General features: G+C 34.8%; 2 protein-coding genes across 2 annotated transcripts; both read right to left on the bottom strand.

Annotated features, from left to right (window-relative positions):
• Positions 1–17,520: 17,520 nt before the first annotated feature.
• Positions 17,521–21,490, bottom strand: LOC118066655 (uncharacterized). The gene is made up of 4 exons (XM_035082897.1): positions 21,305–21,490; positions 20,193–20,808; positions 19,444–19,503; positions 17,521–17,573 (listed from the first exon to the last, which is right to left on the bottom strand). Exons 1-4 carry the CDS (start codon positions 21,488–21,490, stop codon positions 17,521–17,523), a joined length of 915 nt encoding a protein of 304 aa, XP_034938788.1.
• A 19,930-nt stretch (positions 21,491–41,420) lies between these two features.
• Positions 41,421–121,783, bottom strand: fuss (fussel). The gene is made up of 7 exons (XM_035082763.1): positions 121,772–121,783; positions 121,171–121,472; positions 115,733–116,355; positions 57,785–57,816; positions 42,278–42,282; positions 41,579–41,864; positions 41,421–41,491 (listed from the first exon to the last, which is right to left on the bottom strand). The coding sequence occupies exons 1-7, from the start codon at positions 121,781–121,783 to the stop codon at positions 41,447–41,449; spliced, it is 1,305 nt and encodes a 434-aa protein (XP_034938654.1). The 3' UTR covers positions 41,421–41,446.
• Between the last annotated feature and the right edge of the window lie 22,396 nt (positions 121,784–144,179).

Here is a 144,179-nt window from a genome sequence, read left to right as displayed (position 1 = left end):
TTGAATATTTATGATTATAAAATCATCATAAAAATTCTTGTTTATTTTCGAAAGGGAATTCGAAATATTTTCTGTCATTTACGACATTGAAGCACGAATTATTATCACTCATTGAATTTAATATATTTTATGTTTTACAAAATCAACGATAAGAAAAATTACTTAACAGTTTTTGAACAAGTTTGAAATGATTAAAATTAAAATAATGTTAAAGACACTTGTAGAAAAAGTTAAGTTTGAAAAATTGTACGTCATTTGCATGCTTTTTTTAAATTATCCTTATGCTATGTATTGCCTGAAATGCTTCATCATAAATAGAAATAAATGATTATCCGAATTGTCTAATTTATTATAAATTTAATTCCTGCTTCAAGAATATCCAATATTATAATTATTAATATGCATATGAATATAATAGTTATATTTATAATAACTTAAATAATTTTGTCATTATAAATGACCAGTTCCCATGAATTATGTGTTTTATTACCCTGAGGTTACTAGTATTTTCAGAGTATAAAGTTATTTAGAAAATTTAAGAACTCAAAACAAGTGGGAGCAAGGTAAAAATTTTTTGTTAACATCTTATATCACTATCATAATACAGGTTTACACATTAATGATTACATGAATATATAATTTTCGTTGAGGTAATTTAAAAAAAAAATATGTCTAAAAAATTCGAAGGATCGCTTCACTTGCAATATGTTGTAACACCTAAATTTTCTCAAGGCGAGTCCCCAAGAAAATTTCCGCCTAAATTTAACAATTTATCTGAATTCTAAGGACCAGGATTCGATGGCGGATATGTTACAAAGTGAATTCTCTTTCAAATTCTATTAAACAACAAAAGTAAACTTTATTAATTCCAACTAATAACAATTATAGTTAACAATAAACGGCTGAATAACGTTATAAACCAATAATAAACTAAAAACACAAAAACAAACCACAACAGGGCTATGTGTATATCATACACGGCAACGTACATTAATTTTACTCGTCCTAACCAACGATTTGGTTTTACAAAATGACAGAATAAATAAAGCAAATAAATCTAACTATATTTAAGATATACGCGTGGCTCAACAACGGCGATACGATAGTATTATGATAAGAAAGTTGGTATTTTAGAAGATGATTCCCACCCAAAAAGAATGTCTACCCCGTGGCCTAACCTCTTGGTGGTCGGGCTACAACCCAGACCGGGATACTCGAAGAGCTAACGACTCTTCGAGGGAAGGCTACAACCTTGCCTGAATAATCGACGAGCTACAACTCGTCGACGAAGAGCTCCAACTCTTCTAGGGGGTATAGGTGCGAGCTACGACTCTTCACCTTCTAACTCTAGAACCCTATCTAAGTGAGGACGAGCTACAACTCGTCCGGGATACTCGAAGAGCTAACAACTCTTCGAGGGAAGGCTACAACCTTGCCTGAATAGCTGACGAGCTACAACTCGTCAGCGAGGAGCTTCGACTCCTACACGGTTCAAGATCGTGAGCTCCAACTCTCGATCGCTAGCTAAAACCAAGAGCACCAACTCTTGGCTGGAAGGCTTCAACCCTCCAATTCCTACTTTCGGAAAGCTTCGACTCTCCGGGGCAACTAAAAGGCTACAACCCTTTAGCCAGAGCTACAACTCTGTATTATACGACGTGAGCTACAACTCTCGTCGGTCTCGTCGGTCTAGTACCTCGGAGACAGGTGAAGTGACGATCTCCGCAAAATTCAGCCCTTTTATACTGTTTGGCTCCGCCCTCTTTGCTATCCCCCACCACTATTGTGGTAGGTCGAGTGGGGAAGTCGTCATGGCAACAAAATCATCACAAATACTTTCTCTTTTTAGTATATATATTTTCTTATCTCGGTCTTTGTTTGTTTTATGTTCCTAAAGGCGAACCTACTCGGAGGGTAATGATATCTTAATTTTGATCGATAAACTAGTTCGATAGTTTATCGACTTACTTGCTAACATATTTTTCTATTTTATCCGCGTTCAGGGCCGTAACTTTGTTACATCCCCCTCTTGTTTCCTAAAAAAAAAATTCTTATTTATATATATATAATATACTTCTTTTTTTTTCTAATGCTATTTTAACAATAATAATGAGAGAACCCAAGAGGCATCAGTTCATCTTCATTTGCACTCTGGTATACTCTCATTTTTCTCTTTATTACTATTTCTTTTACAAATGTGATTATAAAAGTACCAAATAAATTATTTTTATGTAATTAACAAAAATTTACAAAATTAATTAAATAAATAAATATACAAATTATATCAAAGAAACAATTATTATCTGTATTTATACATTAAGTTGGCCTAGGCGCCTGCGCATGTAGCGGCCGTTAACTATAGAGATGCGATATATTGCGCCATCTTCTCGCGTCAAAAATGAAATTTTGTGGTTAGGGCGTCTACGCCTTCTAACCGAAACATTTGTTAAATTATTGAGTTGATTCTCAACTCGTTTAGAATTATTGCCTGCTGGAGCAGTAACGGTGATAGTAGCTGGCTGAATATTAAGGTTGGGATCAGGTACGGGAGCATCCATTATGACATCAATCTTTTTGACAGTTTTCTTTGGCTTCTCAGTCTTCGTTTTTCCTTTCGGCGCTGCAGTCTTTTCGTTGTTTGTTGATTTACTTCCTTGCAATACCCTAAAATTGGAGATGTCGGGCATATCTTGCAAGGGCATTTTCTCCACCTCCGGCGTCTTCTTTTTTACCACTCGAGGTTTGTGGGCGATGCGCATCCGTGGTTTTGATGCTAGTGGTGGTGCCTCGATGCACGGGACTTTCTTCGGAGTTGGCTCCTTCTTCTTGAGTGGCTTCGGTGATGGCTTTCTAGCCATTGTCACTTGATCGAGGTCAAGCATCACCGCTGGGTGACCGTGGTTGGTGTCGGTCTCCCCTTGCCAATCTCCTCTCGGCCGATATCTTGCCGCTATGGTGGGAATCCGTGCCCGCCGTCGATCGTCGATGGTCTTCACTCTTGGGAGAGTTGCCGGGTCGGGGTACGCCGAGATGTCATCGCCAATAATTGATGCGATGGCTCGATCCAATTCTTCCTTATCATAACCTGACTCTTGTACTGGCTGTTCCATTCCCTCGATGTTTTCTTTCTTCCTTTCTTCTTTTCCTTCTTCTTCTTCTGCTTCTTCTTTTCTTTCTGCTTCTTCTTCTTCTTCTTCATGTGTCCAGTGCAAGAGCAGGGAAAATTATGAGCTCCACAGCGCTGGTGTGCGGCATTTATAGCCCGTTGTCGCGAATTCCACGAATTTGCTCGATCTGATCCCCCACTACTTTTGATTCGCCAATCAGATTATACCTACTTTACTGCTCTTGTAAAACTGCTTTTTATTGCTATTTTGCGACCTGCTTACATACAAATAACTGTTCTAGTACCTTTTTTATGATAAATTATAACTGACTTTAACATTTATTTATTTATTATAACTTAATTTTGTATTAAATTCCTATAATGACAATTTTATCACGCTACGCTATGTGATTTACCTCCGAGCCAATAGGAACGCTCGATTAAAAATGTATCGCCGAGCCAATCATCTTATCGCTACACGATGTATCGCCGAGCCAATCATATTATCGCTACGCGATGTATCGCCGAGCCAATCATATTATAACTTTATTATAACTTGAGAGAAAATACGTTTTGATCAATTTTTTTTTTTAACGATTTTATTACAACTTAACCTTTTATTGCTATCACTAGTTCTTCTCGACTTCCATCATCCCGACTCAACCGCGAGTATCTTTATGCCTTTACTTTGCATGTCCTATTCTCTATTTTACTGACTGCATCACGTGATCGGTGATTTATCTCCGAGCCAATCAAATTGCTCGGGTTATCTACAGTTGACTCGCGTTTGAGTTTGATGCAACTCGAGAAAGAACCCGTAGCCTTCAATTGTCACGTGGTCGAAAAATTGTTTTACGCTTGTGCGTTACACGACCCTGATGAATCTCTGAGCCAATAGACTTGCTCCGTTTATGCTAACTGAACAAAACTTGTTCTTATGAACTAAAAACATTCAATAATTTATGTAATTGGACAAACATGACTTATTCTAATTCCATTTTTTTTTATATTAACAAATAATTTAATTATTACTTTTACTATTTATTATTATTAATAATGATCAATAAATGTTTCATATATTATTTTCTTGAATTAAATTATATTGTCGTGAAAATAACCCTTATTTTTATGGCGTTTTACGCCATCCTACGATTGTCTAAAGAACCAAATGGTTGGAGGAGAGTAAAATTTTCTTTCAAAGTTTGAAATCTCTAACGGGTGCGTTTCCATTGTTCCACCCAACACCTACTTCATCTACATATTGTTTTAAGTCTTTAATATGAACTCTTTGTACTCGATTATTAATATCCTCAATTTCTATTAATACTGGACTTAGTATTCTACAAATTTTATAGGGGCCGTCATATCTGGGGGCAAGTTTAGCCGCGAAGTTATCAATTGCTGATGATAGATGGTGCTCTCTCTTGGCTACCATATCTCCGATACACGGTATCCATTCTCGTCGATTTCGGTCATAATACTTTTTCTGCTTCTCATATGCTTTGGCCAAATTAGTTTGAACTAGTACTCTAATGTCCTGAAGATGTCGCAACTGTTCAATGTGACTTGAGTCATGGGTTGTGTCATGTTCTCTAGATTCTCTTAATGTATTTGGTGGTAATATTTCCCTTCCATAATTTAAAAATGCCGGAGTAAATTTTGTTGACTCGTGGTTTGCTGTATTGTATGCAAACTTTAATTCAGCTAAAAATTTATCCCAAGATCGATGAGATCTTTCGATATATTGCGCAATCATTGTTTTTAATACCTTATTTGTTCTTTCCACCGGATTGCATTGTGGGGAATATGGGGGAGTGTTCATATGTCTAATACCAAAATCTTTTAGTATCCCCTGAAATTCCCTACTTGTAAATTGTGTCCCATTATCGGTAATAATGGCTTTTGGACATCCAAATTGATAAATAACTTTTTCTCTAAACACTTTACATATCGCAGAAGCTGTTGCTTGTCTTAGCGGATATATTTCGATCCATTTCGTAAATTTATCTTGAAAAACTAATAGTTGAGTATGTCCATTTGATGACCTAACAAATGGACCTTGTAGATCTGCTGCTACAATCTCCCAGGGCTTCGTAGCATTAATTGTACCCATTTTGCCTGGCGTCTGCTTTTGGAGGGGCTTGTACTGCTGGCATTTTTCGCATGAGCGTACATATCGGCTGATGTCACCCTGCATTCTTGGCCAAAAGTACCTTTCAGCGATTCTCGTGATCGTTTTTGCCACCCCCAAATGTCCAGATGTCACGGAGTCGTGGTTTTCTCTTAATACTCGGAGCCTTTGTGATAGTGGAACGCACATTTTCCATGCATTACTACCTTCTTTAAAGTCTAATCGATGGTAAGTATGTTTATATAGGTTACCATCACTGATTTTGTAGTCAGGGTATTTATATGGTGACTTTTGAACTTCTAAGTACATTCTAGTATACCATGGACAATTTATCTCTGATAATTCATAAATCGACTCATAATCATTATCCTCCTCGTCCGAGGTTCTTGCGGGATTACGTGATAGAGTATCTGCTATTATATTTTGTGAACCTTTTCGATATTTTACATCAAAATCATATTGTTGTAAATACAAACTCCATCTTGCGATTCTTCCTGACGGATCATCTATGTTTTTCAGCCATTTGAGTGACTGGTGGTCGGTAATGACGGTAAACTTATAACCTTCTAAATACGATTTCATTTTTTGTATACCCCATACGACTGCTAAACATTCTTTTTCTGTTACTGAATAATTAGCCTCTCTATTATTTAACGTTCGGCTAGCATATGCTATGACATGTTCCTCGTTATTTTGCACCTGAGTTAAAACCGCGCCAATACCATAACGGCTAGCGTCTGTTTGTAGGCAAAACGGTAAGTTAAAATCAGGTGGCGCTAATACCGGGGCACTTGCCAAGCTTTGCTTTAATGACTCGAAAACTTCTTGTTGTTCGTCGCCCCATTCCCATGCTTGATGTTTTTTAAGTAGTTTACTTAGAGGTTTTGTAAGTTCGGCACAATTCGGAATAAATCGTCGGTACCAAGATACTGTACCTAAAAATGCACGTATTTCTTTAACTGTTGTAGGTTCTTGTATATCGAGTATAGCTTGTACCTTCTCTGGATCAGTTCTAATGCCTTCTTTGTCTATGATATGGCCTAAATATTTTAATCTTGTCTTAAGGAATTGACATTTTTCTTTATTAATGATTAATTTAGCCTTTCTAAGTCTTTGAAAAACTTCCCGGAGGTTTTTAACATGTTCACTTAATGTTTTACCTAATACAATGATGTCATCTAAATAGGCGAACGCTCTCCCTTCTAATTCTGGTCCGATAACTTGATCTAGTAATCGCTGAAAAGTGGCGGGTGCTGAGTGCAACCCAAACGGCATAACTTTGAACTGAAATAAACCTTTACCGGGGACGGTAAACGCGGTAACTTCTTTACTTGCCTCCTTGAGTGGTATTAGCCAGTAGCCATTTTTTAAATCAATTGATGATATATAATTAGTGTTACGTAGTTTATCTAACGTGGCATTAACTTGCGGTAGTGGATATGCATCCTTATGTGTTACTTCATTAATCTTACGGAAATCTATGCAGAAACGATATTGTTTATTTTTCTTTTTTACTAATACGACTGGGGAGTTCCATGGGCTTTTTGACGGCTCAATCACATCTTCTTTAAGCATTTTATCGACTTCTTCCTCCATAATTTTAATCATGGCTGGGTTACGTGGTTTGTACCGATATTTAATCGGCTCCACGCCTTCTTTAACCCTTATTTCGTGTTGAGCAAGAGTAGTTGGGCCTTTTATATCTTTAAATTTCTCTACTTCGTTGTTAATTATTTTTAAAGCCCGCTCCACGGTGATATCTTCATCTATATTTGCCAGATTTTCTGTACTTGAACGATCACCCATGTTTATTAACTGATTTAAATCAATCCCTAATTGCTTCATACTTCTTATCCCTATGATAACATCTTGTCTTAATTTTGGTAATACGGAAAAAGCTATTTTTCCATGTCTGCCCAATAATATAACATCTACTGACACTATACCCTTTACGGCTATTGTCCTGCCATCTGGTTGTCGACAAATGGTAGGTTCTCTCTGTATTAGTTTTCCTAGTTTATGATTTTGTATGTAATTCCATACTTTGCCACCCAGGTATGCGCTAGTGGCGCCAGTGTCGAGTAGACATTTGAAGAGTCTGTTTCCTATCTTTATGTCGCAGTATGGCCGTTCGTCTATCTCTTCAATTTCTTGTTCCATGCTTGTACTGGGGTTTGGTTCTGATTGAGGTTGCGTTTCCGGTCTTTCCGTAACTGTTTGTTGTTTTTGTGATGGTAATTGCCTATCATGCGTACTATTTTTATTTTGAGGGGTTGTTTTATTCTTGCGTTGTTGTAAAACCTCACTGGTTCCCTCTTTTCTATTTTTTCCTTGACATCCGCATTTAGACGCGCGTATATTTGACTTACCACATCTAAAACAAAATACTTTTGGCTTGTTACGGCACTGCCAACTCTTATGCCCCCTCTGTCCGCACTTCCAACAACACTCTTTCATATCGTATGGATTATTGACCATATTGATATCTGAGTTTCGTTTATTTTTAGGTCTAAAATTAACTTCTTTTTTATCACCGTCACTTGGCATTTTAAAGCGTTTTTCATCATCTCTTAATCTTTCAAACTCACTAGCCATATTAATTATGTCCGTTACTGTCTTAATATCACATCTACGTACGTATCGTCGATACTCCGGTCGTAAGTTCTCATGTATTCTTTCTATCTGTTCGTCCTCAGTCAGAGTCCCTTGTCTTCGTATCAACGTTTGTAAAGCTGTGATAAAGTCACGTGCTTTTTCACCTGGTTTTTGTACTCTACGTTGTATCTCTAAACTTAATTGGGTCCTATGTCTTACTGGTAAATAAAAGTCTTTAAGATTTCTTGTAAATTCTTCCCAATTATTCCAATTCTTTTGATTATTTCTATACCATAACAACGCTTTATCTTTTAACAAAATCGGGATGCACTGCACAAGATACTTGTCTGCTATACCGTAGCTTACTGACAATTCCTCCACTCTTTCGATAAATGAGACCACGTCATCGCCTCCAGCGAATGTAACGTTCCATTTACGGACTTGCTCTTTTATCTTGAGTTCCCGTTCCTCTTTTGGTTCTGTATCTCGCCGTCTACTTGATCGTGGCGTAGAATGACCCGAGGAAGCTATAGATTGTGCTCTAGATATGTGCTCCCTTAATTGTTGAGTCAATAATTCCCTTAACCCGGGAATATCGTCGATATTATTGATTGCTGTCGGTACGTTAGGTTCCGCTAATCTATCTCTACTATTTTCTCTAACAGTATGCCGACCTTCACTTGTGTCTCGACTCGTCGGTTCAATGTCGAAATTATCTTCTACATTACCTCTACTGCGATCATCGATAATGGCGTCACATAATATCTGTCGTAATTGTGCTACCGGGGCTTTAAATGGAATCTCGATCCCACGAGCTTCTAATTCAGCTCTAACTTGCGGCTTCCCTAACCTCCAGATATTAATTCTTGACGAACCTGCTTCCATATTTAATTCTTTTTAAAGCTCTAAAGCCTATAGCTTATTCGCTTATTCAAAAACTTCAAGTCCCTGTTCGAGCGCCAATTGTAACACCTAAATTTTCTCAAGGCGAGTCCCCAAGAAAATTTCCGCCTAAATTTAACAATTTATCTGAATTCTAAGGACCAGGATTCGATGGCGGATATGTTACAAAGTGAATTCTCTTTCAAATTCTATTAAACAACAAAAGTAAACTTTATTAATTCCAACTAATAACAATTATAGTTAACAATAAACGGCTGAATAACGTTATAAACCAATAATAAACTAAAAACACAAAAACAAACCACAACAGGGCTATGTGTATATCATACACGGCAACGTACATTAATTTTACTCGTCCTAACCAACGATTTGGTTTTACAAAATGACAGAATAAATAAAGCAAATAAATCTAACTATATTTAAGATATACGCGTGGCTCAACAACGGCGATACGATAGTATTATGATAAGAAAGTTGGTATTTTAGAAGATGATTCCCACCCAAAAAGAATGTCTACCCCGTGGCCTAACCTCTTGGTGGTCGGGCTACAACCCAGACCGGGATACTCGAAGAGCTAACGACTCTTCGAGGGAAGGCTACAACCTTGCCTGAATAATCGACGAGCTACAACTCGTCGACGAAGAGCTCCAACTCTTCTAGGGGGTATAGGTGCGAGCTACGACTCTTCACCTTCTAACTCTAGAACCCTATCTAAGTGAGGACGAGCTACAACTCGTCCGGGATACTCGAAGAGCTAACAACTCTTCGAGGGAAGGCTACAACCTTGCCTGAATAGCTGACGAGCTACAACTCGTCAGCGAGGAGCTTCGACTCCTACACGGTTCAAGATCGTGAGCTCCAACTCTCGATCGCTAGCTAAAACCAAGAGCACCAACTCTTGGCTGGAAGGCTTCAACCCTCCAATTCCTACTTTCGGAAAGCTTCGACTCTCCGGGGCAACTAAAAGGCTACAACCCTTTAGCCAGAGCTACAACTCTGTATTATACGACGTGAGCTACAACTCTCGTCGGTCTCGTCGGTCTAGTACCTCGGAGACAGGTGAAGTGACGATCTCCGCAAAATTCAGCCCTTTTATACTGTTTGGCTCCGCCCTCTTTGCTATCCCCCACCACTATTGTGGTAGGTCGAGTGGGGAAGTCGTCATGGCAACAAAATCATCACAAATACTTTCTCTTTTTAGTATATATATTTTCTTATCTCGGTCTTTGTTTGTTTTATGTTCCTAAAGGCGAACCTACTCGGAGGGTAATGATATCTTAATTTTGATCGATAAACTAGTTCGATAGTTTATCGACTTACTTGCTAACATATTTTTCTATTTTATCCGCGTTCAGGGCCGTAACTTTGTTACAATGTTCATTAAAAAGCTGACACAATTCTTATGCGATGATTTCGTTATTCATGGCCGATACTGCTGCTGATGACATGTAACCAGGTTTTAGTTTCTCGAGAATTGTTGTTATTACCCGCTCACATTGAAGATAATTAGTGCCAAAGGTAAAAATTAAATCCTTAGGAAGGTGATAGTATGTTGAATAACTTGTATTTCATTTTCCAGCGTTTCGACCATTAACTCCTTGCAGTTGGCGATTACAGCGATAAAGTTTTTCAGTTGTTGCAGGCGTTTTTGAAGCAAATTTTTTATGCGAACTACGTATTCAAGAGTACTGCGCTGTATAAGGAATTTTCGTGCAGCACGATGTGTAGAGACGTTGCTAGAGTCTTGTATTTTCAGCATTTTACTGCCGTTTTTTGCACCGGCTTGCATCATAGAAATACATATATATTTTTTACGATATTTTATGTTAGTTTGAATGGTGCTATATCTATAAATTTTTTCTTCGTGAGTAGAGGTTTTGCGTCTTCATCATAATATGATGTTTGGAAATCTCTGTACATATCATATAATAAGGTAAATTGATTGTGACTTATGTCAAGATTCATGTTGCTATATGGATAGCATTGTAAATTGAGGAAAAGTTTTACATCCCTTAAATCACAATGATCGAAATGACTTGCATCTTTTGTAGCATCATTTTTGCGTGCAGTTTGAAATCCTAATATAACATGTCGGGGCTTTTCTAATTGAGTTGATGTTTTAACGACCCGTACGTGTTTGGTTGTGTTCGGCAGCATTGGATATTCATATAATTCCCATGATCTGAAACTCGTTGGAATCGGTGGGTCTTTTGCAATGTAACTTAACAATTCTACTTTTTTTATGTCTGCATCAGTGACATAAGGAATGATCCATTCAATTTTTATAAGCGTGATCGTCTCTTCAGGTTCCGCTGTAGCTCGTACAATTGCATTAAGATCGGTATTTAAACGAGTAAGTATTAATTCATGTTTGGCATTAAAAATTATGCGATGATAATCTCCAGCAAATCCCAATAGCATATGTAACGGTATCGAAACATCAAAGTATCCATTATCATTAAATAATCTTTCATAATCAGTTACCCAACCTGCATTATCTAAATAATTTTTTTGACCTGGGTGACGAGATAGATATCCCTTCATGAGACTTGTAAGACCAACATTTTTATTTCGATCAATCTCAACACCATTCAATTCATATCGTATTTCTTCAAATAAATAGCATACGGCCATATTAACAAATCTTGATGTTGCTGCTACTGCATTTCCGTTAGATTTTGTAAATTTCCCCATAATATGAAGGAAACTTTTGCTTGGCAACAGACATAAATCTTGATGTTGAACTAAAATATGTATCTCATCATTATTATTATATGTTGTAGATGCATATGGTTGATGAGCATGCACCTCAATGTGTGCAATAGACTCATCAAATATGACACCTTTGCTTATTGCTAATTTTTCTTCTTCCATGGTAGAAGACATGCAAGACAACACACTTTCACTTTAATTTTGCTGCACCTTTGCGTATTTTTAGTCCCAGATTTTGTAGGAATAATCGATTTTGATAAGTTCATCGTTTGAGTTTTCTTCGATGACTGATGGGATTCAGGCATGATATGTTAGTTTTATAGCTTCCCCCTACTATTGGTTTATAAACAATCCCCATCACGTGACTGATTTCAAATGTAAACGCATTGTTACAGTTTCACCACGTCAATTAACCAATTGACCGTCTTGATCAACAATGCGCAGTTGTAAATTATGTATTGTCTGTACGGTGATTGGAAGATTAATGATGTTTGATGGAACTTCGATGATCTTATATCCTGGTGGAACTGATGGGAAAAATTCGTGAATCGTATGTACCAACTGATTATTCATGTATGCTCCTGTAGTAATATTACATTCAATCCTTAATGCATTAATTTTTAAGATAGATACTGGTAAATCTGATGTGTGGGTATCCATGACTAATACTTATTGGAAAGTGCATATTACTTTTATACTTTTCTACGTAAAAATTTTAAACACAAGTGTCCGCAATTATCTGTACGGTAATCTTGATATTTTTCATGATTGTACAGTATTTTATCAACATTAAGATATTTCATAAGCTCATGTAGTGGCTTCAAATTGCCAAAACTGTCATAATATATAACTTTATTACCACGTTTTTGATATGCCACCCAATGAGTTCCAGGTCCAGTTTTATCATCGAGATTAATAATTGCTGATTCATTTTTCCATGGTGTAGATTTTGGAAGATCATTTCGCATAAAAATACCACGGAAAAAGTGTATTTTCATGATTTTTGCATATTTTTGAAGTTCAATATCAGTCAGTGCACGATGGGGATAATTTAAAAGTTTTTTTTTTTTGCCAGTTTCAAATGCAATCCTAATCCTTTCTTGTGCGGTTTTAGATGTGGACCTTTACCCAAAGCTATTGTTTCCATTTCCTCGTTATGTCGTTTAGCTTTTTTTAATTGACGTTTGGCGTCTCTAGCATCATTAATTGCTTTTGCAATGCCAGCATTTGAAGCAATTTGTTTGTGTGTTAACAATACCAGCACCTCGTTTTTTGATACGTCTTTGCACTATCATTGTTCAAGAACGACTAACTCGACACCTATAAAAGATGTAAATATAGCTAGAATGTTATTCTACATCAAGATGAAGTTCAATCAACAAGACATTAAGTTGCCTGTAATTAACTTTGACCTATCAAAGACACAAATATCAAACGTCACGGACAACTTTTACCAAATAGTGTCCGCGGTGTTATTTGTGGTCCATTAAATTGTGGAAAGACAAATACTCTTTTAGCACTTATTTGTACATCCAAATAGCCTACGATTTGAAAATATTTATTTGCATTCAAAATCATTCAACTAACCTAAATATCAGTTTTTAAAAAAAATAATTGAACCAATTGAAGGTATTAAATTTTATGCTTTTAATGAGCATGAGGAAGTGGTAAAACCGGATGAAGCAAAACCCAACTCAATTATGATTTTCGATGACGTAGCATGCGAAAAACAAGATAATATGCAAATCTATTTTTGTATGGGATGACATAGAGAAATTAACTGCTTTTATCTTTGTCAAACTTATGTACGAATCCCAAAATATTTGGTACGTGACAATACAAACTTTCTTGATCTTTTCAGGCAAGATGACATGAATCTAAAACACATTTACGATGATTATGTAAATACTGACATGACTTATTCTCATTTTCGAGATATATGTTCAATGTGCTGGAATAATGATAAATATGGCTTCTTGGTAATTAATAAAGACAGTGATCTTAATAATGGGCGGTATAGAAGAGGATTTGATTGCTTCATAAGTATAAATTCACCGTGAATATATTAAATTGTACATTATTTATGTGATTGTCAAAGTGTCAACATGAAAACTACGAAGGTGCAACAAGAAAAAAAGATATTCCACAAATAGCGAAAGCTAGTGATGCAATACGCCAAAAGCATAAGTTGATTAAACTTGGAAGAGATATGACTCAACAAACCATGAGCGAAATATTTAAACCTATGGTGACTCCTCTTAAACAAATAGCTGATAAAACACTTATCAAGGAGGAACCTCAAGAAATAAAAATAAAAAAAGAAAAACCTAAAGAAGAGCCTAAAGAAGAAGTTGAAAGCAAACAAGAAAGCCTTATACTTGATTATGAAATAACTGATGATGATTCTTATACAACAGCAACAATTACCTATCAAAGAACTCCTATTAAAGGCATACCTGTGGTAAGGTATTTAAAGATGTTCGATTCTAAGCTCTTGTCCAAAGAATTAGATACAAAGTTTGGCATACGAAAGTTAAACGGTAATCGACTGGTGACGGGTAATTCTGAAGTCAGGTTCGACAATAATCTTATTTATATTAGTGATAAAAAATACAATACTACTTCTGGTCTATTGGAATTATTATTTATGAATTCACCTGATCAATAAAAAATAACGAAAGAAGATGGAAACATGTATGGCAGAATTATCAGTATGACAAACGCCTGTCGGAAGCATTATCTTCCTGACAGAAGTATCAGAGTAAACAAGAATTTAAAAAAATTCTCCGACATAATCAGTAAATATATACCAAGAAGTGGAGAAAGTTCACCACAACATATGATTGAACATAAACAAAATCATCCTACCGATTATATTTATTGGGATGATCCCAATAAACTTGTAGATCGACTTCGTTTACTTATTGCATCTTAAACTGCTGGAAATTTTAGTCATACTAACGAAATTATATTAATTTCAGAGGAATTACGTAAAGCTGGAATCATTTATTATTCTAATGTATCCTACACAGCTACTCATTCTTTAAAGAACTTTTGAAGTGAAAGGTTTAAAAATGAGTGTTGTCGTTTTTGGACGACAGGTAGCAAAAGATATTGTGAAAAGTGATATCCGTGGGCCTCCTGGTAAAGGATTCAAATTAACTGCGGATCAACAGTTTGACATAGATCATAAGAGATTGTGTAATCTCGCTGAACCAGTAGATTTGAATGATGCAAAAAGATTACAATTTTTAAAAAATTTATTGGAATAAAATTACGTCTGTTACGCGAAACTGTAGCAAATTTAAGAAGAATTGTTGAAGAAAATAGAGAAAGAATCAAAATCATTAATGTTCAAGTAGAGAAACATATTGAATCATCACAAGAACATGGTAAACGTCTGAAAGAAGAATTGAATGAAACAATTGAACTGCATGAGTCAGATCGATTACGTTTACTGAACAAAGCAAATCGTAAACGAGCTGAAAGTATTAAACAATTGGAAGAAAATATTCGGAAATATCTCGATCAACAGCATCATGAACAAGGAAAAAAAAATAATAACTGAAGAGCTGCATAGACCGGTTAGAAAAAATTATTAACGACGACATGTTGATATACGGGGTGCCAAAATTTTTGCATGTTGATAGAGAAAAAGAATTTTACAATAAAGAATTTGAAGCACTTATGAAACAATATAATATCAAAATGTATTCCACATTTAGTAATCTTAAGGCATCTATATGTGAACGATTCAATCGCACGTTAAAAAGTCAAATGTGAAAACAATTTACGTTGCGAGGTAATTACCAGTGGATAGACATCTTACCAAAATTGATGACATCATATAACAATAGCAAACATAGAACCATCAAAATGAAACTGATTGATGTTACTTCAGCCAATGAGAAACAATTACGTCATACTATCTTCAATAATAAAATTGAAGTTGAACAAAAAATGAAAAAGACGAAATTTAAGGTTGGTGAAAAAGTGCGCATAAGTAAATATAAACATGTCTTCAAGAAGGGATACACTCCTAATTGGACAACTGAAATCATTAATGTAAGTCAAGTATTGAACACTGATCCAGTAACCTACAAGCTTGTCGACTATCAAGATCAACCGATTGAAGGAGGTTTTTATCAAGAAGAATTGACTAAGGTTCAATACCCTGATATTTATTTGGTAGAAAAAGTTCTGAAAAAACGTGGTAATCAGGCTTTTGTCAAGTGGTTAGGATTCGATAAAACACACAATAGCTGGATTAACATAAAAGATTTATAATGTCTCTAATTGATGAGTTAGAAACAATGACTGCCAAAATGTCTTTAGCTGAAGAGCTAGAAACAATGGCTGACAAAATGTATAGTGATGCTCAAAAATTACCACGTTATACAAAAGATAAAGCTGCTAATATTAAATGGATATCTTTAACTCATAAAGAACAACAACAAATTAAAAGAGAAAAAAAAATAATTAAACGTCTTGATAAAATTAATAAACGAATGTTAAAAGAAATTTAAAAAAATAAGACCAATAAGAATGAAGATCATTCTGTCATATTATTTGTAGAAGATCAGTTCAATACAAACTAATGGAAATAATTAATAATATTTTTTTTTTTTTATTGAATAAATTTTTTTTCTTACAAATTATTTTTTTTAACATAAACCTCATATTTAAAATAATTTATTCACACTATTTAATATAAATTATAACCCCAAGGAAGTGTATCAATGGTTTGTGCTAAAAGAACTTTTATTGTCTTCCCAACTTAATGCTAATATTTGTCTACTAATTGTATGTACTTCACGTTTCTTGCTGACTATATGATATTCCGTTTTACATAATTTTTCATGATTAAGTAAGCATTTTTTGTAATCATCAAATGTTATAGATTTTATTGTTGCAGTTTTGACACCCTTTGCTTTACTATATTTGTCTTTTTTATTTTGAACTTTGAATGTGTACATTTTTGCTTTTAGACCAATGAATTCCGTCATTTTTTCACCTTTATTCTCATCTTTTATAAGGCCTACAATTTTTTCATTAACTAATGGAATATTCAAACGGTTATTTGGTGGATAGTCTGAGGTGTCAAATTTATGTATATTATCTTTGATGCAATCATAAATATCAGCATTGAGAAATTGATAAATCAAACTATCTGTATCTGTGTATAATAATTTTACCTGATTGTCTGTAAATTGTCTTTTAATTAAATTGTAATGGAAGTCATAAATAAACATTTTTGAATGATCTAAAACTACAAATCCTACGTATATCGGCTTATTAAAATATATATTTTTTTGCTCCATTTCTATTATTACCATGTCATTTTCAAAAATTATACTATTGTGGAATTTTGGAGAAGCAATGAGATTTTTTGCACCATACCGACCTTCCCACTGTGTAACTAACTTTACATCTTTATATTTCCGAACGCTTTCCATTGTTTTTCCGTAAACTGCATTATTCATTAATTTATAGAAATTCTTTTTAAAATCATTTTTAGATTTTTTTCGTAAATCTGTATTCAGATCTACATACTTCTTCATCCATGGTGATTGATTAAATTTAAGGATCCTATGGATTTTGGTTACAATAATTCTGTTCTGACTTTGAGTCGGCTGAGTGAGAAGTCGGGACTTTGTGAACTGTATTTTTTAGGATGTTTGGATGCTAGAACAGTCGGGACGTTTGAACAGTGTAAATGAGTTGGCTGACACTATTTAACAGTAATAGTTAACGATTTATTAAACACTAAAATCACAGTAAGAGGAAAATAACAATAAAAGAGTCTTTGAATTGTCTGTACAGTCTTGAGTTCACGGAAATTTCACACAGAGTTCACTGATGAGTAGAGGATCACAGGAAAGTTGTAAATTTTCCTGTACTGGTCTCTGCACCAGGAGTAGCCTGATTTTTTTGAGTAGTCTGAGTTTCATTGTGTTGGCGTCAGCCACACAGACACAAGCGAGTTGTTCGTGTATGGATCTTGTGTGTGTGTCTGTCCATGAGGCCGTGAGGCGTCGAAGCCGACATCATTCGTGCCTTTTGTAAGAAGGTGCTAATGCGGACCAACATGAGCTTCCTGAGGATGTCTTTTAAGAGGTAGATTGCCTGATGAGTTCATAATCATCACTATAGATGATTCACTGGTGATTTAGTCCATGTCTGAGGAGTTGTCTGGGTTTTCACTAGAGAGTTCGACTGCGTGAACTCTCTGCTAGTACACACGGACCGAGTTGACTGTTACAACGAGTTGTCTGTGGGTTGGCATGGTCCGATGATGCCCAAGAGTCGTCCGAGTACGAGCTACGTACGAATACTTGCAGTAACCGGCGAATACAGAAGACTACGGTCCGTGTTTCTCGAAAACTCTGCGTTCTCGAAGCTTCTAGGCTCTTCGAGAAGGGATATATACTTCTAGGAATTAATTAGAGTTGTCTAATTGGCGAAAATGAGTTGGCAGGAGAGACCTCGACAATCTAATTATTCGGTGGGGAGAAAAATGTTAGGCCGTCGATAGAGTACCTTAGACCAAGTCAGAACAAATTCCTAAATCGAGACATTGTTTTAAATTTCTGTAGTGAATCACATATTCAAGTTTAGGTAATAATGTCGTCATAAGTTTGCTGTTATTGCTGTTTGGAGGTTTACGGTGTTCAGGACACAATGGCAAATTTTTATGATGCTCGTGTAAGATTTTTGGATACTGTAAATCGACCTAGAAAATGTAACCAACTGGAGAATCATTGGAGATATTTTTAATTATTTCACAGATATTAAAAATATTGATGTCATCTTTCACCCATTCAAATGATCTAGTTGGTAGGTACTCACTCATTGCTGCTCCATACAAATTATTTACATCAAAATACATGAGATATGATATATTTTCATTGGGGTTATAATCATTACACATATACGGGTTATTTGCTTTTGCATATCTATTTGAGCACTGTGCCACTCCTCCTCTAATACCTTTTTCTATCAAATTATGCATTTCCACATTGTCCAAGAGTTCGAGTTCAATTTTTTCATATTTCAACATAGCATCAAAAGCTAATTCAGGTGCAGTGTAGTAATGTAACGGATCAAGCTCAAAAGTAGAGATACAACTTTGTCTAAAATTTTGAAAGATGTCTGCTAAAAGAAGAACGTCTGTTTTTAAATATAGATCTGAATATTCACCGAGGGTGTTTAGTTGGAATTGATCCCAAACGTGGCGTGGATGTTGGTAATCGTCATCGGAAATGTCCGAATCGTTGAGTTTCGAATAGAATTTTGTTTTGTCAGGTAGTTGTCGTTCGTCAAGTTTTTCCCAACTGAGTTACTAACTGAAATTTATCTGGCTCGGGATAGAAACTTTTGGTAATTAATTTTGCGTTATTATCCAAAAATGATGCAAGTTTCTCAATACTATTGCTCATGAATCGGAAAGAATCAATAAATCGTAATTTATCAAATATTTCTTTTTTTCTTTTTTCGTGGGAAATTTTCTGATCAACTGTTTTTGTAAATGCTATGTATTTTTCTTTATTGACAGGTAATAATTCCATATAACCTTTAAATGATGTAGCTAATGATTTAATAAAAAAATGTGAGTCATATCCTGAGAGGTTATGAAAAATGACTGGAATTATGCATAAATTTTGATAATTTAAATTACGATTAACATGAGCAGCGCCTCGATAATTGCCTGTAAAGTGACAGTGATCATGAACTTTCGTTCCATCATGTAAAAATGATTTATTACAAATGTGACAGATTTTTGCATTACGAAAATCGTTTAACTGTTGGAATGTTAATGGTTTAATTGGTACTACGTTTTCTAGGCAAGTTTTGACAGTTTCAGCTATTTTTTTCAACTCAGTCATGAACCAGTTTATACAATTAACGTCACGTTTAAGATTAAATCGACATTTTAAATTGTCATATGTACAGTGCATATAATAGGCTACACTACATGGAATATGCTTTTGATTACCTTCATTATCAGGTTCAAGAATACTCTTAAGATCGGCATAGATAGCAAATGGCACAGGCTCTTCGAAATGAAAATTTTTATATTTTATTTCAACACCTTTTTCCGGAAGTGAAATTCGCGTATCGTTCATATTGATACAATCTTTTTGATGATTTTTGTAGGATTTTTCTATGTTGGAGTGATTTAAACATCTATCACATAAGAATAGTTTGTGTGCATTTTTAGAAATTTGATTTCCAACTAATCTTGAAAGATTCTTTATCAGACAAAATGAAAAACTGGATTAATATTATTTTCATCACCTACTTCTACTCTACTTTGTACCATTAACAGGTGAATACATAACTCATCTACTTTATAATATTTACGTAAATATAACGGAATAATTTCACAATTATCATCTGAACCATACGTACAGTCATCTAAACCGTACACGTTTATTGCTAAATCGTTGAGTTTATCAATTTTTAGAACATCATGTAAGGTTGTGGGACAGTTGATACCCTAACATTTTAACACACTTTTGTAATCAGGATATGAATTTGTTCTTGTTGAATTTACAAAAACAGGATAAAGAGCTGCAGTAACAGCCCAAAAGAAACAACATTGATCGTTGTTTTTAATATTTAGTACTGCTTTTTTTTGTTGTATAAATTTTAGTGGAGGTATAAATGTAGATTGTCCAGCTAATTGAGGTTGAGAACGATTAATATTGACTTGCAGATATTCAATTTCTACAAGTGACCAACCAGAATCTCGTTCTTGGAAATCCTCGACTTTTGTTAGCAGTTTGTCAACAACATTTTTCAGAAAATGTTTTTTTATGTCTGTTGACGGCAAAATTGCTTCATTTTGAACATTAAAGTACTTAATTTCTACAACTGTTCCATCATTTGTTTGATTACTGAATTTACAAGCAAGGACAAAGTTCACTTTTAAATTTCCCTCACTTGTTACTATATCTGTCAACTTTTCGGTAATCAGCTTTTCAGCGACCGATAAGAAGTCTCGTGAATTTAAATGTTGCATGTTCATGACAACACTAGTGCGAATTCGATTTCTGAAAACATTTTCTAAATCTTTCCACCGAATGAATTGTTCTGTTGATTGAAGGCTTCCTCCAACGATTGAATGATTTATAAACTTTTCATGTAATGTTGCGGGTGCTGCAATTATCGATTGAATTCGTTGTTTTTCACCAACCGATAAACCACTCGATTGCAAATGTCTGTTTAATGTAGTAATATTGTCACTACTAATTCGCACCCACTTATCAATGATTTCACTAGATTCATGATTCGAAGATGGTAGAAGAGTATAAGCCACCTCCATCATTTTAATTAAATCAGAAAAATAGTTTAATGCACTTATTTTTTTCGACTATACTAGACAAACTTTAGAATTACAATGATAAAAAAGCGTGTTTAAAAAGATTTATATAGGATTTTGGATGACCTTGTAATGAGTGCCATAATCCAAAGAAATTTCTTGAAAGTTCGAGAATATCAATTACCAAACTTAACTTCTATTAAATAACGATTTTCTTGAAATGTAGAGAGGGGAAATATTTAAATCAAAAGAACAATAATTTGAAATTTTTTTTTTTTCATTTATTGCATTCATTATTTTTGTAACATGAAAATTTTTTTTAGATTACATTGATTATCGTAAGATTTAGATTTCATCAATTGTATCCATTATATTTTTTTTTCTTGACTTGTAAAATTTTAGATTATATTTCATCATTAACTATGAATTCAAAAGAATTGTTAGCTCCACCATGGTACAGCAATGATAATCTGTTGTCAGCGGCCAACTCAACCAACTTTTCAAATTCTTTATAATTTTCCAAAATTTTCACCGTTCTTGGAGGTGAAAATATCATGTAGCTATTTCTAACTGTTGGCACAACTTTTGTTCCATACACAGTTTCAAGTTCTTTTAAATCAGTATTTTTATACGTTTTAAACGGTTTTAATGTATCCATCTTTTTGGTTGGTAAGTACGTCTCACACTTGGCAATTTTATTTACTCTTGATAGATCCATTTTTACCGTTTGAATTATGTATAACGATGTATTCCTTACAGTTTCAATTGATAAGTGATTTTAAACATGAGTTGCATGGGTATAAATACAATTCATTCCCTCCAAAACAATGATTCCAGAATGTTTCAATTTGTGATGCAATCATAAATTAAAGCATGCATAAAAAAAAACGTTTGCATGATGTTTCATCATCATCCCCCGCTGAAAACTTTAAAAACATGTCAAGGCTGTGAATCAGCCCTGAGATCATTTAAATTCTTGCTCGATTTTCCAAGAAAAAATCGAATGCATAATTTTTCATTATCATTCTCGCTGAAAATTTCCAGAACATGTCAAGGCTGTGAATCATCCCTGAGATCATGTAAATTTTTTGCTTGATTTTCCAAGAAAAAATCTTGAGGGGTTTGCATGATGTTTTATCATCATTCTCGTTGAACATTTCAGACTATCAAAAATTATACATGTAATGAAAAAAAAAAATACAATTTTATAGACAATCGTTGTAGTGATCAAACAATAAAATTAGATGTTATAATTTTAAAGTGGGGATAAACATATGAATAGATGATTTACCAAAAAACTTTTCGTTGGGTTTTACATTTTGGCATGTGTACAAATTTTTGAGCGCATCACGGAAATGATATTAGATGTTCAAGGTTTTAAGCAGCCAAATAATCAGTTTTTAGTGAAAGAATTGGCGACTATTACAATCCAAGATAATAGTGATGGTATGGAAGACATTTCAGTGATAATTTTTAAACCGCCATGTCAGTGGGAATATTTACCTGAAAAATATAAATGCATAAATTCGTGGTTGATACGTAATTATCATGGCATTCCATGGAAATCTGGATCAATACCATACGATGAACTTCCATACATTCTTCGTATACTTGTTAAAAAATCGAGACCGTATTTACGTGAAAGGAGATGAAAAGAAAAAATGGTTAGAAAGTTTAATTGACAACTCAAAAGTTGTAATTAATTTGGATGAACTTGGATGTCCTTCGCTACATGTTCTGGATATGAATCATCTAAGAGATTGTTAGGTGCATAATGGAGAAAATAAAAAATGTACAGAAAAGAATGTAAAAATTCTAAAAGCATGGTATATGGTAAATTTTCATGAAAAAACCCTATTTGAGAAGTCATTCAAATTGTATTGTTTATTGAAAAATATAACAAAAATGTCAAGTGAAGGTATTGCTTGTATTCCAAAGTATTTTTCCTTGAAGATTGTTCCAGAATACATCGACGATATTTGGGATAAATTACCGGAATATTTTCAACTCGATAGGGATATCTTATTGCATCGTAAATGTTACAAACATTACATGTCATTAGATCATACAAGAACATTGAGAATTAATTGTATTGATTGTAAAAAAGAAAAATTTATCCATTCAAATACATAAAATAAAAAATGTGTAATTTTTATTTCTGAAAAAAGGAAAGGAAGATAGCAGAGGCATGAGCGACAAAGAATACACGTTTAATTAAAAATCCAATCGAAAAAATATGTGTCTAAAATTATTTATCCATAGTAGAGATCGTTTACAAACTATTTTAATAATTAAAAAGAAAAAAATGTCATTTATAAATTTTTTTTAGTGAGAATTTTTTCTTAGTGTCAAATTCTTTTCTCTATCTTTTCTCTATTTGATGCTGAGTGATGTGATCAAGGCCCCTCTATATAGATTTAAATCAATATCGTTAAATGATTTTTCTACCATTGGCCTCTTTGACAAATATAAACATTTAGCCATGGTGTATGATGCATAGGACAAAATATTTAGTTCATTTTCGACAGTCAAACTGATCAAACCATATCAAGTAAGTAGTGACTTTTGCTTCATTCAAGTATAAAAAGTGTGTTTATTTTAATTTTTATGCATTAATATGATTATTTATTGAGTGTAATTGTGAATTTCATGAATTGTTGAATGATAATTTATCAAGTGGGGGATTTTTCTTTTTTAAGTTTGAAAAAAATCTATCATAATCGTTATTACTTTTTAGAAAAAGATGTGCATTTTTATTTTCTCGGAGGCCTGGTTAAACCTACCGATCACCCTCCTAGAAATTATTATTCTAATGACACTTGGAGATCATTGGGAAGAGACGGGAGGGATAGAAGACGCTACCCTTACACTTTGTGGCGTAACGGCTACCTGCCTAACGTTCCCTGGTGACGTCATATAGTTCAGGATAGAAGAAGACATCTCCGTCATGGCGACATCTCTAAGCCAGGAAATCATCACTGTCGAAGACAGTGATAGTGAGGTAGAAGTTCTACCTCCTTCTCCAGCGACTGTGTCATCGGAGGATAGTGAGGTAGAATTTCTACCTCCTTCACCTCCAACAATTGATGACGATGATAATTATGATGATGATTCCACTGACTATGATGATGGTTATGATACTGTAAGTCTTGTTTTATGATTACTTTTTCTAGTTTTACTTATATGAAAAAAGTTATTAAAGGAAATAATTTTGATTTTTACAGGTAGATTAATGCTACTTGGGAAACATCATTCAAGGGATCATTATTGTTTTATGAAATAGAAAAAATATATGATAATTTTTTTTTTAAAAAAAAAAAAATTAACTTGAACGAGAAATTGTTTTTACTCTAAAACCTTTTCCCAATCATCTAACATCCTTGAGATACATCACAGCCATTTCTTTTCTACGGTTATTTTTTTTGCTAATATAATTATATTATCGCTGAAGATAATTTATCACCAATCAGGATCGGTAAAAAAAAATCGCTGCCGATAATTCATCAGTGTCGATAACTTATCACGGTCGGTAAGTCGGTAATTCATCGCACTGTCGATAATTTATTACGGTCGGTAAGTCGGTAACTTATCGTCAAAGTTATCGCGGTCGGTAATTAGTGCAGATCAGAACTCACTTTTTTGACTTGGCCGGTATTGCAGAGTGATCCAGAACCGGCCCTGCTTATCTACTAACATCTCATACGGCCCATATCTAAAATGTAACGCCTTGGCAGATATGAGCCGTATTGAGTAATAACCTCCGTCCCGGAACTGAAATCGTAATCAGGTCCATACAAAGAATTAAATTTTATGCCCATTTAATAAAATAACATTAGAACCTAATAAGACTGTAGATCCAGCCTGGGTTATATGACAAGTTTTGTTTAGTGAAAAATATATATGGTAAAATATTTGTATGTCGCCATCTAATGACTTCAAGACTAACGACAGTTTGTTAGTTAACGACGATTGCTCGACGATTAGATTGTTTATAGCAACGAGGGGAAAGTTTGTTTATCTCCAGTTTTTGACTTAGACTTGAGTCGACCGCACGTATTCTTTCGTTTTCATAAATAGCTGGCAGTCTTTAATAAACATTTTCTTTATTAATAAATTTTCTGAAGTTGTTCTTTGGTCTTATTGTACATTGGTGCCAGAAGTGGTTCGTTTCGCGTGCAGTGAATATTTTTGTTAGTAAATTTTGAGAAATATCTAAAAAAATCATGCCAAAGAAAGAGATAGAATTGCTGGTTTGCAATTCATTTCTGGGTTAAAAAAATTGAAGTTACAATTTTCTCTTCGTACAGAGAGAATTGAATTTCTTCAATTAGCAACTCAGAGAGCTTTAGAGCTCGAATCGATTGAAGATTTTACATTTGAAGGTCAGAATAAAAATAATTTTAATGATAAGTATAATAATAATAATTTCAATGAAAATAAGAATTTCATAAATAATTTAAAAAAAGATAATAGAAATAATTCATCTGAAGTAGTTCATCCGAAGAAAAATTTCGTCAAAACTAAAAATTAATTCAATTAATTTTTATATTCTTCTGGTTCTTTTAAACCAAAACTTTCACTTAGAAGAGAAGTTAATAGGAAGAAATGTATCATGACAGTTGATACTGCTGCTGATATTACGGTTGTTAATTTTTCTTTGTATAAAGGGAAGGTAACTGTTTCGAATAATTCTTCTGTTTATTATTGTATTTTTACACTTTCAGGTGATAAATTTGATTTTGATTTTGTTGAGACTGCAGAAATAAGGTTTTTTAATATTAAGGTTAATTTAGAGGTTGTATTTGCTAAAATTGACGAAGAATGTATTTTAGAGTTAGATTTCTTAATCAAGTCTGGTTTATTTACTGAATTCAAAGATCTTCTTGATAAAAAATTTTTAAAAGGTAATAAAGTTGCTTCAATTAATAGAATTAGTTTTTCTTTGAATAAACTTCTAGGATTTGTTTTAGATTTTTTTGAAAGATCTTCAAAATTTTTGGATGTCAATAATAAATTTCGTTTTGAAGAACTTTCATTAAAGAATATAGATATTTGTGCAGAAAATTCTTTTGATTTAGGAAAGTGCAAAATTTAACAACATAAAATAAATGTTGGAAATGCACTTCCTATTAAACAGGCTCCTTGTCGTATTCTTTTACATTATAGGAATAAGGTTGATTCTGTTATGGAGGAAATGAAGCAACAAAATGCAATAGAGCCTTGTAATGGTCCTTGGGCTTTTCCTGTTGTTCTTGTTCAAAAAAAAGGTGATGAAATTAAATTTTGTGTTAACAATCGTGAACTAAACGATGTCACAGTTAAAGATTCAACACCAATGCCACAGCAGGAAGACATATTGTATATGATTCTTGGTGCTCAATGGTTTTCTACCGTTAGTTTAAAACGTGGATATTGGCAAGTTGAAGTTGCTCCGGAAGATAGACCTAAAACTGCTTTTTGTATTTGGAATGAGGTTTGGCAATTTAAGGTTCTTCCTTTTGGCTTGTGTAATGCTCCTGCCACCTTCATTGAATTTATGAACATAGTTTAAAAAGGTCTTCTCTTGTACAGTCTGATCGTATCTGCGATCATTCCTTCAGTCGACAAATGCTCTAACACTACTATACCAGCACTCACGGCTTTTCTTAAGAAATGATGTTTGATATCGAAGAGTTTTGTTCTTCCATGCATCACTGGGTCACTCGCTAGGCACTGAGCACCGTGATTGTTCACACAAGTGACCAGATTTGTGAGTTCTTGCAAACCGAGCTCACTAAGAAGATTCCGCAGATAAATTGCTTCTTTCGTTGCTTCTGCTAGGCTAACGCAACAGTTCGTTGTTTTTGCGATTTCCAGGTTTTCGCTGCTCTACTGAGTGAAAAGGCATATCGACGATCAATCTAACAATTTCTCCAGTCAGCGTCGGCGAATCTACAAATCGCTTCATTTGTTTTCGTAAACGTGAGTTCCACATTGACAGTTCCCGCGAGATATCTTTAACGCGCTCCAATGAAACTTTCGTGGATTATTGTTGAATTGTGCTAACTTTGATACAGCGTTAGAGATATCTGGTCGCGTTACAACAGAAAGATACATCAATGCGCCAACCAATTCGCGATATGGACATCCTTCACACTTATCACTTTTAACATCGAAACGGACATTCACTTCCGACGGAATAGTTACAGAATTGCACTCTCTTATTCCATTTTTGTTCAATAAACCTAAAGTATAACCTGCTTCCGATAAAGTGATTTGTCCATTTTCTTGGTAAATTTCCAAACCAAGACAACACTTCGCTGAATCGAGATCCTTGATTTCAAACTCTTCCAACAAGAGATTCTTCAGTACTAACACACATTCGCTTGTCTGAGAAGCGATAATCATGTCGCTCACATACACTAGCACAAACAACGTATCTCCTATTTCACCATAAAATAAACACGGCTCACAGTCTGTAGATTTTAGTCCTACGTTCAATAGTTTTTGACTTAGCCGTGCATACCATTGACGACCAGCGTGTTTGAGGCCGTATAGCGCCTTTCTCAGTCGACACGCGTTACCACCTTCACGTATACATTCCAGCATTTTACTCACTCGAATGTTTATGTTCGCCTTCGCACCTTGATTACGCATAATTCTCTCCATTATTTCTACCAAATTTTCAGGAACTCGCATGGTAACTTCTTCTACCAATATTCCATTTAAATACGCCGTCACGACATCAAACTAAAATAATTTAAGATCGTTTTAAACTGCGAGTGCTAACAGCAATCCAGACGTACAATGTTTGATAGTAATTGACACCATACTTTTGACTGTATCCCTTGACCTCTAGTCACGCCTTTCTTCGCTCAATTTTTCCTTCGGCTCCGTGTTTGTTTCTGAGTACTCGGCGACACCCAACTACATTTCTTCTGTCATCGCACTTTACAATAAACCAAGTGCCATTTTTCACCAAACTCATCACTTCTGATTCCGTTGCATCTTCCCATTCCTCGCACGCATCACTCTTTGATGCTTCTTGAACACTAATTTTAACGACTCCTGCGAAAGCATCAGCATTGACATCGTCATTACCCGCATTGGCATCTTCATACTCTTCGTTGTTGCTATTTGTGTCACTCACATTTTCTGATCCGCGTGACGTCGATCGGCTTCTAGTTGAAAATAATTTTCTCGGTCGCCCTCCGGTTCCGGTACGCTGTATACGCGGTCTTCCGGGTCCCCTAGGCAATTTTTCGTCCCTCTCTACTGTGATAAGTGGCACAGTAGAGCGCTGTGGTGTCTTCCCCTTCTCGACTTAAGGGGGGCATGGCGGAAATTCAACAACTCTCGGACCTTTGTCGATGTTTTCGGTAGGTAGATCTTTTGATAACAATAACTCTCTCAGTTCACCATTATTTTTCACATAGTCTGACGGTTTTTCGACAAACTTTACGTCACGCGCATTTATGAGTTGTCGAGCGCTTGTAACCCATACGCGGTATCCCCTTCGATCTCGAGGATATCCAACAAATAATCCTTCTATTGATCTTTGTGCTAGTTTGTCCTCGCTTGGGTTTTTGTCCAACACAAACACTTGCGATCCAAATTCCCGCAGATGCTTGACCTTAAGTGCATTTCGAGTCTATTTTTCATATGGAATTCGTCCATTCAAAGCGCTTGAAAAACATTGATTGCGTACATGGCAAGCTGTTGCTATCACTCCTGCCCAAAACGTCACACTCAAACCAGACTGTAACAATAAACATCGCGCCATATCCATCAGCGTTCGGTTCATTCTCTCAGCTACTCCGTTTTGCTAAGGAGTACCGGGAATCGTTAGTCTGCGCTGAATACTTTGGTTAGCTGAATATTCATTCAAATTTATATTTCAGTATTCACGACCATTATCGGATTGGAGAAACTTCACTTTTTTTACCGTTTGTTTCTCGACAAGTTGTTGATAAAGTTTGAACGCTTCTAACACCGCACATTTTTGTCGTAAAAAGTACACCTCTCACCATCTTGTGCTGTCGTCTATAAATGTCACAAAATATTGTGCACGACCAATCGACTCCGTCTGGAAAGGACCAACTACATCGGAATGCACAATGTTCAATGTCTTTGTACATGGTGCTCTACACTTTGAGGAAGGTATCGCAGTCATCTTTCTCTTTATGCCTACTTCACACGACGACAATTTTTCAACATCGCTTATATCAAACGCGGGTATTTTTCCATTTTTGATAAGCTTTACTAAGTCTTTCCCGCTCAAGTGACCCAATCTTTCATGCCACTTCCACAGTTCAGAGCAATCAGATTGTTTGGCCGCCTTCGCATATTCAGTGTTCTCTTGCATGTAATATAGATCACCTTGGCGCACATCAATCATTGAAATATTACCACGTTCATCTTGAATGTACGCGTCATTCTCGCAAAATATCACTTCGTGTCCTTTATTCGTAATCTTCGCTTCCGAGATCAAGTTTGTTCGTAACTCAGGAACGTACAAAGTATCTATGAACTCAATTAATCGAGCACCACTGTCACTCGCCACTGACACACGAACAATACTTTTAAAAATGATCCTGATCAGATAAAATTTCAAAATAACGACAAAATTCTGATTTTAATTATTAAATTCAAAAAGGGAAATGAAGTTTTCGAGTTTAATGATATTTCACATCTGGATTCTACTTTTAAAATTTATTTACTTTATTGAAATTGAAATTCTTTGGAATTGAAAGATGGTGTTTTAGTTGAACGTTGGAAAGCTCCAAATCTTTCTTATATTATTTTCCAGGTTGTTATTTCTCGAGCTAAAGTGAATAAATCAATTCATGAGGTTCATAATTCTCCTTCTAGTGGTAATTTTGGTATAAATAAAACAATTTTTGAAATTCGTGGTGATGAGTCTTTTTGGTATTAAGAAGACAGGAACCACACCTCTTCATCCTTAATCTAATGGTTTAGTTGAAAGGTTGCATAGAACTACTCTTCAATATTTGTCCAAATTTATTAGTAAGAATCAAAAAGATTGGGATAAGTGGATTTCTTTTTTTTTATTGGCCTATCGTTCTTCAAGACATGGAACTACTGAGTATTGACCAACTTTGTTGATGTTAGGTCGTGAATTAAGGTTGCTCATTGATCTTCTTAGAGGAATTAATCCTTCAGATAATTCTTCTGAGGATAATTCTATAACGGATTTTGTTTTTAATCTTCGTGAACCATTGAAGATTGTTCATGATAATGTACGTGATAAGTTGCAAATTAAATCAGAAAAACTTAAGTGTGTATATGATTTGAAATCTAATATTCTTTCTTTTGATGTCGGTCAAAAAGTTTGGTTATTTCTCCGTGAAAGAGTTAAAGGAAAATGTCCAAAACTTCAATGTGAGCGGGAAGGTCCATATATTATCAAAAACTAACTTAATGATGTTGTATTTCGAATTCATAAAATTCCAAATGGTCGTTTGAAAGTTGTTCATGTGAATAGACTCGCTCCTTATGAAGACGATTAGTTATTTTGACTCTTTCTGGATTCCTAATTTCTGTTGAATTCAGGGTTTTTGTAACTTCTAGTCTCAGAATGTTGGCTCTCATTGATCATTTGATAGTTGATTTAAATCCACGTCTGTCCTGGAGCGTTCCCGTGAAGTTACTTTAGGATATACACGGATGGAGTCGTGTATATAACCTAATTATTAATTAAACATTGAATTTATGATTAAAAATGAAATTTTTAAAGAACTTTGATTCTGTGAACTTTTATTTTGTTTAGTTTCATGACCTTCCAGTTCTTGGCATTTCCTACTCTTTGGGTTCTTATGGTTCTTCCTGATAAAAAAGAAGATAGGAAGGGGAATTGAAGATGAAAATTAAGATTTTCAATTTTTAATTTGACTTGCGGATGATTAGTTTTTAAGGAATCTTTTATTGTATAGAATCACGTTATTAGTTTAATTTAGGTCATTTTAGTCTCTTTAGAGGTTTTTTGTTATTAATTATTGGCCGAATCCAATACTTTACTCAACTAATAGGAATGGCCAGATGGAAATTTTTAGAAGATCGGGAGAAGTGTAAAATACTTGTATTTATCCTCCAGTTGTCGACTGAGAGTTGCGTTAACCGCAAGTATTCTTTCGTTTTAATTAATTGCTGTCAATCTTTAATAAACACTTTCTCTATTAATAAATTCTCTGAAGTTGTTATTTTGTCTTATTTTACAATATTATATTTGGATTACAATGACATTTTTTATTTCACTCTGTTCAGTAATTAATTACTGAAGAGCTAACCTCACTCAATTCCATAATTCAAATCTGGTCACCTGGCCGGTAACCAATCAGAACACTCATCATTCGGACCAATAAGGACCCCTCAACGACGCTGACGTCCGGGCTTCACGAATTTTCTCAATAAAACTCGATTGTCGATGAGTTGTTGCTGAACCGCGCTCACCGGCGCTAGATCGTAGCTGTCGTACACGCACTCATTTTTCTTTGTTCTGAACTCATTCTATTCACGTAATCATCGAGATCATAATCAGTGCTCAAAAATTGATTTCGGTAGCTCACTGAACTCATCTTGTGCTCAATACACTCATAGATAATAGTATTCATAATTCTTGAACTCATTGTGAACGGCGTGGACTTACAACCCACGTCGTAGTACATTCAAACATTTATTCACTAGTGTAACTACAGTGCTCATCATTTCCATGAACTCAAGTGAACTCATAAACTCCTTTACTTTAAACTGTAATTACTGTTGCCTATTGTTTAATAAAGTTTATCTGTGTTAAATAATTTTAGTACATCCATGATTGAGTTAACCCAGCATTTTTACTCATCCTATCTCATTATCAAACACACTCATATCAAATAGTACAAAATCGCAGAATAAAATGTTTGGTACAGTCAAGATTTCAATAAACTGTTGCACCAACCTGTTAATTACACCTACTACATAAATTTCAATATTTTTAGTTTCAGTGTGACTATCTAAAATAAGTAATTCTTTCATTACCTATTCAATATTAACATCAAAGTGATCAAACACATCATACAAATCTAAAAAAAGTAAAAAAATAAAAATGAATAGCAGTCTTATGCAGCTTCTTATTTATAAAAGAAAAATAATTTGCTGATCGCAAATATCATAACTTGTAAAACTATTCAACAAAATTCGCCGTTAATGAATATTCCAATACAGGAAAATTTTTAATACTTGTTAATAATTATTCTTGATCAGAAGATGAATTGCTCGATATAGTTCGTTTATTCCTTTTAGGTTGTTCATTTTGTTGTTGTTTTTCTTTAGAATTACGATCTTTGTGGCCTCCATCCCAGTCTTCAGAGTTGTTAATCATTTTGCTAATATCTTTTTGGAATTAATTATCATTGATTGTATAAGATGAAGATTTGGCGAATTCACTCATAAGAACATCTGTAACAATTACATAACTGCTTTATAAGAAGTCTGAAATTTGCAGAAAATTTTCATCGGTAATATTTATCTTACCATGTAGACAAGAGTAGAAGGATGTTGTTTTAAATATTATTTTTTTTTCTTCCTTTAACGACCGTGTAAAATTCTAAAACTTCTTTCTTGAGAAATTTTTTTGCTATTTTTTATATTGATTTCATTGGTTTTGCTAATAAATTTAAATATAGATACATAATAGATATCTACAAAAGACAATTTAAATTACATTAAATGAAATGATTAGTTCGTTGTAATGTGAACTTTAAAATAAAAAATTCAACACATCCACAGGAGGATATTTACACATTTTTGTCGTAATTCAGCGTTCTTTTTCAGATGTTTATCAAATTTTTCAAAATCACTCAAGTTTGCGAATGGCACGTCGTATCCTTCAATTTGATAAATTCTATTTAGATTAGCTAGTGAATGTTGCATAGAATTTTTGGATTGCTCTATTTCGGCTTTGATCTCAAGTATTTCTAACTGGAGGGTTCCAACTTGGTGCAACAACTTATTGAAGCAATCCAGAATAGCCGTTTGCATTCTATCAATAGCTAAAAAAGTAAAAACAAATTATGTTATTTTTCTATACGATGATGTAAAAGTAATTACTTATAATTATGGGTAAATAATTTTACCAGCTTTACTTTCAGCACAATTTTCTCTATTCTTAGGTTTCGTTGGTTGAACATCTTTTGATTGGACTTCATTGGAATCATCTATCAAAATAAAAATACATAAAGGACCTTTTTGAAGAGCAAGAATTGCATGGAAATCAATAATCTTATTATAATAAGAATATGCTTTGTCACATAGATAAAAATTTCAACAAGTTAAGAGAAGAACACAAAAAAGCAAGAACAATTATCTTAGTTGTTCATCCTTCAAAGTGTTTTTGACACTCGAATAATAATTTTCCTACTTTTTTTTCCAGAAGTTTTTAGTCCATTTAAACGACAGTGCTTTTCAATACTTTTTTGTTTTTCTTTATTATTATCAGTATCATCAGTCGTGAAAGCAAAATGTTTGACTTGAAGTTCATCCAACCTTTGGAGGCCAATAGCATATGTATCTATAAATGAAGTGTATTGAACAAAATATCAATAACCCAGTCACTTAATTGCTCTAAATAAATTTTTACTTTTTAATTGATTTTCACGTAAATGATTAAAATTTTTCGAAAGTATTCTTTGTCTATGTATATAATGTGTTTAATTTCATCTATGTACTGTACAGCACATGTAAAAAAAAATTTACTTGAATATCCCCGGATTTCTACTCGATGAAAAGACCATGTTTTTGGCGGTGGCTGAAGATTTCGAACAGCGTTATTAAAAATTTCTTCATTTTTAATAGTTATTATATTCTGAGAAAAATTTGTTGTATTTCTCATTTCACTAAGTATCCTACACATACACATACAATTTGTCAATTTTCCATGTGAAGTAGTGGCATTGTGTGAATGATTTCTGTATTATTGTTTTCATTATCAATAATAAATGTAACCATTTTTGATTTGAATGAATTCAAGGAACGAGTGATTATATCATTTTCAGTTCTTGATACTTTCCACATTTTTGAATTATCGGATGAATATGGATACGTTGAAAGCGGTCGTAACATTCTTAATTTTCTTCTTTCTATTTGAATAGCATGGAGAGGTGGTAGAGAAAATATTTCTCGAATTTGTAAAACTGTATCACGACCTATTAGTACTGTATTTTTCGGATGACTCATGGTTAAAATACAATTTTTGTGTCTTAATTTCTTAATTATTGTTTTACTCATGGTTTTCTTGCTTAATACTTCTATGTCACTTGATGGATCACTCGAATGATCAGAATAAGCTAGATATCGTTCGTGAAGTCGTCGACAAACTTAGCCTAAGGGACTTTTTCCACTTCTTGAAAGTTTTTTAACTATGCCCAAAGAATTTTCAAATGGACATGCGGTGAAATATGAAATTGATTCTTGTAAGTATGCAGCATCATCAGCTAGGTGGATTAACGAATGCATGTTCAATGTAACACATTTTTTCGAGAGTAGGTTCTTTCCTACGTTACTTAATTTTGAATCTGCTCGACTATCAAGCTACAAATCACCAAAATACTTCTTCATAATTTCCAAACAAGCAAGATGCATGAAGTCTAGTACAAACATTTTTATCTCTTTTACCCTTCACTTCACATGTTTCACAGGAAGAATAAGCATTGTGATTTTTTATGCACTCCACCGAAGCACGTGCAGGTCGATCACAAATTAAAGCTTTTACACGAACCTCATGAGGCCTACCATTAATATGGATTCCATCACGCTGCAATTGATTTATTTCAGTCACAAACTGTTCCAAATATCTAGTCATATTATCAGGTTTTTTGTCACCAACATAAAGTGCAACGGGAAATGGATAGAAAAATATAAATCTTGATTTAATTATTCACACGAAGCAATAATGAAAAAAAAATATGTGATCCTTTCAAAAACGATAATTGTACTGCGTTAAGTTAAAAGGAATATTTAACGGATTGAATAGGTATGTGAGAAAAGAGAGATGTCTCTTCGAGCGACACAAGTCATCAATATATATATGTAGATATAAATTCTTGGTTTATGTATACATAAACCTTAGCGCGTAATATGTTAGATATCTAATATCAAACATCTAACATATGTTATACAAGTGACCCAAATTAGACAGTAAAAAATGTAAAATTTTTTTTCAAATAGATAAAAAATATCAGTGCTTTGCAGCGGTCTGGGTGCGACCCGAAAGGACCACGCGACCAACTTCCCAGTGGAAAAAATGAAAAAACACCTCGAATAGAACCAGTTTCCAATTGTTTACAACAGATTTAATTATTATAAACAAACAAGTGAGTTTCTATTTATGTTATACGGTTGGTAGCTTTTTTTTAGTAAAAGAAAAAATTATGCGTTTAAAGGACTCATATATAGAGAATGGATCCCTATTCTTTATGTTTATAACAATTTAAAACTTTCTATTTAAATATTACCATGATCAATAATCATTTGTTAGTAACAATGTTCAATTGTTATGGACACAATTCCATATTATTAACAACTATTATTGACTATTTATGCGTCTTTAGTGGTATTTTTTCAATCCTAACAAGAGTTTAAAATTCTTTCATCACTGATTTTGTTTTTTAAAATTTTTTTTTTTCTATGAAATATGGCTATCATATTTTTATACAAGTACTCTAATCATTTAATATTCTTATTTTTTAAAAGATTTTTGAATTTTGTCTAAAAAATGGTATAATTTATAAATTCTAAAATTCAGGTCGTTTTCCATTTTTGCTAGTTTTTTGGTTCTGCTAAAAAAAATGGCTTGATTGATTCTGCTGAAAACCTAATCAATTCTGAGTTACATAATTACGCGTCGAATGCAATTGGTCCCACATCGATATCATTGTTTGTTCTCGAGATAATCGACCAAGAAGATTCCGAACGAACGCACGCACATACGTACATACACACACAGACGTCCAGTGGAAAATGATCGTACTCGACTCTGGGGACCTTAAAACGTGGAGATATGTCAAAATTCGGGATTCGCACAATCGGACCCATTACTATAAGTTCCCACTGGGAAGTTAATATCATTACTTTTTCAACAATGTTTGTTGACAATGAACATCCGGACCTGAAAATAAAATGCATAATATGGCAACTCTTATAATTGCCGAACAGGCCCAACAGAAAGTGTGATATATATAAAAGCAATAACAAAATTTGTTGAATAACAATTATTGAAAAGTTATAACAACAATTTAAACGTTACCAATAGATGATTTCTTTTACTCTGGTCGAGATCAATTATAATTAATTGGTCCTTATTCGATGTTTCAGTCAGCGCAATTATTCACTTTCACTCGTGAATTAAGTTAAATATCAATTGAAAAATAATCTGACGATCATTTGAACTTCATACAAAAATTTACAAACTTTGAAATATTATTAATACAATACTCCAGACAAAACAAGACTTACGATTTCAAGAAATGTTCCACGACGATCTGATCTCGATCTTTTCTTTCTAACAACTGACTAATACATCAAACCTTACGTATTTATCCAGTCGAATGTGACATAATTAGAAGTCCCTTGCTTCAGGCGCGCACAAGTCTCTTTGTATGGTCTTTCCTTTTTTGGAAAGCTAATGCTTTTCTTATGTCACGTATTCTCTTTTTTCAGAATTCTATTCCTCTTCACCACGTGGGTTTTCCAAAAGCAATAAGATATCTAAAAGTTGATTTCCTCAACTATTCTTCGAAATCCTTTCTATTTTAACGAAATCTTAAGAAAACTTGAAAGAAAAAAAATCAAGTAATAATCGTTAACCTCAATCCTTGAATTTTATTGCTATTCATTTTTAGCTTTTCTTAAAATATATTTTAAATAAATATGTTAAATAATTGAAATACATTCAAACATTACAGTTAATGAATTTCTGGAATAGAAGAGAATAATATTCCTATTTCAAGCACACGATTTTATACACATATGAAATAATGACTATTAACCAAAATCGAAACGAATATCAGAGGCAAAAATATCTATTTACTTCCGTATTAAAGATAAACATGAGAAAATAATGTTACAATTCTTCAAATGATTTAAATATGTCACATTCACATGACGATAACAAAAAAAGGATTTTGACTAATCACGAACTATTCAGTCTTTAATTACGACGTATTTTATTCAGTGATTATTGTGACTATAAATAATTGATCAATAACAATTAAAAATTTTTAAATTGCAATTTTGTTTACTGTCCTTAATGTCATTTCAAAGATTGCAAAGACACATATCTCGTAAATTTTGATACTCTTTCCATTAAAATTAGTTCCATCAAAGAATAATTTTTGGTTTTTGGGTTATAGATTTTCCTGCTGGATTCTTTTGAAGGAAAGGAATAGTTTCTTTAGCATCGATTTTAATGTTAATAAGCGCTTTGCTTGAACTAAAATTACGGAAAAAGAAAATAAATTCGAAAAAACATTTATTGTTATTTATTGATCTTTTGTGAAAAGATGAGTAACGACGGTAATTCCGCGATATGGTAGGTTTATAATTTCTTTTAAAATCAGTATCATCTAATCTAATATGTAAACTTTTTTACAAAAGTAAGTGAAATCCGCCAAAAACAGATATCGTCCGGTACTTGCAGAAAAAAACGGCGCTATGTCGCTTTCGTTTGAAGATATTTTCAAATTGTTCTACATGCGAAAAATGTTTGAAATTGTAAAATTACGCAAAATTTCACTTGCTATAATCGCGGAATCATAAAATGTTTTTATCACTTGGTGAATGAAAAAATCGCATGAGTGTACGAAAGAAATTTAAGATCAAATGTTTGATTAAAATACTAATAAACATTGTATAGCATAAATCTTTTGCAAAATTTTTCTTCAAGTGTTTGAAGTGTCCTACTAAAACTGCCCAAAGGCTAATCAAGAGATTTCCGACTAACCGGGCTTTTCTCTTCTCGTATGTAATACTAGTAGAATTCGTTATTCATTAGAATTGTCCGAATGAATTTCATCTTACGAAAACTCACGCCTCAGTTAATGAAATTAATGCGATGGTATAGCTTACTGTAATACTTACTGCACAGCAGTGTCGGCTTACAATAAAAAATAGATTTGATCAGCAACTTTAGTTAAGGATCGAAGAGTTAACTTATAATGTTGGCTTGACAGAATGTGAGCATAGATAAAGGTAGACAGGGGTGCTTCCTTAAGGAGACTTTGACGCACTAAATACTCTTTTCGTTCATTTCACTCATAAACGAGAGAATTTCATATCAGGTCTTGATTGCCGATGAACCAAAGAGTGATGATTTATGCCGGCTTTTATAGCAGTTAATTGGCTTACGGATTGGAGACGTTATGAGGGAAATTTAAGACAGAAATGAAAAACTACCCAGTTTCTCCATCAATGTTACAATGAGTTTTCTGACATTAGAAACAAGGAAACTGTGAAGTTTTAAAATCGCTTTTATGTGAAACAGAGTGTTGAATCGAGAAGAATTCATATTTCACTGATGTTATAAACAAGTTAAAATTAATAATACGATGTATTTTTTATCATGGTTGAATGCTAGATCAGTCGAGACTGTTGAACAGGTGTAAATGAATCGGCTGACACTACTTAACAGTAGCAACTAATGATTTATTAATCACTAAAGTAACAGTAGTAAGTGAGATAATGATTAGAGAGTCTGTCTGATAACTGTGTGAAATGGGTTCACTGAAAACTGAGTACAGTCTTGAGTTCATTGAGATTTTTGATTTAGAATTTACTGGTATTTCACGCAAAGAGTTTACTGATATATCTGATAATAAGTTCACTGATGAATTGTCTGATGAGTAGAAAATCACTGAAAAGTTGTAAGTTTTCCGAGTCTGGTCTCTGGACCAGGAGTAGTCTGAGTTTGTGTGTGTTGGCGTCAGTCACAGAGATACAAGCGAGTTGTTTATGTATATCTTGTGTGTGTGTGTGTCTGTCCATGAGGCCCTTAGGCGTCGAAGCCGACATCGTTCGCGCCTTTTGCAACGATGATGTTGAGTCAGACCAACTTAAGCTCACTAATGATGTCTGATGAAAGTTAGACTGACTGATAAGTTTACAATCATCATTGTAAATAATTGACTAAGGAATATTCTGATGAGTTGTCTGGGTTTTCACCTGCGAGTTCGACTGTGTAAGCTCTCTGCTAGTACACGCGTGCCGAGTTGTCTGTCTGTTGGCATCGTCCGATAATGCCTAAAAGTCGTCCGAGTACGAGTTACGTGCTAATACTGGCCAGACAGTAACAGAAGGATACTGATGACTGCTGACGAATACAGACCGTTTCACCCAAAAATCTGCGTTCTAAAAGCTTCTAGTTCTTTAAGAAGGGAAATCAATTGATTAAATTAGTCTAATTGGCGTAGATAAGTTTGCAGGAGAAACCTCGATTTATCTAATTATTCGGTGGGGAGAATCTGTTAGGCTATAGATGGAATACTCCTGACCGAGTCAAAACATTCTCCCTCCTTCAGTAATGTGTTTGCTGATGGCCTGCCGATCGTTTATTGGAAGTGGAGTGTCTCTCTCGATGCTCCTGAGTTGAGTGTGTAGGTCTGATGAGTTGTCTTCTGAGTGGAATGAGTTATTTGATCGAATTCTGTTTAAGTTATCTGCTAGGGCACTCGAATCGTTGTCATCTGATTATCTACATTTAGATTGTCCCACATTTAACTTGTGTGTGGGTTGTTTGAGTTGAGTTATCTGTACATTTCCTATCACAGGCTAAGGCATGAAAAGTGAGTTGAAGCAGATTTTTCAAGGTGCCGTCAATTCTTGTGTAACTGGTTCCACCTTGAAAGGTCATAAGAACATCATCATGGGCGATCATTCGAGTATTGCTTTGGAACCTCATTGTTCTTTCCCTAATAATTTATTATATTTTTACTCATGAAAATTGTTTGATTCATTTGAAGTTAAAAGAGTCTTCAAGTCATTCTTATTATTAGTCTGATATTGCTCTCACAGATTGAATTTTTATAAAAATCGTTAGGATAGTTGGTGATCTTTAAAGTCATCCATCCAACAAATGGAAGTAAGATCGCCCTCAATAAAATAAAGCATCTCCTACTTCACCATATTTCAATGGCAAAAAAATTGGAGATAACTTATCGGGATACCTTCCTTGTCAGTTAATTACACAAGAATCACACTGTTAAACGTCTTCGAGTATAGAGACGATAACTAGCATTCAGAGGAAAGTTAGTGGCAACATCAAGGCTACATCAGTAGTCTATGGAACCATCAAAGATGTAATCGCTCTCTTAATGAGCTTGAGTAAGACGTCAAGGCTGTAGGTTGACTGCGGAGTGGTCCAAACATTATATGATTAAATTATTTTTTATACCTTAATCAATTTACTTTTTTTTGTTAGAGTCAGGTCAGTATATATTTTTATATTCAATTTTTGTTTAGATTCGTAATAAACTGATTTCAATTGCTCTATAGCAATTATTGCAAAGAAATATAACTGTTCAACAATACTGATGCATATAAGATTGTCTGAAATGAAAACGTTTACCGTTTTAGGAAAATAATAACCAATGATAGACAATTTATTCTTAAAACTACCAACAAGAGAGACATGGATGTTTTTGAATCTTTATTTATAAATAGCAATTCATGCAGTTCATGTGTACATTAAGCGCATTATCAATCAAACTGATAGCTTAAAATTAATTGAATTTATGGTAGTTTTTGAGCTTTTATATGTTTATTAAAGAAGTTACTACAGTTTCATTAGTTTACGAAATCAGATTAGATTACTACGAATTTTCAATTTTATTTTTTATTCTTATATTCAAACATCATCTGTTATCATAATCCCGCTAAATACTCGTACAGTAAATGTAACGATCAGTTTCTGAAAGATACGTTGTCTGGAAGTCTCGACGTATTGCATGGAAATATGCCTCATATACAATCTTCAAAAGTCATAATATACGACAGCTGTAACCATTTTATTTATGCTTTAACAAGCTTTCAATACCAGATCAGGTTTTAACAGAAATTTTTTTTTGGTGAATCTTATTTGAACATAAGTCGAAGATATTAATGAATATATTTTTACCTAAAAATCACCACGAAATCCGATAGAATGTATTCCTTTATTTACTGAATTTCTCTCTATTCTATATTCATATATTCTGCTTTCTTATTAAATTATAGATCGATAATTTTCTAAAACTACTATTATCAACAGGGACAACGTGAAATATAAGATACAGTGATATCGGTTGAAACAGAAAGTGATTCATCCAATCCGTGGAAATTTCTTCTTTCGTAAAAACGTATTTTAAACATCGAGTTTTTGACCCCCGATAACATTTGTGACTTATTAAACGAGATCATAGAATTAAACTCCAACTTTTATCATTCTTTTACTATCTAATCAGGATACCATTTATAAGTTCACATAGATATTGGTATATTCCTGTCTTCCAGAATTTGCATTCACCGTGAGTGTGATAAAAACATTGTTTTGGGATACTGACATAGATTTTTGAAATCCTAATTGATAAGTGATTTATTCTCATGACAGTATTATAGTAACTATTTCTTTAACAATATAACCGTTTGTACAGTCGATGTTCGCCAATACCTACACTGAGTATTGCTGACTTATCAATTTTTCCGACAGTAATATCTGTAACAAATACTATTAATCTTCTATCTCATTTGTACACAACTTGTAACAGTTACATACATATCATTGCTAATTTGTTTTACGTACCATTTCCTGAGCTGGACTCCAGCAAAGTGATATTTGTGGATTATAAACGGTTTCATCGTTTGATATATGAGGAGGATTTTTAATATCTTCAAAATGAGCTATAGATGACACACTATCTTCAGTTGTTTCAATATCAATATCGTCATCTGTATCTTCTGCTTTATGTGAAACAGTTTCTACAATATCCCTTTGTGGAATGGAATAAATAATTGGAGATGGTTTGATGACAGGTCGAAAGGCTGACGAATGGAGTGGTGACGATGTAACTGGAGGCAGAAAAACATCACTCCCACCTGTAAAAAAAGCCATTGTAGCTTTAGGTTTTTTCGGATACAATTTGCTGATAATATTCAATAAGACTTAGTAACATAATCTTAAATCATTTATCGCTGTAAGAAAATTTCAGAAGAAACGAAAATATTCATGTCTGTATTAAAAGACAGGTACTTTTTTACGATACATATAAATATTGCAAGATTTGCGATTTTGTGCTGTTTATAGCTATAGAGGTTTTGATAAATAATCTATTAGTGATGCACGACTGTTTTATTTATGCTGATGTTCTGTATCCTGACAGACATATCAGATCTCTTTCATCGTTTTTCGCGTAACCCTCTTGTCACAAAAAACCCAATAAATCACTGGCCTAAGTTATTGACTCAAGATTAATCTCTATAACCGATACTCATTATCAATTACGTTGGCTCTAAATGAGAAAATTGAATTCTTAAGCATGAATAATGACGACCATTCGACCTTGAAAATTGTTGAGACAAGTGCCAATCTTACCGTGGACGCTCAATAAAAAAAGAATATTTTATGAAAAATCAGATGTCCATTCGTGTTTACTTGAGTATAAAGGACTATAATGACGCCAATAGATTCTTTTCATGACTCGCAGATAATTCTGCCTGGTCATGTCTGGCCCCATCCGACTCATATTTTTCTGTAGTCTGTTATAGACGCCCTACAAAACTAATTCGATATGAGGCGCTGGCGTACTTGAGTGCCGCACGTACGGGTCAAAAAAAATGGTGAAAGTCTAGGAATTTCAAATATTGCGCTCGTACTCATGCTAAGCAATGATTAATTAAACATTTATAAGACTACCAACTTCAATTCATCTTACAATAACAACTATTTATTACTTCCCAAAATTATCAGTACAATTATTGATAAAATAAAAAACAATAATATCCATAAATATACACATCTTTTATAAATAGTTAACTTTCCGGATTGTCCAAAAAGGTGTTTTGCACACCACTCATGACGAAATAAAATTGCTGTCACCTTGTTTGCGTCTGGAATGATAAATATTGACATCTCTCATGCACGATTCGCACAGACATACGTGACCACATGGGATGCATACTCCGTTTATACTTCTTTCTTGGCAAATACTGCATTTGAACGAACGAACGAGCTCCCCTCGCGTTGCATTTGTAGGATCCCTCTCGTCTAGTCTTGCATTTTCTAATTCATCGTCCGATGAAACAAGTACTACGGTGTCAAGGACTAAAGAAAAATTAAAATATCAATTATACGTAACAACTTAAAGTAACTTAATTATACGTAGTAACTTAACTTAATAATAGATAATAATAATACTGAGATGTTATTTATCATACTTGAAATGTCAGAAGCCGCATCACTGATGTCATTCTCCGTTCAACCCAGTATTAGATCCGTGCGGGAAAGAAATGTAGAGTGATTATTCATAAAGAATTGCGAACATAACATACTAATTAGAACCGTAAACATTGCAGCATATATTCCGGTAATAAATTTAATTATAAGTGGAGCAAATGATTTAGTCCAGTCAAATGAGGGAAATGGGATAATTTTAGTTTGCTGCGGCCAAAGTGATGATTTAAAGATGACTAGATCAGAAATTTCGCGAGAAACACGATAGTGTAGGTCAAAAATGTTTGGCACGCATAGGGGGGAGTAAATAGCGAAAAACCGCCCCAATTGCGAATATCTCGATTTCTATCGTAGATATGAAAAAGTGTTTTAAATAAAAGTTGTTCAGACTGTAATTTTAATCGAAAAAGTATACGATTTAAATAATTCTTTATTAATGAAAATAATGAAAAAATTAATAAAAAAAATATTTTTTTTCTGAGAATGTAGTTTGATATCTGAATTAAAAAAAAAAATGCCAAAAAGTGATATTTGTAGCGCTAATTATTTTTCATTAATTTTCTTAGACGCGACTGGAGCTTTCGTCAATGGTGAAGCCTCAGTCGCGAATAACTTTTTATTTATCATAGAGATGAAAAAAAAGTGTTCAGTACTTTTTTTATTAATATTACAGTCTCGACAACTTTTATTTAAAACATTTTTCCATATCTCCGATACAAATCGAGAAATTCGCGATGGGGGGCAAACATTTTTGACCTACACCATCGTGTTTCTCGCGAAATATCTGATCTAGTCATCTTTAAATCATCACTTTGGCCGCAGCAAACCAAAATTATCCCATTTCCCTCATTTGACTGGACTAAATATGATCCAGTCTATATGCTATTTGAAATGTGAGTTGGTTGAACAGACATTCAATTTTTGACTTTTTTCACAGTGTATTGACTGGACTTATAAAGGTAAAGAGTACAATCAGTTAATGTATAAATGTAGAATAAGAATAGTACACTTCCAATACCAATTATTCGCTTAGAAATATTTAATTACAAAAAGAGCTACAGGTCCGATTACAAGATAATAATTTCAGGGATGAATCGAAAATAATTTTATGAATTATTAATAAAGGAAATAATTGACATGGAGCATAGGGTAAGCCAGCAGGAAAATACACTTGAATAACAAGAAAACTCAAATTATAAATCGTAATTATACAAAGATCATGAGATTCGAATTGACAATCTGCGAGTTCAAATAATGCAGAAAACATTTATTTAAATAACATTTTTAAGCAAAACAGAAATTACAAGTAGAGAATGTAGTAGACGATAAGCGTAGAATATGTCAACAGACGGATCCAGTTAAATTATGCTCTAACTCAACCATCAATTATTCAATATTAAAAATATAAATTACATTGGAATAAAGTGTAGATTGGAAGAAACGAACATTTTTTCAGACGATTCTACCGAAACTACACGGATTTTTAGTTAAAAAGTTATAATTACTAAGCAAAGAGTCAGTCGGCAGTCAAATGTAGTGAAACATGTTCATTAACAAATATTAATTTTTTAACTATAAAAATGTCAAAATTGAAATTTTCTATTTCTACGTAAAAATAAATAAAAAGAAAAAATTTACAATGATTCGAAAAGAATTGCGCGAGTCAGAAACGTGAAGTTGTTCATACTAAATACTTTGTGATAAAAATATTATTGAATGAGTAATTTATTTTTACAGACATTATAATGATAAACAGATAAATTTTATAATAAGTCTCCATGAATTGTAAGAATTACAATTACATTAGTATATAAAGACGGTGTAAAATTCGAATTTTACAAAAAATATAATATTTTCCTCCATTATTTACCAATTTCTGAAATATCTCCAATTACTGATGGATGATTATAAAAACTTTCCAGAAAATTTTTTTTCAGCAATTTGTGTCTCAGCAGTTCAACACCACACTTGCGGCACTTGTAATTGACTAATCTTGCGCCACGTTGCGATTCTTCTTTGATGTAATCAAATACATGACTGTCGTAAACTATGGAGCCCATTTTGAACTAAATTTTCTGACAAGGATTCGACTACTGACTTGGAATACGTCTGTCACCGTATTTTATAGGGCCGTAGCTGCTAACGCAGGTCGCTAGGGGGTGGAAACATATTCGAAGAGTTACCGCCACTATTTGAGCTCCAAATCGAAAAACGGATAAATGGACAAAATCTTTGCAAAAACTCATTCAGAACCGGCAATCCTATGAAATAATCATAAAAGATTTTGAAGCTATAAAATAAAATTGAAATCAAACAAATAATTTTCCGAACAATATTCAAATGGTGAAAAAGTTCTACAGTACTATGACTGATAGCGGTCGAGCGTGTAGCAAGCTGCAAGTTTGGCACACTCAAAGAGTGGGTGGGCATATTTAGTCATTATTCTATATTTGTAATATTTGCAAATTAAAATTTAGCAAAAGTTAAAATAGATTAATTTCTAGAAAAATTTTTGAACTGCTAAAAAGGTTTACAGTACTGGGAGTGACGGGTGTCAAGCACGTATCATGCAGAAAGTTTGGCACACTCATAGGGCGAGTGGACATAATTTATTTTCATTCACAGCTCATAATATCTTCAAATTGAAATTTAGAAAATGTTAATATGAATTAAAAAAAAATAATAATTTTTCTGACAATTTTCAAGCGGTGAAGAAAGTTCACAGTACTGTGACTGATAGTCGTCGAACATGTAGCATGCCAAGAGTTGGCACACTTGAAGGGCGGTCTCATTCGCGACTGCTTAAATAATAATTTTTTTTTTTAATTCATAATAACTTTTGCTAAATTTCAATTTGCAGATAATATAAGTATAGAATAATAATTTAATATATCTACCTCCTAATTGAGTGTGTGCCAAACTCTCGGCGTGCTACACGCTCAACGGCTATCAGTCATAGTACTGTAGAACTTCTTCACCGCTTGAATGTTGTCAAAAACATTTTTTTTTCTCAATTAATATCAACATTTACTTAATTTTTATTTGAAGGTATCATGAGCAGTAAATAATAAATAATTATGTCCACCCACCCTATAAGTTTCCTAAACTCTTAACATGCTACACGCTCGACGCCTGTTACTCTCAATACTGCATTTTTTATTCGAGGCTCAAAAATTTTGTAGAAATTTTTTTCTGTACTGCTTTCCATTTCTGCTCGTCGATATATATCCATGTGTGTTTTTTACCTTTTTTCTTTATTATTTTTTTACTTCAGTCAACCTATGGAAAACCACAATTGCGTCAAGATGCAGTTCCCTCCCAATTTTAGTGGGACAAGTACTCTCATAAATCTAATATATCTCAAGGGGATAACCAATCTTCGACGTCTCATGCCGTACACGTGGCCCCCGGGGTTACATAGATGTTTCTATCCTTTAAGATATGTCGCGTAACAACGAGGGCAGATTATAGTTCGTTGTGCCCCATTCTCGCACTGCACTATATGGTAGTCTAAATGTGGGCACTTCGAACACGCCGAGCGCGAGACGCGTTAGCGACCGCCGTCCAAAGCGGATAAAGTTGGTGCTACGGGAGGCCAAATTCCAAGCACTGTGCCTGGGGCTGCAAAGTCAAAATTTGACATGTAGGCCTAGGTACAACTGGCCAATTGAGGTCGGACTCGTAGTGGTATGTTGTAAGGCCTCGGGCTTGTTACGTGTATCCCTATGCCTGTCCTAAGGTGCAGGGATACGCGTCCCGGAAAATGCCATCGCGAAGAGAACAATGTAGTTGTTAATATTGATATTCCGACGCCGTCTTGTTGGGTAAAGAGCTTTCATACTATCGATGGAGTGCAATCCATGAATCTGACTTAGACGAAATAAATTAAAAACGATGATCCTCGTGTACCTCCGACAGAAGATCATTCTAAGCAAATTATTGTCATTGATAATAATAACGTATCATATAAAGTAAACAACCATCACTTACAAGTGTCACTGACTATAATCTTAATGAAAAAATTTCCACTGTGGAAGATGTTGTTATGTGTGTCACTCTCTGTGATACATCAAAAAATTTGCTCTGGCGCTAATTTGTCTGATGACTTAGCATCTATTAGTGCTGAATGTACGTTTAATGACATTTGTAATACTCCTCGACATAAAAAATGTTTATTAATCACCGAAAAGATTCAGTGTTCTTTTTGTCGCATAGTAAGAAAAAATTTAATGCGGAAGTAAAAAAGGCATTCAATAAAAAAATACAATGCTAGAATTAGACTGGAGTCAAATGACCCTCAGACTAAGAAACGAGTGCATAAATTAAAATCCCATTTGCTAAATTAAAAAAACGGCAACGCAATACGGAAGAAAGAAAATAAAAAATTAAAAGCAGAACTTCATGAGTTCCAATTGAAAATGGATAATATCTATAAGAATGTGGTTAATGAGCTGATAAAAAACAATTCCAATAAAATACCGAAGATACCGAACCCAGCAGATTGTTATACAAGAAATCGTCAATGCCTCTGAAAGAAAAGGTCCTAGTTTCGATCCATTTTTTTTCAAATTATTTCAAAAATAATTCGAAAAATTTTCTGATGAAGAAAAAAATGGCATTTTATTAATCGATAAAATACGCCTTAGAGAAAGTATAGCTGTCGATTCCAGAACATTGGAATTTGTAGGCCTTCTAGATTTTGGCAGTGATGATCCCCGAGATGACATGTCTGAGGCCATGGGCGTAAGAGCTAATCATGGTTTGGTGTTTATGTTCCAGTCATCAAGTGGAACATTTACACAGCCAATCGCTGTCTTTGCGTAACATGGGACAACCTCAGGCATTGTTCTGGCTACACTGATTGTAAAATCAATAATTTTGCTAGAAAAATTTGGTGCAAAAGTTTAGGGGATCGTCACAGATGGTGCATCAACAAATCGAAAATCTTGGTCGAAAATAAATATTAGTAAAACAAAGGGAAATGTACAGACTAATTTTCAACATCAAGATAATAAGAAATCGTCTGTATGAAAGAAAAATTTTTTATGTAAGCAACATTTACAGTATACTTTTTTTCTGTTTCAGACGTTAATTAACCCATTAAAATAATTTTTTTTACAGTTGGATCATGACAAACCACCTATAAAATGGGACTATTTTTGAGCTGTCCTACAAATTAAAAATAAGAAATCGGTTGGTATAAGAATTTGTAAAATGCTTACAATTGATCATCTGGAGCTGAACAGTTCATCAAAAATGACAGTTCGATTAGCAGTAGAAGTAAATGTCAATGATATAATATTTTGTATTATTCTGTTCATATCAGTTATACGTAAAATAATTGATATTTATTGTTTTATTCATTTATTTTCTGGTCTTTAGTGATACAACTTATGCATCACAATTAACTGAAGATTTAACCGAAACAGTACAATTTTGTATATGGATGAATAAATTATTCGATACATTAAATAACAATGCAACGAAGATAATTCCTGATGACGATGAATTCAAAGTAAACATTATCATTTATGTAATATCGGAATTTTCAATACATAACTGCATATTATATTGGCTATAGAAATCTTTAAAGAAATATTTTTTTATTTCGCGGATTAATGTTTTTCAATTGTTCACAGTACATTCGAAAATCTTCAACAATATTGGACAACTGGGAAAGTCAAATAGACGAAAAATTAATCAATAAAGAATCCTTCCTCACCTCCAATACTGTTGAAGGACTTCGAGTAACATTGAAATCAACTACAGATTCAATTGAAGATGTGTTTAAAACTCACGACGTCGGTGTATTTACGAGAAAAATTTATCAAGACCAGAGGTATAATTATGAAATTTAAATATTGAAAACTTGCTTTGTAGGATTGTGATATTAAATATTTCATAATGACCTGATGATTTTATTTACAGAGATTTTTCGGATGTGTAAGACAAGCAGGTGGAAAGAACGATCATCCCGCAGCACCAAGATTCTTACAAATTTATGAAATCTTTTCTTTGCACAGCGTATTAAAAGCTCCTAAATCTGGAAGTTGCTCAGTAAATGACAATAAGTGTCAATAAAGAACTCTAGCAGAGCTTACAAATGTATTTGTCAGTAAAGACGTTCAAAATGTTGTAAAAGAAATAAAAAAGAAGTAAATCATGCAATTGCTATCGAGGATTGACAGACAAATTTAATATGTGACCATGGCTACACTTTGCCGGACATGATAGATTGTATGATTTATTATTGTACAGAGGCTATATCAAAAATAGTTCTGAAGAACAATAAATGTTCCATATGTATCGATGGAATAATAAATTCCAGACCCACATCGTTCGTTCCAGCAGCATTCGTTGCGCTAAATGATCCAAAAAATAATTTTCAACATCCAAACATAGGTTTTTACGAAATAATGAAAAAATAGAAAAAACCTTTAATGAAATAAATTTCGTGTGGTAAGACATAGTGGAAAAAGTATTAACAAAGAACATTTTATAATTTCCATGTAAAAAACATGCTGAGAATATGTTAACATCGATATTATACAATTTCATAAAAATGAAAATGAATAACAAAGCTATTACATTTAGTAGGTCCATTGGAGAAGAAAATAAAGCTAAAAAAGAATTATCAAAATTTTGTACAACCTAAAATGGCCTTATTAGTTATATACACAAATTTGATTATAAAATTTTTGTAGTACCAATGTAATAAAAAACTTGTATTGCTCTAAAATGAACAATTTATCTTTACTACGCCAATGATGAAAATTTAAAAATCAACAATATTTAAAATGAATTATTTTCTTCGGTTTTTCTTTGAAACAAAAAATTTAGTGCGTTTGATATTACAATAAGCGTAACAACTGAAAACTTGGCGTAACTGTTATTCATTAATTGGCTTAAATATTTTTAATACGTTTAAAATTTTATACCTCTATAGAATCTTAACAGCAAAATTAACAGGAATTAATGAAGTTTGTATTTTTTATTTTTGGCCTGATTTTTTTGTCTCAACAAACCTTACAGTTGACGCAATCCATGTCGTCCTTGAAGGGTTTTGTCAATATGATTTAGGCCTTATATTTTTTCAGTTTATTAATATTTATCGCTTCTTTCCCTTAAAGAAGCTAATTCTAGAATTAGAGGTTTTAACTATGGACATTATTAATTAATCTAGAAACAGTTTATTAAAGATTGACAGCAATTAATTAAATTGAAAGAATACGTGCGGTCAACTCAAGTCTCAGTCAAAAACTGGAGATAAACAAACTTTCCCCTCATTGCTATAAACAATCTAATCGTCAAGCAATCGTCGTTAACTAACAAACTGTCATTAGTCTAATAGTCATTAGATGGCGACAAACAAATATTTTACAATACGTTGGTCTCTAGTAGTACCTTCTAACAAAAGGCGTAAACGATGTCGGCTTCAACGCCTCACGGCCATATGTACAGATACACACACAAACAACTGGCTTGTGTCTGTGTGGCTGACGCCAAAACAATGAAACTCAGACTACTCAACAAAATCAGACTACTTCTGGTGCAGAGACCATTACAGAAAAACTTACAACTTTCCTGTGATCCTCTACTCATCAATCACCTCATCAGTGAACTCAATATTGTACAGACAATTCAAAGACTCCTTTATTGATATTTTTCTGTTATTGTAATTTTAGTGTTCAATAAATCGTTAACTGTTACTGTTAAATTGTGTCAGCCAACTCATTTACACCATTCGAAAGTCCCGACTTTTCGAGGAATTGACAAAAATGTGTTCAATTTGTCCACGCAACTTCGTCAAAAAATTGTCTAATTTGGTTTATAATTTGTCATTGAATAGTAGGGTGACAGTCGTTGTCCTGAAAACATTGGTGAACATAATGAAATCCACAAAAAATTTATCAAAAACGCCAAAAAATCGGTCAAATTGGAATAGTTGTGTAGTAAATTGTTATAATACGGAAAGAAAAAATCCCGATCTTTATTTTTACACATTTCCTAACCGTTTATGGGAAAGGAAACGAAAAATACAGTGAATAAAAGCGGTGCGTCGAGAGATGTGAGTCTGCTTAATCTCATCGAAAACAGCCCCCTCCTTCTGGGCTGTACAAAAATGTGCGCCAAGCATAAATAATGACAATGATAAAATTACGAAAAGTCCTACAATCATTATACGTAAATTATTTAAATCTAAGAATCAACAATATTCCAGATGAATTATTTTTTCGTTTTTTTTTTTTTAAATTAAGTATGATTAATGACACAATAAACATAGAAATTGGTAAATGAATCAACAAAAATTAAAAATTTTTGAATTGCGATTTTGTTTAATGTCGTTAATGTTATTTTGAAAATTGCAAAGACACGGATCTCGTAATTTTTTATGCTCTTTCGATTGAAATTGGTCTCATTAAAAAATAAATGATAGTTTTTGAGTTATAGATTTTTTGTTATATTTAAAAAAAAAGAAATGTATATCCGTAAGGTTAATAAATATGTAAATAGAGGTATTTTCCATCATTTGTTATGCTGTTTTAACGTATAAGGTCGTTCTGGAAAATTTTTTATTAGAAATATGTAAAAATTAAAAATTACCTTTGTAGGGTGTCAACTTTAGGGGTGATTTTCATCCCTTCAACACGTTCTTCCCCGGAAAAAAAAAACACGGTTCATAATTTTCAAATGCATTCATACAAATGCAGATCGTCTTTGCTTATATGAAGCTCTCGAATTTGATGTACAGAGTTCGGAATTTTATTTTTCTTCATTAATTCCGTAGAAAATTTTCTTGCATCCTAATTCGAACTGCAGAAATATATTATCATAAAACTACGTTGTAATGTCTGAATGTATTTTAATTATTTCACATAATTATTTAAAATATATTTTAAGAAAAGCTAAAAATGAATAGCAATAAACTTAAGGATTGAGGTTAACGATTATCACTCAAGTTATTTTTTGAGTTTTCCTAAGATTTCGTTAAAATAGAAAGGATTTCGAAGAATAGTTGAGGAAATCATTTTTTAGATATTTTATTGCTTTTGGAAAACCCACGTGGCGAAAAGCAATAAAACTAAAAAAAAAGAGTACGTGACGTAAGAAGAGCGTTAGCTTTTCCAAAAAGGGAAAAGACCATGCGAAGGGACTTGTGCGCGCCTGAAGCAAGGGACTTCTAATTATGTCACATTCGACTGGATAAATACGTAAGGTTTGATGTATTAGTCAGTTGTCGAAAAAGTAAGATCGAGATCAGATCGTCGTGGAACATCTCTTGAAATCGTAAGTCTTTAGTATTGTATTGATAATACTTCAAAGTTTGTAAATTTTTGTATGAAGTTTATTTGATCGTCAAATTATTTTTAAATTGATATTTAAATTAATTCGCGAGAAAAAGTGAATAATTGCGCTGACTGAAACATCGAATAAGGACCAATTAATTGTAATTCATCTCGACCAGAGTAATAGGAATCATCTGTTGGTAACGTTTAAATGGTTGTTATAATTTTTCAATAATTTTCATTCAATAAAATTTTGTTATTGTTTTTATATAAATCACACATTTTTTACTTTCTCTATCGAAGATTCCCTCATCCCTGTCTATTGGTCGAAAGGCTAGGACTAAAAAGAGGAACTTAAAGTCTCTAATGTTAAGCATATGGTTTACATATTGACACCTTCAAAGAGCAAAATTACATAACAACATAATATAAATATTCCTTTCAGAGATTTTACATGCTCATCTGATAATAAAACGTATTTCTATGTCTGCTTCCTAAAATGCTTTCTTTTTTTCGTTATATATTGTTGATACTTAGATTATTAATTTCTCATAACAATGAATTATGGGATTTATATTATTGTTAGGATTCGAGTTAGCTCAGAAATACAAACTGGTCTGACTATAACGTTTACAGAAAAAACAGTTAATTATTCAAAATCTTTAAACACACTTTTTGTTGAGAAAATAAAACTTGAACATCAATTTCTCATTCATTACCTCGGAGTAATGCCATCATCAGGACCTGTGTAGAAAATATCATCAATAAGTTTTAAGAGCAAGCATCGTCAAGGTAAAACGATATTACGATCTACAATAAGCTGTGTAAACGTTTGCCGGACAATTGCGATCAAACACCAATTATATTTAAGTTATAGATTTTTGAATAACAGATGAGTCACAAAGCTAAGTTTCTATTTTAGTAAAATAACAAATTTGCTGGATGCTCAATTCATAGAAACATTACCAGCTAAGATTTAGGCAAACAATTGAATTCTCTACTCTCTATCCTTGCGAAAAAATTGAAAATTCGTATGGGTTCCAAAATTTTGGAGTAAAGAAGAAGTGAAGTACGCTCAATGAAGAAAAGACTAGTATAACGAAAGGTTTAGATTTTATAAATAATATGAAAAATGCATGTATGTGAAAATTGTTATTCAATAAAGGTTTAATTTTTTTTAAAATCTTTTCATACTTCATAGCATTGCTTACATCATTTATTTGAAAATGTAGAAAAGTCTTAATACAATTTAAACCCTTCCTACACTCAAAGAAATTACGATGCGACTGGGGATGGGCGATATTAAAAAAAAATATCAAAATTCGACAATCGATACTTGTCATCGTTGGTTATCGATATGTCGATATTTTTCAAAAAATATCGATGTCGAAATCATCAGCGGGAAATTCAAAGTGAAGATTCTAATGACCTTTGGTGAAGCTCTAACAAAGATAATTAATTGTTTTTGAAGTTAATTTGGAAGTTTTAGAAAATCAGTTCAATCATCTTTTCGTTTGTTACTGATAATTAACTACGATAATGAACTGTTATGCTTCAAGTAAGTTCTTGATTTATATTTATAAGTTTTATTATTGGATTATGTCTGTAGATTTACTATGTCAAATTATTGTTCTATTTATACATCACTTACAGTAATTCTTTATTACCTAACTTTCTGAATTTTTATTGTTTTCAATTCTTTCGATATTATTTGCAAAACGAATGCATTTGTCTGCAGACATTGAGTTCATATTTTTCAATCAATCATAAATCGTCTGATTGTGTTGAAAGATTAATGTAAGTTTATTAAAGTATGTAAAGCTCATGAAGTGAGTATCATGTATTAAATATTTTTATTCCTTTATTTTAATTCTATACGTTGTAATGTAATTTTGCTCTTTGAAGGTGTCAATATGTAAACCATATGCTTAACATTAGAGACTTTAAGTTCCTCTTTTTAGTCCTAGCCTTTCGACCAATAGACAGGGATGAGGGAATCTTCGATAGAGAAAGTAAAAAATGTGTGATTTATATAAAAACAATAACAAAATTTTATTGAATGAAAATTATTGAAAAATTATAACAACCATTTAAACGTTACCAACAGATGATTCCTATTACTCTGGTCGAGATGAATTACAATTAATTGGTCCTTATTCGATGTTTCAGTCAGCGCAATTATTCACTTTTTCTCGCGAATTAATTTAAATATCAATTTAAAAATAATTTGACGATCAAATAAACTTCATACAAAAATTTACAAACTTTGAAGTATTATCAATACAATACTAAAGACTTACGATTTCAAGAGATGTTCCACGACGATCTGATCTCGATCTTACTTTTTCGACAACTGACTAATACATCAAACCTTACGTATTTATCCAGTCGAATGTGACATAATTAGAAGTCCCTTGCTTCAGGCGCGCACAAGTCCCTTCGCATGGTCTTTTCCCTTTTTGGAAAAGCTAACGCTCTTCTTACGTCACGTACTCTTTTTTTTTAGTTTTATTGCTTTTCGCCACGTGGGTTTTCCAAAAGCAATAAAATATCTAAAAAATGATTTCCTCAACTATTCTTCGAAATCCTTTCTATTTTAACGAAATCTTAGGAAAACTCAAAAAATAACTTGAGTGATAATCGTTAACCTCAATCCTTAAGTTTATTGCTATTCATTTTTAGCTTTTCTTAAAATATATTTTAAATAATTATGTGAAATAATTAAAATACATTCAGACATTACAACGTAGTTTTATGATAATATATTTCTGCAGTTCGAATTAGGATGCAAGAAAATTTTCTACGGAATTAATGAAGAAAAATAAAATTCCGAACTCTGTACATCAAATTCGAGAGCTTCATATAAGCAAAGACGATCTGCATTTGTATGAATGCATTTGAAAATTATGAACCGTGTTTTTTTTTTCCGGGGAAGAACGTGTTGAAGGGATGAAAATCACCCCTAAAGTTGACACCCTACAAAGGTAATTTTTAATTTTTACATATTTCTAATAAAAATTTTCCAGAACGACCTTATACGTTAAAACAGCATAACAAATGATGGAAAATACCTCTATTTACATATTTATTAACCTTACGGATATACATTTCTTTTTTTTTAAATATAACAAAAAATCTATAACTCAAAAACTATCATTTATTTTTTAATGAGACCAATTTCAATCGAAAGAGCATAAAAAATTACGAGATCCGTGTCTTTGCAATTTTCAAAATAACATTAACGACATTAAACAAAATCGCAATTCAAAAATTTTTAATTTTTGTTGATTCATTTACCAATTTCTATGTTTATTGTGTCATTAATCATACTTAATTTAACGAAAAAATAATTCATCTGGAATATTGTTGATTCTTAGATTTAAATAATTTACGTATAATGATTGTAGGACTTTTCGTAATTTTATCATTGTCATTATTTATGCTTGGCGCACATTTTTGTACAGCCCAGAAGGAGGGGGCCGTTTTCGATGAGATTAAGCAGACTCACATCTCTCGACGCACCGCTTTTATTCACTGTATTTTTCGTTTCCTTTCCCATAAACGGTTAGGAAATGTGTAAAAATAAAGATCGGGATTTTTTCTTTCCGTATTATAACAATTTACTACACAACTATTCCAATTTGACCGATTTTTTGGCGTTTTTGATAAATTTTTTGTGGATTTCATTATGTTCACCAATGTTTTCAGGACAACGACTGTCACCCTACTATTCAATGACAAATTATAAACCAAATTAGACAATTTTTTGACGAAGTTGCGTGGACAAATTGAACACATTTTTGTCAATTCCTCGAAAAGTCGGGACTTTCGAATGGTGTAAATGAGTTGGCTGACACAATTTAACAGTAACAGTTAACGATTTATTGAACACTAAAATTACAATAACAGAAAAATATCAATAAAGGAGTCTTTGAATTGTCTGTACAATATTGAGTTCACTGATGAGGTGATTGATGAGTAGAGGATCACAGGAAAGTTGTAAGTTTTTCTGTAATGGTCTCTGCACCAGAAGTAGTCTGATTTTGTTGAGTAGTCTGAGTTTCATTGTTTTGGCGTCAGCCACACAGACACAAGCCAGTTGTTTGTGTGTGTATCTGTACATATGGCCGTGAGGCGTTGAAGCCGACATCGTTTACGCCTTTTGTTAGAAGGTACTACTAGAGACCAACGTATTGTAAAATATTTGTTTGTCGCCATCTAATGACTATTAGACTAATGACAGTTTGTTAGTTAACGACGATTGCTTGACGATTAGATTGTTTATAGCAATGAGGGGAAAGTTTGTTTATCTCCAGTTTTTGACTGAGACTTGAGTTGACCGCACGTATTCTTTCAATTTAATTAATTGCTGTCAATCTTTAATAAACTGTTTCTAGATTAATTAATTTTCTGCAGTTGTCGATCTCGAAGCTTCTAGGCCCTTTGAAAAGGGATATATATGCCTAGGAATTAATTAGAGCTGCCTAATTAGTAAAAATCAGTTGGCGGGAGAGACCTTGATTTACCTAATTATTCGATGGGGAAAAAAATTTTAGGCCGTCGGTAAAATACCTTCGACTAAGTCAGAACAAATAGACTTTATTAATTATAAAAGAATGTAAATCAAGCTACAGCTGTAGTGTCAAATCAGAGAGCTGGTAATTTACTATCGATAATATCTGCTTGCTCACAGGTGCTGTGTTCGTCTGCTAAAGCGATGTTGCTGCGGCAGTGCTGCCACAGACTAGTGAATTTTACCACCCTCTGAAACGATGATGATTAAAAAATCATTAAATTTTTTCGTGATAACGCAAATCCTGTAATTTCTAAATGTTTTTGGAATCCACTTATGTGACCATACATAAAGACATTCAGTAGCAGCTGCTTGATGACAACTAGCAGATAACATTCTCTCTCTACATCTCGCGAGGTGGACTGAGAGTAGTTAACTCATGTACTTAGTTCTTATCTATTTAACTTTCAATAATTCTACAGTTTTCGAAAACTTTGTGATTTTGATAATTCCAACGTCACTGGAAAAACACGGTAAAGTTAAGACATCTTAATGGTCTAGATGTCTATAACCTTTCATGTAACAATCGTTGATTCACTGGCCTTGAAATGACGAATGATGACCATTATCAACATTTAATAATATCATATCGATTCAGAAAATCCTACGACTTCGTAATTTAACAAGATAATTCAGGGGACAACTAGTTGAATGAACTAGATTCTTTAATTTACCGATGTAATTTCCACCCCAGAAAGCTGAATTATCATTCAATGGAGCTTTAAGATGTCCTACATCACCTGCTAAATGATTAAGGTTATGAAAATTTAACGTTTGCAAATCACTTCCATACAACTTTGGTGTTTTTTTGAAAAATCTTTTTAGCCATTTTTCAGCATCATTGACTTCACTATTCGCTAATTCAGAATGACAAAGAATACCAGAGGCTACATGAAGCAACAAAAAATGCTTATTTAAATCCGTAGGTAGAACAAACGTGAGGATAATAGGACCTATGTATGTTAATATACAACGAAATTGAGTAGCTTCCCAATGAAATACATCTATAGCGTCAAATTTTCGTCGTTGAAATTCTACAATAAATTGTTTGATAGATTACATTAAATCTCTAAAAGTTTTTCGATTGGATTGATGAACTCCGAGAATACTTCCTTTTAAAATCATCTTTCAAGAAAATTTTTCATGACTCCCAAGTACAACAAGTGTATGGAATCTAGTACAACATCTTTTACGGGATCGAAATTTGGAATATTAATCAATGGTGTTGTCTTGTTTGGATGGTAATGTTGTTATTGATCCTTATTCATAAATGATCGTTTGGTTCGTGTTCTTCAGTATAACTCTGAAAATACTCGTCGTCCATTAACTGTTTGACCTTCAATTTCACATCGCTCACAATTGAATAATGCTGTAGGACCCTTACGAGTACGTACTAAATCTTTAATTTCTTCAACAGTATTTTTCAATAAACATTATACATGTTGTGGTTTAGCGTTACCATAAAGAACTGCTACTAAAATGGTTGAGATATGTACTTTCTATGATATACTTTCATTACTACCGGCCAAAGTTGGCTACTAGCTGTTTTAGATACATTCATTCCATCAATATAAGTTTTTTTATATATTTCTTGTGATATCTGTTTAAGTAGTCCAGACTTAATACCTTAAAGAGTCTCGTTTTGTTAATATTAGAGTAAGACTCATTAAATGTTAATATTACAATAGTTTTTGAGCTGTTGTTGGAAAGTGTTCATATCCTTTACTTGTAAATATTAAAAGAAGCTCGGTTATAGCATTTAGAGGAATGTTACTGATATGTTTTATTGCCCAGTTACGTATTAAAGTAGAAATGTCATTTTTATCACTGTCAGAACTGCCTTATTGGAGTGTTGAATGATCCCTATTGCTGTTGTCATTTTTCTTCACCTGAAGAATTCCAACGGCTTCACTTGCATTAGAATCTCCTCATAATAACAAAATATTTAAAATGTTATGTTGATTTGATTGAATACTCTCTGCTGAATCAAGCAAACTGTTTAAATACTGAATATTAGCTCGTGATTGATGATTAAAGGATACTGAAATATGACTTTCATCTGGAATTGTTATTGGAACTGACAGAGAAAACTTCAGCAGTCCAGTTGAGAGTGTATTCGTTTTCAAATGTATATTTATATTTACCAATTTAAACTTCATTACCAACGTTGAACTTTTTTATTATCTGTATGAACTTTTGCTTTGTGCGAATAGTTTCAAATAATTACTTCTTATTGCACAATCATTTATTATCTATTTATACCGCTTATCAATTTTAAATTTGAATTTATTACCGGGTTAACCACGGACAGCACTTTTTCGAGAAACTTTGTCCAGTTGACGTCCAAAAATGTCTGCACTCATTCTCTGTCTTCAAGAGACAACACTGATAAAAAGAAAAAGTTAAATTAATTAACTATTGATAAATAAAAGAGAAGACATCCGGTCAACTGAAGTGTCAGTCAAAAACTGGAGATAAACAAACTCTCCCCTCGTTGCTATAAACATTCTAATCGTCGAGCAACGTCAACAACTTACGAAATCGTCGTTAGTCTATTAGTCATTAGATGGCGACATACAAATATTTTACAATATGTACGAGATTAAAGGTCGTGAATCTACTCAACTACGTTATGAAGAAGGACTAATTGTATGAAGGTTTCATGCAAATCTAATCCTTGGTGGAATAACCATCACGAGCTGGAAGGATTTCGTCACAACCCACGGAAACGAGGAGAAATGGGGCGTGGTATACAAGCTTGAGGCCGACAAGATTTGAGCCGAAAAAGTTATGAACGCGCTCCGCACTAAAGAGGGTGGTGAAACCCTGGACTTTGAGAAACAGCCGAGCGATTGCTGGCAGTACATGTGGTTGATGACCACCCGAAAGAGGACACAGATGAACAGAGCAGGATAAAGATAAACGCTCTCAACCTACCCAACGCAGACGATGCAGAACTGTTCAACAAAGAAGAACTCAAACAAGTCGTCCGAACGCATAAGAATGGAAAAGCCCCAGGACTAGATCTGCTGGAAGTGGAGGTCGTTAAACGCGCAATCGCGTACCTCCCAGGAAGATTTCTGGTACTATGCAACGAATGCTTGATTCAAGGTGTCTTTCCTCGGGCTTGGAAGGAGGGAACAATTCGTATGCTCCTAAAGAGTTCCGACAAAGATGTAGCGGACCCTAAATCATACCGCCCTATATGCTTTTTATCAGTGCTAGGCAAAATCTTCGAAATACTTATCAAACTTCGTCTTTCAACTAGCGTCCTTAAACAAGGAAACATTTGAGACCACCAATATGGATTTATGGAAGGGCGATCAACGGTGAATGCGATACTGGCGGTGTGAAGAGCGGTGCAAGAGTCCACGGAATGTAACGTGGTTGCATTGCTCTTCGATATCTCGGGCGCGTTTGACAATATATGGTGGCTCTTAGTCCTCGAGGGACTAAAGTCACGAACCTGCCCCAAATATATCTACAAGGTAATGCGAAATTACTTCACAGATCGTACAGATAGCCTATGATGGGGAACCGACTTAGTCACAAAAGTGGCCACGCGTGGATGCCCTCAGGCATCTGTGCTTGGCCCACTGTGTTGGAACATCATGTTCGATAATCTCTCGAAAACACTTGATCAGTCTGAACATGGAAAACAATATGCAGCGTACGTGGATGATCTAATTTTTATCATAGATGGCTTTTCATGGAAGGCCCTTGAAGCCAAAGGACAGGCAGTCGTTGACACAATACTCACTTGGTGCAAGAATGCCAAGCTCGAGCTATCAAAAACGAAGACGGAGGCAATCTTTATGAAGAGAGAAATAAAACTTAGAGGTAAAAGGAATTACAGGAACAAAAACAATCCCAACGACAGAGAATATAAACCACATCTCAAAAGACAGGCATGAATGTAAACCGCCTAAGATTACTATAGAGGGTAACAGAATAATGTACCCAGAAGTGGTTAGGTACCTGGGGGTGTGGTTCGGTAGAGACCTCAACATCTCCATGCATATTCATAAACGACGGGCGCAAGCGGAAAAGTTATTCCACAAAATAAGACGCCTTTCGCGAATGCGTTGGGGACTTACTTATCATACCTGTCTAACCATATATAGGGGGTGCTTCCTGCCGGTGATTGCTTACGCGTCCCCGGCATGGAGCAATATGTGCAATGCTAAAGATTGGCTGACGCTTGCGGCCGCACAGAGGAGCGTCTTGGGAGTCGTTGCGCATGCTCGCGCATCCACCCCGAAGGGACGGCCTCTGCGTGGCGGTAGGCGTCCCGCCTATACGCATAGCGATCAATGATCTTAATGCGCGATATACACTTCGTACCGACGAAGTAGTAAAGTACAACGGCACTAGAATCTTCCTAAACGATAACACGTCAGGGGAGTCGTCGACGCCGATAATAAACCTCAGATTGCAAGCGATAAAAATATGGCAGGCAGAATGAGATGCGTCTGAAACGGGCCGCAAAACATATTACTTCTTCTCGGACATAGCAGACAGGCTCGATAATAAGTGGATACGCCTGAACAACATGATGACACTAATATTCACAGGACATGGTATATTCCGTGCACATCGTGCACAATATGCGACCGAAACAGATCCAACCTGCCCTAATTGCAATAGGGGAGATGGGAACACAGTGGAGCACTTCTTGCTGCACTGTCCCACATACAGAGACAGACGCACGAGTCTCATAGCGGTCATACGTTCGGAAACGAACGTTGACCTCAGATCAACATGGTCTGAAATAGCGCCAAAGTTTGTCCAAACGAACGACACATGTAGGGCCCTCGAACGATTTGTCACGACGTGCGGGGAAGGGAAATTGTTCGAGGGAGTTAGAAGAATCCGCGAGGTGGTAAGAGAGAAAAGGAGGATAGCGTGAACAGGAGCAGCAATGCCCAACACACAGAATCCTCCGCCCCACAAAAGTAGCAGATCATTACCAGCGCCGTAAGAAAACATAGCTTGTGAACTTCATTGATCCACACCTAGGTGTTGTCGGAGCACCTAGGCACAGGTTGCAGGCCTGCAATTTTTGCAGAACACCTGAAACCTGTGGATCAAACGGATAGGGATTTCTCACTTAACGATCCTTAACAAAGCAATAATAAACTTTTACAATTATAATAAACTTTTATATATTTCAGGAAATATCTAACACTAACCATTCTCTTTCTTTCAGCTGTTGACAATATAACGGTGCTCCTTTCACACCATAAACAACTGGGGCCGCTGACCAAAGTGGATAAAACTGGTACTACGGGAGACTGCAATCCAAGCCCGCACTCGGAACTGCAAAGTCCAAAAACGATATGCAGAGAGCCGGGTGCTTTCGGTCAATTGAGGTTGGACTCGTAGTGGTATGTTGTAAGGCCTTGGGCTAAATGGGTCTATCCTCGTGCCTTTCTAAAGGCGCAAGAATATCACGTCCCAAGTCGCTAGAAGTAGAGTCGTCCCCAGAGTTATGCCCTATAAGGCGAGGGACTCAAACAAAATGTCCTTCTCAGGACAGGGAAACTAGATTTCATGCAAATCTATATTACATTGGTTGGAGAACATTTTTTAGACCACATCACATCATGTACACTTGAATTAAATTCTTCCTTTTAAAGAACAAAACTATTGCAGTTGCTCTAATTATTATGAAGTCTAGCCAACTAATGTAAAGACTATATGAATGACTACGTAATTATACAAACATTAAATTTAGTTCAATATAAGTAACATATTTTTCCCTGAATCAAAACCATTTCTGACACGAACCAATATAAAATTTAAAGCAATTCATAATGAATTCTAGTACACTTTAATTCCGCTTTATTCTATTATAGTCGTTCTCTACTGAAATTATACTTTATTTGAATGAAAAATAATCAAATAATAGTAAAGTAAAAATTATTGATATTAAATCTTAAATGATTATTGTAACTTTTTATTTGATTTTATTCAAAAAATATTCTTTTCTCGGGAGATGCAATGGTATTAAAATGATCACATACAATACTATCAGTATTGCATGACACATTTCAATAGTCATTTATTTTCATCTGTACACCAGAAAAATTATTTTACCTTAGCAAAATACGGTTGAGTAAAAGAAAGCCTTAGTTGATTCTATTTTAAAATTAATTTCGTTTAATTCATTCTTAGTACACACACTTTATTGACGTTTATATCAAAATACAGAGTTTATAAATCGTATAAACATACAACTTAATGTTATGAAAACATTAAAGTATTATGACAAGTAGAAAAATTTATTGAAACAATCTAATACATAATATATTAACATGAAACATAACAGTTTCCATTACTTAAATAAAATTCATTTTCAGGTTTTACATAAAATAGATCTTTGGTATCTATTTATTTATTCAAATAATCATCGATTTCTATTGGATACATCTGAGACATTTGATTTAAAAACTCACCAATTCATTGCGTATAGCTATCAATCGATAAAAAGTGTTGAGAAAATCTCAACTTCGAATAACCTAACCGTTTAAGGATAGGGATGATTGTGCTGAATCAGAGCAATAAGGGAGTCAAGTTTTATGAAAAAATATATAATCTTTTTTTCAGCACTAGCAATGAACAATATACGCGGTACAACTTTTTTGTCACTGAATAAAAAAAATAAATGTCTTCAGAAATTACTAAATGTCAATTGTAATTACTGAATTTTAATTGAATGTCTAAAAAATACTCAACTTGGTGTGTTCGATATTATTGACCTGCCACACGAGCTCAACACACTTCTTAAGTCAAAAAAATATGATTGTGCACGTGGCGTTAGCCTATGAATGCAATGTAAAATGGATTTAATTCAATTAGTTCAATTTGCATTGAATTGTCTTGAAATATTAATTGATTCAGTTGTAGAATGTAAAACTGAATGTTTCTGTCGTTTTAGGATGACACTAGCACTTATTATTGACTCAAAATTGTAAGATTTGCTAAGAATGAATGTGAATGGCGAATAGAAAAGATTTTAGAGAAAAGAATTATAATGGCGTGTACACGTGAACGAGAACAGTGAAAGAATGACGACAGGAACTTCATTGGCCAAGATAGAGACTGAAAATTAGTTAAATGAGTGACTAGAAATAGAAAAATTGATTATTTGGTCGATTGGTTATCAACGTAGTGCCAAGATGGCCGCCGAAGTTCCTATCAGCTTATAATTCAAACTTAAGAATTGATTTATTTTCAACAAATAGCAATCGCAAAAATTCATAGAATTTTATATTTTCCATGGTCAAACACGAATCAAAAAAAAGAAATATCGATAGATTTACTAACGATGGTCGTATGTAAACAATTTTGACTAAATTCTAAAGTTAAGTGAAGTCTCTTTCTAAAGTTGAAGAACTATGTGAAGGAATGATTTCCGCGCCTTACATGTACGTATCAAATACTACTACTACTAATGTAGATTTGACTGGTTTCGCTGTAATTACCTCGCCTGAAGCCAACTTGGGGCATGTCATATTCAATTTCTTGCTACATATTTGTCATAATCTCTCGAAATGTAACGTCACAGTCAATGTACCGTGTTCAAATGGTATAAGTTTACCTAACTTCTTTGTATCTATTTTGATTGTACAAATTTCTTATTGTAATTTAAATTTCAGAATCAACAATATTTAAAATAAATTACTTTCTTCGGCTTTTTTTTTCAAATTTCGTACGTTTAATGACACAATGAACATAACAACCAAAAACTCGGCGTAGCTGTTATTTATTAGTTAGCTCAAACATTTTTAATATTTTCAAAATTTATTGCTTATAAAAAATCTTAACAGTCGATAAAATAAAAGTCATGCTACAAGCGCTTTTTCGACGTTGGGTCAAACTGTTCAACAACTGCAGTCTTGACATCGGGGTTTCTCACAGTTTTAGATATAATCCCTTTCTTGTTTAGAGTTTTTCGAAATTCAGAGCCTAGAAATATTTTTGCCTTGGTCTGTCTGCAATATACGTGGTAATCTGTTATTAGTACGTTTGAAAATTCGTGTCACAACATGGGTAACAGTTAAACTTGTTTTGTCTTGTAATAGCTCAACCCATGCAAATTTGCTTAAAACATCGATAACATCTAATAAACATTTTATCTTCTTATTGTGCGTATACATATTACGTAAATAGTAGTTAATATAAGGTGGTTCTGGCCTATCCTACCATACCGACCGAACGACCGTGATCGATAAGTTACTACCAGAGTCGGCGACTTACCGACCGTCGGTGCTATTTCTGATTTTTCCACTAGATGGCGCCCTGCCTATCTTCCATCGGCAATCTTTGCCGATTTTTCGTTAGGTAATACAGTCAGTAACTTACCGACTGTATTACCGACCGCTGGTATTGCTTTTTTATCGACCGTTCAATATTTTTCTATTAGATGGCGCTGTGCCTACCGACAGTCGATAATTTTGTTGATTTTTTATCGATTTTCTTTTGTTAGATGAATCTATACCGATCTGCAGCCAAAATTACCACTAATTATACAATGAAAACTAATATGATTATCCTTATTATTAATCAAGTTCTATTTCTATAACTAATTTCATCATAAATAAACAATTCAACAATTTGATAATGAATAAAAAATATTCGTCGTAAGAGGGCTATAAGTAAAGAATCAAGGTTCATTAAACTTTTATCAGAATTCATTTTTGAGCTATCAATATGATTACATCAATTCGTAGAGACATATAATAAAATGTTTCTACTCTTTGTTTAATCGATTTCATTCGTCCATAGAATTTTCTGCGACGTTGTCTTCATGTGATTCGACGAATTTGAAACTGTTCCACTCTCATAGAGTATCGTATGAAATGTTTTTTTCACGCCTCAGTTAATCTTTTTGGCAGAAAAACAATGAATTCATTAACTAATGTTGCAATCACTCCATTACCATGCTTTGCCTACACTCTTTTTATTTTTTCACTTTATATTTTTTTGAAGTTTCTGACTCGCTTATTTTCTTCTTGGGCTTATCAGTAACAGTTGCAATGCTGTTGATATAATTTATTGTTTTATTCAATAATGTACTGAATAGAGTTTTAAATATTTTTCAATGCAGTCTTACTCGTTGCAAAATTTGCAAATGCATGAATAAGTTTTTACTGGCTTTTATATAAGTGAATTGATTACAATATTTCTGTTGCCGAACTAAATTTTTTATGCAGCCTCTCCCTTTTATATATCATCCTCACTCTATCGGTTAATTTTTGAAACGCATATCCTCAGCAGTGTATTTTTGCTATTGTTTCTTTTCTTAAAAAAATACGTCATTTTGATCCTAAAAATTATCAACAATAAATCCCATAAAACATCCCTATCATCAAACAAAAAAAAATGACATATTTCCAAAGAAATGATGTCATGATTGATATGAGTTACAGAAATTTTAAATAAAAATCCTGTTCTTTATTATATTAAAGAAAATCTTCTCGCTATTAAAAAAAAATGTTACAAATTCGAGAACATTATTAAAAGTTCAATCAATTACTTAGCAACTCTTGCACTGGCAGCATCGAATCCACATCATGGATATCTTTGTTGATATTTAAGGATTTAACGCTCCTCCAAATCGATTTATTGTGAACGAATTTGCAGTAATTTTTATTAAAGGTGAATTACAACGTCATATGTGTTTGTTTTTTTAACCACCATTTGTTCGGCAATTATTACCACAAAAATTTTAATTGATTAATCAGTGGTAAATTCGTAATTACCATGGACTCCAATGGGATTCTGGTGATATGATGTATGAAGACATGCCTAGTGTTATCATGGAAGTGATAAGAAAAGCTAATTCTATTTATGTGAAAGGTGAAGAAAAGAAAAAGTGGATACATCAATTTGTTAAAAACCGACAAACTGTTGTCAATCTAGACAATTTGCAATGTCCATCACTAAAGATTATTTCAGATTTCCCGAGATGGAAACATGCTTTCCACGTCATGGACCAAGTTTAACTTCACATTGTGCATTAAGAAATGTAAGGAAGATAAAGATGTGGTTCTAATTTAACTCAATTGACAAATTACAGCCCGTGCTAAAAAAGCTCTATACAACCATAAATTTTGATTGCTTATCGTTAAACGAAATTCATATGTTACCTGAAAAGTTTCTCATACGTGTTGGAAAAGAAATTAAGATAAGAAAATAAGAAATAAAAATGTAAAAGCAAATTAAATAATTTACAATTTAATTTTTATACTAATAAAATTATATTTTTAAAAATATTACACAATTTATACTTAAAATATTCAATGGATGTATATTATTATAAACTTCAATAAGTGTTTTCGATTAAAATTGATTATAATCAACATTACATGTATATTCTACTTCTCTAAAGTTATCCAATTTATACCTGATAATATTTTCATAACAACTTATTGTAGATTTCAATTTAATTTCAAACATCCACAATTTGAATAAAGATGTTAATGTCAATCATAAGATGATTTATTAAATGATCAAAAAATTTAAAATCATTACTTAGAAATTGAAATCGGTAAATAATTCATTCAAAGTATGTAATATGATTTAATTAATCTAAATTTATATACTTTAATTTATTAATTAATCGTTTAAAATAAATTGCTTAATAATTTATTCATTTGAAAAGTCACATTTTGTTTCATATATATATCATATATATATATATATATATATATATATATATATATATATATATATATATATATATACATATAATATTTGTAGTCAATTTTTTATTTTTACATTACATATCAATAATTTTTAAAAGAATTAAATGACTCACAATCCTTATTAAAAATAGAAGTCTAATAACTATTTATTCTATATTTGTAATTATTCAATCTCTTTAATTAATTTGAATTTATTCACTTATTTATTATGATTTGTCTTAACAGACTCTGTAAACTATCTGTATTTTATTTATCTCTTTAAATTAAACATCATCTCTTGCATTTTTCTTTTAATTGTTTGAAAGTCTCTCAACACCTTTATATTGAGTGGCTATCATTATTGCGAACCAATTGTACTTAGACTACGTAATAATTCTTCAGTTTCAATCAGTCTTCAAATTTATCTGATGAACAATATAGAAATGTATACATATATGTTCGTAGGAAATAATATAAACTTAGCTTAAAATGCAGTCTCATCATAAACAAGGACACATGCACATCATCCAGCCTCAGATTGTAAATAAGTGATTTGATATTTTAGTATATCATGTCTGTAGAACCAAGTGCTTGTTACCAGTAAGATCAATAATCAATCATACTTTCAAAATAAGAGAAATTGTTAATTAGTGAAAAAAATCACAGTTTTGTGAGAAATCAAAGTGATAATACATCAAATAAACATCGAAAAAGCTTTAAAAGTAAATCAATTTTCGATAATATTCTTCAAAATAATATGTTTTTTACTTTTATTGATTTACCATAATTTTTATTGACCTGTTATTTACTTTTCTGTTGAGTCTATTTTATTTGAATACAATAAAATAAAAGTAAATTAACAATAAATCTTAATCAGTTATTATTTATTTAAGATGGCTCAAGGAGGAATTTTTGAAACTGAGACGAAAATTATAGTTCCCAAAGAATGGCAGAAGTTTACAGAAGATAACCACCTGACAAATCAAATAAAATCTGCGATGAAGCTGTGGAATGATTTGACAGGGAGTTTGGAAAATTTTCTGTTCTTCCATGAAAATATTTTGAGAACGCTAATGATCTATCCCAATAAAAAAGTATGGGTATTTGCCAAAGTCGTTGAAATCAACTATGGGATTCTCTACTCAGAGGCGATAGGTCCTTCGTAAATTTTAAATGATGATTTCGGAGAAAACGATTTAGAAAGGTGAATATTGAGTTTAATATAATATTGTTAAACTAATAAATACTTATTAATGAAGGTTGCAATTTATTTAATATCATTAAAACAATTTATTTGTCTTTGTTTCAGTAACTACATCCAACCCTGGAGTATTTTTTATATATTCCTGCTACCTGTTCAATGGCATCATGTCTATCGAGTAGAGGAAAAAATTAATTTTGTATTCGAAACCCATGGGAAAGACATTTGAAACAATACCAAGTTCCTTTCCTTGAATGGTATAATCGCACGATTGATTGACGACGATATCGAGTTAACTTATTTATTCGTCCCAATGTATCCTTCCGAATTACGTGATAATGACATAATTCTATATGTTAATGAGAAAGGTAAAGAAGAAGAAGAAGAAGAAAAAGAATTAGAAAAGATGAAGAGAGTAGAGTGGAAAGCGATAACCCCATAGAGGAATAAATCCACTTTCTTTCTTATTATTTTAATTACATAATAAATTTATTTTCGTAATTTTTTTATAAACTCAAGTTAAATATGTTTTATTTTAAGTTTGAATCAAATTTTAAGTACATATTTTTTATTTTATAATTTATATATAATAAGTTTTCAAAATAAAAATGGAATAAAATGGTAAATATGTCATCTTTTTTCAGAATTTCTTATTATTGAAAATTTTGGTTTTGATAAAAAAATTGAATAAACTTGAAGAAATCTTTATTATTCTTTATTTATAGAATACCTCGATATAAAAAAAATTTGTAATATTTTTACTTAATACATCTTATCTAGATAATATTCAAAACAAAAAACTTTTTTTCTTGAACAATGAGTAATTCTTTTTGAATCTTTAAGCTTAAAATGCCGTCCACATGATAAAGCCTCCATGCTTTGATAAATTACTTCATTTTCTTGTTGTATAAATTGTCTGATTTCTTCGATTTTTGGACATCCCACAAATTCCAGATTAATATAATTTATGATGTGTAATTTCTTAAATTTCGATTCTTCAAAGTTTCCACCTTTGTATGCAATCACCATTCCTCTCTCTTTAGCTTCAGAGGCAATTTTCAATGAAAATTTATCAAGGTTCAATTGATCTTTATCATCTTTTTCATTACGGAAAAGCAATCCATGTACATGATGTAAACAGTAAGCTGCAGTTTTCTTATCTTGAAGTGACAACTCTTTAAAATTCCCAATTTTATAAAAATTAGACTTAACATTTAATTTTATTGACATTGAAAAAATTCACCATCTGTACTATTTCAATATCATCGATCTTTTTCATTAGGCTATAAAATAATTTCTAAGGAATGATGTCATTCGAGATTCATTTTTATAAACCGTTATGGAATTCAGCAGCGTAGAGGGGTAGTTTTTATCACACATTAATAAATGAGTAATAACTATTTTCTTTACAGTTACATTTTAAACGTCAGAGAGTAAAACGAGCTCGTAGATTTTAATTCCAATTGAGTAATAAATGAATAAACATTAACCAGTGCGTTTACAAAATGAATGATTACTATAAAGAGTTAATTAAAATGATAGAAAAGCTTATGTGCTTCTTTCATCATCAAGTGGATCAAGTAGAAATGAAACTTTGAACAAATGGTTGGAGATCAGCGAAAAAAATATCGCAATATTAAAAAGACAATTACAAGACAAGGTTTCAGCGGGTAAAAAAATGAAAATACAATCAACTATTTTCATATTGAAGTCATTATATGAAAAATTTATTTTTCAACAAAACCATGTGCAAGGAGGTAATCTCCAACGTGATGTTCAAAGACCAAGTCCTTCAGTAGGTTGGAGAGACGAAGAGAATGTATTTGAACTACGTTTTTCAACCGGATCAATTATAAATTTAAAACATATTCATTTAATTGATTTTTTGAATGAAGCACGAGTTCTTCGTTGTGAAAAATTGAAAAATATTCTTGACAATAATTGCAGCATGAAAGACAGCATGAAAGACAACTTCTCTCTAGCCTGCGAATTTCATAATGTTAAAGATGGTGAATGAACTGAAGATATGAAACATTTTACTACTCCGAATGAACTCTTTATACCAGCAAGTAAAATAGAAGAAATTATCAAAGAGAAAATTATTGATCTTCTGTTAACAAAAGTTGACGACTTTGAAGAACGAGATTCAGAATGGTCCATGGCGGAAATCATTCATCTCCAAGTCAATATTTATAGATATAATCCATTAGCAGCACGAGATTCAACTTGGATTCCTTTAACACAGTTCATTCAAAATAAATAAGCAGTGTTGAACATCAAGAATGACGACCAATGTTGCTTTCTTTGGTCGATCGCAGCAGCTTTATACCCAACTGAAAATAATATTAACAGAACATTATCTTATTCACATTGTCGGACCATTCTCAACTATCAAGGTATCAATTGTCCAACAACTTTGCATGATATTCCGACATTCGAACTAAATAATCATCTTTCAATTAATGTTTATGGATTAAATAGAAAAAAAAAAGATAGCTCCATTGTACTTGAGTAAATTTTCTAATGAAAATCACATACATTTATTAATGGTAGAGAGTAATATTGAAGATAATTTCAAACTTACCTATTATTTTTGTTTGATCAGAGACTTCTCTAGATTAGTGAGCTCTCAAATCTCTAAAGGTAGAACAAAGAAGTTCTTATGTGATTAATGTTTATGTCATTTTCAGATCGAAGAATCATTTATTAAACATCGTAATGACTGTTTAAAAATGAATAAAACGGCTATTACTTTTCCTCTAAGTGATGAAAAAATTAAATTTAAAAATTGTAAAAATAAGGAACAAGTTCCATTTGTTGTTTATGCTGATCTGGAATGTATACTAAAATCAGATGATAATAATAAGCAAAAACATATTCCATGCAGTGTTGCATTCTATGTACATTGTTCATTTGATGAGTCTAAATCTCAGTTTTTTCTAAAACGTAGTAATGATTGCATTGATTAGTTCGTTTTAAAATTACAACAATTTTCTGATCAAGTAAAAGAAACTATTTAACATGTTAAGCCAATGAAACCATTAACTTCCCAGCAGCAACAAACACATAGTAAAGCTTAAAAATGTCATATCTGCAATAATTTGTTTTTGAATAATGAAATCAAAGTTCGAGATTATTGTCATTTTACGGGTAATTATCGTAGCCCTGCTCATAACAGATGTAATTTAAATTATCAAGCTTCTGAAGTAATTTCAATAGTTTTCCATGATCTTTCAGGATATGATTCGCTGACATTCAAACCAGTGTAGGGTTACTTCTGGCGACTCTGTTTACACACGGCCCCTTCGTAGACCAAACAGCTCTTATTATGGCTTTTCGTCGAAGACCATAGACCCGTCAAGACGGCCCGCGTATCTAGCATCGCGTTGAACTAAATAAAATTTATTCTATCTTCAGTCGTTATAATAATCTCTCCCGAGACACAGTAACGCGTATATCCTCTCCTATAGTAATTATTGCTAACCATACTAAATAAAAAGTTTCCGTCTATCGACGTTACAACTTTACTGGCAAAACAAAAAGAAAATAGAAATCTTAGTTTTATGAGTGTTGCAAGAAAAAAAAAAAGAGGGACTAAAACAGAACAATAAATAAATATTGGTTTACTAAGAGGTGTTGTGTGTGAGTTATTTGTGATCCAGGAGAATCCCTACTCCCTTGGAGTAACACATCTCCCATCGAAACTCACCACTCAACGTTCCCGTACCTGGTGCGTAACTGTCCTCCTGGCAAGCAGTACGGAGTAAGGTAAGTTCATCTTACATTGTCAACCTCCTATTCTGAACGGAGACTTATCATTGTCAAGAGGGAAGAAGAGTGCAGGCTCTTCTAACGTTCCCTTAAATAATTTCCTTAAGAAAAAAAAAAGGGGAAAAGAAGTTTGTTTTTTTTCTTTCCCTTAGAAAAACTACCTGTCCATGTCCGACGCCTCCAATCCTTCACACGCTACCCGCAATCACCCCTTTCCTTTCTATGGTATCCTCATTAAATCATAACCTTACGGCATAATGTTATCCATTAAATAAATAAACTTTAATTAAAAATAGTCGGACATAACAGATAGTTTTCTGGTGGTTGCGGTGGGATTTGAAGTGAATCCTCGATCTTCTCCACTCTTGCAAAGATTTGTCTCCCTGTGAAAAGAACTTTTTCCTTGCATTTATAAGCATATACAAAAGGAAAAAAAAAACTTTTCATTTTTCAATTAATTTCCTCTATCATTGAAATCAAATTAATTCATTAAATTGTTAATATAAGATATTGTTCTGACTTGGAGGGCCCCAAGTCAGCAAGTCTCAGAATATTTGAAAATGGTTAATGCCGGACTTGTCCACCGGCGCGTCAGTCAACTCAATGGACAAATCATCGGGAAGTAATTCCCTCATGGCCCAGAAGGCAACTCTACGGCCCTAGTTACGCCAACAAGCACGCGGTCGAGCACTTGTGGCGTCAGTTAGCTCCAGGCGAATCACGCGGTCAACTCTGTAGAAAATTACTCAGTCAATTCGCAGTTTTGCAGTCAGTTCACCTTTTTTTGAGAACAAAGAATCTCAATCATACACAGTCAACTCTCGTGAACATTATTTAACCATCAAAATTACTCTCATCAGTGCCAGTGGTCCAGTATATTCAGTTGTAGTGTCTTTGGGCGCGAAGCTGAACTGGCGTCGACGCCATAGTGCCTCACGGACATTCACATATACATCGCACCCACGAACAACTCTGGTGTATACTGTAAATGTTGCTATTCACTGTGTTTGAAACTTTTTTGTGGTGAAAAATTAACCAGCAAACAATCTTCAAGTGAAAAAAAAATAGTTGAATTACGGACAACTCAATGAAACTTAGTGATTAGTGCTCTCTCTTGTACTAGTAATTGTTAATTGTTAATAAAAGTGAAAAAACCATACAGTTTTGGTGTTAATAAACTATTTTTTAAGCAACCTTCTAGCATCCAACCTTTTTCTTTATTCTGCTCTTAATTATTACAGTCCACTAGTTTTTAGTTTTCTCATTCGGCCGACTCGAAGTCAGAACAGATATACAAGACATATTTATATGTAAGATAGCATGGTTTAAAGACAATGTAACTCTTTAAGCCTGCCAGTTACGGGGGCTCCGCCGCGACTTATCCTATCGTTTTACGCGATCTTTCCCCATAAAATTACTCGCTGGTGAATTTTGAATCGACCCCAGTAGTCCTACGAACGAAAGGAAACCAGTTTTCCCCTCTTAACACTATTATTATTTAAATTAAAATTCAAACAGTCCCCGCCGACTTGGAATTTCCTTGTCGCGAGACTTTCTTTGGAAAAAGCCTTCAAGGTTTAGTGAGCTTTAAGGGCTAAAACTATTTTTATAATAAGCTGTTAATCCCAAAATTCTTATTTTTCACCCCCTCGTTTTTATTTTTAGATCCCTTTAAAGTTGACGGCGCTAGAAACGGAAGAAAGTTGCCGTCGGATCGCGCTGCTCTCAGCTGTAGGCTGCATCCGGGGTTCTTTCTTCGTTTCTAATCCATTAAACTTAAGTGCAAAAAAGATCCTCTTCGGTTCAATTAGTTTCACAGGACCCTCAACTAGTTATTTCTTCCATTTTTGAAATTTATAAAATCTTTATTAAAGCTCCAACTCAGATTTTTGCTGGGCAAAGTCAAAGCCCGCCCCCCGAGGAATTCACTTCAAGCTTCTCGCCTTAAACTATCTTATAAAATAATCGTTATCACATTGGTGGAAATTGTAAAGCCTAAATAAATCGTTTATTTAACTTTTCGCTTCAAAAGGTCATTAAATCTTGTCACTTCATTCAACTTTTAGAGAAATTAAAGGTTCGAAGGCAAGGCCACGCCCACTCTCTTTAAGTTGCACGGCGATCTACATACGTCCTTGTATCGGGCGTCAACCGGCCCCGCCTCCCACGACCTTAACACTTCCTTGTTCATTTCTTTAGCGACAAATTAGTTTAACCAACTCGTTTATTTATTAATAATTAATTACCGCGTAATATTCGGGGGTTATTCTAGTACTTCTAATCCTACACGATTTTACCTCTTGCAAATTTAATCATGGGGAGTTCGCCTGGTATGCTATCCCGTGAATAATTAATTATGATATAAGTTTTTCTCTTTCTTCTTTTTCTCCGTACATTTCCTTTAGTTCAGTCCTTCTAATGGATCAACCTCACTGATATTTTTGTCTCCTTTCTTTCTCTCATATTATTATTCCCAGTGAGTTAATACTTTGGGAAATTTTAAACCCTCATCGCCCAGTCCTAAATCCCTAGTTTATCGACACCGGGAAAAAAGCGAAAGAAAAGAAAAAAGAAAAAGGGGAAATCATCGATCTACTTGACGTTCTCTTAGTTATCGATCCATCGACAAATCTCCTCCATACTCTTTCTCCGGGACGAAAGTCCGTTTTCCTTTTTTTTTTCCTCTCCCTCTTTTCGTAAAAATACTCTGCGGTGCACATACTCATACACACGTGTTTGCTCTTCCCGGAACATCGAGTGGTTCTCAACCCGCGACGTATATTGGTTTAGGTCTATATTGTTTTTAGTTCTATGATTGAAAGAGGAAAAGGGGAGAGAGAGAAAACGATCAATTAATCCTAGATCGAGTATTAATAATTATATTATATTTAGTTAATTAGTATTATAGTTTATAATCATATTAATAATTATTAACTAATAGTGATAATCCCATATTGGCTTTAATAATATAGGCGTAATATAATCATTATATTATTATAACTATCCTGAATTAATTGTATGTACTAGGACAAAGGCGCTTATCAGTACATCGAGACTACACAACCTTCCACTTCTACGCGCAACTCGCAGGACTCGTTATTGCGTCACTGTCTAGGACGTCCTTCGACCCTTCCTACGTTCGACGCCAATACTAGTCCCGCCGCTAATTCCAGCATCTTAACTCACCGTTTCCCCGCAACTCCCGTAAATCCTTCCTTTCAGCCAGGAGGAAGCGAGGAAGCACCTGCTCCCGTGGTAGCGACGGGGACACAGCCGTCCCCGCCGTTACCGGCTCCAGCTAGCCAAGGAGTAATCGTGTGCCCTGAAACTTCTGGTTTCGAGGGGAGAGTTTCCTGTGACTCTAAGCCCGAACCTAAAATCGCGACGGAATCCGTCCCTACACCCCGGACACCCTCGCAGGCAGTTACCATAACCGTTAGCTGGGATAGACTTACGTATTCCCGGGATAACGTCGTCCACTTCCTCTCGGCTGACTGTGAGCTTGCTCATCCAGTCAGCAAGCTGTTACAAGCTCTCCACTACTTATCCGTAGATGACCTAAAGGCGGAAAATCCCCTAGTGAGACAGATCTTCGCCACCCCTCTAGGCAAGCACAGAGTGTTCACGGTGTTTGTCGAGAAACACCACTTCGACAAACCCACGCCGGAACAGATTCTTCTCGCTCTGAACAACCTCAGGCTTGCCTTGGAGTATTACAACGTGCGATCATTTCGAATGGCCGAGAGCGGCGACGAGATCCACGTAAACGTTCACCCTTACTTGGCCCACGTGTTCACCACGAGCCCGATGGCGATCACCTTAACCCGGGGTAAGATAGAAAATCCCCCCGAGGACAGACGGCCGGAAATTATCCAGGAAAATCACGATACACCAGTGAGAGGCCATAAGGGCGTTGTCAAGACCTATCAGAGGATTCGACAGCGTTTCTATTGGCCCGGAATGAAGCAGCACATCTATGAGTATGTCCAAAGCTGCCAGACCTGCAAGAACGAAAAGCTCGACTGTATCAGGAAGAAGAAACCGGCAGTAATCACGGATACGCCTCTCGAACCGTTCGAAAAGATCTCCATCGATACTGTCGGCCCGCTGGAAATGACTCCAGACGGCAATCTCCATATCCTAACGATCCAGAATAACTTCTCGAAATACTGCTGCGCGGTCCCGTTACCGGACATCCGCACCTCCACTATCGCCGAGGCCCTGGTGACCCACTTCATTTGCCTGTACGGATGTCCAAGGGTCATCCTATCGGATCGAGGAACCTCGTTTACTAGCAAACTCCTGTCCCGGCTAGCTAAGATACTCAGAATCAAGAGGGTCCTCACGTCCGTCTACCACCCGCAGTCAAATGGTTCCCTGGAGCGCTCTCATCACCCTTTGGTTGAATACCTACGCTCGTTTGTGTCGATTTATCATGATTGGGATCGATACCTCTCGATGGCCATGTTCAACTACAATACCACAGTCCACTCAGCCACCTAATTCTCTCCGTTCGAATTACTGGATGGAAAAGTCGCCCGGGCTCCTACAGCCCTGCCTGATTTTTCGGAGATCCACACCTACCCCGAAGCTCTCGAGGACCTCTTAATGAGACTTTCCGAGGCTCGGAGGTTAGCGAGAAACAATCTAACCAAAGCTAAGGAGAAATCGAAAGAGCAATCGGATCAAAACATTCGCGAAAATCATCTCGTGAAGGGAGATTTCGCCTATATCTACAAGGAACCTAGGAAAGGTAAGTTAGATGTACATTGTACCGGACCATTTGAAGTAGTAGGCTTCACCGAAAGTGGTAACGTGGTTCTGGAAACGGAGGTGGGTAAGCGCTTTGTCAAACACCCCGAGAAGGTGAAAAGAATGGTGCCACGCACTACCGCTGAGAACCCGGGCCGCTAGGCCCCACCCAGTTAGCTCAGTAGTCTTGTAAACTGCATGCTGGCCTAGTGCCCAATGTTCGTTACTAATTCTGTATGCATGAATAGCCATTAATAGTATATTAATATATTATAAGTGTGTTTCGTACGAATCCTACCCCTCTCCTTCACCTTTCCCGTTCTCTCCCCTGTATGCCCTCTGATGTCTGAGCAGGTCTTATGCATGCCGGCCTTCCCCCAAAGCAGAACGTTCTCTCTTTCATCTCTTTAAGCCTACCGACGAGACCGACGACTGCCTGCCAATTCCTTGTATCGCCTCCTGACAATAATCTGTTTACCCCTCCCTCCTTTTGCCAGGAAATGTGGGCGGGTCTAGGAGGGACCGCCTCGTATTGGAACCACTCCCCCCCACCCAGCCTCAAGAAGCACAACCAAAGGCAGAGCCGCCTCAACGCCAGGCCATAGTGTCGGAGCCACGCCGAAGGATCAGCCCCATCGTCTTCGACCTGAGTGGATCCTCAGACGAGGAATTCGGCTTGCAACAAAATGTCGCCCAGGCCGTAATCCGCCAACCACCTTCAGCACTTCCAAGGGGTCCTGACCCTGTTTCATCAACCGAGCGGGCCGAGCTGCTCGAGCCGCCCTACGTACTCACGGACCGCTTCCTCGAAGGTTTAGCCCCGCTGGCCCGCGCAATCCAGGAACGGAGGCCAGCTCTTCAAGCCTTCCTCTAGCGAATCGGGCGGTACTTTTGGACGAAGCCGGCGCCGGAGCTACTAAGGGTGAGCGAGTTCTCGGACTTCGTGGAGGAATGGAATCGGATCGGTGGCTTCCCTACTGCTCCCGCTCCCTCTCACTGCGAACGATGTTGGCGCCACAACCAACGCCGAAGGCGAGCGCGGAGAGAGCGCCGCCGTCATGGAGGATCATACTACTGAACCCCTTGACGCTCCCCCCCCTCTTCTGTCTTTCCTTTCCCTCCCGACCGCTTTTCCGTTTCGCCAGATACACTAATTGATATACTGTACTGATATACACTAATTGATATACTGTAAGCCGACACATACTTAATAAAATTTTATAACTTCTAATATTCTACTTGGTTGACGTTATTCATAAACTGTACCTCCACCCTGTTCACTAATCTTAATTATCCCTCCATCGTAACGGATTTCCTGACTCCAGCCGATGGCTTGCTATCTCCCACCGGGCTGCGAGGTAAGTGTATTTCGGGGCCTAATCAACTGGTTTTGTTTTCTTTCCTCGTTTGTCGAAAAGGCAGGGACGGATGTCTGGCTTAATCCATCGCACCAAGACCCAGGAATACTGGAGGGATCCTCGACTGTGGGCTCCCGGGCCCTGGGTGGTGCTGCATCGCCTCAAGGATGAAATCACCATCAAAGATGAACCACTGGCCCCCGCACCCACCGCCATCGTTCCTTCAATCTCTGGGACCTATCTCCGGGACGTGGAAACTCAGACCCCCCTCCTAGACGATGTTCCTCCTCCTCCGTCTACGAGAAACACCTGGATTCAGCCTCTACCCAAGTCCTGTTACCCTCCTCCAACCCTATCCAGCCCTCCCAGATTCGCAGACCAACCCAATCCTCAATTTTCTTCTCTGATCGATACGACTTATTAGAACGCCATGGCCAGGGCCCGAATGACTTCCAGCCTATGCTGCCGGACATCTATCAGCTGGTGCGAGATCTAGACTCCGTCCGCCTCAACTACTATCAAAGGGAAATGGAAAGTCGCCTTTCTTTTTATTTTTTCCTCCCTTCCCTTCTCTTCCTAGAACATACCTCACAGTAAGGCTAAATGCTAACCCTGCTCAATGGCGCAAACAGCTTGTTACTAACCAAAGAAAAGTTATTCTAAGTTGTCACTAGCCCCTAACAGCCAGCCGTATCAGCAAAGCATCACTAAGGCACCCTGCTGCTGATATGGACCAGCAACCGAAGGTCCACCGCGCCAACCCGGCAACCATCTCCAGATCCCGCAGAGCATCGGCCGCCAGGACTCGTCGAAATCGCGCAAAAAGGACACGGAGACGTCTAGAGGCCGCCATCATGCAGGGACTTCGCGAAGTCCCGGCTCGAGGCAGAACTCACTATTCCCCGCAGTCCATTCTAGACATCGGAGCAGCTCCCGCCGAAGCCGAGGTTAACACTGACACGCAACCTGTACCCACTCCTGCTCCTAACCCTCAGGCAGCGGATCCCATTCAAGAGGATGAGACCGAGGTTGTTACTCAAGACCTCGCCACTTTGTCCCTGCAGCTCCCCTCACCTGCCTGGGCCATCGCTAACGCCAAGCGGGGGAATTAACCGTCGAGGCCATCAACGCTCTTTGGATACTGGCCGAGGAGTCACTTCTGCACCGTTCTGTCGCTCACCCTGGTGACTCATACCGGGTTACAATGTTTCAACACCAGTCTGGCCTGTACTATGAGGAATACCAGTCCGTCCAGCTAGTAAGCGAAACCTGGATAATCCTCTCTACGCTGGACGTGGATGCCCTGATCAACGCGCACGGACAAGACGCCCAGGCATTCAACAATTACTCGGACACTTGCCGAGAGACCTACGCGCCGCAGTTCTGCACCACGGCACTTCAAGAAAGCACAGTTCGGGCCGAATTAGACGAGGATACCCGGCTGAGCAATCAGCTGCGCCAGGTCGTTGGGCGCACCCCTACCCGGGACGTCTCCAACGACCGAAACCAACGTTCACCCTGGATTGGATTCATTGAAACGGGACTCAGAAAGCTGTTCGGCACCCTGGATTACAATGATTACGAATACTTCTCTCATGAGATTGCCCGCCTTTACTAAGATCATCCATGTAGTTAACAACGCCACGCATATCATACGTACGGAAGTCGACTCCCTCGTGAGCGACCTTGCCCAAACCAACAAAAGAATCGATGAGCTAGCTTCCTACGCCGTTGCGATCTCAAAACAACAAGACCACTGGAGACACATGGTCGAAAAGGAGCGCAATTACATGCTGCTGGGCCTCCACCTTTTCCGCACCCTACAGCAGCGCAACTCCCTGATGCGACAGGCCATCACAGCCATCGAAAAAGCTAAGAGAGGCCTCTCAAAAATCTCGCGTATCACCGCTACCCGGGTGGGTAATATCTTCGCAACCGTCGTCGAGATACCTCTCCTGGAGAAACATCTGTGGAGGAGTTACCACCTGCGCCCATATAAAATTCCGCAGTCGGGGGGGCGAAAGCCATCGGCCCTCACCATCTTGCCGGAAGAAGACTTTCTGGTATTGTCAGCCGATAACGCTCGCTATTTTCTCGCCTCTGGAGAAGAGCTGTCCAACTGCCTGCCCGCTGGCAACGGCCTGGCCTGCGCACCGTTACGAGCAGTCCAATCTTCGGAAAACCGGCCTATCTGCGCAACTGAAATAATTCGGGACCCTTCAAACAAAACCCTAAGAACTTGTAATATCAGAGTAATGCTATCCTAGGCCACCGAATGGATCGCCCTAACCCACCAAAACTCCTGGCTATTCTCCACTTGCAAGCCGGAAGTCTACAACGTCGTCTGCGAAGGCCAGCAAATTCACACTCTTCATCTCGACGGCGCTGGCGTGCTGGATCTCCGACCGGGCTGCATGGCTACTAACCGTTACGAGACTATCCTCAGCTTAGGGGAATTCCAGACTAACATCACTGGCCTACTTCCCGAGAGCTCTCTTAGCCTCAGGTCTCTCTCACCAATCCTGCATGACTCTTCCCTAGAACCGTCTATTGTCACTCCAACTTTTCATCTGCAAGAAGCCGATACTCGGGCTAACTGGGGCAGTGGCCTAGACCAGATCGAGAACAAGTTGAACCGAGTTGGTCTCCATCATTAACAAGAACGACGAAACAGGATTTGGATCAGCAGCACGCTTGGGGTAGTCGGGATAATTAGCTTTATCCGCCCTGGGTATCTACAAGTGTGGAATAAGCCCTCTCTGGATCTGCTCAAGATCTCTGCTACGACGACACCGGAACATTCGAGAGAGGCAGGAAAACGATATCCCTCTTAAGATCGTCACCCCGAAGAACGAGTCTCCTGAGCCACGGCCAGCCATCGAACCTACCCCTGGCACCTCAAGGGCAACACAGCCGAGGACCACCGCCCGCCCGGGGATCGTTCTCTCTCCTGCCCCTGCAGCGTCCTAGCCACTACCAATTGCACCTTACTCTACAATTTGTCTTTTAGTTATGTTAATCTCTAGGTTAAGTTGCGGTAATAAGCCGTCAATTAATTCAGCAAGTTCACCTACGACACGCACTCTAGAAACTCGGGCCGCCACGGTAATTGTGGTCAAAAATTTCTCTAAGTCATGCCTTACTACGCGGTGGCCTATGGTCGCAGAGTCGGCGTCTTCCCCACCTGGGACAAGTGCCGCCTGCAGGTAAACTACTTTCCTAACCCCGTTTTTCGCCGTTTCACCTGCCTATCCGATTCCTTACGCTTCCTCCAAGTTGCTGCTCCCACTTATCTTCCTCTCACGGACACCCTCCTCACGCGGGGTCCGGACGGTCGAGTACGGGCGTACACCGATGGAGCCTGCACCCAAAACGGCAGTGCCAATGCGAGAGCCTCCATAGGGGTCTTTTTTTGAGCCCGGGCATGTCGAGAACGTCTCTCGGGCCGCGCCCGGCCGTTCCATCAACAATGGAGCAGAGCTGGAGGCCGTTCAAGAGGCCGTCAGAATCGCGAGCAGGTACCAGCTTCGAGTCCTGTCTATTTTCACCGACTCGGAGTTTGTTGTGAAGAGCCTGAATGAATGGCTGCCGCTCTGGAGCAGCAGAAACTGGTGGACCTCGACAGGCCGCAGCCCGGTCTATAAAGACGAGCTGCCGAGTCTTTCCCGAGACATGCAAAACCTTGACGCCACCATCCACTACCTCCAAGGTCATGTTGGGCACTACGGTAACGAGGGCGCCCATTCGCTGGCTCAGGCCGCCTTACCAGTCACTCCTGCACGAAAGTCGGACTCCTAACGCAAGACAATCGACCCCGAAAGGAAAGAACTCGTGAAATAGAGATGAAATTACAATTTATAGAATCCTTTAGATTCATGGCTAGTAGTATTGATAAACTAGCATCGTTTTTAGATGATGATAAGAAAAATATCACTTAAAGATTTTACAATGATCCGGAAAAATTAAATCAGCCGTGAGAAAAGGGGTTTTCCCATATGAATACATAGATAACTGGGATGAATTTGATGAAACCCAGCTCCCTGCTCAGTCAGCTTTTTATTCAAAGTTAAATGATACTGTTATGTCCGACTTAATATTCGTCCATCCCGTATCCCTTATTTCTTTTTTTTTGTTTCCCCCTTTCCTCTTTCCTTCTACCTTTTGCATAAGATTTAGACCGCTGACCAGTATTTTTTTTCCGTCAACGATGGTCAGCTCTTTCCCAAGCCTTTTGACTTGTGGCGGGGCCAGGGGCCCCAAACTGCAGACGGTACCCCTTTTTCCCGTTTTGTTCTGTGGACTGGGAGTTTTCCAGCTTAATCAGCTTGAGAAACTTTCCAGTTCACCAGAAATCACGCATACATAAAATGACGACTCAAACCTGACAAAGCAATACTTTGTTGGATCGTTGTTTATGTCGGCTGCTGACATTCAAACCAGTGTACTTCAGAGAGGCCAACTATCGAGAAGAGGCCGAGAAGAAGCCATCTCGTCCAGGTTGGAACCGCAGGAAGCTGAATGCGGAGAAGCTCGAGGCGTTTCTCAACAATATCGCCAAAAAAGACATCCCACAGGGAAACGACAGTATGGGTCCTGATATTAACACCTTTCAGGCCGTACTGTCCGAAGCCTGTGATGCGTCGATGCCACGCGCAGGACGCGGGATGTCAGGGAAACGCCCCAAATATTGGTGGACAGAGGAGATATCCAACCTGAGACGTCTGTGCCTAAAATCTAGGGGAATGGCACAGAGATCTAGGGGCACGGCCGACCGGGAACTGCTTCTGGACGCCTACAAAGTACGGAAAAAAGCTCTCGTTACAGCTATTAAGGAGAGCAAGGCGAGGTGCTGGAAACGTTTAATCCAGGAGGTAGATGAAGACCCATGGAGTACGGCCTACAAGTTAGTCATGGAAAGACTTGTAAGGCCCCCCCTCCCCAGATACCCGGATTGAGGAAAGAATCCTTTGCTAAGGTAATAATTCGGGTCCTCTTCCCCGAAGACCCTGAACAACTACAGCGAAGGACAGCAACGAGTGAGGATGGGGAACCCCCGCCCTTTAACGTCCAGGAGCTTAAAGTGGCACTGAAAAGACTCAGGACCAATAAAGCACCAGGCCCTGATGGCATCCCTAACGAGATCTTGCGGGAGGTGTCATCAGCATGGCCAGAAATGATGCTAGGAGTCATCAACCAGGGCCTGAAGAATGGAAAATTTCCGGCGGCCCGGAAGCGGCAACAACTAGTGCTTCTAAGGAAAGGAGATAAGCCGATAGAGAACCCGAGGTCCTTTAGACCAATCTGTTTATTGGATACCTCGTGGAAACTCTTGGAAAGGCTGATTGTACAGCGTTTGGAGGAACATATTGCCTTATCCCCAAACCAATACGGCTTCAGGCGTAGAAGATCCACCATCCACGCCATCCAGACCGTGGTAGACCTCGCCCGGCTGGATCTGCACAAGAGGAAAGATGCCGTAAAGTTCTGCGCAATAATGCCTTCAACAGCGCAAAATGGCCAGCGATCATCAAAGCACTCGAGAAGAAGAGGACACCGTCGTACCTTTTGCGGATAATCGAGGACAATTTCAGTGGCAGGACATTGGAATATACCACTGAAAAGAGGACGCTGAAGCACGAGATGCCGTCAGGTGTTCCACGGAAACAGAGCCGAGAAGTCAGCACGAGTTTGTGTCTCATGGACTCTGCCAATTTTTTTAATGAAGAGCAGTCTGAAAGGTAGTGATCAGAACTCGTACATCGATCACAAGGATAATCAGCTTTCTTCTGGCTGTGTTGAGATCGTCGATGACGTGCTCGAGGTGTCTGTTGCTTCTGTTGAGTTGGCTGATGAGTTGACTTCGTTGTTGAGCATGATGATGCTTGAGTTGGCAGCTGGTTGATCTGATCTGCTAATAAATCTGCAGCTTCAATTGCTCGTGCTTAAGAAGTAATGAATAAAAGAAGTTGGTTGAGAGTTGGCTGTCTGGTTGAGTCGAGTCACTGACGGTTCCAGGTTTCTCTGAACTTGGAGTTCAAACGGTTGAGTAGTCTGAAGATTAATGGGTAGTCCTAGTGTTGACTAGAGACCCCTAACCCCTAAAGCAGATCAACATTTATCTTGATAGTCTCTACTAGCTTGTCAAGTTCTGAAGGAGTTGCCGAAACTGAAGGTAAATCACTGAAGAGTTGTTCGACATGAGAAAAAATAAGTTGTTCTTTCTCATAAGACCACTCTGACCGTATCTTATGAGTTTCTTCCTCAAGATGTGATTCAATTCCATTGAGAGTAGAGGAGGCTGTATAATGAATCTTTATTGCCATAGTGAAGAGATGAGTAGTCATGCATTCATGCTCGGATATACTGGCATGGCATGAATCTCCAATAGCATCATGCTCTGCACAAAATGATTCCCAAAATTTCCCAAGTAAAGCAATTGTGTTATCGATAAAGCCCATAGACGTCTTGGTTTTATCCATAGCAAGAATTTCATCTCTTAATTTGATGAGGTGAAAGAAGCGTTCCATCTGAGCTGATAACCTGCGTTGTGTTATGCTAAATCGTGATTCAGGAGATGGTGATCTTGACCAATGTTGTGATGATTTGTCTGGTGAATGAGTTGACGAAGCTGATGACATAGTTGAGTGTTGCTGATGTGAGTTGTCTTGTGAGAATATGTTCTCACACAGTGAGTTGGCTGGTACACTGAAGTTCTTGTCACTTGACATGCTGAAGCACTGGTTAACAAGGTCACAATCACTGAATCAATCACTTAGATCATTAGAGATCACTAGAGTTGTCTAAAGTGAATTTAATGTTTACTAAAATTGTGATTATCGGCACTGGAAATAACACAACACTGAGTAGTCTGACTAATTCTGCATAAATATTACACTAATGCACGAAAAGTTGTCTATAAGACACGAAAATTACATGTAATTGATTACAAAACTCAACATTAGAGAGATGACTAAAAAAGAGTCACCAAATTTCCCAAACAATTTAAGATTGAGTCACACAGGTAATTAGTTGGCTTTCTGATCGCTAAGAATATAACTTTCTCAATTTTCGTATGTATTTGTAAGGCACTGGTAGTCCAGTCATATTAGATTTTAAATCGTGAAATCTTGAAATGGACAAAATTTTAATAGACTATTTGTAGGGGATATAGAATTAGTTTCCCCTTAAAAAAAGTGAGCTCCGACACCGGGCAAGGGTTGAAATCACCCTTTAAACGCTTTTTTATGCATTTTTTCATGTTTGTTCTCATTTTTTTCGAGAACTATAACAGATATGAAAAAATATTTTGAACAAAAGTTGTAGCGGCTACAATTTTACATAAAAAAGTCCGCATCTTCGCAACCTTACCTGTAACAGGTAAAAAGTTATTGACCTCTAAAGGTTGGAAAAATTCAAAACAATGAAAATATTGAACACCCTTTGGGCACGATACTGCTGTGAGAGAAACAAAGCGATATGTCACAAACAAACTATTTGCAAGTTAATTTTAATCGATTCTGTTTTTTAAGTAAAGTTAGTTGAAATTAACTAACTTGAGCTCACTTGCAAATAGTTTGTTATTATTATTTTTATTCTACCCCCAGTTACCCCATGTATCGTTAAAAAAAAATCAAAAAAATGAATATCATTCATCGACTCAGCATTAAAAACTTTATCGATTGATGCTATTTAATTTTGCGATTTTTTTTTTATGTCACTTGGGGTGATTACTCTATACAATGCTGGTGATCACTTAGTTTTCTTTAAAGTCTTACAAATGCTGACCTTGTGATGTCAGCTATCCTTTCCTATATTTTGAATACATAAACATAACCCTCCTTGTCTATCCCATGGGTTTTGTTTACGTTGTGTTTCGTTTAGGCACGTTTATTATGATAAAATACTCGCAATGAGTGTGACAAGCGCTGACATATCGCTTTGTTTCTCTCACAGCAGTATCGTGCCCAAAGGGTGTTCAATATTTTCATTGTTTTGAATTTTTCCAACCTTTAGAGGTCAATAACTTTTTACCTGTTACAGGTAAGGTTGCGAAGATGCGGACTTTTTTATGTAAAATTGTAGCCGCTACAACTTTTGTTCAAAATATTTTTTCATATCTGTTATAGTTCTCGAAAAAAATGAGAACAAACATGAAAAAATGCATAAAAAAGCGTTTAAACGGTGATTTCAACCCTTGCCCGGTGTCGGAGCTCACTTTTTTTAAGGGGAAACTAATTCTATATCCCCTACAAATAGTCTATTAAAATTTTGTCCATTTCAAGATTTCACGATTTAAAATCTAATATGACTGGACTATGGAGTGGCTTATCAATATCACACTGAATAGAGATGTCTGAAATTATGACTAATCACAATACTTTTTCACGAAAACTGAGATGAACTGATCATTTGATTACTTTAATGATCATTCAGTATATCTTAACCTGCACGGTGTACTTTTTATAACCAGAAACTTGATTTAATTCACTCCAATTATGTTAAGGAGCCAACACGTTTACTGGTGATATTAAATCAATCACAAACTCGATTGACCCACTTAATAGTACACCAGAAAATAACTAGCTGTTTAGTCGTGCAAGGTCACTCAGAGAATTCGTAGAATACTGAAAAGTGCGCGCGAGCACGCTTCAAGACACTAAGAGTCGATCAGGCTGGGGATCTCTGAAGCACTACAACAAATCTGAGTGTCACTGGGCACAAGAATGCGTAAACAAGTATTGTTTGCAACGTTATTTACACCAAAACTCAATTGAGTTGTCTGAACATATCTAAACACTGACTAAAAATAAATAAAATAACTGAAATTGAACTTAACGTGAATTGTCCGAGAAATATGTTGAGTTGACCGAACATTACAAAAAAAAGATACACCGTTTAACCGACTGCTCCACAGTTGTTCGAAGTATGCATCCAAGCCGGACCCCATCCGGCTCGAAGGACCAAATATTCTGACTTTTAGTCAGCTGAGGGAGAAGTCGGGACTGTGTGGACTGTATTTTTTAGGATGTTTGGATGCTAGAACAGTCGGGACTTTTGAACGGTGTAAATGAGTTGACTGACACTATTTACCAGTAACAGTTAACGATTTATTAAACACTAAAATCACAGTAACAGAAAAATCACAATAAAAGTTTTTGAATTGTCTGTACAGTCTTGAGTTCACGAAAATTTCACACAGAGTTCACTAATGAATCGACTGATGAGTAGAGGATCACAGAAAAGTTGTAAGTTTTCCTGTACTGGTCTCTGCACCAGAAGTAGCCTGATTCTTTTGAGTAGTCTGAGTTTCATTGTGTTGCCGTCAGCCACACAGACACAAGCGAGTTGTCCGTGCGTGGATCTTGTGTGTGTGTGTGTCTGTCCATGAGGCCGTGAGGCGTCGAAGCCGACATCATTCGCGCCTTTTGTAAGAAGGTACTGATGCGGACCAACATGAGCTTTCTGAGGATATCTTCTAAGAGGTACACTGCCTGATGATTAACTGGTGGGGAGAAAAATGTTAGGCCGTCGGTAGAGTACCTCAGACCAAGTCAGAACAACTACTTATACCGATATTTGCTGGTCTAAGTGCAATTGAAGCTTTAGCTGGTGGAGCTTCAGGAATTGCAAAGGCAGTTAATGATGCTAAAGCTGCTCATTGTCAATTGGATGAAGCAAAACGTCACAATCAGAAAATGGAGGCCATAGCCTTGGGTAAAGGTCTACATTTTAACTGTGGAAAACGAGAATACGGTCTATATTTGAAACCGGCGAAAAAACGTATGGTGCTACCACATCGAGCATTAACTAACATTGATATTTTGAGGTTTGCAAAAATTATGAATTCCATATTTTCGTGGAGTTTTTATGAGAAATGATTTACTGAAATCTAAACCATTGAAAAATGAGTCAGCTACTATTGACCGTGATGATAAAGATGGACCTGGAACTCACTGGGTGGCATATAAAAAACAAGCCAATAAAGCAATATACTTTGATAGTTTCGGTGATTTAAAACCTTCACCTGAACTTCAAAAATATCTCGATGTTGGTAGCATACTCTATAATCATACGAAGCAACAAGATTATTCAACAACAAATCGTGGACATTTCTGTTTAAAGTTTCTCAAAGAAAAAGTTGAAGACATATGGCGACTAGGTATGGAATTTAATCTCAATAGCTGTATGAGAAGTGAAGATGAGTAAGGTACTTCAGTCATAGATGATTCGTTCACAATAACGCTGTCTGGACAGTCCTCTATATTAGAGGCTTATTATTTTCCACCTATCGAATAAACAAGGACAAAAAATTATGTACTGGGTCTTGTTAAATTATTAACATTCAACTTCATCCTAAATATTAATAGTGAAAATAATAAATATTATTATAATATAAATAAACGAGATAAGATTATTGAAATACCAACAAGGAGCTATGAAATTAAAGATACTGAATACTATTTAAAATATCAGTGCTCTGCAGTGGTCTGGGTACGACCTGAAAGGTCCACACGACCAACTTCCTAGTGGAAAAAATGGAAACACAATTTGAATAGAACCCCTTTCCATTCTTTATAACAAATGGAATTGTTATAAACGAAATGAGTGTATTTTTATTCATTTGATATGGTTAGTTACTTCATTTCAGTAAAAGAAAAAATTGTGCGTTAGAGGAATTCAAATATACCTCATAGATCCTTTTTGTCATTATTTACAACAAATTTCATTGTTATAAACGAATAAAAAGTGTTTCCATTCATGTCATACGGTTGGTAACTTTTTTTTAGTAGAAAAAAAAATTACGCGTTGGGAGAATTCGAATACATTGCATAGATTTCTATTTTTATTATTTATACGAATTCGAAATTTGTTATTTGAATGTTATCATGATCAATAATCATTTGCTAGTAACAATGTTCAATTATTATGAACACAATTCCATATTATTGACAATTGTTATTGACTATTATAGCGTCTTTAATGCTGTTTTCTCAATCCTGACACGAGTTTAAAATTCTTTCATTGCTAATATTGTTTATTAAATTTTTTTTTTTTCGATGAAATATTGTCATCATATATCCATACAAGTATTCCAATCATTTAATATTCATATTTCTGCAATGATCTTAAAATTTTGTCTGAAGAATGGTATAATTTATAAATTGCAAAATTCAAGTAATTTCCTTTTTTTCCAGTTTTTTGATTCTGCCAAAAAAATGGCTTTACCGATTTTCCTGAAAACTTTTTCAGTTCTAAGTTACGTAATTACGCGTCGAATTCAATTGGTCCCACATTGATATCATTTTTGTTCTCGAGATAATCGAGGCGAAAAATAATTCCGAACGTACGTACGCACATATGCACATACGCACAAACGCACATACGTACATACACACACACACACAGACGTCCACGTAAAAACTATCTTATCCAACTCTGGGGACCTTAAAACGTGGAGATATGTTAAAATTAGCGATTCGCAAAATCGGACCCATTATTATAACTTCCCACTGGGAAGTTAATAAAAAGTTTATCCTAAATTGTCGATTTCCATTAAACCTGACAGCAGCGAATTGCACAGTGAAATTTACTGTGATAACGATACAATAAATTTCAGCCCAGATAATTCTATTGGTCGTCTGTTGGGTTTCGGTCCAAGACTCATCTTGCCAAAACAAACACAGACGTTGGACTCACCAGTTTTCATAAAATAAATGCATTGAGAATCCAGTGCAATACTACTACAGGAGCATACATAAATAATAAATTAGTCCATACAATTCATGAATTCTTCTCATCAGTTCCACCAGGATATAAAATCATTGAGGTGCCCTCTAACGTCATTTATCTGCCAATTGCCGTGCAAGCAATACATCATATGCAATTGAAAATTGTTGATCAAGACGGAGAATTGGTTAATTTTCGACGAAATCTCAAGCGACTAAGTCGTCAGAATATTTCGTTTTTTAAGAGCTTGGGCCTAAAGCCACGCATGCAAAAAAAGTCAAAGTATGAGTGTGCTGTTTTGTATGTTTATTGCCATGGCTGTGGGAGAGGAGACATTAGCTATCAACAGAGAAGTTGTTTTTGATGAGTCTATATCACATTGTGAATTATATGCTCATCAACCTTATGCATCAGCTCCACTCAACAATAACGATGAAATCCGGATTGCTATTCAACATCAAGATTTGTGCTTATTTCCTTGCAAGAGTCCTCTTCATATTACGAGAAAATTTAACCAAGCCTAATGACACTGCTGTAGCAGCTACAACGAAATTTGTAAACATGGCATTATGTGACTTATTTGAAGAAACACGATATGAGTTGAATCGCATTGATATTGATCGCAATAAAAATGTTGGCCTTACAAGTGTCATTAAAGGATATCTATCACTTCATCCAAGTCAATTGAATTAGTTGAATAATACAGGCTGGATTACCAATGATGAAAAGCTAATTGATAACAAAGGATACTTTGACATTTTATTGCCATTGAATATGCTATTGGGATTCGCTAAAGTTCATCATCGTATTATTGTCAATGCTAAGCACAAACTTGTCTTAACACGTTCAAACACCGATCTAAATGCAATAGTACAAGCTACAGCGAGTGCAGATGAAAGAGTTACATTGACGAAAATTGAATGGATGATCCCTAACATCACAGTGTCAGATACAAGAAAAATACAATTATTAAATTATATGGCCAAGGATCCGCCAATAACAGTGAGCTTTCGATCATGGGAAACTTATGAATATCTATTGTTACCGAGAACAACAAAAAACGTTTGGATAGTGAAAACATCAACACAATTGGAGAAACCGAGATACGTTATACTAGCATTTCAAACAGCACGAAAAAATGATGCAACGAAAGATTCCAGCCAATTCGATCATTGTAATTTGAGAGACGTAAAACTTTTTCTTAATTCACAATGTTATCCATATGGCAACTTGAATCTTGACATAGCTTACAATCAATATGCATTATTATATGATATGTACAAAAATTTCCAAGAATCATATTATGGTAAAGATTCAGAACCTCTTCTCACAAAAGAACAATTTATTGGCAAATCACCTTTGATTGTCATCGATTGTTCAAAACAAAATGAATCATTAAAATTTGGACCTGTGGATGTGCGAATCGAATTTGAATCTTCGAAACCGATATCCGATAAAACATCAGCATACTGTTTGATCATTCATGATTGAATTGTTAAATACGATAAAACCTTTGAGTGAAAATTAGGAAAATTATAATAATGGAACGAAAATCGGCTCAATTCAATCTTCAGCAAAAAATACATGTAATGCATGTATGGACTTATACTTACAGAGCAGCTGAACAAGGATGTTGGGCAGAAGCAGCTAGAGATAGAGAAAGATTAAGATTAAGAAGAGAAAAATAAAATATTATCATTAATCCTGTATTATTATGAAAAATTGATTATATGGATAAAATGAAGTGAATTATGTAAAAAAAATTTTTTTTTGTTATAACACATTTTACAAAAACATTTCTTTCTTTATTACACATTTTGCAATCCTTAACAAATGGAACGGGGCTATTATTTTGGTCGTCTTTTGATGAATAATGCTCGTAACATCGTCGATACATTTTAAAATCTTTATCTGATTTTCATTCATTAGGCAGTTTATCCCATGCAGTATCGATATTATTTGCAGCCTCTTCAATGATGAATTCTTCAGTTTTAAATCTGTTGTATTCAGCCTCAGTAAATTTTTGGTTACTAGGTAAATTTTCATTGGTCTGATATCATCATTAAGAATCGAAATAATCCCAAGAACCCATTAGTTTAGTTATTTCACATTTATAAGTGCACATTCAAATCGAGGGTGGTATTGATATGGAAGTCCTATATTTATTCCTCTCTTCATAATTCCTTCGTAGTGTTGGTAATGATGTGGATATTCGATTTTGTTGAAATCATTATAAATTGTGAAATCTCCTCTTTTCAAGTTAATAATTGGAATATCTATGTTTATAAATGATTCCAGGAAATATTGCACTTAATAATCTCGTACAATAATATAGCGTACGTTGTTCAATGTCTCTTTGAAGTAATTGTCCAGTGTTTCATATGGTGTATCACTAATTTTCCATGAAAGTCCATGATAATACCTTTTACCAACATCAACGTCCTATACTTCATCAATAGATAATTCACCGTAATCACATGGTGGTTGAAGTAAAAAATGATATTCACAAATTTTTCCCAATTCTAGCCATTTACATGAAGCCCACTCTTTCACAATCACTTTTCCGTTAGAAGAACGATAGCCTCTTATATCAATAACGAGATCCATGGTGATCACTCGTGCTCTGTGCAAGACTAACTTTGAACTAAGAAAAGGGTCCCTCAGTTGCTTTGATGCTTTTGAGCTCCTCACTTCTGTTTTTCACCCCTTTTACTACAAAAAGTAAAAGAAAAATGAATGACGTCATTTCCATGAAAATAATTGTCTCAAAAATTCAATAGATTTTCCTATCTTTTATTTTTACTTGATTATTAATTGATTGATGAATTACCTTCGTTTTCTCCTTTCGTCTGATCAACTTCTTTCCTTCGAGGTTCAAATTTGCAGCTATTTCATTCGCCACCGAAGAATATGAGTTCCAAATTATCTTCTTTGACGTAATCAAGTAATTTGGTGAAAGTAATATTATCCTCCCTCAAAGCATTTGACAATCTTGATGGTAAATAAACAAAGAACTTGTCGTCGATATTTGCAGTTAGTGTATCATCATGTTTTGTATTAACTCTTTTCATCCCAGTCACTCTGTATCTATGCTCTACCTCTAAGTCAGCTATTTTCTCTACAGGTTTTTCAGTGATATTTGCAATGCTATTAATGTAATCACTTTTGGTTTCTTTTCTCACTGCACAATATTGAAACTGATTTGCATACTTCGTTTATTATATTGAAAATGAGACGTAATATATGGCGTGAGAAAGTTTTTTATGACGTCATTTACATGAAAGTGTACGTCATACGAAAAAATATGACGTCATTGACATAGAAGCCATTCTAATAAAACAGGCAAATGAAATTCTAAGAACTAAATTTAACGGTTAAATTTTCTAAGAACCGAAGTGTGATGTATTTTCTAGGAAAAAACATCAGTTAACATAGGAAACTGCGTCGACAAAAAAATGTGTTTCGGAAATTCACCGATAGAGTGTAGATTATATCAAACAGACGAGACATTTTGAAATCAATTCTGCTACAGAAATCATTAAATCCACACTTAGTTGTGCACTATTGATAGAAAACAAAGTAATAATTACGTTGTCAAGTTTAATACATTGTTGAGTAAAATAAAATCCAAAAAAATGGATTACATCAACAGTATTGCGAATAATACTCAAAAACCAAAGAAAATAATGTCAGAATTAGAAACTACACAAAAATATCAAGTGACAGGATTGAAAAGAGTGAAATCAAGACATGGTGACGCAGTCATTGCAACACTAAATGACGAATTTATAGTTTTTCTGCCAAAAAGATTAACTGAGGCATTAAAAGACGACACTGGATATAACACCTCGCTCGACTTTATAAAGAAAAATAACTTAGCACTTCAATAGATTGAAATAATCTCAAATTTATTGAAACAAATGGAGACAACACCTAGGATTCGATGACACACGACACTGAATAGGCAGGAAGTGGATATTTTGAGAAATTGATGTGGAAAATTTATTGAATTATATGTCTTTGTCAATTATGAAATAGAATTTGTTTAATTGCAATAAAAGATCTCATTTTTGCAACTCAACCTTTCCTTTAAAGGGAGGTTCATGCATTGAATTAATTTACTAAGAATAAAAGTATCAAAAATAATTCAATGATAGAATAAACAAGATATAAGTTACGTAAAATATACTTCTAAAATATTTAAATTGAACAACAGCGCAAACTGGTGGAGAAGATCGGTAACAATTCCCGACACTAGATTACAACGCCATCTAACGAAAAAATCGGCGACTACACCCACGGTCGGTAAGTTGCCGACTCTGGTGGTAACTTATTGATCACAGTCGGTTTGGTAGGATAGGCCAGTTCTTCCTTTATATTAACTACTGTAAATCAACTAAATCGGCCTTCCATACATCGTCAGCATGTGAAACATACGTACGTCTTGAGAAATGCTGACGTGTTATACAATGTAGCGTATAAGTATCTTCATTTTTGAACCAAAGTTTTGCATCGTCAAGGAGAATGTTTTTTATATAATTAAATAGTTTTGTAGCACCCGCGAAGCCTGCAGTATGTTCGAGGTTGTTATATATTTTCTTCAGTGACGCCATTATTTGAATGAAAATTGCGTCTAGCGGTTTTTTTTACACCTCTTCTTTAATAGTCCAGTACTTTTTTGTGATGTACCACTAGCAGCACTTGAAAAACAGACCTCATTTACTTCAGAATCACTCTGTGATTTTATCGATGACGTATCGTCAGCTATCATGTCAGGTACTATAAGATGCCGTGTTTGCCGTGCACCCGTTGGCGTAGATGTTACTAGCGTTCCAATGCCAAATAACGCTTTATTTCCTACGTACTCGCGTGGTATGTATCATCTAAGAGTAACTCGGGCGAACTGAGCTTGATCTATTGCGTATTCATTTTTTCTGGACCTCGTAGTATCGTTTGAAAGATCTATAATATTTGAGCCTGGTATAACACTACGCTCAATACTGACCACGCCTGTATTGTCTCAAGAGATAATATCATCAGGTATATTTTTCAAATGTTTATAAAGAAGTTTTGCTTTCTTTTGACATTTTCTTGATACATTGTCCATAACAGACTGATCAATATTATGGTTATCTGAAATAGATGAGCTGTTTATTAACACATCTGTTTTATCATGTAGAACTTTTTCATTATCGTTTTGAAATAAATTGTGATTCGTAGTGGGTTGAGCTTTATTGTTGATAAGAAGAAGATACCGCTTTTATACACGTGCGCAAGCGTGTCACTTCTCACGCTCGTTTTACTTTATTTATCTCTTGATCAAGTCGTGCTAAGACTGTATCGAAACTCTTATCTATTCTGTTCATTAGCAGTTTCTTGTCAGAAACTGTTTAAAAATTCTGTATGAATTCTTGGGTTATTAATAGCATTTTTTTAGCTCGTTCCATTATTGCTAACCATTAATAAGTTTTGATACAAAACTGTCCATGGAAGCTGTTAATAATACAGGTAAAAAGCCACTATCTCTTTGGAGAATGATTTTCTTTCTCTTCTTCGCACTACCACTTCAAGCTAAGTATCATGAAATAGAAACATTACGCTTTGATTGATGTTTTTGATCAAATGTTGATGACACATTGTCACGAAAAATGTTAAGAGCACACTCACATATAAATCTCACTAGCTGCGGATCATCAGAGAATTTACACGTACGAAATCGACGATTTTCAGGTGTTGACTGTTTCAAGTCCGGCAACATATGTAGCTGCGATGTTGCATCATAATATATTTCATGAAAAAAACGTGTATTTACTGGACACACCTGGCGAGTGAATGTTGTACCCGTGAGCGATCGCGCGGATTTTTGAAAACTACACTGTAGTTTGCGTTCAAAGAAATGTCTCTCTGACCTTTTCCTTGGTGATTTCATGTAATAAATACGACACTTAAATCACGATGTTGACTCCCTTTCGTAAAAAAATTCATAATTAAGCTCTTCGATAATTCGCGGATAAGATCATCAATAATGATTAATTTTGGCATTTGATCGGTCGAATAATCATCACAATATAATTCTCGAGAATTGTGTATCACTCATAAAGCTTATTCCACAGATAAACTTTTCCACAAAAACGGATTTACGGAGTTAGACGACAGAAAATAGAAGTTTATGCATGTTGCCAGAGCGGGTCCATTATGATCAGTAGTGTGTTCATCAACAGAGAACTTCATTTATATAATTTCACCTATCATTATCACTAAAAATTGTTTTTATAAATGAATATTTTATTATTTTTTAAATAAATTTTGATTGTTTAAAGAACCTCTAATCACTTCGTCCTTAAATTTAAAAAAATAAGTCATGTTATCATATTTATTCTAGAGTTATTAATGGTCCCTTTAGAAATAGCATTAAACATCTCATTACGTCTTCAAAATTAACTGTTTAAAATAAATTGAACTACGACGAAAAAATTTTATTACTACATTATGACAAATAATATAAATATGTTTATTAATTGAAGGTTATTTTAAATATTTACGATATACGCCATTCAATTTTTAAGCATGCCCCTTACGCCTGTTACAAGACAGGTGGGCTGTTACTTAATGATCGATTTTTCCGGATATGTATAGCTGCTCAGACACTTCCGAGCGGCGCAGAAACGTGTCTGTATATTTATGCATGCTACGCGCACCACGTGTATCACTAGGTACCCTTCTAGATGCAAGAGTGAAAGAGATGAACCATATAAGCGAGAAAGAGATATACATGTGCTTATGTCAAATAATAAGAATACTGTTTTTATTTATTTGTCACGTTTCTTTTTATTAACGTGTTGTTCTATACATATTTTAATTATAGCAAGAAATATTATAAAATATTAAATTATTAAAGAGCACTCGGTTACAAAAACTATAAGATACAGTTCAATAGTAATCTTAATTGCAATTAATTATTTGCTCGATAGCCAGAAGGAAGAGTTGAAGAATTATCGACAAGGCGTCCTTTTTTCATTTTGTATTGTCGTTGTTTTAGTTTTACGACGCGTAACGGCTTGGTTAAATGGCGTATACCTGATAGCATCAAATAAAATAACTATTGTGTCAGGGCGTTAATTAAAGAACATATTGCGTTATAATTACTGTGATTTCTATTAGGATAATTTTACATAACGCCTTTTACTTCACATAACTCCGCAACTGGTCTGTCAGGTCTCAGTTTTGAAATCTTCAGTACATTCATGTGATAAAAAAACAACAGAATCAGTGTTACAATACAGGGTTCTTTTACCTCATTTTTGTAGATCAGAATATAATTTTAAACGAGCTTGGGCAGTGGTGTGAGCCGCTATGACAACATTTGTTGTAGGATGTAATCCGAGTTTTCTTCTTTTTGTACATATGGTACGTACAAAACAGAATTATTAACAGAATGTAAACCTGTAATATCCATCTCAGGATTTGTAAGTAACTCTATGAGTTTGATACGCTCAGTAATAATTCTAGTTTTTATAAGATTTTCACGCTGACTAAACTTGTCTCATGAAGAATTAAAAATAATTCCGCTGCAGATCATAAATCAGGGTTATATGCTATTTTATCAGCCTCTAATGTAATTATTTCAGTCTTCTCATAATTTTCTATGTACAATTTCTTTTCAATGTCATTATTTTCGCAATGTTTCGGCCATCCACTAGCCTCTTGTTTGATTTTCAAAAAAGTATTTATATCAACGGTAAAAAGACCGCGAATACCCGTTTTATTTTATTGAGCCATCTTATAGTGTCATATTTCTTATACTTTCGAAACGCGATACCCTTTCTCTATAGCTTCATGCACTTCATCAACGATCGACGTGCCGTGTAATACACGTTCGGCTATATCGTTATGACAAAAATCAACCTGATAAATTGTTTCAGCACACGTTCTACATAATACAAATATAAGTTTAGTGTAGATTGTCGAAGGTAAAACAGGATACAGGTGGTTATGAGGTGGTAAGACAGAAAATTTCACGAATCCTTCAATACTATCAAAATTATTCTCATTTTTGAGAATTTCATCATACTCAACACCAACGTAAATCGTCAGATGGCCTACAGGGAATTTTTCTGTCTTGCAAACGTAAGGATAGAGTGTACACACATCCACATACAGTCAAACTCCTGTAATTCGAACTCCTCTAATCTGTCCTTCCCCTAAGTAGGCGGAGTTTTATATTCTCCCTCCTAATTATTTCCCCTTCGGCGCATCGCGAAATATGCGCAAAAAGAAAGAGACATTTACTCTATTTAGGTTATGGAATAAAATATAGATTGAATCGTAGCCTTAGATTAAGTTAAGATAAGTTAATAGTAACAATTAATTATTATCGAGTTAATTAGAAAGTTTAAAGTTAATATTTATTATTATTTATCAAAGTTTACTTTTGCCAAAAAAATGTCTTGTGATAGTAGCCTAAAAAGAAAACATAATGAAGTGTCGATAGAGGTTAAGTTAAGAGCAATCCGTGAGATTGAAAAGGGATCTTCGATTTATGATATTTGCAATGAATTGAAAGTACATCATAATACTGTCAAGTCATGGCTAAAAAATAAGGAAAAATTCGTGAAGTGGTCTGCTGAGCGTGGTAATAATAAGCTGATGCCGAGAAGACGTTTAAGCCATGAAGACAATAAAAATGTCAATCATGCTATGTGGATTTGGTTTCAAGATAAACGTCAAGCGGGCGTTCCAATAAATGGACCTATGATCCAAGCTCAAGCTTTACGATTTAATTCAATATTTGGTGGAAATGAAGACTTTAAGGCAAGTAACGGGTGGTTACGCAGCTGGAAAGAAAGACACGGAATTCGTGCATTGACTATTTGTGGAGAAAAGTTATCTGCAAATATTGAGGCAACTGACCCTTTCAAAGAGAAATTTTTAAAGTTTGTTCAAGATAACAATTTATCATTTCATCAAGTATTCAATTGTGATGAAACTCGCCTCAATTTTAAAGCATTGCCAAAGACTACACTATCTTCCAGGTTACAAGAACCTCCATCTGGGTTAAAAAACAGCAAAGAAGGATTCACAGTAATGGCATGTTCCAATGCTACAGGCTCTTTTAAACTGCCACTAGTTTTTATTGGAACAGCCGCTCGTCCTCGTGCTTTAAAAAACTGCAATAATTTACCTGTAACATATTATTCTCAAAAAAAATCATGGATGACAAGACAGTTGTTTGCAACTTGGATTGAAAATGATTTTGTTCCTAAGGTCAAAGAATATTTACAATCTAATGGTCTACCTCTAAAAGCTTTATTGCTGATGGACAATTGCTCAGCACATAAAATTAATCTTGAGGAACATGGAATTTTTATAATGTTTTTCCCTTCAAACACCACCTCGTTAATCCAACCTATGGATCAGGGATGTTTACAAAACTTGAAGTTATTGTACAAGAAGTATCTCATGGACTTTATTTTAGATTGCATTGAGAAAAACATAACCTTGAGTGATACTGTAAAAAGGATTACCATCAAAAATGCAATAGATTGGGCAGCTGGAGCTTGGGATCAAGTAACACAAAGTTGCATTCAAAAATCCTGGAATCAGGTAAATAAATTAATTTTGTACTTGTGTAGTATTTATACTTTTTATATGAAGCATTTGATAAATATCTTAAGTAATATTTTTTTGCTTATATTAACATTTCTTATTAGGTATGGCCTTGGAATGATCGATTCAATGTATCCAATTTTGTGCATCAAGAACAGGTTATTTACAATTTATTGAATCAATTTCATACTGCTCTTCAAAGTTTATCAGAATACAGAAATGTAGATGTAAGTAATTTTGAAGAATGGTTAAAATCAACGCATCAAACACCATGTCTATCTGAAACCGATATCGTAGACATCATTTATGAAGAAAATGGAGAAGAGACAATGTCACATCAGGTTGAAGATAATAATGAACCTCAAGAAAAAGAGAACCAACCAATGCATGAAAATTATGAATTTAATTGTCATATGCCTGTCGAGATAGAGGTATCACAAGAAGTTACGAAAGAAGCAGCAGGATTATGTTTTAAACAATTAAAGAAGTGGTGCTATGATAATTATTATGAAGAAAGTCGAGATGCTCTTAATATTATTGAAAATTTCTTTCAATAACAATGTTTTAAATTTATTCTGTGTTAGTCATGAAAAAGAGTACAAATAATTTAAAATATTTATTTCTATTTATTTATAATCTCGATATAAAAAAAGTGATTTCGACTGAAAGTAAAATAAGAGTATCATATGAAAAGGATTTTTATATATTTCTACATAGAGAACGTTCCTAAAAAAAGTAAAAAATTTAACTAATTGCAATTTTGTACTAGGTTCAGCTATTAATAAAAAAAATATAAGAAATTAGAAGTTAATTTTTTGTTTTATTATCTTCTTTTCGGTCATGCATTAATATTTTTCAGGTTATGTTCATTACAATCGAGAGAGATAGAGTTTTCTTTCTCTCTCTATTGTAAGTTAGTGGGGGAACTCCTGTAATCTGACTTCCAGGAAAAAATGGCACATTCACCGACAGATTACAGGAGTTTGACTGTATTTTCTTTTTCTGACCCTGCTACATTGCGTAATGACACCAAATTTTCTGTGCGTCCGCCAAAAAAGCATCACGTAGTTTAAGTGGCTCGTTTTTCAGTAAAGGATGAATATTAATTGATATTTCTCAAATAGAATTTTTTTTAAAAAACTGCCTATAATAGGCCGAAAGAGAGACGGCGAAAGTTACACAGAAATTGTGAACTATCCTTGCCACCATCGTATGATGAGTGTGCAAGATCTATGTGCAAGATCTAGCGTAGAGAGTAAGTGACTAGAAACTCGAACTTAGTTTCTAGTACTTATTTCAGAAATGGATTTCTGCATGTATTGATTATTTCTAATTCGCACTCTTTCATGAGTAGGAATCAGAAATCTCTCTCTCGTGCTCAGTGCCGGGCCCTCAGCAGTCCAATTTTCCCAACTATAAAAGTTCGCCGAATTCGAAAAAATGGTAATTAATAAAATTATGGAAAAAAAATTTGAAATTCTTTGAATTTGGAACTTAGTCGGCTAAGATTACGAATACGACAAAAATTTTTATTACGAACATGTTGTTTTCTTGTATCAGTACTACATATTTTAAGATGAAAATTTACCTTTAACAAATTTGTATCAAGTCACAAACAGTTAGATTTCTATTATCACCAGACAGTGATGCCGAGCCTTCAGTTAAATGTTTGTCATTGCAGCTATCACTCAAAGAAAATCTGTCACATTTATTACACATTTTTGATACCTTAGACTTACAGACAGGTAAACTGTAACATCGAAAGCATTTAAAAAGACAGCGGTGCAGGGCCAACACCGTAGACTAACTTTTATTACAGGCTGAACAAAAAGAACGCGAACCTACAGTAGTACTGAGTTTCAATATTTGATCATAATGATGTGCTTGTTAGTAATATAAAATAAATAATGTTTTTATAATATAACCATAATTTTCTTTAATGACAGGGCGCCCACTCAAATATCATTGGAAAGCATGTATTTCATGAAGACCACAACCGCCAAGAGGTATTTTAACACCAGCACTACTTACATACTCTAAGGCGGCACTGCGTTGTAAACTCCAACGGTCATCACATATTGTCTTCCAGTGTTTTTGTAATATACCTATACAGATTTCACCACGTTCAGCATGGAAATGAGCAATAACAAGTGAACGGGGAAAACATAAATTATCATTATTAGTAATGCGTACAATTGGTCGTTTGAAAATAGCCTTGTAAGTGAGTTTCTTATTACCGCGACCTTCTACACCTCGTGCAGTTGAAAAGGTCAACACAATGTTATCGTCACCATTTAAACCACCAGCATCCTGCGCTAGAGCTACTCTGTAACGAGATGTGCAAGACTGTGTAATATATGTTTTAATGTCTGTTAGCACGCCTTCAAACCACTCTACATGGTTTTGATGACTAGGCGGCGGTGTTATTTTAATGACACATTCTTTACTGGTAATCTAAAACTTTTTAACTCTCTCTTTGTCAATAATAAAACCGCGTCCCGGGGGATAAACATTAATAATACAACTAATGATCATAAGCATAAAAATATTTACCAACAGGTGTTGATCAATTACTTCTGGTTGAGGATGAGAGCTGATGTTCAGTATCAGTATCATCGATTACTTTAAAGGAATATTCTATTGAACTACTGGACGATGACTGGTACTCCTGGTGTGAACCATCCAAAGGAATATCATCATCTGTTTCTTCTTCAGATCAAGTCTATAGGGAATACTTATATCACAGCTACACTGTGAATATGTGCAAAACCTTATCACTGTAATCGACGTGGAACCAGCGACCTTTTTCAAGATTCAAAGTGATATCGTCTGGTTTGAAAAGAGATGGTGATGATCCGCGCGTTTGGAGCCAGTCGTACGTAATATTTTCATGAGTGATACCAGTTGTCGATAATGACGGTTGTTAGTCGTTGTCGTTATTAATGACAACCGCGGATGTAGATGGTTGTGGTTCAAAACTCTTATTGCCATCGGTGTTAACATCAGCCGGTTTCGTTAACTCAACGATACTGGTTGATGTGGATGGCCCTAGATTTTCGATCTCATCTATGTTGCTAGTAATATTTCCTACATCTGCGGGCTTAGGTTTGTCGGCGCTATTATGTGTTTTATTTCCTTCACTATCATCATCAGAATCAGAAACCAGCAGATTATATTTACATCGTCTTTCTATGATAAAATAATAACTTTAAAAGTCAAACATACTATATTTTTACGGAAAATTAAAATAATTATAACGTACATACCATGATAATTCAAGAACAGTTAGACGCAGGCTGTATTTCTTTTATCACTGTTGACTTACGTGTTTACCACTTTACGCATTACAATAAAATCAGTCGTTAATATTCCACGAGCATGTGCTCTACCTATTGAACGACGTGACACAGTTAGTATTATTCGTATTACACACTTCCAAACGCGAATCGAAGTGAAAACGGGCCATTGCTAGGGCGCGTAAATATCAAATAAGTTCCAATAAAGTTCCCAAAAAAGCAAACTCGCTTGGCGGACACATGTTAGTGGGTTAAATACTTCCTCGCAATTAATTTCAGAGACATCCAAAGTGTCTTGATACTTTTCAACTGCTGACTATTCAGAAATACAGCTGATGATTAAATGGTCTTTATGCTTGTGACACGAGCGAATAATATCATTGTCTTTACAAATTCTTGGTCTGCTGAAATTATATATATCTCTACAAAAGATCAGTGTTTGCAAAAGGATAATTCAGGTTTTAAATATTTTAACAAAACGTGTTTTTCTTGAAAAACATCAAAACTGTTATCGTTGCAAAATCGAATCTTTCAAGATATTCAGATTACATATCAGCACGCTATAGGCTGGGCTCAAATCATTTCACAGAGGTTAGTTTCAACGCTGAAACGTCTAATTCGTTTATTCAAACACGCGTTGTTGTCCGTGAAATATCTAATTACTCTTATAACATGGACTCGCAAAGCTTTCTGACGAGTCAGCCGTTGGCCACTTCAGAGTTGCTTCAAATGGCCCCTGTGGCACGACAACCATCGAAGCCGGCACCTCGTGGTCGAATCTCTAATTTTTTATTTTTAACGGTTTATGGTTTAAACACGTCAGTTGATACAGACGGCTACAAACAACCAGGGTAACACTAGATTGCCATGTACGTTAATACAGATGGAGTCGACTGCTACTTCGACAGCTATGAATTGCTACCAATTATTCCAGAACACCTTAAACGACTAAGAGATAATTGCAGATACTTCCGGCACACCGTCAAGCATTTATAACAAAAAAATTCTCAAGTTTGCGGCCAATATTGGATCATGTTTTTGCATGCTATGTCTGCAAATTATCCACTTAGTAAGTTTCTATCCGGCATTAGTACAAATTATTCTGAAAACGATATAATTGTGATAAATATTATGGAGCCTTCATGAAAAAAAAAAATTTCAAATGTTAAGAAAATGTTTTCGTAGGTAAAAAATTAAGATTCCACCAAACATGTATATGTAGAAATGAGTACATGTTTTGATAAACATTACATATAAACAAGAATAGTATTCCTTTCTTATTATTAGTTTCTACATATTATATTTACGGTCATTATTCAAGGTGTCTTTTTAGTTATTGTATAAATAATTAGTTGTAATTTTTATTCGTAAAAATAACATGAAATATAATGAGCTGTATTTAATATTTTAAGAATATATGTAAAATAACGCGATAATAAAAAGAAACGTGATAAATAAATAAAAACAGTATTCTTATTATTTGATATAAGCACGTGTATATGTCTGTCTCGCTCATATGGTTTATCTCTTTTATTCTCGCATCTAAAAGAGTACTTGGTGATATACGTGTTAATTAAAAAAAAAATAAGATTGCGGGGAAGTGACATGGCGCAAGAAGCGAGCAGTTGCTCTTTTTATCATTTGCTCATTGATTTTTATGAAGTTTTATGGTATTCGTTCTTGCGAAATCTTATAGCACTGAATAAAAGAAAAAGTTTTCACTTTTACCAATAGATTCTTATGGCATCTTGTGATATCTTTCTGATAAATTTTTATAAAACATATTGAAAAATAAACAAATAATATTCATCTATGATTCCTTCTCATAGAACTGATACATTCTCATAAAATGTTCATGGGTTCCAAGAGTTTCTTGACAAACACTATTGGATTGTTTTACCAGAAATATTAATAATCTTCTAAATTAAGTATGTACGAGTGATATTTAAAATCTGTTCATTGGACACCACAGACCCAAATAGAAAATGAGTGATTCTTTCGTTTAAATGATCAAGTAAAATTAACTTATCAATGAATATTATATTATATGATGTATGGAGTAAATCATCCAAACAAATACCCTCAAAAAAGTCATGCATAACATCAGCATACACAAATTTAGTAAAATAATCATCTGGCAAATTTCTAAAGATACTTGGTTGTTTAACACCATATTGGAAATTATCAAAAATAACCCCCTCTTTTCGGGCTGTACAAAAACGTGCGCCAAACATAAATAACGACAATGATAAAATCACAAAAATTCCCTCAATCATTAAACGTAAATTATTCGAATCTAAGAATCAACAATATTTATAATGAATGATTTTTTCGTTTTTTTTTTTTAAATTTAGTATGTTTAATGACACAATAAACATAGAAATCGGAATTTATCGTGACTGTTATTTGTTCACTGGCTCAAAACTTTTTAAAATTTCATGGCTCTATAAAATCTAAGCAGTCACGCTAAGTTGTTGGTTGTTATGTTTATTGTGCTATCAAACGCACTAAATTTTTTTTTTTTTAAAAACCGAAGAAAATGATTTATTTTAAATATTGCTGATTGTTAGATTTAAATAATTGGCGTTTAATGATTTTAGGACTTTTTGTAGTTCCATCGTTGTCGTTATTTATGTTTGGTGCACATTTTTTCAATTTCATATATTACGAATGAAGCAACGATAATACTTTATAGTATGCTTAATCGAAAGACAACGATCGCTTTCCGAGCAAATTCTTAATTTCAGCCCATGTTTATGTTATAATAAGAAAAAAATTTTTTAATTTAAAGATTCGAACCTGCAAAAATCATCTTATAATTTGTATAGAGACACGGTAGTGCCTCGTCGTGACGTAAGGGCTAGATGCCGGCGATTTATGCTTGGCGCATGAGACACTACTGTATCTCTTGATATATATTAAAGTATGGTAAACTTATTCATTTATAATTATAAAACAATATAATTTATGATGTACAAAAATACGACGTTTATTTCTGATAACAAATTTTTAAAAAAATAACATTTTTTTTTAGACTTGACGGTAAATCATAGAACCCCACAGCACACAGAAGAGTTTGTAGTGCTCATTTTTGTGGTGGCAAAAAATCAAATCGTCCTTTATACTAATCATATAATTTAACAATATTTCCTGATATATATAAGAAACAACAAAAGTCATCAAGTTTTGATAGGACCAATAGATTACTAATCCGACAAAATAAAACTACTACGATAAATTTAGACATGTCAATTGACAGTTCAGACATCACTCCAAATATATTAATAGATATAGATGAGTCCACAAGTAGTTCAGCTTCAAAACCAGAATTCAAAGATATTGCTATCCAAACAGAAATGACGACTAAAGTAGAAACTGATGATGATACTCAATGCCCATTTTTTTGTTGAGAAAATGCTATAAGAAAAGAAGCTGCAACTCAAGTATGTATACTATTAAGAAAAACAGAAGTAGTTTATAAAGTAGTAGCAGCATAACAAAAAAAAACTGTATCAGGGCGTGTGGGTTCTGACAATCTACCAAGAATAGGATTTTTAGGTTACGAAGACTTGCAAAACGATAGAAGTCTGAAACAACTAGCTAGAATTGAATTGAGTTTTTTCGACAGTTTATTAAATTTCATTTAACCAAAAAACAAAATCAACCTGCTTTTTATAAAACTCTGGATCTACCAAATAGATTGCTATTGTTTTTAATGAAAATGAAGTTGGGCATTACCTTTGATGCAATTGGTCGTCTTTTCAAAATTTCAAACAGCACTGCATCCAATATTTTCCATGAGGTATTAACAACCCTTTATGGTAACACCAAAACTTGGATATCTTGGCCTTCTAGAGAAGCAATGAAGATAACAATGCATCCATCATTCAGAAATAATCCATGGTGCTACGCTATCATTGACTGCACAAAACTTTATTGTGAAACTCTACTGAGTGTTGAACAGCGAGTATGAATGCACAAATTGATCATGGTAATATTTGAATAAAAAGTTTTAAATTGTTATAAACAATAAAAATAGAGATGAATAAAAACACACTCATTCCGTTTATAACAATTCCATTTGTTACAAAGAATGGAAACTGGTTCTATTCAAGGTGTTTTTTAATTTTTTTCACTGGGAAGTTGGTCGTGTGGACCTTTTAAGTCATACCCAGACCACTGCAGAGCACTGATATTTTATTATAAAATCATGTAACATCATAACTTACATTAAACATTTTTTAAATAAGTTTAAAACATTTTCCTTTAATTTTTTTGCTTTGCACCTGTCGATTTATCCCTCTTCAATTGAACTATTTTTACATAAATTAATGTGATTTTCGAAATGAAATCTTTCTATCCTTGGTATCACTTCACTAAGAAACTTCATCACGCCGAATATTAAGGTGAACATGTTGCTGCATGGAGTACACAAAAAAGTAGCAACTTTTCACGCTTACTACATGCATTAAAAGCTGAATTTGAGTGTAGTATTGGTGGTTCTCTTTTAAGATAATCGCATTATCACCATTAAACATCAAATAATCAACAAAACTTTGTTTATTTTCGTTATCAACATGCAATGAATTGGCACTCGAAAATGGACATTTAATTTCGAGTAGTTCGAAATCTTCTCCATTAATGATTAAACTATTAGGACTGCATGCTAGGAATGGCTGGTTGTAACAAATTACTAGCCCTGTATTATATATTTCTTGCTGGATCAAACTCTTGAAAACCATCCTTACAATAGGTTCGAGGTTTAAACCATAGCGCATTTCTTTTGTTGATATGAACTTTAATACAAGTTCGCAGCCAATTCGTCGAAATTTTTACGCCGAGTTTTGATTCGATGTGCTTTCTCACTACAAGTGATCCTGCCTACTTGTTCTTTAATTGAAACAGAATATTTCGATTGATTTAAAGATGAAAAACATATGTCGACCCACTTTTTTTCATCTACCAGCACATTTTTATGATAAAAATCCGCGCAAATTACAGGACATTCATATTACGCAATTTATGTCAGCTGTTTTCATTTAACGTGGATTTTCAGGAATGGTAGACTGGGAAGAAATTTTGACGTTGCAGAAATAATATATGATTGAAGAGTTCAGTGTTCTACCGCTCTTTCTTGCTGCTTTTTTATCTGTTCTCTCGCTTTTTTTTCATTAATACATCGTTTCTCAGCCTTAAACATATTAATGATAGAACACGTCTTTTTCATATGAATCTCTGTAATGTTCTGCACTTCCTCGAAAGTATAAACTTGTTGATCTTGAATATTTCCTGTATCAGAAGGAAACAATAATTTAATTGTGCAGCCCTTGTTTCTCTAGTTATCATTCAGGTGGACGATTCCAAATCATTGGAGTAGCAGTTTTTGATAAGATATTCTCCTCATTTACAAAAATGCAGATTGCAGCAGCATGCTTGCAAAAAAGCATTCCTGCTTTCAGGTGCATTGTGCAGCACAAACGATCTGCCCATTTGCATGATCTATCTGCAAAGTAACCATAAATTATTAAAAACTCATTTACAGCGATTCAAGCCAACTGATAAGATAAATAAAAATTTATCAAATACTTACTGTAACAGTTGGTAAATAAATGTTCTCATTACTTTTCGTGCCTGTAACACCAGGAGTTTCTCTAAGCACGGATCTATCGTTTTAACGATCATTGCCGTGAACGATTTCACGTACATTACTCACATGGAAACTTTTCACTAGTTTGCTACCTTTCGCGATGCTCTTTTTACGAAAATTTCGCAAATCAACTGCTTGCAATCCGTTCGTAATAATAAGACTTATTATTCGTATTTTCCTTTTCAATTTTAAAGATATTACCCTCCAAATCAACGCGTCTGTTTTACCCGAGAATTTAATAAAACAACCACAAGGTAGCGCGCATGTCACGACTTGAGACATTTGCTAAGCGTATTTTCGAGTCAAATTTTTATTTCTTACATTATGTCAATATTTATTTTCAGCGATGAGGAATATATTCCCGATGTTGATTTTTTGATTACACAATTGAAGAGAAAAAGAAAACTTCAAATTCAAGTAGAATTCGTCCTTTTGGTTTGTTAACATGAGATCAATGCAAGATTAACGTTAGAAGTCAGATACTGCTGCAGAAAGGAAGCAGACGAATATAAGTCTGTCAACAATTCTGACGTCAGATCTTGGCTACTAGGGATTATAATGTACTATGTAAACATAGTAGATTATTTTAATTTTAAAAATGAATGCTAACTATGATGAATATGTCTATGATTATAATCGTTGGTGAGATATTTTCTTCAATTTTAATCAAAATCATTAACAAAAATGAAATTGTTATAATTATAAAAAAATCATCGCATCAATACTGTAATAAGTGGAGTACCAATAAAATATTATTAAGCGATTTATTATACCATATGGAAGTCATTAATAGTTTAAGAGGTCAGATTACATAATAGAAGTGTATTAAGTTTGAGTCTTTATGGAATATTCATTAACGATCTGAAATAATTTCATCAATTGAAAAAAAGGTATTTTCGTTACACCCCGATCGAAAGTAATAGTTCTGTCCTATTTTCAAGTAGCAAAATGACGTATTCTATCCCGCATAAAAAAAAAAATGATTGTCCGTAGGCAAGCGCAGACCACACATGCTGTCTTTTTGCACGGGGCAGAAAATGTTACTTTCAAAACTTACAAATAGAAATAGACTTTTAGTTTTTAATAAGTAAAATTTTTAAAGAGTATAACTGAGTTCCAATTTACTATGATTTCGTTAAAATACTGAAGCTTATCGTTAATTCTTAGTACTTTACATAACAAGTTCATAGATTAATAAATCGACAAATTAATCGTGTTGTATCAAAGTCGAATTAACATTCTTCCTCTTTTTATCAAAACTTTTTTAGAAAGAATGAGAGTTTCTTTAGAGAGTAAGGACCTTCGTTTGAAAAACTTAAAGGCTGGTTTGTTTAGCCTTGTGAAGGATTAATATTTGTCTCTTTGGACACGTCTTCTCTTTTCGCATAGAAAACGTAGTATCTAAGAACAGGGAATTTCTAATCATAAAATCTACACTAGATGCGGTATGTTCGTGTTTCTTTACTTCGGTTGTTTCTGTGAATGAAATTTGTGTTCCAAACGAAAATTCACTGCCAGGAGTGATACTGCGAGGTGTGTTCGAAAAAAGAAGAATATGGCGGAAAAATACTTCGACACAGAAGTGAGTACCATTGAGAGATTTTATATTTATTCATTTACACTTGGTCAGTGAAGAGGTAAAATCTTGATCGAGTTCAATGAATCAAAAAATACTAATTGGTTATAAAAGGATTAAGTACTTGAAAGTGGGCTGTGGAAATAGATAGTTTCATGAAAACCGTCATGAATTATATACATATAAGACTGTGCCAAATAACATGACTATTTTTTTCGGTCTCATACGACAATTACGTTGTTGGACAAAAAAATGAGTTTGTAGGGAATTCAATTCTCTACAAAGATAACCTTTTATCAAATTGAAAAAATCAACTCCATCTTTTATGGAACTAGAGAAAGTTAATTTTTTTATGAAATTTACATTTATATTTGCTGTCAAAAATTTATTGAACAACTTTTCCAAAAGAATAACTTATTAATTTAATTTTTTAATGATATTTTTAGATCTAAAAAAGTCGTTTTTATGATTTCCATTGATCTCTATATCATATTGTAAAAGAGAAAAGCAATTATACTTGAAAGAACAATCAAGATTATGAAACAATTCTTTTTCTTTTTTTTTTATTTATTCATGAGTTTTATTGATTTGAAAATTTCTAATTACTATTTACACTCGTAAATTCGTTCTTTAGCCAACATGTTTTCATATATGCACTACGACATGCTATGACACACATTTTTTCTTCTTTATAAAGGGAATAATGAATAACGGTAATAAGTCCTTTATTTTTGTTATTCCATACAAATTATTCTATTAAAGGAAATCTTTCAGATACATGAATTTTTTCTTAAAAAAAAACCAGAAATTGTTTATAAGTGTAATTTTCTCAAGTTATTATACATACACTAAAATAAATACACTAAAAATGAAAAAACAACTTGTAAAATATCGTCTTGTAATAATATGTTTTGATAGGATTCTGTTTTTCACTATAGCTTACTTGTAGATTCTTTTATAAGAAGGAAGATGATTTATCAAAATAGTATTACACAGAAAATATTTTCAGTATTTTTAGTGGTAATATTTTTCAATACGATTTGATAGTTTTTTCCAAGTTTCTGTAAGGGAATGAATAAATTGGAAAAGGAAATGTGACTTAACAAATATTTTTTTATCATGGTATTCCCCACTAGAATTTCGGTTTTTAATTAATACAATGCTTTGAACAAAAAAAAAAGGGAATTTACTACTAGATGCAAAAGAAGTTAAACCTATTGAATAATGCAGAATCTTATTGAGGTTTAATACATAATAATAGAATTTTCTACAGCTAATTCAGGCGGCGCTCGCATCACAGGTGCAGTATACTCAGTGTATTTCCCACCTTTGCCTATTGGCGTGATGTTATGCCAGAGCAACTCAATGACTAAAGAGATCAAGACGTTTGAACTAACGGCTGAAAGGTTGCAGCCCTAGCTTACTCTCAAACCCAAAAGAGCCGGGTGTCTGCAGTATAATTCCGTCTGGTCAGACCTCAAGTGGGTTGAAGCCCTGGGATCCTCAGCCAGACATTCTCTGACCAATCGAAAAATAATAATAATAATGTAAAATAAAAGGATAATGATAAGCAATATTTAAAAGAAAAAACATTAAAATGACAGATTCAAATACAGAATCAAAGATATAACGTCTAAAGTCAGCTAGTCTCAGTTCCAAACTGGAGATAAACAAATTATTCCCTCGTAGCTTTAAACAATCTTATCATCAAGCAATCGTTGTCAACTAACAAACTGTCGTTAGTCAATCAATTCATAGATGAAGACATTCATATATTTTACAATACGTACATACATACGTACACACGAGCATCCTGTTAAAATCTATCCTACTAGACTCTAAAGACCTCGAAACGTGGACATATGTTCAAGTTTCCAATTTGAAAAATTGTACTCATTACAAAAATTCCTTACTGAAAAAATAAAAACTCAAAAAGTATTAACACCGGAGCACAAAAGAATTTAATACGAATCAAAAAATCGTTTTTCGATCACGGATTCGGACGTTTGGAAAACTTCATTTCAGAGTGTCCACAGAAACGTGCAAATATTAATTTTCCGTTGCGTGGGCAACTGACCGTACCTATTCCATCAAGTATACCGAATGTCAAGAAACTCAGAAGCAAGTTTTCTGATCAGATTCGACAGTAAACTCAGACAGCGATATTATCCGCTCTTTGCAGACACTACGAAATGCACTTAAGGACGACCAGTTGGGAAAACTTCGGCCCAATTGGCTGGAATTGATAACAGTGGATTTGTAATCTGTATAAAAACATGTACAATCACTGTAGATAATATCAAACACATTTTCTGAGTAGTTTCAAACGATTTTCTTGAAAAAAACGACCGTATTGCAGAACATTTATGTCTTCAAAAAGAAGATGCGATTATTTTCGCAAAAGAACGGTCAATAATTTTTAATAGAAAAAAAAAATTGATAATACTAAAAATAGAAAAAAAAAAGACAAGTAACTAGTCCACAGCTAGGAATATATCATTGTGGAAAAGAACAAATTTTCATTACATTGATTATAAAAAGGTTGAAGATGAGATATATAAATAATGGATCCTCTGCGGGATGTATACAGCTTACCAGAAGATCCTTTATCACTATCTTACCTTTGTAATTATTTACTAAAAACTACAGATGAGAGACATAGTATATGTAAAACAACATCGTTATTCACCTGGACAGATAAAAAAAATTCTAAAATGAGTCAAAGATATGCGAGAGCAAGGATTAATTGAATATATATGAGCTTATTTGAGAAAAAATTTTTTCATTGAAAGTACTCGAATAAATCGGTTTAATCCCGTTTTTGATTTTTTATAACTAATTCAATTGTTATAAACAATTTATATTAACCAAAAGTAGCCTATAACCTTTCCTACAATGCCCTCTACATGTTTGCAAAATTTTGTCGCAAATTTTATACACAAACCATTTGGATATTACATGAGAACTGCAGGTTGATCAGAATTTAATTAAGTATCTGAGTGTTATGAATTTCTGTTATAAGTGTCTCGATAATTGAAGTTTATATAATTTCAGATAGCACACAATGCAATGTTCTCAATTGATGAGTATTTGTGGGCACTCCAGAAGTTTTTTTCAGTGTGTGAGTAATTGCACAGTGTCCACCAACACTAACTTCAATGTTTGATGCACGTGGTCCTTACGATCAACCGGCATAGAATGACTTCGAGTAATGTTTAGAGGTTTGAGAGTTGCAAATAGAACTAACACTTTTTTACAATCGTTCTCCTGAGTTTCAATACCGTGAGTTTCTAACGTAATCTGATGAAAGTTGATTATTCTACCAAATTAACTGAGAGTGTTAAATGACACGACCGGTTCATGTACGTGATTATTGGGAGTGGCATTATTGCACTAGAATTTTGGCTTCATGACGTTTAAGTGGCGATGGTTGTCAGGTAGCCCGGAAAATGCTGCCTTTTACGATGACGGCTCCGATTTTTGATAAATTTATGAGTTTTCAACAACTATCCTAAGGATGTAAGTAATTTACTCAAATTCCTCATAACTTGAGTAACTCAGAAAATGCAACCATGATTGATTTCGGGTAGAACACCAAATTTTTCAAGTTCTACTCTACAACTGACTCGAAGACCCGAAGCAAAATCATCAATATTCTTCATGAGAGCTCAAAAATATAGAACAATTGGTGAAAAATAAGTAGAACAACCCTAGTGAGCTATTATTAGCCTCCAATATTCAATAGCATATTACTTATAATTGACAATGAGACATTAATAAAAATATAACATCACAATTTATTGTTATATCACTTATATGTTGCAATAGATTAACTTGATGTCTTTGGCAATGAGAGACTAATATACTCATTCACAAATAAAGCATCTTTTCTACTAATTGATTGTTGAATAATTGTTAAGTAATCATCCTGAATTTTAGACAAAAATGCACAAGTAAATCCACCATGCTTCCCCCGTCCGAAGAACGGAAATTGAGTACTTCGCCTCTTTGGGCATAACTCTGGGAAATTATAACTCTACTCTCTTAGCGATGGCATTTCCCGCACCTAGAACAGGCACAGGGATACACGTAACAAGCCCGAGGCCTTACAACATACCACTACGAGTCCGACCTCAATTGGCCAGTTGTACCTAGGCCTACATGTCATATTTTGATTTTGCAGCCCCAGGCACAGGGCTTGGAATTTGGCCTCCCGTAGTACCAACTTTATCCGCTTTGATCGGCGGTGGGTAACGCGTCTCGCGCTCAGCGTGTTCGATGTACCCATATCCAGACTACCATATAGGGCGGTACGAAAATGGGGCACGACGGACTATGGTCTATAATCTGCCCCCGTTATTACGCGACATATCTTAAGGACAGAAACATCTATGCAACCCCGGGGGCCCTAATGCACAAGTAAATGTCATAAAAATTCTTTGCTGAAAATTTATTACTCCATAACTTAAGGGATAGAAATTTTCAACGAAAATGGGGAAAAGAGCCCTAGGCTGATCAAGGCAAGGTAATGTAAAATCAGAAATTAAACCTTATATTTGATGTGAAAGAAAAACGGCGGCTTTCGGACTGCGAATGCGTAGCATAGACAAAAATTCAGCTATTTTTAGAACTTAAAAGTTAGATGTTTTAGTAAAAAATGAGAAAACAACAAAAGCATGTAGCCCGAAAAGTTTTTATTATTATTTCTAATTCCGTAGTTGTTAACAGGAATTATTGTTATTATTAATGCAAAAATAAAATTATACGTATTTTTCGTACCTAATTGAACCATGTAGTTTCTATTGGATGCTCAGTTTGAATTAAAATACAATGTTGGGGAAATATCTGATTCGAGCTTCTAATGAATTTTTCGTCATATACTATTTACAAACAGTAATTACAAACTGTTTAAACGTAGCTTATTCTGTTTACCGTTTATATGGGGACCAACATTTCAAAATTATTCAACATTTAATTCATTTTTAATATTCTAGGTATGATATATGAATAATAAAAGTATACCTGGAAAGAGAGCTGTCCCTTGTTTGGCAAACCAGGGCAACGTGTAAGGTGCAAAAGTAAATCCTGAATTTTTAGAAGCAGCAACGACTGCAGTCGCTTGATGATGTTGATGCCACATGTAGTCCATTACGAAATTGCGTGGCAACGATAGAGGTATATCTGAGAATGATGATACACGCGTCAAATTGACTGGAGTAGTTGATGCGGTAATGGGCTGTGTATTGCTATCTAGAGTAACTGCACTAGGTGAAACCGAATTCATTTGTTTAATTGTTTCCATTGAATTACGTGGACCACTATGACTGAGTAATCGTTTTCGCGTTCCACCATTAAACATAGCTTTAACGTCCTCCCAAGCATGAACAATGTTGTCCGGAGGATTTCCTAAAAGTTTCATGTGACGTCTCCAAGAATTAAAATTTGCTGCATCAGGTTGAACGAATTTATTATTAGAGCTTGATTGATGCGAGTGGAATATAAATTTGTTCGGTGAGAAAAAAAGTCCACAACAGGAGCACTTGATGCATTTTGCACGAGAGCTATTATATCGTGATGGTAGAAAAGCCCCTCTACAACCATACGCACATTCGTGATAGACGGAAAATGCAAAATCTTCAGGTAACCTGGAACAAAATCAAAAAGATTCCATCATAGTCATGCTAATAATTTACAAACGAAATGTATCTTTGATACAGCAAAATGATTATATCATAGTAGTTCAGTCAATGTTTAAAATTTCCAGCTCTGCATCAGATTTTTTCTTTAAGATGGTTTCGTACATCTCATGCAATCGAATATGACTTTCTAACTATTGAAACACAGACAGTTTAAATGGGAAATAAATCAAATGATGACCGTTTACCTACATGATCGTAACATGAAAAAATGATATAAAATTCGTAAATCGCATACATCATTAATACAGTCCATATGCTTTAAAAATGAAATCTGATCAACGTTAAACGATTTTCTTTATAAAGTTTTTTTTAGTGACGGTAGACATTAGTATAAATTTGTGACCACATGGCAAAATATGTTTTCTTGTTTATAAAATGATAGCTTTTTTTGTATAAAATATTTTGAAAAAAACGCATCGGAGATCAAAACATGATGCGTATAATTTTTTGAAATTTTCAAGAGAAAAACAATGAGACTAATCTCAACTCTCTACGACTAATCGTTTTCATTACTTTTTAAAATTAAAAAAAAAACATTTAAATTTGATAGAATTTGCCATAATGACTGTTTGTAATTGCTTAAAAAATAGTGGTACTGTTGACATAAAAATTAAATATCCCGTGAACGATTAGTCGTAGAGTAATGAGACTAGTCTCATTGTTTTTCTCTTGAAAATCTCAAAAAATTATCCGCATCATGTTTTGATCTCCGATGCGTTTTTTTCAAGATATTTTATACAAAAAAATCTATTATTTTTATAAATTTATGCTAATGTCTGCCATCACTACAAATAACCTTATGAATGAAATCGTTTAATGTTCAACGGACTTTCAATTAGGCTGTTTTTTTAATCATATTGACTGAATTATCATCACACTTGGGAGAATGAAACTCACAGGATGTTAAATTAAAGAAATATTATCTTGACTATTATGCAATAAGCGATTCGTCGAAAATATCAGGGATCCTAGGTCTCTGACCTACCTGGATAGCCATTTCTCATAGAGTTTTTGTAGCGTTTATGTTCACTTTTTTCTGTTGTACATACATTTTTTTTTATTATAGCTAAAAATTTGATATAATGTACAAGCTTGACGTTATGAACGAAAAGAATGATATCAGGCGTGTCGTATTTGATACATTGGGAAATAAAAAGCGGGAGATTTCCGAAAATGTTTTTTCTTTTTTTCCAATGATTGACTTACTCTTGTCGACCAAATAGGACTGCACGTGTCTCTCGTCTGCTATTAAGGTGGCGTTATGCCAGTAAATGAAGGCTAGGGTTGCTTATCTTGGCCAAACCAATACAACGTTGAACAGCGTCTCATTTAAATTTGTACAAAGACCATCTAGAGAGTCTATAATAAATCTTTCTGTCTTAGAAAACAATCCAGCTGATTTGAGGTACTAAAGAGTCTTTGGAACTTTGTTTCTACTAGGAAAAGTCACCAACTATATAACGTGCACAGAAACAGAAGCCACCTAAGAGCTACCTAAAGACCTTCAGAAAATATTGTAGAATAGTTATAACAGGGTTTATCATTGTGAACCAGCAGATGATAAATAATTTCATATAACAAATTATGCATAAACTTGAATTATTTTACATAATTATTCAATATATATTTTAAGAGAAGTTCAAGATGAATAGTAATGAAATTTAAGAATTGAGGTTAACAATTATTACCTTATTATTTTTTAAGCTTTTCTAAGATTTTTTTGAAATAGAAAAAATTTCAAAAATTAGTTAAGGAAAACATCTTATAGGAATTTTATTGCTTTTGGAAAACCCATGTGGCAAAAAAATAATAAAACTAAAAAAAAGAGTGTGCTATAAGAACAGCATTAGACTTTCCCCACAAAGTACTTCTAACTATGTCCTATTCGATTAAATGAATACGTTAGGCTTGATGCATTAGTCTGTTGTTGAAAAATGAAAATTGAGATTAAATCGTCGTGGAACATCTCTTGAAATTGGGAATCTTATTTGTCTTGAACATTGTATTGATAATATTTCGAGTAACTGGGTACAAAAAATCATCTGTTGGTGACGTTTCAACAGTAATTATAATTTTTCAATTTTTTTAATTGATAGTTAATGACAATTTATTAGATATGGATGCATTATTGGGTTGATGGTAAAAAGTACGACCTTTTTTAAAATTTCTCCATTTTGTTTCTATATCTTACCGTTTCCGAGGCATAAGCATTTGTTTATAAAAAAGTAATTAATTATATGGGAGTGAGAAAAGACGGATGTTATTTTCATTTATTTATCATACCATCAAACAATTAATCTTTTAATTTTATTGTTTTATTATTTCGATCATAGTATTATATTTATTTTTTATTTATGGATTGATATTCACTATGATATTGTACTATTATTTATGATGGTCAGTATTATGACATCTTGATATCGTATTCATTTTATGACTGACACCTCAAAAATCTGCATATTATATTTACCAACTTTATTTTTTCCTGTACTATAGCCATTTCACACTGGTACCGACTTTATGAAAAAAAGTCGCATACTTAAAAGAAATAAGTCTGTATTTTTCTAAATTTTGTACAAAGGACCGTAGCCAATTATTCATTATTTGGAGAGACAATAGCATGCCTAATTTATTCCAGAAGTAAATCAATGAGGTTTTCCAAAGTTTTTATAGACAGCATTTTGGAACAGGCACGAGCTTATACGTAACTAGCCCGAACCCTGAACATACGACGACAAATCCAACCTCAACTGGCCAATTGCACGTAGTCCTACCTGTCATATTTTGACTTTACAGTTTTGATATCAGAACTGCTATATAAAGAAGTGCGAAATGGGGCGTGACAAACTTTATTCTACCCCCGCGTTAACGTGATACGTCCTGAAAAACAAAAACATCAATGTAAATACGAAGCTCACGATGATAATAATAGAACAATTTCAAGAGTGCATAACAACAACAGATTTATATTTTTAGTAGAGACATATTTCTTCGTTGACTATTTTTGAAAAAAAACTCTATCACTAGAAATCGTAATGTGTAATTCAGTGATCGTCAGTTGTCATTTTATTATTGTTTTTTATCATCTTTATGGTTTACAAAAAATTAGAAACCAGTTTACAGACCATCTTTTAATGGCAGACAGACAGCCAGAAGTACTAATAATGATCATTCAAGTTTCAGCAGCATTCGAATCACTCTCTGACCTCAGTTTGAGGCAGTTTTCCAATAATTATAGACAAACATTTAAATTTTATTTATACTGATTACAAAGAGTCTGAAAGTTCAGCCTGAAAAATATCAGTATCCTAAGAAAATCCGATTATATGAGTTTACTGATGTAAGCAATCAGAGTTCAAACTTTCTAAACTTTTCATGGTTGCTCAATTCTGATCGACTGAATTCTATACAATAATATCTTTTCTCTGACGTCTGCAGTCCAAGAAATATTTCTTTCCTACCCATTTATCTGTACCAATTTGGCTCATTTTATGAAATATATATTTTTCTACAAGCCAAGACGCTAGCAACTATTAGGTTTCTGTGTGTTGCAAAGTCAAACAACGTTGTGCTGTTTCTGTAGTAGAAAAATAAATAAGTTTCTTAATAAGTGTATGTTAAGACCACATCAATAATGCAATACGCAATTTGTATGCACCGATGTGAAAAGTTTCACAGAACAAAAACGTTAAGACTAACTGAACATATATGTATAGAAAGAAGTACCTATCTAAAAGAATTATATTGATTCTAGTTATCTTTTTATCACTCTTTGGGTTGTTTACACAGCTACGAATGAATGACTGATTTTTTTCGGGTCAACCCCAATAGTGAATCGTTGTACAATACTCAAGATAGTTGCACTCACACACTCAAGATTTTTTCAGAGGAATGAGTCTTGAGCGATGAGTGTGATCGTCAGGTCGTCAAGCAAACAAATCGTCTTGTTGTGGACAAATAATCATAAAAAGACGATTTGGGGTCCAGTGATCTACAATGTCAACCTTGCACTCTTTTCGATGACCCGAAATATTCATTTCCATTCTTACTGATTGGAAAATCTGTACGTGATGATATATTTGGTTATCAATATTTATGTTTATAACATTATTGAGTCGGTATTCAATGAACATTAACGATTATTTTTAATTCAATGAGTCTTATAGTTCTTTTCGTATTTCGTCTATCTTAGTGCGCAATAACTTCGAATAATCGTAATACTTTAGTCTAGCAGAGGTAATTTTCATCCTTATCAAGAATCCAGTCTGCAACAAGTCGTAATAACATAATTTTATTTTTAAATGACTTAAATTACTGAGAGCTTGAATAAATTCCACAAGTTTTCTTCATTTATTGTTCGATGGTTGAATACTTAGGTTTCTCTGTACAAACATATTATCGTTAATTGCACACCATGTTACGAATCGAGTTATGTTCTACTACAAGGCAAACGTGTGGTATGATATGGCTATTTTTCATTACCGAGGTGAGTATACTTTTTTTTTGTCAGAGCGTTCCCAAAAGTTTAAGTTTTTTTACCGTTTCATAGCTAGAAAAGTGATTATCTCTCTTTCGCAGAAAAAGACAGCCTGATTTTTCTGACTCCCACAGATGAGATTGGTCTATTGCGGACCTCATAACCGAGACGGAATTTGCACTTTTAGAAAAGGAGAGGGTGGGATAAAAATTATATTCATCATGTTTGAGTTATATCGAGATTTTCTGACAATCGGTATTTACAAAAATAAAATAGACACATACCTTGGTGGCGTGTTATCACTCAGAAATGATTTACAAAGTCTTTCAGCTTCACGTCTTGTAATCATTCCGCAACGTCTCGAAGATGGAGGCATGGCTCCAGCTCTTCTAAGAATTTCGAGTTGTACCGGTGTGCATTGTACGCATGTGATTCCAAGAGCAACTCGTCTATTGTGAATTTCATTGTAGCTGAATTGCTTGAGTAATGTATTACTTATCTGAGCTAAACAGAGTCTTTCTTGACCTTCTATCACCAATGATACGATTTGGATCCCATAAAGTGACACTGTACCAACCTGTAACTCCTAATAGTTCAGAATGAGTTTATTATTCAATAAATATTTTATGCTGATTTGGTTTTTAAAATAGTTTTTAATGTATTCATTCACGCAGTTACAAAGAGTAGTTGAAAAAAAAGAATTTTTTTCTTGGCATCGATGAATAAAGTTATTTTCCAGTATTTTTTTGGTTTTTTTAACGTACAAGGTCCCTTCGAAAAACATTGATTAGAAATATGTAAAAATTGAAAATCACTTTTATAGGGTGTCAAGTTTGGGGGTGATTTTCACCTGTTCAAAACTTTTTTCTGCAGAAAAAAAAATACGTAGTTCATCATTTTCGATGTGGATTATTATATAGAAGCTTTATCTAAATCGACGGTAACCGCCTCGCAAGGTTTCATTGTAAGTACAGAATATAATATTTTCCATAGTATTTTTATTAAAAACTTTGATATCTTATTTTTTATTCTTTCATTTATAGGTTTTATTTATTTTTTATCGGGCTAAAAATAAATATGCATTCTCGGACTCGCCATGAGTCTAAAGTAGAAACGTCATATAAAGTAGCTGATATTTCAAACGATGACGAGAATAAAAGCGATACCGAATCAGTTTTTGAAGAGCATCATAAGAAGGCTGATGTAGACAAAAGCGAAGAAGAGCTGGGAGAAGCTGTTGAAAGTAAATCATCGAGCATTGAGTCCGAGCAAAGATCAAGTACATCAGGCAGAAGAAAAAGCGGTAACCAAGCTACCCTGAGATAACCAATGTGTTATTTGTATGGAAAGCTATACCAAGTTTATGTATATTTTTTCTTTATGTATATTTGATAAGTAGCAAAAAAGCAATGATTCGTGATAAGACTTTAACTATCTACTTTACAAACGTTATTATGCTCACAAATAGAAGCTATCTTAAATTTCAAGGATTTATATGGAACCCGAGATTAAAGAGACTTAATAGCTGAGAACAAATTAGAACAATATAAACTTTGTGAATATTATCCGAGTTCATTAGATCTAAGAACATTTTATAAGTGTTTGAGATGCGATAATTCAATGTGTAAAGAACATACCGCTAATATGCATAAAGAATGTTGCATTCAATTATCTTCTTAATATTTTATACCATTGATACGTCCTAAATGTAAGTTGTTTGAAGAAATTTAAATGTTTGTGTCAATAAAACATTGATTACTTTATGTGATTCACTAAACGTTACCATTTCAAAACTAGCAAACGTTTCATAACTGAATGAATATGTTTTCTTTAAAATAGTCTGGATGAGGCTAACACTGGGTATGCTCGGAAACGGATAAGATCAGAATGGGTTTTTCAGCGCTTATTCGGACAAAGATCACGACAACTTTAATTGCAGGAGTATTTTTTTTCATAGGCCGTCGGTTTTTTTGGTAGAGAAGGCAAAATTGAAGACGTCAGTTCATCAGCTATAACGCATGCTGTTAACAAGTTGTCAGCCGATTTCCGTCCATTTAAACAATTGGATACGCCTGAACAACCTGATGACGCTAATATTCACAGGACATGGCTTATTTCGTGCACAATATGCCACCAAAATAGACGCAACCTGCCCTAATTGTAATAGAGGAGACGACGACACAGTGGAGCACTTCCTGCTGCACTATCCCGCATATAAAGACAAACGTAGGGATCTCATATCGGTCATACGTTCGGAAACGAACGTTGACCTCAGCCTAACATGGCCTAAAATAGCGTCAAAATTCGTCCAAACAAAGGACACATGTAAGGCACTCGAACAATTTGTCAAGGCGTGTGTGGAAGAGAAATTGTTCGAGAAAATCAGAAGAATCGGCGAGGGGGTAAAAGAAAAGAGAAAAACACAAAATCCTCCGTCCCGTAGAAGTAGTAGGTCCATTACCAGCGCCGTAAAACATAGCTCGTGAACTTTATTGATCCACACTTGGGTGTTGTCGGAGCACCTAGGCACAGGTTGCAGGCCTGCAACCTTCGCAGAACACCTGTAACCTGTGGATCACACGGATAAGAATTTTATTTTTGATTTTACCTTATTTAACAATTTTTAATAATAAAAACTTTTACATATTCCAGGAAACACCCAACACTAAACATTTTCTCTCAGCTGTCGACAATATAATGGTGCTCCCCTCACACCATAAACAACTGATGCCGCCGACCAAAGCGGATAAAACTGGTACTACGAGAAACCGAAATCCAAAGGCGTGAGAATTTTACGTCCCAAGTAACGCCGTCACTAGAAGTAGAGCCATTCCCAGAGTTATGCCCTATAAGGCGAGGTACTCAAACAAAATGTCCCTCTTCGGACGGGGAATTCAATAGTTGATTCAAAATTTATAATTATAGATAAGGTTATAATTAAGCTTTTAGCCCTACTCCTAATCAAGAAGCAATGGAAAAACGATAGATTACCAAAAGCTTCACTCAGCGATTGCCTGTCTAGTTGAAAAGACGTCACTTGGCATTTCTTGTTGTGCTGAAAAGACATCACCGTTTTGTAAGTCTTACAATTAATTATACAAAAGCAAACGTCTGTGAAGTTTGAGAGAAGATCTATTGTATCAGTAGGTTTATTCTCACTGTTGGAGAAGCCGTTGGTGGCCAGGAGGAAATCGTTGGGGAAACTACTGAGTAAACCTGGATATCCAGCCGTTGGTGGTGGAGCAGATCAACGACTTCTATAAAGGGAGCCATTTACTGACCCTGGGTGCAACGTGGGACGTCACTCGTAAGCTGTATCTTTATTTCTGTTAGTGGATCTTTTATTATCGTATAGCGAGCGTGTGTCACGCAATTTTTATTGTATAATTTATTGATTGATTAAGGAACACTGTAGTCAGGAATTTTGGCGGCAACGAGTCTTTGTCGTACCATACGTCTGAATTATTATTTTACTAGACTCATGAGTAGTCGTTTGATCGATGTTGGATTAATCTAATTATTTGATTGATATTTGAATATTCCTTATTCGAGCCACTCTGGCAGTATTATGGTAATTCACAGAGGAACTAATCGCGTGCTCTGTAACATTGATGATTTACATGTTATTTTATCAATTTATTGATTTGCTTAATCCGTCAAGCTGCGCGCAAGAGTCTGCGATGGATCGTTGGCGATTCGATCGTGCTTAAACATTCTGTTATTTAGCGGCTGATGCGAATTAAATTTATTGATAACTATTATTATGAATACGATGACCCATTAGAGCCGTAACATTGCAAAGTAATTAATAATTGTTGAATCCCGACATATCTCAGGATTGAAGGAATTGTTAGCCAGCGGACGGCATTCCAGAGTGCTGTATGAGTGACTTGGACTCCTTTCGAGTCCTTGGACGCGTTGCGTTGACAGTAAATTACGCTTTAAGTAAATTAAATATGCTGAATGCGTGAAACAAATTATTTGAGCGAAGTTCGAGTAATCACCAGTTGTGACACGCCCCACGAAGTCTCACGCTTGATCTTTCATTTGATTGTGAAAGCTAGCTGGTTCGGTATTTAATGAATTGTTCAAGGTTATTTATTCTAATTATAACTTTATTATTTTTGTAGATAGAACCTGATTGTCCTCCTACCTGGCACCCGGATTTATTATGAATTTTCTCAATATTAATTCGGTTTTGTTACCGTTATATAAAATATAGCAATGTACCCGAATATTAATTTTCTACTAACGATATACATTGTGTCGAGGCACAACAGTCGACGCAGTTTGACAACCACTCTCTGTCTATCGTTACACTTTTACATAATGAATAACATTTTTTAAAAAAAAAGGGAAAATGCCTCGTTAAATAAATTCGATCAAATTTATCGCATAGATCATGTTTTTCAATTTTTATAATTAACTACTACCTACCTACTACTTAAGCTATCTTGCCAGTCAATATACTTCAGCTTAAATCGTGCCTGTATTCGTCATATGTGGCTCACCCCTGAATCTGTGCCATCCCTCATACGGCCTAAATACGTGCCCCATTTCCTACTGCCCTACATCGTAGTCTGGATATGGGTACGTCGAACACGCTGAGCACGAGACGCGTTACCCACCGCCGATCAAAGCGGATAAAGTTGGTACTACGGGAGGCCAAATTCCAAGCTCTGTGCCTGGGGCTGCAAAGTCAAAATATGACATGTAGGCCTAGGTACAACTGGCCAATTAAGGTCGGACTCGTAGTGGTATGTCGTGAGGCCTCAGGCTTATTACGTGTATCCCTGTGCCTGTTTCAAAGTAAAGGTATACGCGTCCCGGGAAACGCCATCACGAAGAGAGTAGAGTTAGAACTTCCCAGAGTTATGCCCTAGTAGGCGAGGTACTCAATTTCCGTCCTTCAGACGGGAGAAGCAAGGATTTGTTTCACATAATTCATCTTCAAAAATGATCCATAAGTATATGGTATTATTTGAATTTTTTATAAAAATGACCGAAAGAAAGATATAAACGATTCATTCGCTCAATTTATTGAGTGAGAGTATGCCTATATATATTGTAGAAATCTTAGCCACGAGAGAGAAGTTTGCGTCACATAGCATTCAGATAAGACTGACGAAGAAAAGGCTAGAAATCGAATTGAAATGTGCGAAAAACAGAATTAGAGGCGTAGCTTGTTTTGTATCTCGGTAAATACTTAATGAATGAAACTGATTTTGGATTTAAATAAAAGCTAACAGTCATTATCGATTGTATATTAAAAATTATCTCATAATTTCAATCAGATATCAAGATATTTACAATTAAAAATTATATCGTGACGTCACGTGCGAACTTTTCAGTATAGAGCTGTGTGTTACTCGGCACTGTAAATGTAAGCCGCGAGAGCGTGTTAGTTTAACGAGAGGCGATAGTTGAATGGGGCAAAAAGTGCAGGTGACGTGGCACCGAGTATCTACCGCTACTCTAGATCTCTCTGAGGGCAATGTCAATTTTCTTATTCAATACCTTTCAAACTACATCCTAAACTCTAGTGAAATGTATAGAGAATTTTTGGTTCACAAATATCGTGTTATTGATGACGTATCACCAAAATCGAACCGTAATAAAAGCAAATTCGTACTACACGTCTTGTGAAGATAGTTTTTCATTTATTTTTCCATTTGAATCTCACTTATAATCGGCTGTTCAAGTTCCACTCTTCAGACATAATAAGTGATCATTTGTATAGCCTCGAACAAATAGAAAATAAATGAACAATCATTTATGGTCTCTAACTCCGCTTGGTAAAAAGAGGACCCAGATCGTTGCTTTAAGAGCTAATATCAAGGTAAAATTTTTTGGAGTGATTTTAATGTATACATAAAAAAAGTTTTTTGTATGTACAATTGTGTAGTTTTTTTTCTGAACATTTGTGGAATTGAGCATAAAAAAAATTACAATTCTTGTTTGATTTTGGATCATCATCCAATTAACAATAGACATATTCAGAGTATAAATAATAGTATTTAGTATTTATGAACAATATTCGATTGTTCATAACAACTCCATTTAATTGGTATTAATAATGTTTAGTCATTGATAACAATTTACGTCAATTAAATTTGTTATTTCGTCTTCAAGTAATCTGAAATCTCAGAATTTTGATGATTCATTTTTCATCAATTGGTGATACAAACATTTCTTTGTCAAATCTTAAATTATTTAAAAATTCCTGAACGTTCTATTCCATTTCTTATCGCTTAGTAATTTCAATATTTCAATTTTTGATTTTCTTTTTTTTTTAATACATAATTCCGGTTTGTCTATTGCTTCTCAATTCATACTTTTTACTTTTCAACTAAAATTTTCAGAGTGAATTTAAATTTATTTGGAAAATATCAGTGCTCTGCAGTGGTCTAGGTACAACCCGAAAGGTCCATACGACCAACTTCCCAGTGAAAAAAATTAAAAAACACCTCGAATAGAACCAGTTTCCATTCTTTATAACAAATGGAATTGTTATAAACGAAATGAGTGTGTTTTTATTCATTTGATATGGTTAGTTACTTCATTTCAGTAAAAGAAAAAATTATCCGTTAGAAGAATTCAAATATACCTCATACATCCTTTCTTTTATTATTTACAACAAAATTCATTGTTTTAAACGAAAAAAGTATGTTTCCATTTGTGTCATACGGTTGGTAATATTTTTTTAGTAAAAGAAAGAATTATGCGTTAACAGTACTCATATATAGAGAATGGATCCCTATTCTTTATGTTTATAACAATTTAAAACTTTCTATTTAAATATTACCATGATCAATAATCATTTGTTAGTAACAATGTTCAATTGTTATGGACACAATTCCATATTATAAACAATGATTATTGACTATTATAGTGTTTTTAATGATTTTTTCTCAATCCTGACACCAGTTTAAAATTATTTTGTTTGCTAATTTTGTTTTTTAAAATTTTTTTGTTCGATGAAATATTGTCCCACATCGATATGATTTTTTGTTCTGAAGATAATCGACCAGGAAAATCCCGAACGAACGTACGCACATACGCACATACACACAAAGACGTCCACTAAACAACGATCGTATTCGACTCTAGGGATCTTAAAACGTGGAGATATGTCAAAATTCGGGATTCGCAAAATCGAACCCATTACTATAACTTCCCATTGGGAAGTTAAATATTGCAAAAAAATATATTTTTGTCCATCACTGTGTGAGATAAAATTCATGTACGCAGCATTAAAACTAACGTCTGTAAATCCTATACGTAGATTAAAATTTACTCAACATTTATTGAAAATGACACTACGTAAGGGATACAATTATTGGTTAAAAGTAACACGATATTTACTTTTGCAAAATGAAATCAATAAATCTTTCTATTTCAAGATTTTTTATTGTAAATATATATTATAGAGTGAACAACATTAGCTTGTAAACGTACTGCAAAAAACTCATTGTGTTGTGAAGATTGTCCACTTTTCTTGTCATCTCTTCTTTCAAGTTCATCGTTCTACTTTTCTAATTTTTAAAAATTATCTAGCTAATTTTTTTGTAAAGAATTCATTTTTTTATAAAACAAAATCATCATTTTTTCAATACCCGTCTGCCCTAGTCAGGCTGAAATTCTCGGAGCTCGTATGCGGGAAGCGATCATCCTTGGTTCTCTGCGAATCTTGAGACGTTTAAATTGATAACTGGACGGATGCAGCCCCGGCTCAACCTCAAACCTTAGGGAGTCGAGTGTCTGCAGGATAATGCCGTCTGGTCCGGCCCTAGTTGGGTCGTCGCAATTTGAGACCGTTGTAGAACTACAACAAGCGACTTAGTGTGCACTCGAATTTTAGTCTGCTGACAAATTGTTATTCGGAAATGGAAATAAAAATAATTTTCATAATTCTCGTAATAATAATTTCAAAAATAATGACCATTATCCTTTCTAATCTTCTTAAAAGAACTTTTGGATAATCTAATCAAACTTTTCCAGAATAAATTTAAAGTTGGAATTGAAGACCAAAAGAGATTAAAAAAGAAATTCTTCTTCCAATATAAATGATAATAATAATCCATCAACTGATGGTTCATCAAAAAGAAAATTTCGTCGAAATTAAAAAAGAAAATTGTTGAGTTCCGTTAATTTTGTTGAGAACTCCGAATTAGATTATTATTTTAAAACTTTGTAGACCCTCTAAGGTAAAATTAATGAAATAAAATGTAATATGTTGGTTGATACAGCTGCTGATATAACTGTGGCTAATTTTTCACTTTTGAAAAGAAAAATTAGTAAATCAAATTCTTCTCATTTTTTTATCTTTACAGTTTTAGGTACTAAATTGAATTTTGATTTTCTTGAAATCGTAGAAATCAAAATTTTTAATATTCAAATTGATTTGAAAGTTGTTTTTGTCCAAATTCATGATGAAAGTATTTTTGGTATGGATTTCTTGATCAAATCATTATTTTATAAATTCACAAATTTACTTGAATACAGATTTTCCAATGATAGTAAAATTGTTTTTATTAAGGTATTTGGCTTGATATTTAGTTTTCTTAGAATTTTCTTAAAACATGGTCAAATTAATAATACTAACACTGCACATAAGTTTATTATAATTCGAAAGCTATCTGAGAATAGTTTAGTATTTACTTTAAAAAAATGAATTGGATAGTTCCATATATAAAGAGGTTTAGACAAAAATTTCAGGTTTTTCCTCTGTATAATTTTTGTAAAATAAAATGACGAAAATTAATTTTTTAACTCAATCACGGTGGTGATGATATTCTAGTCAAACGTGGCAACACCGTATCTATTGTGACGTCAATAACTTGGCCGTCGTTTTGAATTTAATAAAATATAGAAATCAAACTACTGGTTTGCTAGTAGAAAATATTTTATTTACATCAGATAGAGTTTGAGTAGATAAAAATGAAGAACAATGCGAAATACCGGTCTTCAAATATATATTTTTATTTATCTTTTTGTAAACATTGTATGATTTCTTTAATTACTGCCTTAGGTTTTGTGATAGTGGGCTTATTGTAAGTATTCGGTGTTGATAATAATGCTTTTATTGCTTCAGTTCCATTCTCCATGTAGTTTTTTTTTAAACTGTGATATGACATACCTGCTACAGCTAGTTTTTTTTATTATAGGAGACGAAATGAATTTTTTTAAATGGAGTTAGATGCTTTTACATTTCCTGGACCATTATCAGTTTTTATAATTTTGACAGCTCATTATAACCTCGGTCTCAGAAATAAATTTACACATAAGTTTTTTTAATATTTGCACGTCGTACATAACTTCATGAAAATTATTACTTAGTTTAATTGATAATAAATCATAAGCTGATGTATAAAGTTTAAAAGCACCTTCACCATTACGTTCAAGAAATCTTTTATTCAAAAACACTAGCAATCACAGAAGTCAAATATGTCAAATATGAAAACCGCGGTAACAGAGCACGTGTACTTGAGCGTTCCGTTAATGGCTGCAAACATGTTGTAGCCAGCGTCGGTAGACTTAGCACAATGATAGAGCAACTATCATTAGCTAGGGTGGAGAAGAAGAGCCGTGATTGGTTGAGCGCTAAAAGAAAAACTAGGATAATGCAAACGAGTCAACTGAGCACGAGCTGGGACGAGGGCGAGTTCAGCTGACAGGTTGCGGTTGAGTTTGACGCAACATACTCCTCGCTTATCGCAACTTCCTTGCGGTTCTCGTCCACTGGTAGAACAATGAGCTTGGTGAGGAGTGCTAGGCTGTGAGTAAATCCATCTTGTTCATACCTAAGCTGAAGAGCAGACGAGCTGAGCGCTTTCTGATGAGCTTTAACGAAAAAGATCTTTCAGGAAGGAATCAGCTCCCTTGAAGTTGGTTCCACAGTCGCTGTAGAGCACTGAGCTTGTCCCTTGACGACTGACAAAGCGTCCATAAGCTTCAATAAACGCTTCTGTGGAGTAGTCTGATACCAACACCAAGTCAACTGCTGATGTTACGAAGCAGACAAGAACAGCTATCCAGCCTTTGTATGTTTTTGCGCCTTTTCCTTTAAACGGTTAGAGCGTAACGGGACCAACATAGTCCACCCCAGTAGTGTAAAAGGGTCTAACTGGTACCACACGATCACCTGAGAGCACGTGGAGCTCTTCCTTCTAGGATCTAAAACTTTTCTCGAACATGAATGAGAGTCATTTGTGTTTCTCTATGGAGCGTTTATCGATGAGTTTGGTCAATAACAAGACGTGAAAAGTATGATTTTTCTGGAAGTATTAATGGATGAATTTCATCTTCTTCGAGCTCAGAGTTTGTAAGGCGACCACCAACGTGAAGTACTCCTTCTTAATCAGAGAAAGCTGCGAGCTTGGAGACAAAGTGTGATGATGGTAATTGAAGACCATCTCGCAGAGCTTTTAGTTCAAACGAAAAGTGAAGTCTTTGTATGATCTTCACCCAGATGAGCTGAGCATCGAGCTGTTCCTATGGAGCTGTAGGATTGTGAGCTAACGAGCAGGTGGTTTTTCTTCTGAGCAACGCGACGAAGCGTCGACAGAGAGCAGTAATGCGTGAGAGCTTGTAGAGCGATGAATATCTTGATATAAGGTCCCACAGTGGATGATCTTCTTCAGTTGGAGCTTTCACTACGTGCAATAAGACGCCTGATCTTCTTTGTGAGGAAGAGCTGAAGGTTTGAACTGTTGAGCTGACCAAGAAGAAAATGAGCCTTTAAACCAAACAGGTCCTTTCCACCAGAGCTTAAAATCAGTTAGTTGGGTTGGAGTGAGGCCACGAGAGAAACAATCCTCTGAATTCGTACGAGGGACGTAGAGCCATTTTGCAGTTTGATTGAACTCTTGGATCGATGAAACGCTGTTTCGCACAAATTCTTTCTACTCAGATGGATGACTAAGAATTCATGTTAATGCTACAGATGAATCAGTCTATATGTAGATAAATAGGAGCTTGAGCTAATTCGAGCACTTCTTAAGCATGTCTGGCGAGCTTCGAGAGCATTCGAGCAGCAGTTAGTTTAAGCTGAGGAATTGTATCTAGTTTTAATGGTGCTACTTTAATTTTAGCACATAAAAGCTGAATATGAGCTGATTCATTTGAGTTTTAAACTTCGAGATAAATGCATGCAGCCATGGCTAACTGTGATGCATCTGAGAAGCCATGTATTTCTATGTATGAGCTGGAGATCGTATTGAGCCATTTAGGGATATGAAGATGAGCGAAATATGGTAAGTCGTCTCGTAGATGCGTCCAACGTTGAGAGAGCTGAGCAGAAAGTTCATCATCCCATCCCGATTTATTTAACCAGAGCTCTTGAATGAACATTTTTGCCCGAACTATTACTGGAGCTAAGAATCCGAGTGGATCAAAGAGCTGAGCTACTTCAGAGACCACTAAGCGTTTTATTATTCTCTCGAGCATTGAGCTTTTCGGTGAAAAAAAACATTGATCAGATGCAAGACGCCGAAATAATCTAAGTACCTTTAATTCTATATCATCTAGAGCTTGAGCGGGAGCAGTTGAGAGTCTTTGTAGAGCTAGAGTTTGTAGAAGATCAGGGCTATTGCTTGACCACTTTGCTAAAGGAAAGCTCTCTGCTATGCAGAGCTGTATTAGATCTTGAGCTATGGGCTGAGCTTCGTGCAAAGTATCTGAGCCCCCAAAAATGTCGTTAACATAACGACCTTGTGATAAGACGAGAAAGGCTCCATGTCCTTTCGTGACAAGTGGCGACATCTTTATCTTCCGGCTGTCCTGCCGAGATACTTACGACTCCACCTACGGGAGAAATCCCCAAGTATGTTCCAGATCATCCAGATGCCAACAACACCAGTGACCGATAACGTAGGGTTCTATGTGACCTTTAAGGGTCAAACTATAAACGACATCATGATGCGGCCAAAGCGGCGCTGTGATAGCGAAGTAGGCGGAGCTTCCTTATAAATGGGGTCCCGCGAAATGAAGCTACGAGCTATAAAATAATCGTGCACATTAATAGCGATGACTATAAATAGTAGTTTGAGGACAGTAATTATAAACTTAAGTTTATAATTATCTTATAATTATCATTACTTAAATTTTCTTGTTATTATTTTAATTAAGGTTTAAAAATTTTTTTGTCGGGATATTCAATTGTTATAGGGACTATCTAGAAGGGTATTTAATTATGAACTTTCTAAATAAATTGAGATGTGGAATCGCTATTTGGAAAAAAAAAACTACTCTATCGATAATTGCTTTGATGGTATCAAAGTTTTTGATGGACCAGGCATAAATGACGCCGAGTGTACTGTGCAGATCCCCGAAAGTGGTGATCTGTCTAACCCCAAAAACTACAGGTGTTGAGAATTAATTTATTCTCAGTTTGAATTTGCCAGCTGACAGGAACTTCGGCGGCCATCTTGGGACTGGGTCGATAACCAATCGACCGAAAAATCAGTAATTCTTAATCTAGTCACTCATTTGACTAATTTTCGGTGTCTTTTTTGAAAAATGAAGTTCCTGTCACCATTCTTTCACTATTCTCGTTCAAGTGTACACGCCATTCATATTCTTTCTTAACAAATCTGAAAGTTTTAAGTCAATCATCAGTACTCGTGCTATTGTAAATCATCAGAAACATTCAGGCTTTATTCTGAAACTAAAATCAAGTAATATTTCAAGACATTTTATTGCAAATTCAAGACATTTCATTTAATTCATTTTGCATTGCATTGACAAGCTAACGCCACGTGCACAATCACATTCTTGCTCAACTTGAGAAGCGTGCTGAGCTCGTGTGGGAGGTCAATAATACCGAACACACCAAGTTGAGTATTTTTTGGACATTCAATTTAGATTTAGTAATTAAAATAGACATTCAGTGATTTTGAGCGACATTCAGTCTTCCTATTTAATAACAAAAAGTTTGTCAGTGTATTTAGTGTACCTGTTAGTGCTGAAAATATAGATACTTTATTTTTTATAAAACCTGACTTCCGTTTGCTCTGTTCCGGCACAATCATCTCTATCCTCAAACGGTTAGATTAATTCACAAGTTGAGACTTTCTCAACAACAGGCCTATTGGATGTCTAAATACTCCCTACAAATTGTCTACAAAGATTTTGAACGAGAGGATTTTTACTGCAATAGAACCTGTATAGAGACAGATAAACGAACAACGTGGCAGCAAGCGTGGCTTGACAGGTTGCAAGGAGAACTTGCTAGTAGACCGATGCGTCACAATAGACGCATACTACTACAAGCGCAACTTGTCAATAGCCTGGGTGGATAACATAAAGGCATTTGATACAACATCATACAAGCTTCTCCTCTACTTGCTATAATGCCTTTCAGTACCCCCACAAATAGTGAGATGCATCGAACATCTTATGCCGCTGTGGAGGACACGTTTCACCGTAACATCTGGTGAAACGAAAGTGTCTACCAGAGCAGTGTCATTTTGGAGAAGCGTATACCAGGGAGATACCCTGAGTCCTCTTCTATTTTGCATCTCACTGCTGCCATTATCTGTCACTCTACGCCAAACGCCTGGATATAAAGCCAGACGAGTCTCCAACCGCGTACAAAAGGCCCCACATCTATTCTATATGGATGAATTGAAAGTGTACGCGGCAAGTCCTGAGAGACCCCGAGCAGCCCTAGAGGTTGTGTCCGAGTATACCAGTGCAATCGACATGGAGTTTGCATCAGACAAGGGCGCAGTTGCCCACTTAGTAAAAGGAAGATCGCCGAACTGGAGTAATAATGTCGAGCTTACAGACGGGAGCATCATTATACATCTGGATGCTGGAGAGACATACCGATATCTTGGACAGGCACAATCTCCTTTGCAGGACGTGTCTGTCATCAAAGATACTCTCCGCAGTGAGTCCAAGTGGCGACTGAAGTGAATCTAGGGCTCTGAATTATCAGGCCCTAACAAAGTCAAAGCCACGAATATGCTCGCTGTCCCAGTCTTGCTATACTCATTCGGAGTTCTTAAATGGCTCCGAAAAGAGCTTAAAAACCTGGACATTATCACGGGAAAAGTGATGACATTATATCGAAGCCATCACTCGCGATCTTCTGTCAAGATGGTGTATTTTCCACTCTCGCCTATCGGCGTGATGTTATGCACGAACAACTCGAGGACACAAGATGCCGAGTTTGCCACGGTGATACAGATGAGACGCTATTTCATGTGTTATCGGCTTGTCTGATATTAGCGCGCTCAGCCTATATTCACCGGCATACCGCTGCCCTAAGAGCGCTGTATTAATACCTTCGCCGCTCTTATGGAATAGACGAGACACCAGTGCTATGTTCCCAGTGAAATTTAGTCATTCGTTAAAAACGGGAGAGCAAAAATTCTTTGGAATTACCCGCTCTCTACGCCCCAACGTATTGAACACAATAAGCCGGATATTACTCTTTTCGACCATACCACCAAGCACATATATTGTATTGAGTTCTCAGCCCCGGCTGAGACGAATATACATGCAAAGGAAGGAAGTAAACAGGAACGCTACAGAGAGCTCATGGAGGTCATGAAAAACGTCTATCACGAATACGCAGCGCGTATTCATTGGCGGATGACATGGTCTGAAATAGCGCCAAAGTTTGTCTAAACGAAGGACACATGTAGGGCCCTCGAACAATTTGTCAAGACATGCGGGGAAGAGAAATTGTTCAAGGAAGTTAGAAAAATCCGTGAGGCGGTAAGATAGACAAGAGAAGGGTAGCGCAAACGGGAGCAGCAATGCACAACACACAAAATCCTCCGCCCCGTAGAAGTAGTAGGTCCATTACCAGCGCCGTAAGAAAACATAGCTCGTGAACTTCATTGATCCACACCTAGGTGTTGTCGGAGCACCTAGGCACAGGTTGCAGGTCTGCAATCTTCGTAAAACGCCTGAAACCTGTTGATCGAACAGATCGCGATTTTTCACTTAACGATCCTTAGCAAAACAATAATAAAGTTTTTTATATTTCAGGAAATATCTAACACTAACCATTCTCTTTCTTTCAGCTGTTGACAATATAATGGTGCTTCCCTCACACCATAAACAACTAAGGCCGCCAACTAAAGCGGATAGAACTGGTACTACGGGAGACTGAAATCCAAGCCCGCACCCGAAGCTGCAAAGTCGAAAAACGATATGCAGAGAGCCGAGTGCTTTCGGTCAATTGAGGTTGGACTCGTAGTGGTATGTTGTAAGGCCTTGGGTAGATGCGTGTATCCTCGTGCCTTTCTAAAGGCACAAGAATATTACGCCGCAAGTAACGCCGTCACTAGAAGTAGAGTCGTCCCCAGAGTTATGCCCTAGAAGGCGAGGTACTCAAATAAAATGTCCTTCTCAGGACAGGGAACCAAGGCATTAACAATGGATGAGAGGTGTTAGAGCCGAGCGCTCTCTCCTATTCTCTTCTGATGAAAGGATCAAGACATCGAACCAAGTTGTGGACAAGGGGCATGTCCCACTTGTTGACTTCAGCATCTGAAGCTTTGAGTAAATCCAGAGCTTCTCTGACACCATTGAGCAAGTCGTGGAGACCCTTAGATGTTGGTTCTATTACTAAGCTGTCGCCGAAGAGCTTGTCAAGCTGTGTTGAGATCAGGAGCCGTTTGTTCTCATTTCGAGATGTGAGGAAGTTTCACACGCTGGCGTAATTGTCGTTGGTGGTCCTCAGATTTCGTAGGAGTCGAGCTGCATCACCCTGAACTGCACCTTTCAATAACCTAATTTTATGGACGTCGGTGAGCTCAGCGTTGTTGCCAACCATAGCCTGGCACAAGTCTCCAAACTTCTTCCAATCCTGGCACTTCCCACTGAACGGCTTGATCTTGATCTTTTTGAAGAGATGAACATCAGGCAAGCTTGATTTTGACTAAGCTGGGCGGATTAAGCTGATGAGATTGGTCAGAATTGACGGAGCTTCTTTGTACACTTCGAGCGTGACCAAATAAGTCTTCTCTTTCTTATGAGATGAGCTAAAGTAGAGCTGAGAAAAGTATGTGGCGAGCTCACTATTCAATTGTTCGGAAAATCACCACGTCTTCTCAGTGACAGAGAGCTTCAATTCGAGCTGAGGGAGAGAGAGCTTGTTGAAGTTGTCAGAACAACAAACATCAAGAGCTCTGAGAAGAAATTTCTTTCTGTTATCTTGAGAAGCTAGTTGAGCTGTGAAGTGGACCTCGGCATCAGCCTCGAGCATTGATATGTTAGTCATTGTCAATGACGAGCTTGGAATCCTCGAGCACCAGCAAAAACTCATTATCTGTACACTAGCACCAAAGACCCACTTAAAAAATGTGAATAAGTTCACTGTAATTATTCGAAGTCAAATAGTTAGTCTCTTTTGAGAGACACGACAAACTACAAACACTAATCACGAGCGCGAGCGAGAGAGCTATCTTTTGTCGAGCGCGAGACGCACTCGCAAAGAAAAGGTGTAGCAAATGAATCGCTACTGATATTTAATTTATATATTTTGAGCCGAAAGATCGATAACTGACGAGCTCCGTCGTAGGATGTGGTCAGGAGAGGTGCACATATACAAATAACACCTTTTTTGAGCAGAAAACTTTTTATTACAAAGGTATACTATTTTTACTGTTAACAATAAATTCTTAATAATAGTAGAGTTTAGTCAAAATGTTTTAACCAATTCATAATAAGCAAAACAGAGCACGAGTACTTGAGCGTTACGTGAGCGTTAATGGCTGCAAACATGTTGTAGCGGGTGTTGGTAGACTGAGTACGAGCTTTGACGAGAGCGAGTCCAGCTAACAGGTTGCGGTCAAGTTTACACGCCAAAAAGTTGACTCATGATTTTTCTCAAATTATTGTTTCTCTCTATGTTAATTCAGCTAGAATTGTAATTTATACAACTTTTGGTGACAAATTATGAAAGAAATTTTGATTCAATATTTTTTAGGATCAGCACCCTTGCTGATACAGCCCAGAGAGAGCGAAATACCTCAATAGAATTATTCGTAAAATTGATGTCCTTCTCGAATTTGCTGTAAATTTATTTAAAAGCTCTTCTAAATTATTAGTTGAAACAAATCAATTATGTTTGAAGAAATTATTATTGACATGGATATTTGTTTGAAAATTTTTTAATAATGGAAAGTGTAAAATTTTGCAACATAGAATTAATGTCGGAAATTCATTCCTTATTAAACAAAGTTCTCGTCGTATTTTTTTCTCGTCCTTCATTATACTTTCGACGACCAAGAAGTGCCTTATCAATTTGAATTGTATGTCCTAAACTATCAATTCTCCGAGTGTTACGTTTTATCAAAAATTCACAAATCTTAAATACTAAAAAAAAAATAATTTGCTTCCTTGGAAAATCATGCCTTCTAATAAGAGAATTTTATAAGAACTACTTTACTGCAGAATAAAATATAATCAACTACTGTAACAAGTCCTACAGAAAAATTTTCCATTACTTTCGTATGATGTGGTGGCAAAAATATGTAATAATATGACACACTGTTCGAATATCGACATATATTCTGCTGAACCAAATGTCTCTCATTCCACTTATCTCAAAAGCACACCACATTTACGACGTTTGTGTTTTCGTTATGAAGAATAATATGAATAATTACAGCGAAATAATGATAATTCATGTTTTAATGGAAGTAATGGACCGTCCGATACACATTCCTGTATGTAGTATGTAGGTAAAAGTGGATTTCTGAATTTATTATTGATGATTAAATTTAGGCCGTAAGAGGGACGGCAGAGGTTGTACAGAAATTTGTGCCTAATAACTTTGTGTGATCAGATTGATTACTACTGGATGTACGCTCAACACCAAGATGTAGCGTTAGAGAGTAGAGACTAGAGACCCGCACCTTATCTCTAGTACCTAACCTTAGTACTTAATCTGAAAGTGGATTTCTGAATTTATTATTGATGATTTTTTTTTTTTTTTATTTTTTGAATTCATGTCTATATACCAGAAATCCACAAATACCTCATTCCTGATGACTTTGTATTGAATGACAAAATCAATCATTGCATTGCGATTGCTAACAAGCTCGAAAAATTTGAACTTTGGAATCATTTTAACTGAATTTTTGTGATTGATGAATTACTCCAGATTAACATCAATATGCATTACATAAATATCATATGCTCAACCAATATAAACGACTACCAAGCATTGTATAAATTCTTCCGATTGTGATGTCATTTTAATCGAACAAACGTTTCCAACAAGGAAACCTCGCGAGATGGTCACCGTCGATTAAGCTGAGGTTTCTATTAGCGTATTCGGTTTCTGACCCGAAGCTGCCCAGGGCAGGCCCGGAAACACCCGAACATTGACGAACTGTAAATTGTTTCCAATATATGATAGAGTCGTGTAGTATAATCTAAATTGAATCAATTTAAGTTAGCTAATATAAATTCTATAACAATAATTTACTTATGTGATGGCTTATGTCAAAGCTAAAATAACTGATTTAAACGATAATCCTTTCCGTGACGAGAATGGTAAATTTTTATGCGTGATAATTGGGGAAAAATGGTAAGTACATTGATGTAACCTCAACATAGATGTTTGTTATAAATTTTTTACAGATTATCAACAATTATAATTCATTTTTTGTTAATCTATCGTAATAGGATGTCAAAATTACTGTTGTATTTATTCTTTATTCCAGGTGAAGAAAGCTTACAGTATGTAGAGTTAGAAGAAGGAAATATAGAAAATAATGAGTATGTGGAGTTAGAACAAGAAAATGCAGAAAATAGTGAGTTTGAGAATTATTTTCATTTTGCAATTCTAATTGTTTCCCAATAAACTTTATTATTCATTTTCAGTACCACAGAATTTTTCTCAACCATCATCTAGTTCGACATCTAGTACGCCTGGTACATCTCGTATTGAAGATGTAGAATTTTGTACTGCTGCAGCTCGTGAAAGACTTGAATGGTCAGATGATGCTACACGACTTCTTCTCAACTTATATATTCAATTTTTTCCCCAAATTGGTCCATTGAAACGATTTGATACTCGTAAAGAGATGTGGTCCTACGTATCTCAGCAACTAAAGGATATTTTAGGATTCAAGTGTACTTACGAGCAGTGTCAAGATCGTTATAGGTCAATCATGCGTGCATATACAGATGTAAATAAAAACAATAGAACATCAGGTAATGTTCGAAAACCACAAGAAATTAGAAAAATTCGTGCACTGGATGATAGCACCGAACCAGAAATTTTACTTGGAGTTGGAGCAAAAAAACGATTGAAACCTCAAGAAGATACAATAAAAAAGAATCCAAAAATTAGCACAGAGAAACTAAATACCAAACCAGAAGATAAGTGTATTGATGCAATTTTAAAAATTGCTAAAAAACGTGAAAAAAAGAAAGACAAAAGATTCCAAAAAAAACGAAATTTATGGCAAAAGTATATAAAGTTGAAATAAGTGACAATGAGGCTAGTCCTTCAAGCTCTTCAGAGTAATATGTTCTCTAGTTATTAGCTCAAAATATTATTTACATTTGTTTATTCATTCATATTCTCATTATTCACTTTATGGAGTAATAGCTGCTATGTATTCTTGAAAAAATTGCAATGGATGATAAAGAAGAAATCACAAGTTATTTTTACTCTTTTCTTTATAAAATATTAAGATGCAAATAACTCTTACTTACAATAGTAGATTATTAAGAAATATACATATTTCTAATTGGGTCCAAGATCATTATGGTACCTGTTATATATGTGATAATAAATACAAAACTGATTTTTATATTTCAGTTACATGTACTTTAAGTTCACTCAATAACCAAATTAAGATTTGGTGATAACAATAGAATTGTAAATCTTGCTATAGTAGTAACAACTTAAAAATGATCTTATTGCCCAAAGATGGTAAAATTAGATAATATTAGTAGAGTTATCTCTTTTTAAGATTAAAGAAACCAAGAGACTGATAACGTTCATCGTTATATAAAAATTATTCTATTATTGTATTTGTAATACGAAATTTCAGAACTTGTTGCGTAAAATTGTAGTTAAGTAGCATAAGTAAAGTTACCTCTTTTGAAGACAAAAGAAACCAAAAAATTGATAACTTTGAAGTATTAATACTTGTATTATAATTATTTTATAATAATTATTATAAAAAAGTAGTTCTATTTTTATTTTTGTATATAATATAAGTCAAGTTATCTCTTTTTAAGATTACAAAAATCAATCGAAACTTTTTTTTTTATGGTAAAGATATGAAAAAATCTGTGTTTGTATTTTTAAGTTATTTCCTAACTTTTTAAAGTTTAAAAAACTTGTGTTTTTGTGCAGATTGCACTTTTCAAGTGTTAAAAAATATAATTTCATTTATTCAAGATATGACGTTAATTTAAAATTATTCATCATTCTTATTAAAGAAATACAAATTTCATGTGTTATCGTTTATATTATTATTTATAATAATGAGTTCCATTAATTTCTAATAAAATGCTACTGAATGAATAACAATGTTTTTGTGTTATTTAATTAAAACTTTATTAATTAAATAAGATAAGAAGAACTTCAGCTTATTACTAAATAACTTACTTAATTACTTCATTAACTTATTACAAAATAATTATCAACATCTAAAGAGCATTAGCAATTCTATTCCTTTTTGCCATCCCTTGAATGTTATCTCCTCTAGCATTATAATTATTCAATAAATTATTATTGCCATAAAGTTGTTCATGATAATTCCGAATTTCTTCAATTTCATCATCATCAAAGAAAAGACCGCTGTCATCTATACATAAATTATGCAAAATGCAACAACACATCACAAAGTTGGCTGTTTTTTCGACAGTCTTAAAATCAGTACGAACTAAATGTCTTAGTCGATTTTTTAACAACCCAAAACGATTTCAATTTTGACTTGCCCTTTACTTAACTCATGATTAAAATTTCGTTGCTGTGGGGTAAATCCTCCATAATTTTTATAGGGAGTTAGAACATTTACCGAAGCACCATAAGCAGCATCGCCGAGTATGTGATATTCTTCAGCTAAACTATGAACTAAAGGGTAGACGAATGAAAGATTAAAAATTCTTGAATCATGGCATTTACTTGGAGGTCCAATGAAACAGTCAATAAATGTTTTTCGTTTATCACAAACACCTTGTAATGTAAGTGATGTCTGATCGTGTCGATTTACATATGTCGAACGAATTTTATATGCAGGTGTCCGGCAGTTAATATATGTGCCATCTAAGCAGCCTATAACTCCCGGAATACGCGTCACCCATATATAATATAAAATGAAAAACATCATTTTTATAATTTTGTTATTTAAGAATATATATATTTAAGAAATTAAACTTATTTGACTGATAAATATGAAATTGAAAATGAATAACTCATAAAATTACATCAGCAAAATCGGCAGCCTTTTCTTCTCTCTCTCTTGCAGTATAAGGGAAACGAATCACGAGTGGTGCTTGATCCAGAAGAAAGTCGATAACACGATCATTCATGGCAAATAGTGTGGATTCAGCTGTATCAAACCGCTCCAAAACACTACGTATAGTTGATTTATTAGCAGCATACCTACGTATATAATAAGCAGTATCTCAAGTTATCATTTTATAACAATTATTTTTTGTTATCTCTGATAAGTTAATATTATAGTTTGACATACCATATAAAGGCCAATATATGAGTCTCTGCACTTTTTACTCTATGACCATAAAGATTTCGAGGGTAAAATGGGCTATCTGCAAACAAGTCTACAAGTCGATAACATGTTTGTCTTTTTTTTTATTTTTTTTATTTTATTTCAAGTCGCTGTTGAACAGCTGCGGTAATAAGCGACTACAGTTACTACATTTTAGATTACATTTTCAGTGCACGCGTTACATTTCCACATAGCTTGTTTTGATTAATTGTCTGTTTATATGTATACACTTTTTTTTTGTATAAAGTTTGTCGAACACTTTGATGTCCTTGAAGAACTGAAGGATAGATTTTTGGCCTGTCTGAGAATTAAAGCTATCTTTGATATTTGGATTAAGTTGGTTGTTATCTCTCTGCATTTGAAGGTGTGGACATTCCATAAGCATGTGGGCTATACTGCATTGGTTATTGCATCCCGGACACTTGTTTGGAAGGCCCTTGGTAATGTAGTGGAAGTGAGTGAAGTTTGAGTGGCCGATTCTTATTCTGCTAAGACAGGATTCTTCTTTCCTACTCAGCGTTGCTTTTGGGGGGTGCATCAAGGTGGATTCTCGAATTCTGTGGAGCTTTGTCTGCAATTTGGACCATTCTTCATTCCATTTTTTCTTAATTTTATTTAATAGCCACTTTTTTAGATCACTGATGGGCGTGGGGGCATTTTCATACGTCAACGATTGCAGGCTATTCTTGGCGGTGGTATCCGCGTGCTCGTTGCCCTTTATTCCTTGGTGAGCTGGGGTCCAGCACAGTACTACTGTTACGTTGTTATTCTTAAGATTGACTAATTGGTTTTGAATTAAGTTAATCATTGGGTTATCATTGTATTTATTGGTTATTGCAGTTAGACAGGACTTAGAGTCTGAGAATATTATAAATTTATTATTGATTGGTGAGAATTCCTGGACTATATCTAGTGCCTTCATAATAGCGTATGCTTCGCAACTGTATATGTTGTATTGCTCTGGGAGTTTGTTGGATATACAGAGGTTGTCCTCTGTGGAGATGGCATATCCTGCTTGGTCGTCTTTAACGGACCCATCAGTGTATAGTGCTGTGTAATTTTGGTATCTATTCTTTAATTCTAGGAATAGCTCACGAAAAATTTTTGCCGAGGTTGTTTCTCTGTCGTGTTCAGTCAGGGAAAGGTTGACGTTTGTTACTGGGAAGGTCCATGGTGGTAGAGGTGGAACCTTACGTTGATATGTGCCAGAGATGTCCAGATTTAGCTCTTTGATGAAGTTTTTTGTTCTGATTCTTAGCGGTTTGGGGAGATGAGGGTGCTTCTTATAGCTATTTTCTCGTTGATCTTCTATGAGAGGATTAATAGCTGGGTTGTTTGTGGTGGATACGATCTTACACGCTTGCACTATGCAGAGTAGCTTTCGCCTGAGTTCTAATGGGAGGTCGCCTGATTCTGCAAGTAAGCTTGACGTCGGACTTGTCCTGAAGGCACCTAGGCTAATCCTTATGGCTGTGTTTTGGATTGTCTCGAGCGTTTGGAGTGTACTTTATCTGGCTGAGTCATATATCGCACATCCGTATTCGATCTTTGATCTGATTGTTGCTCTGTAA

This window comes from Chelonus insularis, unplaced genomic scaffold, assembly GCF_013357705.1.
Source record: "Chelonus insularis isolate UGA/USDA-ARS -01 unplaced genomic scaffold, ASM1335770v1 contig_10_pilon, whole genome shotgun sequence".
NCBI classification, from domain to species: domain Eukaryota; kingdom Metazoa; phylum Arthropoda; class Insecta; order Hymenoptera; family Braconidae; genus Chelonus; species Chelonus insularis.
Note: the sequence above shows the minus strand (reverse complement) of the source record. Positions and strands in the feature narration are given on the sequence as shown.

Excerpts from the sequence above, each read along its gene's own strand:
- LOC118066655 (XM_035082897.1), bottom strand. The coding sequence starts at position 21,490 with ATGGATCTATCAAGAGTAAATAAAATTGCCAAGTGTGAGACGTACTTA. Across the intron at positions 19,504-20,192 it reads TTTCCAAGAACGAGATTCTG|AGCCTGTGCCATTTGCTATC; the intron begins GTTGGTCACTTG and ends TTCATTTCGAAG. Across the intron at positions 17,574-19,443 it reads TCTTGAACCTGATAATGAAG|GCAATCTACCTCTTAAAAGA; the intron begins GTAATCAAAAGC and ends TGAACTCATCAG.
- fuss (XM_035082763.1), bottom strand. Across the intron at positions 116,356-121,170 it reads AGTGATAACACGCCACCAAG|GTTACCTGAAGATTTTGCAT; the intron begins GTATGTGTCTAT and ends ATTTTGTTCCAG. Across the intron at positions 57,817-115,732 it reads AGGGACAGCTCTCTTTCCAG|GACATCTTAAAGCTCCATTG; the intron begins GTATACTTTTAT and ends CAGGTGATGTAG.